Here is a 140230-nt window from a genome sequence, read left to right on the forward strand (position 1 = left end):
ATGCCGAATAACAGACTGCATGTGAGGTCGAACGACCGAGTACATAGGAGGCTAAACGGTAAGTTTCCGATTGACCAAATAATCTGTCATTGCTTTAGCGTCTTGTGACCAAGAAAAGTGTGCAGAAACCGAGGACGTTCCTTTTGATTCCATGTGCTCCGTGACCTGAATCTACCATTATCCAAGAGGATATGGTGAGCATTGATGTGGTGCGCCAGTGGACTCTCTTCCCTGAATAAAGCTTTTGCTTTCTAATGTAATCATTTAAGATATTAAATTGTTCATTCAAAGAATAAGATAAATTTATGATGATTTTATAGAAAATAATTATCAAGTATGTTTGATATGTCATACGTTAAACTAAAACGGCTTTGGAAAACACGATGCAGCATGACATTAGAAAATTCTTAAATGATGATGGAATCATGCAATGTTATTTATGTAGCATAAAGATTTTGAAAAGGAAATTCCTTTTTATTAATTAACGTGTGTCAATATATATTATATTATAATAATATATATACACATATTTCGGTTATAATATAATGTAATATATGTGATGAATAAATATTATGGTTATAACCATAATGGCTCCGAAAGTTATATATAATACTATATATATGTTTATGATATACATATAAAATATTCGTTGTAATATCTATTATCAATTAGATATTTTATGAAATATTTATATTTCAAAAATACTTATATTGTTAATGACGTCTCACGTAGAGATGATGATTCATGAAAGTTTCTGGCGTTGATAGTGATGTCGAGATCAAACGCTCGTCTTGGTTTCTGATAATCTTTCTGGTGCTTTGTTGTTCCTCCATGCTCCTTGTGGTCACTATTTGGGTTTGACGCTCGGTCCCACGGTGGGCGCCAAAATGTTTCGGTAGTTATTTTTGGGGACCGAGACACTAACCTTTTCCGACGTGGCTTTGCCGCTTTCCGATGCTTGAACTGGGTCCTCCGCTTGTCTTCTTTACTCCTGACCGCTTGATCGCCTGCAATCTTGGCTGTTCGGTGATCTTCAAGCTTTGACTGCTCGTCCGCCTTCCCGATGGAGAAGGGGAGGTACCTGCAAAAGGCACTCCGACACCCAAGTCAGACGTGTATTGAAGAGCCTCGACTCTTTAGAAAGTGATTTTGGTATCACTGTAGAATGTAGAATATTTTTGAGTGTGAATGAAGCATGAGTAGAAGATGATTTGAAGGTGATTGGAAGTTACCTGACTTGTGACCCTGACTCTTTATTTATAATTTGTCTCATGAACCTTAAACTGATATAAATCCAATAAAACATAATATAATATAAATAGGCTTACTTGAAAATCTTGTTAGTTGCTAAATATTTTTAAATATATATTCTTAATTATCCTTTGATTATTTTATCCTCTGTTTATCAATATCTTTAATAAGATATATTGTAACCGATCGACCGAGATATCATACTGTACATATAATATGATATTTTTAATATAATATTAACAAATCTAATTATTACATAGTCTCTTATCTTCCTATTCATTATATTTTAATCCAGTGATTATGCCAGAATTACATAACTTAATCTACAAGTGTCACGCTTCTTTCATGAATCAGCTTTTCTCAATCGTTCGCGAAGAAAGGTGGTCCTTGAAATTTGAGGTCGCATTTTAACGATATCAAACAGAACTGATTCTGTAAAATCAGGAATAATTTTAATATCTCACCTGCATTTACTAACTATTTTTTTATTCAGAAATAATAATAAAATATTATATACATTTAACAACTAAAATAAGAAATGGTATGTCCCTTAAGAACCAAAGTATCAAACCTGTTATGTTGAAACCAAAATGAAGTGTAAAACATTTTCACGCAATGATTAAAACAAAAAAAAAATTAAATCGGCTACATGTAATAAATATAAAGTTGTTATAACTTTTATAAATAGTAAAATTGTAAGGGGTTGAGTTTTTATGTGTTTTTGTTTGTATATATCAATTATTATAACTGTAAACTAAATTTGATATTTATTTTATTATTTAATGTATGATGTATGAGTTAAAATAAGGATTTAGAAATGTTTAAAAAAATTTCTTTCTTTTCCTCATTTTAAGAACCCAATGCACGTTCCAGTTGTTTTAGAAACGATTTTCAACTTATTTTTAAATAATAAGTTGTTATGATCTTTAACTCGTATTTCTCTTCCATCATCTTTTTTAATTTTAAGAATTAAGATAGTCGGAAATAAATTTTAAATCTTATTGTAAAATAAAATTTATATTCATCTATATTATAATTGATTTTATTTTTAATTGATACGATTGTAAAATTTAATCTGAGATTAAAATTTTAGAATTTGGAAATGATATTCTGTCTTAATTTGAAAGGATTAAATTACAAGCAAAATTATGGAATAGGAAACTGTCTAAAAGTTAATATATTGATTTGATTAATTTTACTATGTATGAGTTTGAGTTTACTTTGATAAGTGTGTAAATGTGATGTGAATGGTATTTAATATTGTAAGTTAATTTTTGAGAGATGAGTATGAATGTAATAACTTATTTTAGTTGTGATATAAATTAAATTAAATTATGAGGATAAATTTGATTTTAGAAAACAGCCCATAATTATATATATATATATATATATATATATATATATATATATATATATATATAGGAATTAAAATAAATAAAAAGAGAGCTTGAATTCAATGATACAGTCATTTTATGAATAATAATGCAACTTCATCCAGTAGCAGGAGGTTGCTTTTGGAACCTCTCATGTCATGGATGCTTTAATCTGTGGAAACAAACAAGGGCCATCGTAAATTTTAGAACAATAGAATAATTTAGAATAATTGATGGTCCCACCCCCCACACGCAACATACACGACACATTTTCATACGTTACAACTTACTTGACACATGCACCACTGCATGCCTTCTCCACTGGAATATGCCTCCTGCACATAAAATAACAAAATTTTAAATATATATATTAAAATAAATATAGTTTAGTTTCTTTAATTTATTTTAATTTTTAATTTTAAATATGGATTAATTTAGTCATTTTAAGTAAATTTAATTAAGATTATTTAATATTTTAAACACATTTCATATAAATTCTGAATTCTATACGTTCTTTTAAAAAATTAATTGAAAAATTATTTCAAATCTTAAATAAATTTAATAAAATCTGGTTAAAAAATTATATTTATACTATTTTAAAAATAATAAATTAAATTAGTCTAAAATTTAAAAAGGAAACAAATTCAAATTTTCACTAAAAATTAAAAACAAAACCATATTTAATTTTTTTTATATCAACCTAAGCTACAGTTCAGAAACAAAATATTAACATTATCATATTATTTTTGTTTCAGTTTATATGAATGATATTTCTGTTGTATAATTAAAATTAATAAATAGTGGATTCCGAATAGATAAATTAGTAGTTTTAGGAACGTATTTTATCCTGTCTCAGTCTGTATAGAACGGCACCGTGTCTCCGCGTAGTCTCCCTCTGCTACTGTGTCTTCTTTTTTTTTTTTTTTAATTTTTTATTTGCCCTAATGGTGCGTTTCTATGTTATAGCCATAATAACACAACACAACACAAATTATTATTACCAAAATGGAAAATATCTCTCCGTCTCTTCTTCTTGAGTTACAGTAAGATTACACACAAAGGGAAGGTAGAAGCTCAACAGCCATGGCTACGGCCACTTCCAAGGCAACCATATCTGTGCCTTTCCTTTCCCATGGCTCCGCTCCTAACTTCCACTTCCTCCATCTTCTATCACCACTCGCAACTGCAACCCTTCCTCGTCGTTCTTGTACTTTCAGGTCACACAACAACAAAACGACAACGTATTCACCGAGAGGCTGCGGCTGTCACCAAAGTCGCGCCGCCGGAGAACACCTCGGCATCTCGGAGGAAGACGAAGAGTTCGTCAATGTTTTTAGGGAATCTCAATCCTACGTTTTGGCTAACAGAGCCAGTGTTTTCGTTGTGCTAATATCTGCAGAAGTTGTTGCCAGTCCTTACTTTGATCCCATTCTCAAGGTATCACATCGCTCCTCTCTCTCTCTCTCACTCTCAAATCAACTCAATTCAACAAACCTTTTTCATTTTCGCAATTGATTATTTTTTTAAAATGTCACCACAATGCTTACACAATACCATTAAAATATGATGTTTGTAAAATCTTTTATAGAAAAAAAAAAAGAGAAAAAGGAAAAGTTTAAATTTCAAATATTTTTTTTGGGTTAAATATCTTTCTAGTCCTTTGAAGTGAATTTTTTACTCCCTTAGATCGAATTTAGTCTTTCAACTTTAGAAAACTTTGGTTTTAGTCTTTTTTATCAAATTTTTTTTAACTTTATTTTTTTTAACTTTATTTATTGTTTCAAGTACGTTATTATAGCATTTGGATTGTTTACACTGTTTGAAACATTTTTGATTCAATGTTAACTGAGAAACACGTTTGAAACAGTAAATAAAGTTAAAAAAATTTAGTAAAAAAAATTAAAATAAGGACTAAATTTTAACTTAGTTTAAAATAGAAACTAAAACCAAAATCGCTCCAAAATATATGAACTAAAAACATGTTTAAGTTTTTTTTTTTTTTAGTTTTGCTCTTTCAAGTTATTTGTTCACTTTTGAGAAGAGAAAAAACATTGTTTTTACTCTCAATTTGTTATTTTAACTATACTGCAACGAACAAATTGAAGTTTGCATGTTCTGTGTATAGAATTAACCCAACATCTGAAGATAATTTAGGCAACTAACCGGACTAGTTTGATTTGAAACAAAAATGCTAAAATTTACTTTTTAAATAGAAAATTTTGAAAATAAAAAAATATTAGTGGCAGCAATTAAACAATTACTTAAATAATTTGTGGTTTCTAAAAGCTGTAAAAAAAAAAAAAAAGTGTAGCGTAGGCTGAGACGATAAAAGTAAACAAGTAAATTTAAGAAACAGTTAAAAACCACGTGTCACTTTTGGCTTCGCACGTTGAAGTGACGTGTCTTCTCGAGGAGAAGACAAAGTGCAAGTAATATTAAAATACGAATCTTGAATAAAAAGGTGAAAGTTTCACAATATAAAATTCTTTAGGGCAATAAAAAAATATATTTAAATTTACGTGCATGATATGCAATCCTATAGGTTTTGTTTCTTAAAGCATGACGTATCTTTTCTTTTTTCTCTTTTCTCACTCAGTAATTATTGCGGTAAGAATTGACGTGTTTCCCACCCATGTTCTAAGATAAAGGATGGGTTATTTTTTTTTTGTTTATTAGAATTAATTGTCTTCATTTTATTTAGAGTAATATGTTTTTTTTTTATTTCAAAAGGTTATGCCTTAAAACGGAAGAAACGAAAATTAATTGTTAAAAAATATCAGTCAATTAAAATTTTAAAATAAAGATTTTAGTTTTTTTTAGTTATCAATGCAAATTATTCATCGCATAAGTACTAAAAGAATCATGTTTAATATTTATAAATCAAGACAATATTAATTTATTCACTAAATTATAACATCAAACATTGTTCAACTGAATAAAATTAAATAAAAACAATAAGTGATAATAAGTTCTAAAAGATAATAATAATAAATGTAATATAATTTAAAAACTTAAAAAATATTTTTTTTTTATATAAATGTTTTTCCTTCTTTCCTTTCCCGTTTAGGAATATGATGAATAATGAGGTCTTCTTTTTTTCTTTTTTGTTTTCTTTTTTTTACAGCATTTTATCAAAATGAATTATCAACATTTACTTTAACAAGTAGGACATGAAAACGTAAGTGTGGATAGAACATTATTATATTCTCCTTCACTTTCACAGTTTCGTTTTTAAATGTTTTTGTGAACTTCAGTTAATTTAGTTTAGGTTCATATGCAAAATTTGTTTTTTTGAAAAAAAAAAATTGCATACTTTAATAATAAATGCAAGGAAAGCATCAATAAAATTTGATTAGAATGTTTAATATTTTAACATTAAATTATGAATAATAATAATAATAATAAGGGTTAAAAATATACTTTGGGACGATTTTGGTTTTAGTCCCTCTTTCAAACTAAGGTATAATTTAGTCTTTCAACTTTAGAAAACTTTGGTTTTAGTCATTTTTATCAAATTTTTTTAACTTTATTTGCTATTTCAAACGCGTTTCTCAATTAACGTTGAAGCAAAAATGTGTCAAATAGTGTAAACAATCCAAATGCTATAATGAAACGTGCTTGAAACAACAAATAAAGTTAAAAAAATTTGATAAAAAGGACTAAAACCAGAGTTTTCAAAAGTTGAAAGACTAAATTGTACCTTAGTTTGAAAGAGGGACTAAAATCAAAATCGCCCCCAAATTACAGGACTAAAAACATATTTAATCCTAATAATAATAATAATAATTTTAAATAAACTACAATAAGAATGCTAACATTTAAATTAACGATCAACAATGACTTTGTTTTTTCAGGGACATGACATAAATTTTTTACCATGTCTTTAAAACATGTATTAAATAATTCCTCTTATATTTTTAACATAGTAATATTCTTCCTTTTATACATTTAACTATCGGCTTTAGATATTATAAATCCTTTCTAAATGTCATCAATTATTTCTCATTGATATATACTACAGAAATGAGTTCGGAATTATGAACAAGTGAATATTTCGTATTATTATTAAATAAATACAGGATGATGAGGGTTGCGATAGTGACAACATACACAAATTTTAAAGAGAGACGAATCTATTTAACTGAACCTTATTACTAATTATTATTATTATTATTATTACAATATATAGATAAACCCGATTGTTCAAAGAGAGGAGCATTGTTGTTTTGACCGAAACATACTCTCTCCCTCTCATCTGTGTAAGGATTTTTCACAAATAATAATAAATATATTACCTTTTAAACAATTTTATTAATTTATTCATCTCCCTTTTCAATAAAGTTGTTTTGATTCAAACAAAGAAAGTAATTAATTACAAAATAAATTAGAAAGAAAAAAATTAATATTTAAGAAGGAAACTCCATCTTTTTGTTAGATGGTTAAAACTATTAAAATCGGAAGAATTACTATTTATGAGTGAAAAAAATAGTTAAAGAACAGAAAAAGAAATTAGCATCATGCGAGTGAAGTAGGCAAATAGTTTCCTTGGCTTGGCGGCTAAAGTTTGAGAGTTTCTTTGCCACCGCCACCGATCACCGGCACGGTGTGAAATCAGTTTCTTCTTAATGGCACGTTCCTTATGCCCATCCCTTCCGAACACTTCCACCTTCTCTGATTTCCGCAAACTATACTCTTCCTCTCACCATTTGTGTTTCCACTCCCCAAAATCAAACCTGCAATTTAAGCCTCGTCGGGGCCCAGAAGCGCGGCCCCTGGGTAACCGAAAGAAGGGAAGTTCGAAGAAGTTTACTGCGTCGAGCGAAGGAGCGAATGGTTATGGGAGTATAGAAGCCGAGGGGTATAATGGGTCGGTGGAAGATAAGCAATTCGTGCGTTCCTTTCGCGAGGCCTGGCCTTACTTGTGGGCCTATCGTGGCAGCACCTTCGTTGTCATTATTTCTGGAGAAATTGTTTCTAGTCCTTTCCTAGATCCTATTCTCAAGGCACGCACTTCAAATTTTTATTTTCACAGAACCATGATCTTTTATTGCTAACGTTTTATTTGTTACATTAACTACTAGCCATGCCCATGTAGTAAGTGTGCATTAAACTGAAATCATGTTTTCTAATTGTGGGTGCAGGACATAGCTTTCCTTCATCAGCTAGGTATCCGGTTTGTTCTTGTTCCGGGGACACATGTGCAGATAGACAAGCTTCTGAATGAGAGAGGTTTGTCGAAATAGGATCAGGCTCCTCTAAAGTAATCAAATCCTCTTTAAAGGGCAAACTAAGTAATCTTAGTTGTCGGTGAGAAAATGGTCTTTTGATGTTATTGCACAAATATAACAAATTATGAATGTCATAGGATATAAAGTAGTGATTTTCTCATAAACAACTGGATTGCTAACTTTATTCATACTTTAGAGGAGCTAAATTTGTCGAATTAATGGGTTGCTTAGTTTGCTTACACCAGTGAGAATGATTAAGTCAGTGTTAATTTTAACCTTGGTAGTGTTCCTTGCAAATATTACTGTATCCATTTCCCTAAAAAGAGAAAATGGAAGGACATTGTTAGCTAGAGCAGTGTCGAAGCGATTGACCTTATTATTTTATTCGTAGGTTGCCAGCCTAAGTATGTTGGTAGATATAGGATAACTGATGAAGCATCTCTAGAAGCTGCGATGGAAGCCGCTGGGGGAATAAGATTGATGATCGAAGCAAAACTTTCTCCTGGACCTTCCATATGCAATATTCGTCGACATGGCGATAATAGTCGATGGCATGAAGTGGGTGTCAGTGTTGCCAGTGGTAACTTTCTTGCAGCCAAGGTTTGAATTTTGTGATTTGATCACTGCTATACAGTGACGGTGGTCTTTGTGAAATTGTCCCTCCCTTTATGTTTTTATCACAGTGTTAGTACATCTTGTTATTTTTATGTTTTGGCAGAGAAGAGGGGTGGTCAATGGAATTGATTTTGGGTCAACTGGGGAAGTTAAAAAAGTAGACGTATCTCGCATGCGTGAGAGACTTGATGGTGGTTGTGTAGTTATTTTAACCAACTTGGGCTACTCCAGCTCTGGAGAAGTATTAAATTGCAAGTATGCTTTGAAGCTTTATTCTGATGATTGATTTCTACAGCTTAATGTAATTGATTGCTTGATGAAATACAAGCTGTTATCTTAATGTTTTTGTAATTTGTGATTATTTGGTCTCTTGTCAAATATCCACATTCCTCCTAAAAGTTATAATTCTTCTAGGATTTTTTTTTTTTTATTTATTTTTTTTAAGAATAAGACTTGTGAATAGATTTGTAAAATCACAAACGTATTTTGGTTGCTCAAGGAAAGAATAAGAGGAGTTGAATAGAAGGTTTTATTAAGTGAGGTGGGAGGAGCAAATACTGAGAAACTAATGGTACCCGGCTTTTTGGCAAGTATGTGAATCAGAATACTACTAGTGTTACCAATGAGTTCTATTTTCCCCCTTATTGTATGTATTTGTTTAATTTGTAATACTTGGATATGGTCTAATAATACAACAGAAAATATACTATTAATAAAGAGAAGAAATGAGCAGCAAAAACCATGTGTGCCTCACCTGATTCTTTTGCTTGCTGACACGTGAGAGTTGCTAGACTTGAATCTGACAAAAGCTTGAGTCCCGGATATTTATTATGATTTATTTTTCCTCCAGCACCTATGAAGTAGCAACAGCTTGTGCCTTGGCTATAGGAGCGGACAAGTTGATATGCCTTATAGATGGTCCAATACTTGATGAGAATGGACGTTTAATTCGTTTCTTGCCTCTTCAAGAAGCAGACATGCTAATTCGTAAAAGGGCTGAGCAAAGTGAAGTAGCTGCTAACTATGTCAAAGTTGTTGATGAAGAAGGTTTCAACTCTCCTGAATATAACAATTTTAATGGAATAGTCAAATCACCACCTATTGGGCGTTTTACAGAATGGCATAAAGCAACCTTCCATAACGGTGTTGGTTTTGAAAATGGAAATGGCTTAGAGTCCAGTGAGCAAGGTTTTGCCATTGGAGGTCAAGAGCGGTTAAGTCGAATGCACGGTTACCTGTCAGAGTTGGCTGCTGCTGCTTTTGTTTGCAGAGTGAGTCCATGGATTACCTTATTTTTATGACACATGCTGTGCTTATTTTAAGTTTGTATTGATATATCAGCAATTGAGAAAAAAAAAAAGCATTTTTCAAACCATGACCAGGCCAGGAGTTACATATTGTGTGTACATTTGTTTTTGCAACTGTATTGTATCTAGAAGGATCTTAGAACTGTGGCTCTCTTAAAATATTGCTACTGTAAGGTGGTTGGTTTGGAGTAACTTTCAAAATTCTTTGGAAGTTGCTCCTTGGAAATTGAAATGGTAAAATATGGTTTAAAATTGCAATTGCTGCATGTTGCTGATAATACCAACTTCCATTTGTCAGGGTGGTGTTCAAAGAGTTCACTTGCTGGATGGAACTATTAGTGGAGTTTTGTTGTTGGAATTGTTTAAAAGAGACGGGATGGGAACAATGGTGGCTAGGTAAGCAACCTTCGTGAAATCCTCTGAACTAAGTTTTTTTTTTCTCTGTTTGAATTATTTTGTCCAAGGGTTGGTAACCTGTTTGGTAAGAGAAACAAGAGGTAAGGTATGGGGTAACATAGTTTAGTGGGCATCCTAGTGGAGCTACCATACAGGCCACAGATGTGAGATTCAGGTTTATTTATAACCCCTTAGGGTAGCTAATTATCACATTGATGTTTGTCGAGATTCTGATTGCAGAAGGCTGGAAATACGTGGATTGGATCTGAACTCCATCTCTGAGCATTCTCCCTTTTTCTCTTCTATGAAACCATATGTTAAAAATGGTTGGAGGATTAGTTGAAATAACTATGTTAGTGTTAGTACACAAGTTATAAATAGGTGTGACTTCATATATTTATTAGTAGACATGGTCTATTTGGGTAAAGTTCCCCATCGGCAATTAGGGAAAAAAAGGAAGAAAAGGGTGAAATAAGTTTAACCATAAACTGAAACAAGCTTATGCATAAGTTTGGAATTTGATTTTAGAGAAGATAACATGAGAGAACTACTTCAAATCAATTTACACATAAGCTAATTTTTTGTTATGGAGAAGTTTATTTAATTTTTCTTTCTTTGTTCTGTTAAAGTGTTTATAGAGACGTTCGTCCAAATAGACATATGTTGTATCACTACAAAATTAAATTAATTCCAAAATCTATGATATCATGAGCTTCCTATGCAATTAGCATTATACTATCTGCAGTATGTTGTTCACGATGGTATTATACTAAATAAAGTTTTTTTCCCTTTCCATTTATTTCATTCTCTTATTTTTCAATAAATTTTGCAGTGACCTTTATGAAGGCACTCGGACAGCAGAGGTGAAAGATATTTCTGGAATAAAACAACTTATTCAGCCTTTGGAGGCATCTGGCATATTGGTTAAGCGGACTGATGAAGAGGTTTGCCTAGTTAAATATTTTTTTGTGTTTTGGATATTGTTGCTTACATGGTCGTGATAATTTATCAAGATATCTCATATCTTAATCATTCTCTCTTTATAGCTCTTGCAAACATTGGATTCATTCGTTGTTGTGGAAAGAGAAGGTCACATAATTGCCTGTGCCGCCCTTTTTCCTCACTTTGAGGAGAAGTGCGGGGAAGTTGCTTGCATTGCAGTATCTCCTGATTGTCGTGGCCAAGGACAGGGTGACAAATTGCTTGGTATGCTATTTTTCTGTGGTTGGTAGATAGGACCTAATAAGTTCTTAAATCAAGAACCTATAGGAAACACACTCCACACACCGAAATGCACAATCCAGAATACTGGATAAGCCTCTGTTCATTCCCTAACAATCTGAAAAACAAGTAAAGAGAGCTTAACCTCCCCCTCTCAGGACAACAAGTTCCTGAATAAAACTTCCAATCACTCGCTAACCTCTCCCCACACAATCCTGAAACTATCTATACAAGTTACATCCCACCTTTCCCAACTGCCAAGGCAGTTAATGTCTCTTTCTTCTCTCATAAACCAATAACCGCCTAACATTACCCCCCTCCTCCTCAGCAACCTTGTCCCCAAGGTTAAAGTCAGGGTATTGATCCTGCATGGTCTCGACGTTTTCCCAGGTAGCTCCATCTCTACCACCGTCTTGCTATTCCACTAGAACCTGCTGCACTGATCCTTCTCCCTGATGTTGTTGCCTTTTATCGAGAATCCTCACTGGCCAATAGCTGGGTCCTTCGGCTTGTAGCTCGGCAGGCAGCTGTTTTTCTATTCTATTTTCCCCCACCGCCTTCTTTAATTGGGAGACATGAAAAACATTGTGTATTCTAGCTGTTGCGGGCAATTGTAAGCGATACACAACCTTTCCAATTTGTTGAATCACTGGACAGCTGAATCACTGGGAAAGGTCCATAATATCGAGCTGCAAGCTTGGGATGGATTCGACAGGTCGGACCAATTAATAAGTTCTTAAATCAAGAACCTATAGGAAACACACTCCACACACCGAAATGCACAATCCAGAATACTGGATAAGCCTCTGTTCATTCACTAACAATCTGGAAAACAAGTAAAGAGAGCTTAACCTCCCCCTCTCAGGACAACAAGNTCCTGAATAAAACTTNCAATNACTCGCTAACCTCTCCCCACACAATCCTNAAACTATCTATACAAGTTACATCCCACCTTTCCCAACTGCCAAGGCAGTTAANGTCTCTTTCTTCTCTCATAAACCAATAACCGCCTATATATAACAAGATATGAACTAAATCAACATGAAAAAAACTAGAACAATGGTTGGATTACAGCTTCTTTGCAAAACTTGAAATTAAGAAGTATAGACTATGAAACACCCAGAGGTAGGCCGTTCTTCATTTAACCTTGCACTCACAAGTGATTCTCCTCCCCCCTTCAATCTGTTTCTCCCTTCCACTATACCCTCCTCTCCCATCTTACTGCATTATTAATGCATCCTCTCTTCTAACATTTCTCTGCCAATTGTCCATTATGTTATGCCCTTCGTCTCTCCTAGTTCTCTCTCAGCTGCTGCTCCATGTTTCTTTCTTTCATGCACAAGCAGGCCTTGTTTCTTGGCCCCATCTATCCCCTCTCCTATTCCTTCATCCCCTTTTCTCCCTTTACTCTATATACGTTCACGACGGGCCTATCATTGATGATTCTTGTGCTTGATGGGTTAGTGAGTGACTGAAAACTTGTGAAATGCTTTGACATATTGTGGCTATTTTTCATTGTTTGTGTATATTCATTTGATGGTAAACACAAATCGAGGCCTTATGAATTAGTAGATAGACATTCTACTACTGAATATCGTGTAGATAGACATTCTACTACTGAATATCGTGTACTTATATTATAGGTGAAAATATTATTTTTTGGAAGAGCAAGTAATAAATGTTGTTGTCCTGTTTGGTGCAGAAATTGAATATAGAGTTATGACATTAATTACCTGTGAACTTGTATTGATTAACAAATCCTTCGAGAGTTGTAATTCTGCTAAACACAGCAAATGAAATTGTAATGTGATGATAAAGAAAAGTCTTCATATTGCTTTCAATTGTCTTTCATGAAAGAACTAAACATATAGAAATTGTATGCCACTTTGTTCAAGAGAAGGTCCTGTCCAGGAAGTTTTTTACTAAATTTGTCAACTTTTGTGATCAATTGGTAGATATTTTAACTAAATCCTTGGGAAGATTTTGAATTCAATTTGTATGTTCCATGCTTGCTGCATGCAATCTATATACCCCCCTCTACCTTGAAGGGGAGAGTTAAAACAATGATGTTTTCATCTATTGCTCAGCTTTTTAAAGTTCCTTTCTTTTTCTTCCCTTATACGCTTCTCCCTCTTATAAAATATACACATCAGTGGGTAGTTTAAGATTCACTAAGTTCTCAGGAATCTCAAGTAGAGTGTTAGAAATTTTAAACATGTTTGTGTCAAGATTATGTGGTGTGGGCGTCAGATTTTGATGTTATTGAGCAGCTGTATGATTTTAATCATTGATGCTGTTGTTCTATAATCATGCTTGCCACATGTTTTCAGAAGAGTTATTTAATTATACCATAAAAATATATGCAGATTATATGGAGAAGAAAGCATCGTATCTGGGACTGAATATGCTTTTCCTGCTAACTACCCGTACAGCAGATTGGTAAGTAACTCCCCTGATACATGTCATATAAGCCTTGATTGTAACAAATGTCATTTTTCACTTTTAGTGGCTTGTCGCATACTCACTGATTCTTGAACACAGCTTATTGTTTGTTATCCTATTTTGGTGGCATGTCTTTGCATGTTTCTTCTACCATTTCTAAAATCTATATTGACAAAAATGGATATTAGTGCAATTACGAAGTTGATACGTTGATATATACATGGAATTCCTGAAAGAATTAGTTGTGAATTGCGATGCCTACAAATTATGGAAATTGATTACTAACTTTTTGACAGGTTTGTGAGGCGTGGATTTTCAGAATGTTCTATTGATTATATTCCTGAAAAGAAAAGGAGAAAGATCAATCTTTCTCGCAATTCTAAGTATTATATGAAGAAGCTTCTACCAAATAAAAGTGGAATTACTGTTGGTGTAAAATCTGATTCAAGTTAGCTCCACTTTATGCTGTCTTTTTTCTTATTGATTGGATGCAATATATTAGGTACTTTTATAAACATTCTTATAACAATAAGGAATCTGGATCATCAGTGTATATCTCAGGCAGGTCGTCCATTTGTAGCATTAAGTTTGTTCCTTTTTTTTTATCAGCAGAAGCAATATATTAAATAAAGGGCATCAACTACTCTTCCTACATGGCTAAAACTGAGAAACACTTAACAATAAAAAGTAACCATACAAATATAAAACTTGATCCATGTATACAGTAAGTAAAAAAGAGTGATAAAAACCTTGTCTCCCAAGCTATAGCAACTTGAGTACAATGACCACACCTAGCTTCACAGAAACAAGGCTAATCTCATTTTAGAAAACAGTATGCCAGGGAAGACTAAACATTGACTAGTCTCTCAATAAAGACCAAGCAAAAGAAGCAAAAGAAATAATCTTGTCAATGATATTCGAGAATTAAAAGCACATTCATTTTCATAACTTAATATTCCACAACACAATCATTTCTCTTTACTCTAGTTCAACTTTTCCTCTAATCTCAACAAATTGGATAAAACCAAATTAAAAGAAAGGCAAACTCTACCCACAAAACAAGACATCTAATGTTTTCATAACATGCTTTTTTTCTATTCCAATATCCATCCTAGTAGCTCGAAAGTTACTTTTGTAAATGGTAACTTTCTGTAAAAATACTGTTCAAAGCATCAGATTTGTTTTTTTTATGACAAAAACAGTGTTAGGAGAAGTCTCAAAAGAAAAAATGGTATCATCTCAATATTGTAATATATTTACCTCCATTATTTTTGTCACCATCAGTAAACTAGAATAAAGGTCTTTGAAAATTCTCTTTTTCATGATACCACTGACTCAAACTTTCTGTAGTAAATAAAGTAGGTTTCAAGGGATCTGATTGTCTCAATCCTCATTTAAACCTAACCTAAATGTGTAGTAGAACTTCCATTCTCTAAAACTAATATACAACTAGATTGTGAACAAACTCTCAACTAAAATATTCATCTATCCCTAAAACACAATCTCCTAAGCATTTATGATGAAGAAAGTTCAAAAAATTAAGTCATATCTTTTCTAATCATTCACCTTAAAGACTTTCTCTTTTTGCTTAATCAAGGGGACTTATTTTTCACCAACACACTAAGTAATATGCTTCTCCTTTCAATGAAGACACTTTTCTATGATGAATCACATTTCTTATAACTGTTTTAGATTATTTTTAATTTTTTACTTTAATTTTGTATATATAACCAACTGAAGAGATAATTCTGAAATGATCTAAATCTTTGTTAAATTGCAACTTTGCAAAACTCCCCTTGAAGTTTCACTTTGTCTTTTTCACTTCACTCAAAACCACATTCTCCCTTTTTCAATTGAATTTATATTCAAAACAATATAGTGATTATTCTTTGCTGCTATTCTCAAGTGCAATTTATAAAATAGTGATTTCCCAGTTGAAGGATGCTTATTACTTATTATGGTATGATTTTGGTTCTTTAATAATATTTTCAATTTAAGCTTCCTTTCTTTTGATCGTATTCTTTTTAAACAAATTTAATAGATGAGAGTACATTAATGATTTTTCAGGATCACTTATGGAAAAAGTTATTTTTAATAGAAACAATATATACAAATATTCGAGTTTGAATTTTTAAAATAAATATGAAAAATTTTCTATAGAAATTTACTTATTATGTCTTTTATATAACTAATTAATGGAAACATATTAATTTACATTTATGTTCACTTTTTTTTTATAATAATAAAAGTATTATTATTATAATTATAAAAATAAATATAAATAATTTTTAAATTTTATTATAAATCATTTTTATTTATTTTTTAGATTTTTTTATAAGTAACTATTTTAGGTTAAAAATAATTAAATTAAAAAAATATTTAAAAAGTAGAATTGATAAAATAATTATTTTAATTTAAAAAGTAGTTGTCTAAAAAATAAAATAGAAAAAAAAGATTTATTATAACATAATAATTACAAATTATAATTTATAATATAATCTATTATATTATAAATACTTTGATAATATTTATATTCTTTATTACAATTAAGTAATTAAAATAAAATAAAATTATTAATGATAAATAAATATAATTTACTTTCCCTTTAATTTTTATTCTATTTTCACCTTTAAATTGTACTTAAACTCTGAGTAGTAGAACACGGGTGGTTGGTCTTTTATGGAATTCGGTGGATCGAGATCCAGTCCAAAAGAAAAGGAAAATTATAGAGAAAAGCTAGAAACAAATTTGGATACAATAAAGGGATCCTCTAGCAATTTTAAAAAGTATTAAATTGCTAGTTTTTTCCTCAGAAAAAACAATGTTAAAACAAATAAACCAGAAGACATCAATTATTTTTTCTCTTGTTATTTTCCTGTTCCTCGCAGGTACCAATTCCATTTATCTGCGTGTATGTACTCCAAAGTCTCCCAATTCACATCTTTGCCCCGCGATTCTTCGATGCGTTACATCTTCTTCCGTCGATTCTTCGTTAATTTTCTTTCCTTTTTCTCCCAAGTCAACTAAATTTTGTGCCATCTATATTCCAGGTTAGTTAGTGTGCACTGATATAGATTACACATCGCCGATTATTTTCTCTGTTACTTTTATTAAGTGTCCTGTACGAGTTGAAGAGGCCGCTACTTTTCCTTGTCATTGTTGTGTTTGTTTAATTAATGTAAGATTTATGTGTGCATAATGAATTTGAAACCGAATCAAAAGCATCAGTTGGGTTTTTATTTGAGGCGGTGATGCAATAACCCTTAGAGGTAATTCTGCACTGTCGATAATGTTATGAGAGTTATGGAATCAGATGCAGAATTAGAGGTCACTAAAGGTGGTATTTGGTAGTGTAACTCTTTCTGTGTGCCTATATGAGATGGTGCCATTTTGCTACTTTTGCAAGGACTCTTATAATTGTATTGTCATTGCAACATTTTCTTTTTCTGGTCAAGATGCTTCTGACAATGTTTAACTTATATCACTTTTTCCTGATAAATAATATGAAAATGTAATTATTGGACTTTCCAGAGTTTCCACTTAGATGTCTTGTGAATGAGATTGAAGGTAATTGGAAATTGAAGTCAATGCTTGATGAGGAAGATCTTGGGTTTGTTTTTTTATTTTGTTTTAAGAAAATATTTGAAGAAGAAAATGTGTTTAAATATGAAACTGTCTTGTCATTTTTATTTAACCTTTTTTTACTCTCATGCCTGTAGGTAAGTTAAGGGAGAGTTTTTTGGTTGGTTGATGGACATGCAGAAGAAGACAGTCCTCAACTAAAACAAAAGCAGAGATTTGGCTGTCATAGAAAGGATTCGGACTTATTTTAATGGGTGCTCCTAAGCAAAAGTGGACAGCGGAGGAAGAAGCAGCATTGAAAGCTGGAGTTGTTAAACATGGGGCTGGAAAATGGCGCACCATACTTACCGATCCAGAGTTCAGTTCCATTCTGCGCATGCGTTCTAATGTCGATCTCAAGGTAAGTATTTCTGTCAGCCTAAAATGTTACTACTCTGCACATGTGAAATGACCTTCTTGTTTACTGCATCAATATTTGCAGAGTTCTGTTAGCTTTCAGAAAATTTCTAAATTTTAAGCATACCAGGGTGTATCATGTGTGCTTTTAAACTGTGAATCAGGACAAATGGAGGAACATAAATGTGACAGCAATATGGGGATCAAGGCAGAAGGCAAAGCTTGCTCTTAAAAAGAACCTACTACCATCCCCAAAAATTGACAATAATCACATGGCCTTGAGTACTGCAGTTCAACGTGACAGAGGAGCAGGGGATCCCAAGCCTCTGGCAGTTTCTGGTGGAGTATCTCCTAATTCAAAGGAAAAAGTGTCAAGGCTACAGAACTTCCAGTTAAATATATCTGTCATTTACTCTTGACTAGTAATTGGTCTACTCGGCTTAGTTGAGTTAATTTAAAAACTGTATGAAGAAACATGTATAATTATTATGTTTCCCTTGCAAGTAATTAGGTTTAAGATTGCACAATACAGTGCACTAGTATACAATTTTTTTAATAAACAGAAACTTAAACTAAGTTTTTAGAAATGATTTTTTAATAAATAGAAAATTAAACTAAGTTTCTTGAAATGAGGAATCATGTATTTTGATTCTTCATTCCTGTTGATTTTTGTTTATTTAATTTCATGATGACTTTGAACCTAGCAAGACAAAGATACACATAAAGTATGATATTCAGTTGTCTGTTGATAAATAGTTATCTTCTGTTGTTATTTCTGTTGGCAATATTCTGTCAAATTTTGTGGTAATTTTGTCAAAATATTGAAACTATTATTAATTGTCACATTATGCATTTCAATGACAGCAGCTGTATGTTTTTTAATAATGTCAGGTTGGATAATATTATATTAGAGTCTATTATCAAGTTGAAGGAGCCGAAGGGTTCCGACAGGGCAGCAATTGCTTCATATATAGAGGTATTTGTACTAGAATCTAAGCATCTCAAGAAACAAATGATGATCAAGTACTTGTAAACTTCAGTTCTAAAAGAATATTTAATTTCTTTTGTTGTTGGCTTCTTCTTTTCCTGTTAATTTCTTTCTCATGAAAAGATTTAATTCAATATTAGGGAGTAAATTGTCTGCATTCATTAATATGCCATCAAATAATATATCTTTCCATGCAGACATTTTGCATTGATTGATTTATTACTTATATGTGACAAAGGAAATGTATGTGTCCGTGTTTTCTACTCTAGTTTGCAATACACAAAATTCAGGAAAAAATTTTGAAATATTTCTCTGGGTGATCCATGGAGTTAGATAATAGGTGTATTTATCAAAAGCTATATGGTAACTGATAAGTTAGCTTGTAAATGGACATAAGTACTTAAATTTTATTGTATAGATAAGATTTGTGTTTTTTAAACAAAAATATATTATGTAATTATAATTTTATATTTTTTTAACAAATAAGTAAATTCTTATCAAACATTTTAGTGCTTCCATTTCTTTTTTTAATGTCGTATATGTTTTTTGGATTTAGACAAGGGATTTAGTTTATACTAGTTGATATAATGTGTATTAATGAAATTTAATTTTTATTTATCTTATAAATAGTTTAATTTCAATTTTAATTTAAACTACTGGTGCATTTTTTTTTTAATTTTCATTGTACGATTTTCAAATAGTATCATGTAAATAAAGGTTATTTACTTCATTTTGTAATGTTAAATCTTTTTTAATTTGAACTAACAAAAGTTAAAAGTAACTCGACAAATACTAAAAATTGTTTAATGACTAATTGTCAATGTAACATTCAAAATAGGTGATCATAGGTAAAAAGAAATTAAGGATAATAAGTAAATGTATTAAAATATAAATGATAGTAATAGAATAAAATTAAATAAGCTACAAGCTAGGGAAAGGAGCCTCATAAGCTCTTATAATTAGTTGCTTTGAAGTACCTTAACAAACACTTTTGTGTTGGTAAAACTAGTTTATAAGCTAGTCAAATAAACTTGTAATTAGCTTTTGTCTTACCAAAATTGCTAATTGTTTATTATCAATCAACAATTTCAACTTGTTATGGCATGTAACTAAGAATTCATTTATCAAAAGATTTTGACCTTTTAAATGTTTCTTTTTTCCAAGTCCAAGCTGGGGGTCTCACATGTCAAGCATTAAAAGCTACTAACTCTTCTGCTCACCCATGTTTCGCAAGTGTTTAGCATAGATCAACCAATAGTAATTTGTTATTTATTGCTCTTTTTTTAATCCTGATTGGCTTATAGAATTATTAAATGCAGTAAATAATATCGATTTAAAAGTTTAATTTTGTGCTGGTCAGTACCAGTGCATGGAAAGTAATGACAATTCTTCACCTCATCAGGATCAATACTGTTCTACACCAACCCTCAGAAAGTTACTGTCAACAAAACTGAAGCACATGGTGGCAAGTGGAAAATTAATGAAGGTAATTTTATCGTTAGTTAACTCCTTAACAAGACAGAATTTTGCTTGAATCATTGGACCCTATTTTCCTAATAAGCAGCATTTTTACTTACAAAACTTTGTAATGAAACACAGTCAGCGTGGATAAATTTTAGTTATTGTATGACAGATACATTATTAACAACGTATTGATGTTATTTACTCAAGGTTATGAACAATTTATGCCTAAGTAACTGGTTACATTACATGTATCTAAATATGCAAAAATAAATATGTTCTCTTGTAGTAGTTGAACTATGCATATCTGACAGATTTTTCGCAAGAGTGATAAATCTATTTCAAATTTTGAATTGATAAAATATTCGTGTCTAATGCTAAATTAATTTTAGGTAAATATTGGGTATGTGATTAAAATCAGTATTTGGTCAATTGATCCTGAGTGAGACATATCTAACGAGTAATGACAGGTAAAGCATAAGTACAGGATTGCAACAAATTTAACTATATCTGAGAAAAGAAGATGTTCTTCCTTGTTACTCCTGGAAGGAAGACCCAAAGATTCTCCAAAAACTGAGAAGACTGGTGTCAACATTCTTTCAAAATCCGAAATTGATGCAGAGCTATCTAAAATGAAGGGTGTGACACCACAAGAAGCAGCAGCTGCTGCTGCAAAGGCAGTTGCTGAGGCGGAAGCTGCCATTGCCGAAGCTGAGGCAGCAGCTAGGGAGGCAGACGCTGCAGAAGCCGAGGCAGAGGCTGCACGAGTGTTTGCAAAAGCAGCAATAAAGGCTCTAAAATGCAAGACGCTTCACATTTGGTAAGCTTCCTTTTCATTACCAAGAAAATTTATCAATGCCTAAACTTGTGTTTACAGAATATTTTTTCCAATTAGAATGCTGTTGGAAAGTGTTTACTATTTCCAATGTAATTGCCCACCATTTCTTGTTGCTTATCCAATTTAACAACCTTCTCCAAGTTCATGCAGAGACTGTTTTCAAATTTGAAATCTCAACTAACTAGTCAAGAAAGGCAACTTCATCATCGTGTCAGGATTGTCCTCAGAATAGCATTTGACAATATCTTAGTTAAAATTCTCATCTCTCTTTTGACTCGGTTTCTAAGTACTAGTGATCCTAATCTTAATTGCCAACAAAAACCCTGTCAAAGTCAATTGTGAAAAGATTCCAGTTTGTTAACTAATACGGGTCAAAAGGTTTTCTCTTTGTTTTTATTAGTACTACATCATTCTTGTTCCTGCAGAAAATTGGTTTGTGTCAGTTCTTTTAGCTAACATTTTGATTTTCCAAATGTGTACAGATGGTGTCAGCTTCTGCACTGCTGATATGACCAGTATCAGTTTGAGCTCATAATTCTGCTGCTACACTTCCTTCATGTATTCAACTACTGTATATAATTTAGGTTTGTAAATTTGGAACACGCGGTGGTTGATCCATGAAACATTTTGTCAGGAGTCCTTAAGAGCGTATTATTTATTATTTTTTTACCTTATTTTAAAGAAAGACAATTGAGGCGAGAATACAAAGTATTAGTGGAAGAGTGGAAGTAGTGATCGAGTATTATGATGGAACCGTGTGATGGACATCCTATAATAGTAAATAGAAGAATACAGATTTTATTAGAATTTTCTCATGACAAAATTGAGTCTCACTTTCTCGTAGGTCTTACACAAATCCTTTCTTTTTAAGTTGATATCGTCTTGTACTTATTTTTGAGATTTGGAGAAAAAGCTAAATTAGATAAGTAGTATTCTACAAAGAGTTTGGTTTGGTGATCTAAATGCTTGAAGTGAATTAAATCGTGCTTTGTTTTTACATTTTTTTTATTAAAAAATGGATTTTTAAAAAAAAATTAATTTTTAAATACAACTTCTAGTTTGGCATGATCGGTGGTAAGGTAAAATCATGATTTTATGTATTCACACATAATTGTATGCGCAGTGCATCGGAAAAATTATTCTAAAAGTAACGCAAATGCAGAATAAATATAATTTTTAAATAAAAAAAACAATACTTGAAAATATAATTTCTAACTTTCTTTTTTAAAATAAAATTATATTTTAATTTAGAACTCCTATTGTGAAATTGTAAACTAGTCAAAACGTCACTAAAATTAGAAGATTGAAAAGAACAACTTCTAATATTGATTCTTTTAAATGATTTACCCAATTCAAGATTTTTAAGAGAGCTCATCCCTTTAGCTAAAATTCCCTCCAATTTTTAATAGAAATCATATTGGTGTTTGATTAGCAAAATTTACAACCTTGCATGATACACTTATGATCAGGTGTAGTAATTAGTATACATTAGTTAGGTATTTTGTCATCATGCTCTTGCGCCAAACATCAAACATGGAGTCAAGGTATAGAATATTAAATTAGAGAAACATAAGAAAAACCTCCAACTTATTAACCCTTCGAAACAAATAATTGAACACAATGAAAGCAGCTGAATTTGCGCATGTTAAATAGATTCGTGGGGTTAAAATAAGGACATAAGATATTAGATCATTAGAAAATATGTAATATCCAATCCAGAGTTAGAAAGATAAAAGAACATCTATTCATAGCAAATGCAGTTCAATGAATTTTAATGATGTGGCTAAGCCTATGACACACTGATTTACTCATAATGTAACCTTTCACATGTATGTCATCCCGTTTGATTTCCTACTGGACAAGAATGATATTATATTACAAAGCATCTGACAAAAGGAAAATAACCAATCAGCAACTGAGTTAGACATGCAAACGCCTCTAGTAAATCCATAAATGTATCAACCATAAATTACACTAGAGTTCAAAATAGAAAGAAGCAGTTCAGCTCTTCGATTTGGAATGCTTTACAAGCCAGTCTATAACAGAGTCAATGTTGGTCGAGTTTTTGCACGAGATCATGAAGCAGCAAACTTCCCTGTCAACGATTGACTTCAATTCCCTGCACACCATAGTATTTTTCAGCACTAAAGTAGTATGAACACATAGGAAAGAAAATTGAAGGAGAAAATGAATTCTTAGTTCTATAACTTTCTACAATTAGTTTACTCCTTTATTGCTTCATACTTATATTAGGTCTTACATTTGGTCAGTCAACGCTTGCTTAGATAGAGCGCCCGGTTTGTCAATCTTGTTCCCCAATACCAACAAAGGAATGCCACTCAATGATGGTTTGCTCAGCAAATCATGAAGCTCACTTCTTGATATGCTAAGATTATCTGCATCGGCAGCATCAACAACATAACTGCAGAAATATGGTATGATGTTTAGTTGCTAAGTTGAACAGATTCAGCATTAGACTGTTAGCTCAAAGTGTAAATTTAAACCAAAGAGTGCACGATCCAATCATACAAGTGCAATGGATCTAAGCACAGAATTCTCAGCAGCAGCAACTTTTACAACCAATGAAAATTGCATTGAAATATAACTAACAAAGTGTTTTCGGAACTAGGCAGCAGCAAAGCATGCAAATTAAAGTTTTAGGTCCTTGGCCTAAGGTCATTGAAGGATAATAAGTCTGCGTTCACCCCTTCATGGACGGACAATTGAATTTATTTATAAATACATATACACCAGGGAAGAGCCCTTTACTAAGGCATCTAAGCAGCAATTGGTTTGACATCACTGTCATAGATAAATGTGAAGAACATTGTTTGAGTTCAAGGAAGAAAAAATAATCTCAACCACTAGTTACCATCAAACAAGACTTATTCTGGATGTATCCCAACTACAATAAACACAAATAAACAACTACGCACTTTGATTATCAAACAACCATGAAATGCAACAAACACAAATTGACCTTATATTGATCACTAGACCAGAATCAAAAACATGTAGGCAACATAAAGACTGTACACACAAGTTCATTACCAATACGACTTGTACAATAAACATTTATCAGTAATTTGTATTAGTATAAGCATGTAAATTATATACGAGAAACATGCATGCAAGGGCACGAGCACATAGGGAGAGAGAACAATTCAGAAAAAGATAAGAAGTTCGTTACATACACAATAGCAGAAACCGCACGACAGTAACGTTCCCACATGCTGCGGAACCTAGGCTGCCCACCAAGATCCCATAACTTTATTGTCACATTCCCTTTTGTCACTTTCCTCATATTGAATCCCACCTGAAATCAGAGAACAACGAATCGATCAGAATGTTATTTGCCCATGGTATATAGAAAAGTCCGTAAAATTGAATAAATGGAGGAGATAGGAATAATTAAAAGCATCTGGTGTACTTACAGTAGGAATCATGTCTTCACTATAGCCACCAGTCTATAAACCAAAAAGAAAAAGTATAAGAAATATTGTCAGTTAGTCAACCTTATAGATAAACAACTAAATTACTAAGCGAAAGACAAAGTGATTATTATACTCACAGCGACTACATTTACAAGGGAAGTCTTTCCAGCATTTTGAAGTCCAATCAGAGATAACTCCATCTCCTGCTTGAAGAATAGGCTGCAAACAAATTTACAACACAATAAGCTCTTGTTTTCTTGATGAAAGTGATTCACGAAGTTCGGATCATGTGCATAGACCCTAAACCTAAAAATGTATGATTTCACTACCAAGTGTAACCTAAAACTAAAATTTGTGCATTAAAAAGAGAAAGCAATATTAGGGCAATCAAAGGCAATTTAAAAAAGCACTATTTCGTTTCACACATAAACGTATTTCGAAGTGCAGGACAAAAAATTTAATTAGGCGATTTGCCTTCCACACCAATAAGGACAAGAAAACATCCTCCTCCATTAATTGAAAAATAAAAAGATTATACATACAGACACACATAAATTTCCTATCCACAAGTTTCCGATACTTCTCCAAAATTACGAAGGCGATAACTAGAAAATTTAAGATATCTCCTTTGAAACAAAACTATTCACGTAGCATATGAAAGGTGAAAACATTTACAAATCGTGAAACATTACTCAAGATATATACATATTTGCATTGAATACAAAAATATTGGAAATCAATACTCTAAAACATTAGACCACCAATAAATCCTCCTTCTGAGAAAAAAAAAACGCAGAGAAGTATACACATTACAAACTATCAACGGACTATAAGAAAAAACACAAATACCAGAAATCTGAAAATGAAAAGACCATGAGTGATGCAAAGAGCCAATGAATGCGAAAAGCCTGACTATTTTGGTTAAAAAAAGCCTACCTGCGAAGCCAATTGAGAAAAGCTTCCCATAATCCCATTGGTTTTTCTTGATGACAATTCTGATCGCAAAATTATGCAAAGAGAAAAAGAAATCAGATCTCCGATTTCCCTCTTGGTCTACCAAAAAGAGAGAGAAATGCAATCCAATTCGCCTTTTCTCTCTCAAACCTATTCTTCCCTCCCTCTCTTTTCACTCCCTATCAAACTCTTATAAAAAAGACACCAACCGTATTTTATCTTTAGTCTTTAACATATAATATCTTTAATATCGGTTTAATATTTTCTAAAGATTTATTCGAATTAACTGTACCTAAAATTATTGAAAATCCATTTTTTGAATGATGCAAATAATAACTAAATCTTAAAAAATATATAGTTATTCAAATTTAATAAGTATATAACTAATATAATACATATGATAAAAAATAAATATGGAAGAAGTTTTAAGTTTTTTAATCACAAAATTTAAATTTAAAACAAATCTTAAAATTTGTAATTAATTTAATATAACTAATATAATACATATGTAATTAATTTTAATTTAATGTATAATTCAGAGGTTTAATTTAATTTTAATATAATAAATAATTCAGATATTTAATTGTAAATTTTAATTCTATAACAATGTTACTTTATTATACAACAATAATCCATTAGTTTCAATTTTATAATTTAAAACAAACAAACTCATATTTAAATATTATTTTTTAATCTTAGTATTATTGTTGTTATTATTATTATTATTATTAGTATTGATATTGTTAAATATTATTTTTTAATCTTAGTATTATTATTGTTAATATTATTAGTATTGATACTGTTGTTATTATTATTATTATAAGTATTAATTTTATTTGTTAAAATAATTGTGATTAATATTTTTTAATAAAAAGTGAATTGATTTTTTAATAATTTGAATGTTTTTAATTTTTAAAACTAGTTTCAAATCTCTTTAATTAACTAATACGTGTATAATAAAATGTTTAATAACTTTTGAAAATTTTACTATTATCAAGACGTTGATGTTTAATTTATTAGAAACATTAAAGCTTGATTTACAATATTTTTAAACTCAAAAAACAATTAATATACTTTATCATCAACGTTATCATTTACCATCTTTATCAATATATTTTGGACATTACAAAAATCAACAATTTTATCTTTTTTAACCTATTGACAACATTATTAATAAAATTATTATTAGTATAATTCATTATTATTAGTAGTATTGGTATTGTTAACTATATTTTCTATAATCTATCACTTTTACATTAAGAAATAAATATTAAAATAATAATATTATTATTTAATTAATTCGTTATAAAAGATAATGGTAATTAATTATTCATTTTCTCATATTATTAAATTCATTATTTAAGTATTATATAATTATAACACTTATATATATAATTATTATATATAATTATGTAAATAAACTATGTATTTAAATATAATAATAATTATATTAATTTTCTTAATCCAAATTAAAAAAAAAATATATGCACACAACACGGATCTAAGACTAGTTGTAAAAGGGAAACAAAGTATTCACCTTCAATAATTTTTGAAAAAATAATATATCAAAATATTAAATATATCTAAATATAATAATTCACATCACATTCAACTGAAAATTGTGATATTAATTCGAGATAAATAATTCATTTTGAACTCAGTTTAAACCTATTTAATATGTGAATTAAGTTCAGTTTAACACATTTAAAAAAAAATTAAACTCAACCCCACAACACATGATAAACTAAATCAACTTATGAAATTAAACTAATTGATGCTTCCAATTTAAATCAACTTATGAATTTAAACTAATTTTGATGCTTTTAATTTAAAGGAAAAAAAATACCTCTTTTTATTTTAATGTTATCAAACATTAACATTGATATACAATTGTTAACGAAGTAATAATACACATCTAAAACCACCGACCATTAAGCTTCCAATTAGAATAATATTTTACGTTGTTATCTGTCTTCATCATATCATTATTATTTTTTACATTATTATATTATATTTGGTACATCTTTCTCTTTAGTAGTTACATAATTTGTTAAATAAATAATATTTCTAGTAAAAATCACATGTTCTCGACCATGATATTTTTTTCCAGTCATTTGGGTCCATAGCAATCATATCAATCGCACCAATGTTATTCGACACAGAGAAACAAGTATTTACATTGAGCTTGAGCTCGACTTCACTTATTTTACGCAGAAAAAAACTATGCCACATGGTTCGGATAAGATGAAGATGGGCTTTCTTCCTGTACCCAAGTTTTTCTTCTTGCACTCTCAAATATAACTGTGATGTCCATTATAACCCATATATAAATTATTAAATTAATTAGGTAAGCAACAGTGAATGCTTATCTACACGTATTTATTGTTCGAGGTGTTATATTTACTTTTCCTAACACGCTTAAGTCATTTTTTCATGAAGCATTCAAAGGAGTTTTTCTGTTCATGAGTGTTCTTCTTCTTCAATGACATTTTTCTTCAAAAGATTTCATTTCTCATTCATTTTGCTTGAAGTTTAGAGATATGTATTTACTTCTTCTTTTTCATTTATATTGCTTTTTCGAATTATAATAGTTCGTAACTATTTATTGTTTTTCAAAACCTGATTTGAAGAATGAAAAATACGCTTTAGAATAAATATTGAATTTCGAAATTCAATATATTAATGTTTTAGGTTTCAAAATTCGATGTACAAGTGTCTCAGAATTCAAAATACAGTTTAGGAGTGTCCTTATTTCAAAATTTGATATAGAAATGTATCAAATTTTGAAACTTGATTCTATAATTTCTTGGATTTTAAAATCTAGTTTATGAGTGTTTCAGACTTCAAAATTCGGTTTCTTAATCTCTTGGATTTCGAAATCTGATTTTGTTGTCTTTTAAATTTTGAAATTCGGTTAAGGAGTTTAAGATTTCAAAATTAAATTCTTCACTTTTTTTTTTTTAAAATTTTTCTTATTTCGTGTATTTTGTTTTGTGAATTTCTCTATTTTAGTTGTTATTATTCAAAAGTGAGGTATTATATACTCATGTCATGTTGTAGGTGGTTAAAGTGATGTCCAAGATGAAAGATTATTTTTTAAATTTTATGAAATCATAAACAAAAGTTAGTTTCATCTTAAGTTTATCATTTTTTTATAAATGAAATGTGTGAGGGAGATTATAATGATAATTTTACAATTGACGAGATTTTCCTATATGTGATGAGTTCAGTGGGTTTGAGAAATTTCTTTACATCTTGGCTTTGTTGTTATGATTATAATTAAGATGTGATTATGTGATTATAATATGTCACCACCTTCAGGGTCGTGATTCTTGTCAACGTTTGTGTGAGCAAAGTCGATGATATCGTTGGTGACAATCTCAATCATGGATGTTACAGTGACAATGACCTTGACCTAAAGAAGATGAATGACGATAGTGAACATGGGGCTTCGCTTGGATGATTCGTGCATGACTGAAAAATGGAAAAGAAAAAACCCTAAAAAGAAGGCTTTAAGAACCCTTTGTTAATGTGCTTAGAAATAAAAACAAAAACAAATTAATTTTTATACCAACTAGAAATAGTGTAAAAAGTTTTCTTTTTTACTTTAAAAATATCACAGTACACACTTCATTATAATTGAAATTGATATAATTGTTTTTTTCTTTTTTACAAAAAATGTCACCACACTCACTTTCAATTCTTGCTTCAATTAGTATAATTTTTTTTATAATATTTACATTTATGTGTCATCGCGTCACTTTATACATGAGATGAATTATAATTAGTATAAAAAATCACTTTAAAAAACTATTTTTGCACTGGTGTAAACTTACCATAAACTAAAATTATTGCAAACAATAATTGAAACAAGTTATATGAAAATACTTTTACAAATTAATTAATATATAAGTTAATTTCGATTTATAAAAAAACATCATTTATCTTCTAAAAGTTCTTATACATGTCTATGCATATTCTTATTACATATCCAATTTGACAAATACATTACCTCAATAATATTAATGGTTCGTTTTAAGAATCTTTATAGACGTTTAAGCACAAAGCAAGTTATTTAATTTTTTTAAAAAAAAATTCTTTAACAATTCTTTTTTGATAATGTGGTAGTTTGTGATTGATTTATTTTAAATATTTTTTTTTAAAATAAATTCAAACATACTAATAAAATGGTGACACGTGTCCTGTTTGTCAAAAAGTTATTAAAAAAAGTTGTTATAGTATCTTATTTTAACAACTTTTTGACAACACAATCACTATTTAATCAGTTTGTATATTTGAAAGAGACCAATTACAAATTGATACATAAGCTATTGTAAAAAAATTGTGAAAATAAATTCTTAAAGATAATTTTCCAAGTGAAGGGGGAGTGAAGTGCAATGTGAGATTCTCGTGTCTCGTGCCAATTCTAAAGAAAGGTATATATGCATTGATCACTTAGCTTTGTTCATTCTGTGAAGTGTGTAGTTTTAACTAGCAAGTTGAAAAAAGACGACGGAAAATAGAGATAACAAAGGTGAGAAAAAAAAAAAAAAAAAACTAACAATACTTAAAAATAGAGCAAAAAGACACGAACGCTGGAATAGAGCATGCATGCATGCGTGGAGGAAAACAGTTAAAAGTGGTCAATTCCTTGTACATGACGAAGCAACTATTTCGGCTTCTGATTCGTTACCTCCATCTCTAACACTGCCATTTGTCCTTCCTTCACGTAACAAAAATGTTGCACTAAACCATGCCACAAGCTATTCTATTCTTACCTTACCTAGTAAGTCACACTTCTCACACAAAAAGTTGTCACAATTTTCAGTCACATGTCGTCTTTTCTTATCCCCTTCGCTAAAAAACCAGAAAAGAGACTAACTCTACCATGCTCAACTCAACCAACCGCGTCTTATTTCTTCTTTTCTTCTTCTTCCTCGTCTTTCAAACAACATCGTTAGCCTCAGGGTCCCCCATTCATGAAAGGTCCTTTCATAGACCCGATCCCTTACAAAATTTCAAAGACTACAATGGAGGTTTCGACCTTCGAAACAACCATTACGTGGCTGTGAGTATAGTTGTTCACTTCAAACTTCTCTTTTCTATTTCTTAATCTAGATGTACAAAACATATAACGTGTGTTTGATCATCATATTTATGTTTACTACACTTGCTTTCTGATCCTTTTCAGTCTGCGGCATTTACAGGAGTCCATGGATACGCATTTGCCTGCGTTTGGTTGCTATGTGGGCTGGTTTTGGCCATTTTCCTTATAGTGAAGTCTCTATGCGGTGGCTCTGCTACATTAACTAGTTTGGACCATTACCATCTCCACATTTTCTTTCTACTTCTCTTCTTCACATTTCTCGCCATGTAAGTCTCCCTTTCTTAACTCGCCAATTTTAGACACATTATTTCATTATCCAAAATTACAACACCACCACCACTTTCTTTATTATAAACTGATGAACTGAAAATTCGTGACATGAAAATCCGTTGAGACTATACAAACACGAAACATTCTTATACAAAATTGCAATTGAGCCGATTTTGGTGTGGTGTGACAGAATTGCTTCAAGTTTTGTCATGGCAACGAGCCAGAAGACCCTAAAGAGGACAGAAAAACTGAAAGAATCCGTGGTAGGTATAGGAGAAGATGCTCTTGGGACCCTAGGCAGAGTAATAAGAACAACGAACCAAATGCAGCTTCTTTTGCTTCCGTACAATCCGCAAATGTGTGAGAGTTTGAATTCCACCACTCAAGACCTCAGAACTAACTCGCGTGTGATACGCCGTTTTATTGACAGAAGTGAACAATCATTCGACCGGGCCACTCATACATCGTATATATGTTTTCCCTTTGAACATCTCTAATTTTATTCATTCTGATTGTGTTTATTGCTCTCTACTAATTCAAACTATTTTGTATTTCCTATAATCTTAAATGTGACATAGATATGTAGCACATTTCGTTGTTCTAACCGTCAACTTGGTGACACTGGTTGCAGCAATAGGTACCAATCATTAAACAATTGGTTATGATGCTAATTTCGTTACAGTTTTGGTTGAGATCAATTAAATTTTTGCTCAATTTGCTGTTTTGACTCAGTTCTAATGCTGCTGTATTGGCGTCCTGGGTTTATAATGTAAGATACAGTATCATTTTCCATGTTATTTCTTAAGTAACACTTAACAAACAGTGTAGTCGATATTTTCTGCGTTACATTACGCGTATGAATTTTATTTTCAGCATAATTTTTTGCTTTTGGATCTTAACAAGCCTGTGCTGGTTCTTGACTGGCTTTGATTACTTCCTTCACACGTAAGTACCTTAACCTCTTATGATCATGCTTTTGATTCGAGTAAAAGAATCCTCTTTTCAGGTCTCACGACGCTGTGTGAACTATATGCATGCAGCTTTGCAGAAGATGCATGCACTGCTTTTGAAGACTTCGAAAAAAACCCACAAAACAGTAGCCTGGGGTCGATGTTGCCGTGCATGAATGAATCTTTGTCTGGGAAATTGATAGTTCAAATTGGCTACACCATCCACAGATTTGTAGTTGAGGTAGAAAATCTGGTTTCTTCGTTCAGAATTAGAAGGGAAATGAAATAATTAATTCCTTCCACTTCTAACGTGTTGTTACGTCCTAACATAGATGTTTTGTGTCTCAGTTGAATTCTAACATGTCGATGATTTATCGGGTCTTAGGAGTAAGTGCAGAAAATGAAGAACTAATTGGAGTCATAAAAATTTGTGACCCTTTTCCTGGACCCTCAAACCTTAACTACATTCCACAAAACTGCCCTCGTAATGCCATTAGGATTGGTGATTTATCAAAAGTAAGTCTTCACTAAACTAGTTACTCTTGTTACTTTTTTTGCAACACCACACTCATAGTTCATAAAAGGCGTTTTGGTGTAGATTCTTGCAAAATTCACCTGTCACGAAGAGGGCACAGGAGAAGAATGCAAAAAAGAGGGAAGATTTCTTCCTGAAGCCTCATACAACATGGCTCATGCCTACAGCAGATCCATACAGGATTTGCTGGATATCTATCCAGAATTGCAAAGACTGTCAAAATGCACAGTTGTGAAGAACAAAGTTGCTGAAATTGTCTCAAATCAATGCAAGCCAATGAGAGTTTCAACTAAATTGTTATGGTCATCTATGTTGTCTCTCTCCATTATTATGGTAGTCTTGGTATTGACCTGGGTGGCAAAGGCTCTTCAATGGGGAAGACCACTTTCTATATATTCTAGGACCCCAGAATCAACATAGGATGTTTTATTAATTTTCAAACTTAAAAAAGGTAGAATGTCAAACATAGGTGCAGCTTTTATGCTTACCTTTTTTTTTTTTTTTCTTTTTCTTTATAGTTTCCCCAGATAAGTATCAAACAAAATAACACTAAGACCAGAGTCGGAATGTAAATAATTGAAATTATTTGTTTTAAGTGTGAATATTACAGGTGAAAAAAAATAAGTGTTTTATTTCAGTGTAACGACATACAGGAGGTTTTTTAACTGAAAGGGTTAAATTTTGGTTGACTTATCTGAACTTTATCATAATTTTTATCCTATTTTTAGTTTTAATTTTTATCATAAGTTTTTAATTCAATATAAACTGTCCTTACGTTACAAACAAACTAAGTAGTTTTAAGAAAACATAAAAAAAACTGTATACATTACTAGTTGTATTTTAATAGCATTGAAAAGTATTATCAATGCATTTGTTTTCAAAATTATTCACTAAAATCTATTAAAAACATAAAATCAAGTAAAAAATTACTAGCACTCTTCAAATTATATGTGGTAACTCCTTAAAATTATTATTTAATGGTGAGATGCAGAGATAGTTTATATATGATTTTTTATTCAAATTGTGTTGTGTTCATTGTATATAGTATTTGAATATCTATAAACACTAATTTAAGGAAAGATATGAAAAACAATTTGTAGCTGACTTCTTTATAAGTCAAAATGATCTTATATATAAATTAGAAATATTATTTTGAAAAAGTATTTAAAAATTTTGTATAAAGAAAAATAATTTATGCACAAATCAAAAATAAATGTTGAGAGAAAGCGTATGAGAAAGTTATTACAAATTAATTTACTACAAAGATGATTTTTTTTTTCTGTTTTGCTTTTCTCGTCATTATTATAAAAGATAGAAATACTCAATAAAGATATACCAACCTTTACTTGATTGTGAAGCTTTGATTAATAAGTAAATTTTAGATTTAAATATTATAAATATAAAATATTAGTATGACAAAATATTCGCCGCTTCAATTATTGAACTTTATTTAATTTTTGTAACAAATATTTATTAAACCAACAGTGGTTTGAGTCAAACATAATTAAGAAAACAAATATCATAGTTAATAGGCATTACAATTTAGATAATTGTCGACGACTTTTATTATTATTATGATGAGAATAAGGTTCTTTTTATTAAGATACATTACAATATATTAATTATTCCGTAATTTTTAATGCATTCCTTTTTAATTTATAATAGTTCTTCATTTATTTTCGTAACCGCCACGGCTAACAAGACCATTATGATTGTTAGAAAAGACCAGCTAAGACAGGGGATTAAACAAGTGCACATGAAATCTTCGTTTTCAACCAATACCAAAAAGTCATCATGAGACAATAATACATTTATTTATTTCCAGAACGAGTAATATTAGCAACAGTACACGTAGTTTGATTTTATGTTAACTAATTACCAACAATCCCTTGACAAACATGTTATCTTATCATTAGGATATGACAAAAACATATCCCGACTCAGAGATATTCATGGATAAAATTGGTATTCGTGAATATTTATTATTCGTGAGTTGCCGTGTAATAGATATTTTAATATCTGTTTATAAACAGTTTGGATACTAATAGTATATTATTTCTATTGTGAATATTTATTACTCGTCAAAAATAAAAATAAAAATTTAATTTATATTTTATTAAGTTAAAAAATTAATATTAATTTATATTTTATAAGGTTAAATTTAAATAAATTAAAATTAAATTTATATTTAATTTAATTTATATTATATTTTATATATATTTTAGTTTTATTTTAATAATTTATAAAAATATATTCTTTTAAATATTTACGGGTATCCACGAGTATTCACGAATATCCACAAATTTTAAAATACGTGCGATTATTTTTTAAGCAGATATCCGTATGAATAATAGGTAAATTTTTTTGTTGAATCGTGTTACTGATAGGCTCACCCGATCTGTTGTCATCTCTAATTACAATACTCTTAATTTAAGAGTATTTTGTAAGAAAATTATATATAAATAAATTCACCACATTATCATTTCTCAAAATAGAAAATCCTTAGATTCATCAGATTCACTTATTTTGCTAATTAAAAAATTGTATATAAATAAATTCACCACGTTATCATTTCTCACAATAGAAAATCCTTAGATTCATCAGTTTGACTTATTTTGCTAATTCTTAAAATTTTGCTTTGTATTGCTCCACAAAACTTCACTTAAATCTAAATCTAGGAAAGCCCATCTCAGATTAATAAAAAAAGTTGTTTTTTCTATAATTTTTATGACTACCAAATCATTGTTTACCAGCACTGTTAGTGCTAGAATCACATAGCAACGTCTCACCATAACAAATTTTCACCTCAAAGTTCAAATTTCCACCCCAAAGTTCAATTTATTGAACATCTCTTGTGGTGCTGACAGCATGAAATGAATGGAGTTAGATTAGCAATCATTATCACGTTTTGCTCTAAGGTTATTAATTAAAGTGAATTCAAACGCTAAGGTGTCACTATGGAACAATAAAAATAGAGTCTTGCTGTGAAGAATTGAACATAAATGGCATAAAATGGTTCCATATTTGATACAAATAATAATAAGGAAAGAGAGGAAATTAGTTAAAGGAGGGAGTGCAAGATGAGACATTTATGGTAAAAGAGAAGTTCTAGAATAAAACTGTGGCTGGGGTCGGTACCAAAAGACACAAGGAAGCACAACTTTGGTTGCAAATCAATGTCATAACCTCAAACTCAGATCCAAACTGCATAGGAACTTAACTACCCTTACCCAACATCATCTCATTTTTTTTTTCTTCCTGCTTTCTCTCTCTTACCTCGTATTTGGACTAAGCTTAGTTCGGTGGTTGCGTCATGCCACTGTGTCTGTGACCCTCAAAAGCCACCAACGAAACCGCATGACGGGGTGTTTTGCTTGTTCCACAGTTCGGGTGGTACCAGGTCAGAGACCTTCTTCTCACACTTTGCCTTTTGTGCCCTGGTTTCTGATTATTCTGTTGCTTTTATTGTGTCCTATTAGGTTTTTCTTCTTAATGGATCTGACACATGAGGGTGTAACTCTGTTGATTAGAATGATTAATTGGTGGCAGTTGTTATAGTATTTAGACACAAAGTAGGGTAAAAATAGTGGTTTCAACTTCAATTACTTCTAACAAACCTGGAAGAGAGGGTAATTTATTGTATCCAATCAAAAGCGTTGAAACTTGTTGTAGTTTACTTTTTGTATTGCGGTATGTGTAAAAGTTCATGAAATTGGAAAGGGATAAAATGGTGCCAAACTGAACATCGAGAACTGGATTGTCTGGATTGTCTGGATTGTCTTCCAAAGAGGATACCAGCAGAAAAAAAAAAGGGATAAAGTGATAAACCTAGTTGGGAAATATACGGTGTCGTTATTTGCAGTTTCATTTTGCACCTATTTTGATTTATGAAATTCCTAGTGTGTAGGGGGATAAATTGATTTTGAACTGATTTTGGTTTATGAAATTGTTATCGTATAGGGAAGTTATGTTTTTAACTTCTATCTGGTCGTGTTATCTATCAGGTTTCCACAGGTTGCATTTGATTAGCTGCCGCTTTATTTCGAAGATAAAAAGGAAGAGAAAATGAGGACGAGGAACAAATACAGGAAACCTACGATACTAGGTTGCAATGCAGGGAGCAGATATTCAACGTCTGTTGTGGTGTTGAGCTTGTTAGGATGCTTGATTTTGCTTCATTTATATACTTACATCCATCACACAGATAGAACTGGTGGAGAGTCTCAACTGCGCTTGAACCATCATCCCCAATTCATTGAACTTCAAGAGGTTGAAGAGGAGAACATTCAAATCCCCCCACCAAAGGGAAAGAGGTCTCCTCGAGCAGCAAAACGCAGACCCAAGCGGACAACAACACTAATTGACGAATTCTTGGACGAAAATTCCCAACTGAGACATGTGTTTTTTCCTGGTCGTAAAAAAACTATAGATCCAATACAGACTCCTGCAAATGAAAGCTATTACTATTACCCTGGGAGAATTTGGTTGGATACTGATGGAAATCCTATTCAAGCTCATGGAGGCGGCATTCTCTATGATAAAAAATCAAGAACATACTATTGGTATGGTGAATATAAAGATGGGCCTACCTACCAAGTTCACAAGAAAGGAGCTGCTCGGGTAATTCATTTTTTTTTTTCAGTAGAACTTCTGTTCTGTTTCTAAGTTAATAACTGTCTTCTTTGCTGCAGTATGTTATGTAACTTATTATAATTTAGTGGTTGTGAAAGTGTCTACCATCTTTTTATAGTGCAACGTTTAGATGGTTTCATCTTTTGTTTATTTTGAGAAAGAGAAATAATAAGACTGGTTGTTTAACAAAAACTCTGTAGCTTAGAGATATTTGTTTGATTATCGTATTTGCTTATATGTATCTTTACCTCCGGTTGTTTCTGAACCTGCTTAGTATCCTCCATAATAATTGTATTGGAGTCTTTGGCAGAGAAATGTCATGTTTCAAAGGTCTCATTTTTGTTCTTAACATGCTACCGTTGTCATAAAATTTCCATATTCTTGTTGGTCTATGATAAAGGGATATATAAGTGTCCTTCCATTTGCACGAATGGAGATATTAATAAATGTAAAAGTCTTCTCCGTTTGGATCAAATACAAACATATTAAGAGGTTTTGTTTTTTTTTTTTTTTTAAAAAAAAGGGAATCCAATGGGTTTGGATTCCTTAAGATGCAGTTCATATAATAGTTTGAATTTGAAGATGGAATTCTTGATGGTACCTTCCTTTGAACATGAAGCCTGCCACAACTGAAATTACATAATCAATGCTCAGAATTCTTATTGCTACTTCTCATGAATCCACTGAATATAGTTCTTGTCACTGAGTAAAAATTTTATACTTCCATAACATTGATGCTTTTCTGCAATTTGGAATCCTATAAAAAGTTTCACCCAAATAGTTCAATTTATTCAAGTTATAGAGTCAGAAATTTACTTGGTTCCTGAATTCGAAAGCAAAGAAATGAAATGATCCTGACTTTTTACCTTCCACACTGTGTTCCCTTACCTCATCCAGTTGGTAAGACTTTAAGTGATGGTAATAGTCAGGGAAATATACTTCACATGTTTCAGACTTTACCATGTTAATTGACATATACATCTGGTTCGCAAGCACTGAGAAAAAACTCTTTGTACTGAATAACTCGGGCAAAATATTGTATCACCAATCAGTTTACATGAAATTGTTTTTTATTCCTTGCCCAGATAGATGCTGATATGAAAGATATAGTTAGTATGAAAAGTAAACTTTCTTCTGTAAATTAGTATGTTACGATCTCAGTTTCCAGTATCTGGAAAGTGAAGTGATTTTCTCCTTTTTGCACCAGGTGGACATTATTGGAGTTGGTTGCTATTCTTCGAAGGACTTGTGGACATGGAAACATGAGGGGATTGTATTGGCAGCAGATGAAACAAATGAAACCCATGATCTGCACACGTCTAATGTGCTTGAGAGGCCAAAAGTTATTTACAACGAGAGGACCGGAAAGTATGTGATGTGGATGCATATCGATGATGCCAACTACACGAAAGCAGCTGCTGGAGTAGCAATCAGTGACACAGCTGATGGACCATTTGATTATCTCGGCAGCCAAAGACCCCATGGATATGAAAGCAGGGATATGACAGTATTCAAAGACGATGATGGCACGGCATATCTTATCTACTCCTCCGAAGACAACAGTGAGCTGCACATCGGACCCCTTACTGAAGATTATCTGAACGTGACATCTGTGATGAGAAGGATTCTTGTGGGACAACACAGAGAAGCTCCAGCTTTGTTCAAACACGAGGGCACATATTACATGATCACTTCAGGCTGCACAGGATGGGCGCCAAATGAGGCGCTGGCTCATGCAGCCGAGTCCATTTTGGGGCCTTGGGAAACAATTGGGAATCCCTGCATTGGAGGAAACAAAATGTTTAGGCTTACAACCTTCTTTGCTCAGAGCACTTTTGTGCTTCCTCTACCTGGCTTCCCCGGTTCATTTATTTTCATGGCGGATCGGTGGAATCCGGCCGACTTAAGAGACTCCAGATACGTGTGGTTGCCTATGATAGTCGCAGGACCTGTTGATCACCCTCTTGAGTACAGTTTTGAATTCCCTCTGTGGTCGAGAGTGTCTATCTATTGGCACAGAAAATGGAGATTGCCTCACGGCTGGAGCGGCTTCTAATAATGTAACTTCTCTTTGTACATTGTCATATACAAAGATTTTATATATACCTTACCCCGTTTTGCATGTCAAGCACTTGTTGGAAAGCTCACTTCTTCAGGACTATCCGACATGGAAACCTAAGTCTCAATAATTTGCTCACTTTAATTTAGGCTATGTTGAGATTACATTCAGGGAGCGCATCTATACCGACAAAGATTATCTATCCACTTCATTGGAATTTTGCTAATAATCCAGCGTTGCTCATCACTTGTGTCACGGCATCATGTAATTATTTCTTACTTATGTAAATCATTCTTTCACGTGTGCACTTTTTACAACTCTATACTCCATGTTTTTTATTTTCATTTTTTTGCTCGGGATCCTTCGTTACCACCTTCGAATCGCTTCACGTACATGCTTACATGTGGAGGTCATAAGTTGGTTATTTAATACTATCACGATGTGGCCTAACCCTACCTCAATTATTTTCTTTCATGGAATGTTAGTGTTTCGGTTAAATTAATGTGAGATCACTCTCAATCTTCTTCAAGATTGTAATTCATTTGGATGGATTTTTGATCTATAAAAGACATTTCGACATTTAAGATATGTTTCATAAAGAGAAGTCATTATTTTATTATAATAAAAAACGATGTTTTTATCTGAACATTAATATGACTTATTAATATACTAATTAACTGTTCATAAATGATTATTAATTCTAATCGATATATTTTATATAATACAATTAGGATCGATAAAAACATTATTAGTAGAACTCAAGTTTTTCTTTTTCTATCATTATTATGATCTAAGTCAAAATCAAATTTAAAGTATAGTTCCAATCTTTTTGAAACATTAATATTTTTCAGAACGAATTTTTTAGAACAAGTTTTCCAGACAGTAAGGGGTTTCAGCATGAACTTTCTACAATGATTTTTATTTTTTAACACACTCTCTCTCTCTTCTTCTTCTTCATAACGTTGGGCCCAATGCTGTAGCCCAATTCTATAGAGTTCCTATTAGCTGGCCCTTACATGTGAAACACATAATCTTGTGAAAATAAATAAAACTAGAATGTAGATGGCATGAATCCATTTAATTTAATTTTATTAGAAGTTTGATCCTTGTTTTGTTTGGTATTGAGGAGAGGTGTAGGATAATATAGATAGCATAAATCCTTTTAATTTGAGTTTGAAGTTTGATGAGGTTATTGTATGATATATATAGGAGTATATGTTTAAGAGGGAGAGAAAAAGAGAGATGAGTGAAGTTAGCATTCTACATGAAGATGGCCCCATAAAAACATAAAGAGAAGAGCTTGTCATTGTCAATGGTATAGAAAAGGATAGAAAAGCTTAAACCTGCAGAAGAAGGTATGGGCCAGCATCAAACTCCCTTTAATAAAAAACCAAAAGAAAGAAGCTATAAATGTTTTAAAATGAGGGAGGGAAAAGATGCAGAAAGAGTGGAGAGTGGATATGTTAACGTGGAGGGGGCAAGTCTCATCAGAAGTTCAAGATGTGCAACCCTAAAAAGATGAACCCACTATTCATATTATTTCCTTTTCATTGTTTATGTACTTACCAATTTATTGGCTTTCTTAGGAAAAAGGACTCTCTCATCAGCCCCCCCCTTATCTTTCTTACCTCCATCAAAGACCTCAGGGTTTTGTGGGGGCCATGCACACCCTAAAGTTAAAACAGGTGCCATATACAAAGATAATAGATACATAGATACTAGTATAGTTTAGGCTCAGAGAAACAAAAGAAAAAATAAAATAAAATAAGACCAATTCAAAGACAGCGTGCTGGCCACTAAAACCTTTAATCCCACTAATGACTATACACCTTTTAATGACATATATTCCAACCAATAACGCAACTTGCTGGCCGTCCTAAGATTCTATTTCCCATAAACTAGATAACGACTTCATTTTATTTATGCTTCCATCTTCCTTTACTTTTACTTTCAATATCATCTTCATACGCAAAAACACCAAATCCTATTTTGCTTTTCCACCAAATTCAACATGTATTAAATGTTTTTGTACGTCTCACTACTGTTGATCATCTTAAATATACTCTAAAATACAAGATTATCGCGGAATTCTACTTCTTAAACGCACAACAATATGCTTCTTCTAATCTCTGGTCAAATCCGGACCAGCTTGGATAATATATAATTGTAATTTATATCAATGATCAACTACCACCTGCTTTAACTTAGTCAATAATCAATACGCTTCAACCTACACATTTGGATTGCGACAATAACTTATATTTTAGCCTAATAAGTTAGCAATTTCTTATTAATGACAAAATAAAATAACAAATACTCGAGAGGAATATACAATTTCACAATCATTGAGAATTCATTACTATTTTTCCTAGTTATTGAATGGTCACGCAAGAACGTTCTTTTTAGCTGGAAATGGTCCCAGATTTTAGGAGACAAGTAAAAAACCATGATTGTAATTTCTTTTTCATTTTATCTGTCAGAATAACGAAACAACAGCTTCTTGTTTTTAATTCTATTCTAAACATCAATGGAGGAGAGAAAAGATTAATAGATAGAGGGATGGTACATACTGCTTGAATAGTTTATAAAAAGTACTCGAATAGCTTGAGATATAAACCCAAATATAATATAATATATAAAGTATGTACAACAGAAATAGTGAAAAATGAAAAGGAAATGTGATGAAAATAAATTTAGTCTGATGATTCCTTTTTGAATAATAGAGGCAAATCCCTTTGCTGCAATCATCCTCATACCCTCCGATTAATACCATTGTCTTAAGTACCAAACTGGAAAAAAAAGAGACATGAATTAGCTTAAAGAAAAAGAAAAAAAAAAAAAAAGCCCTCGGCTGAGCCAGGGGCACGTGCTTTGAGAACAGAGAGCACGTGGGATTCAGTCCCTCAACTCATTACTCACGTCAAGTCATTCTCCTCTACACTACGTCAAGGCCCTCCATGCACTGGCCCACACCACCGGCTGGTCCTTCCACGAAAGGTATATTCCGGCGTCGGAGCACTGTGCCATTGACCATCCCTCCCTATACCTCCTCAACAACGCTCTCACGTCATCACACACCTCTTCGCTAAACGCCACCGTATTGAATCCACCTCCATGCATCCTCCTCGTCCACCGCCCTGCCCTCTCCCGTCGCTCCACCGAATCCGAAGCCGAACATGCCACCAGGTCGACCACCGCCCTCCCCGCCGCCCGCTCCAGCATCAACCGCTCGTTGCTCGTCCGCGGAAAGCTCTCTTCTAACGCTTCGAAGTAAACCCTAAACCACCTCAAACACTCTTCAAAACCCTTCACGAACTCCAACCCCTCCAATCCCACGTCCAAGTCCGCCTCCTCCTCCACCACCGTCACGATCCTCGGCTGCAGCCTCCTCAGCGAGGATATCACCGCTTCACGGTGGTTCCCGATGGCGGAGACCGAATGCAAAGTATTGACACAGTTAATAGCCAAAGCCTCGTCCTCTTTGATATCCAGGGCGCCGAAATCGAAGTCAGAAAGTTGACCTAAGTGCTGAACGACGTTGAATTGAAAAGGCACGCCCATGAGTCTGGCAAATTTCTCCATTCTGGCGCCGATTTCCTTCATGACCTTGTGCGCGGAGGCGGCGGTGACGAGGGAGGTGAGACGGAGGTGCGGAGTGTCGTCGTTTCGAGTGGCAAGGGCTTCGAAGAGCGTAGGCCATTGGGTGCAATAGGTGTTGCTGATGTCAACTATGTGTAGTTTGGGCTCGCCTTCCAAGGCTTCCAAGATGGCACCATTGGACGCCACGTGTCCGAAGGTTGTCCAGGGACTGACCTCTTGGAACTTCAGCACGGTCTTGCGCGTGGATTCGAAGGAGCATGTTCTCTCGGAGGCCGAGGCCAAGGTTCGATAGGTTCGGTCACCGGCTTGGGTGATGCGGCTGAAGAAGGCTTGGAGGAAGTAGGAGGCGAGTTTCTGGTCGGTGTCGCCGTAGGGGGAGGCGAGTTCGTTGAGCATCCACATGAGTTGCTGGAGGCGCGTGGTGTTCTTGTCGGAGACGGCACGTGAGGTTTCGAGGAGTATGTCGTTGGCCCACTTGCCGGAGAGCTGGAAAGGGAAGGCGGGGTCTTGGGTGGGAGAGAAGGAGAGGTCGGTGGTGGTGGTGGTGGTGGTGGTAGGTGTAGTGGAGGGAGGGTGGGGTTGATAGGGATAGTAGTGCTTGGAAGAAGACGAGGATAGGTCTTCTTCATCCATGAAAAAGTTGAAGCATTCTTCGTCTTCTTGTGGGTAGGGATAGTTGTGTTGTCTGGAGGATGGAGAGCTGGTGGTGGTGGTGGAGTTGTTGAGGGATTGATCTTGATCACCTTGAGGATGTTGGAATCTCACTACACCAAACAACGTGGTATCCATTTAAGGTTATTAACCTTTGACTCGCATGGATATCAATTGGATATCAACGAACCAACGAACCCAACCAACCAAAGAGAATGGACGTAACGTGGTTTTTTAACGGTGGGAATTGGGGTGTGTGGCGGTGGAATAGGAAATTCTGAATGGATACTTCTATATACAAAGTTACGTAATTGTTAATGATATGTATGTGGGTTAATTTTTGGGGGAAGTGGGGTTGGGTTAATAATAATAATAATAATAATAATAAAAATAATAATTAAAAAAAAAATAAGGATGGGCATGGCGTAGGTGATGCTTAGAATAGAATTGTGTCTGACAAAAGATGAAAAATAAGAAAGTGTGAGCAAAAGGTAGGGAGAAGGGATCCTTTTGATTGTTTGAGAGATGAGTGGGAGCAGGCGTGCCAAAGTTTGATTTTGGGTAGATAGAGAGTGAAAGGGTAAAGCTGCCGGCGTGAATCATCTTCCTCAAACTCAAACAAACCCATTTTCATAATCCCACCATTATTATATACTTTTCTTTCCTTCTAATGCCAACTTCTAGGGCATGCCTTCTCACTTTTTCTCCACACCATTATAACCATTTTTTTATCCAATTAATTACACATTTTAATCATTATTATTCTAAGCCTCTTCTTTCATTTGTTTTTCTTCTTCAATCATTTTACGCTGCCCTTGTACGCTAATGTTCTTTTCTTCTAAGCCATTAGCTCCCGACAAGATGAGACAGGATATTAGCCATGCTCAAATCCATAGATATAAACACTTTTCCCTTTTTCTTCTTTCCTCTAAGACCAATTGGTGGGGATGACCGATTTTCCATGTATACCACCAGATTCACCATTTTCCAATTCACACCTTTAAATAATTAATCTTTCATTATATTTATTTCACATTTTAAATCCAACCCCACATAACGGTTAGTCCAATATTATGCAGTACGAAAAGTTCAACCACTTTAGATAAACAAATGGTGAACTAAGCCTGATTAATTAAACCAACAGAAATTCAGATAATTAATTAACATCTCTGACAATTTAATGAAGTTAAACACAAATTCCTGAAAAGAACTGTATCTGTATGTAGTTGATGAAATTCATACCCTCTTCTTCTCTGTGTTGCAAACAGATAAACAATAAAGCAGACAAAAGAACTGCATAATTGGCGGCTTTTATCCTTTCTTTTTCGCTGTTGTTGAGGTGAGCCCCATATCCATTTTCTTTTTATTTAAAAAGCTGTTACATTTGTAAGAAAGCCTATAGTTGCTATGTCACTGCCACAACTACAAAATACTAATTTATTTTCGTTTGGACTGTAGCAGAGATAAAAAATAAAAAATTAATTACCGTTACACGTCATTTCGCAGATATATACTAATCTATTTCTTTCATCATTTCATCACTCGTACTTGATAAAGTGATGTAGTGTAGGAGATGATGTTTATCTAAGAATTTCTGAAGAAACAGGTGCTGTTCTTAATTTGTATCGTTGTAAAGGATGATTTTTACGATGTATTGATGGATGGTGTTGTTGTGGTGTTTCCTATGATCGTTTAACACATGGGGCGCACTCTGCGTCACAGTTTCGACTCAATAGAAGGAAAAAAACAAGTTTTATGAAATATGACAATTACTTTTCAAGGAACCCGTGCAACGCAGGGAGCATTCTTCTAAATATTTTTACAACCTTTTTTTCATTCATTATTGGATATCGCCATGGATCTAATTTTGGACTTATTCTTCTCAAACATATATTAATTATCAACTGTTTAACATGCCGACAAACTGTAAGGATGTTTGTCTTCCCATTTACAGAAAATTATACAAAAATAACTTAAAGAAATTTATGTTATCATTTCATCATAAATTATTCATTTTATGAAGATTTCTTTAAAAGTTATGTTTAAAGTGGTTTCTGATTAATATTATGAATCCTCTACATTGATACTTGTTAATATAGAATGATAGTCGACTGATCAGTTATAACTGTGTGCTGAATCGAATAAACGCTGAAAAAAAGACTTCGTAATTAATCGGTCACAACAAAAGATTCTAATTCGAACGTTGGAGTATTTTCTACCGATCATCCTTTCAAACCAATCTGTTACTCGGAATAGAAAAAAACATACATTCATCCCGATAGCAGAGTTAAGTAGATCCATCATCCTTCCAATTCAGCAGAAACAATTGTTGGAAGTCCCACATCAACTAGAGATAAGGCCAATTTATAATATATAAGTAGGGTGCAGACCTCATCTTAAAAGCCGGTTTTATGAGGATGAGTTAGGCCTAAAACTCACTTCTAACATGATATCAGAGCTATGGTAGAAGAGTCTATCCTAACAATATTTGTTGGACATATTGTTCCACCGCTATTGGACCGTTATCGGACCACCCATTAATATCTAGTCTCACGCTCGAGCGACGGTATACATTTTCACGAAAGAGTATAATGTATTAATGTAATTTATAAATTTTACATTAACATACTCTCTTTATGTAAATAAATAATTGTAAAAAAGATTGATGTTCTTTTGGATTTCATTTTGAACCGTCACAACCGTAGCATTGTGATGGTACTGAATTACTGTATCTCTGATACTGAGGTATCAGTGTTTTTCTTAACTGCAGATGAGGTTGAGTGAATTTTGTTTTGTTTTTTCCGTTGTCGAATACCAAAAAAATAAATCCGTATACAAAAACCAGGTGTTGTTGATATTCTCGCAGATAAATTAAAAAGGTTGACACCATAAAGTATGCCATATAACTTAAAAGACCTGTAAAACAATTGATTAATAAATGTCTTCAGTTAAAAGAGTATACTAAGAACTTCAAATTAAAAAATTAGTAAAACATAATTAAATATTTAACCATTACTAATCGCGTCTCTACAGAATTGTCTCCAAATATATATATATATATATATATATATATATATATATATATATATATATATATATATATATATATATATATTTATTTATTTATCATTTGCGTTCAAAAATTATTTAAAAGAAAAAAAGTTTTTGGATTGAGAATTTTAATTATTTTTTCAATTGTTTATTTTATTCAATTTAGTTTCATCATTAGTAAAATATTCAATTATGTTTCTCAATTTTTGAAAAAGTAAAAATTTATTTTCGTCCAACTAATGTAAAATTGTTGACAAATAAATACTGATAAATTTAGTTTAAGCATAACGCCATTTGTAACCAAGATGAAAATCCATAAAATTAATAACATTTATTGTAATGTACCCAAATGTCACATTGCTACATTTTTAGAAAAAAAAGTTAAGGAGTTGATTGAATATTGAAAGAGTCGTATGATTATTATTTTTTTCATAAATAGAAAAGCTTGATTCAATATTTTGTTAATAAAAAGGTCAAATTTAATAAAATAATCAAAAAGTAATTAAGCCTGACAAACAAACATTGTGAGGCTTAAATTGGCATTGCGGGAAATGATTCCCCTTTTGTATTTAAATTATTTGAAAAGTAAAAATTTCTTTTAACAAACAATGAAAGGTTCTACAAAATTTCATGTTAGGAAAAAAATATAAAATATTTTCATAAATATAAAAATGTTTACATTAAATTTATTCATTTTCACGCTCTTTCAATTTTTCAACCGTACGACGAGAAAAAAAACCAAAATAAACGAATGAGATTGAAGAGAGTCGAGTTCCACTAAAAGCAGAATTTTTGAACTGCAGTTAAACCCCCTTCCCTTACCTTTACAATCTTTCTACATCGAGTGCCAAAGCTAAGATCATGATGCTAAAGTTGTCTTTCTACCTTTGTAGATTTCCCAAACATTGCAGGGATTCTGAAACCTGTTGGTCTGGTTATATATGTCACATTTCTTTTATTTTTTAGTCAGATACCAACTAATTCATTCAATTTTACATGTACCTACTCTTTTTCTTCTGTCAATCCAATATTTCTTCATGGACCTAATTTGTTATAAAATATATATTCACACACACATATGATTATATTTTTTATATGTTCATATCATTGATTGACACTAGACTAATTAATAAAATTATATGATTATTCCATCAAATTTTAAATTAGTGTGACAAATTATTAGCTTACGTTATTTTGTTACTTAACAAAACAGATAGACGTAAGTTCAGAAAGATAGACAAGTCAAAATTTTGATTACAAATTTAAAAAAAATGGTGATATTGATTTATAACGAATAAAAATATTACATAAAGGTCTAGTCAATTAAGTATAACAAACAACGTTTGAGAAATTGAGATGTTCCATTGTGTCTTACGTAAGTGTGTTTATTTTAAGTTATTAAATTTAAAGAGATTAGATTTTCAAGCATTACGTGAATAGAACAGATTATTATGTGGATAGGGCACTTTCAAGTCAGGCATTTAAACTATTGACTGGCAGACATGTGCATGGATTGAGAGCAATAGAGGGTAGGCCGTATCCATAGTAAGACAATTGTTGCAAAGCTACAGGATCGTATGATTCTGGCATGAAACCTGCTGCTAAGCCATCAAATGGATTCCTTCCATTTGTTCTCCTTGGTTGAATGATACATAGATTCCTCATTTTTTACTTTAGATAAATGTAGTGTGATATCTGTACTATGAATTGTACAGTAGCTGTAAAAGATGCCAAAATGTGACCAGGAGTCCGTCACTAAAGTCAATGAAAACCTAGCTAGGCTCACTAACTTGAAGTGCCCTTGGGAATGCCACCCTAGCCTGCCTGAACTTACCATTCACGCCAGACAACTGATTGCTGAACAGGAATAAATTAAGTTCCCTGCAAGCAAGCAAAAGTCGATCGGATTGATAATGCCCCCAGAAAGCATGGTACAGAGCTGTTAAAAGATGTACATAGCGTAACTCTTTCTTGGAATGGAGATGTATAATTGAGCTAAGCAATGTATATTAAGCCCCTAATACTCTTGGGAGAACCAATCTATCAAATCCATGACCAAATTACGAAATTCTGACAATGCAGCAACGGAACCAGAGACAACCCAGGCAATGATTCTACTCCGCTTGCATCCAATGAAAACGCTACATATATTGTACAAATCCTGAACGGCGTGCAAAATTTTATCTCTCGCTATCCCGTCAATTTCCCCAATGCAAATATAATAAGTTACACGAGGAGTTTACACATTTTTACAAATATTACGAAATTGGGATTGTTACCATGCAGAAAAATCTTTAAAGTCACTGCTGGCAACTCCCACTTTTCTTTTCTTTCCTACAACGGCTGTACTGGTATCAAGATTAGCAGATGTAGCTTGAGCATTCCTAGCTTTCAAGTACTTGCCGACACCACCACCGACCCCCGTACTTCCAGATTCAGATGTTCCAGCACCAGGATTGCTAAACCATGAGCCTACCTTACCCTGAAACATACGACAGTTAGCAAAAACCATTGACAAGTATGAAAAAAAAAAAAAAAAACAGCGAGAGATGTCTCAACTATTATGGATAATTAATATTACATTATCCTCATCCTCTACATTCTTCTCTGTGGCATTATCATGCTCTTCTCCTTCATCTGGTTCCGTGTAAGGATTGACAAAAATTGTGACACTTGTTATCTTGATTTCCTCCTGCAATATGAAAAATGTATGGAACATAACGCATTGTTTGAAGTGGCAAGAATGGCACGCTGGATAATTGTGTATAGTTCATTTAGAAAACATCAAATATTAAACCAAGTATTCTTAATATATTATATCAACTTTTCAAACCAGTAAAAACTTGCCACCATTAACAAACAAGGCACTCAAGGCACAAGGAAACACAAAATGTATCATACTGTGGTCGAGTTAGTCTATAACTGAGTAATAAATGAAAGTGCGCAAACATTGTAATCCCACACGATACAATGATATGGAGTTGTAGTAGCAGAAGAAACAGTAGCCACAACGAAAAACTAATGCACAAAACCCGAAGTCCAAACTAAACAGATGTTTGGGAAAAGAATATATTTATGCAGAAGATAACAAAATATGTACAACGGCATAAGAATCTACTTTTTTAAAGCAGATCCGTATTTTGTGATCATATGTTTGCAATTACACAGGTTGAAACTTTATGCATTTGAGAAGAATAAAACCTAAAAAAAGGGGAACAATGTATTGCATCAACAATAAAAAGAAAGTACGACTAACCAGAGGTCGGTCATTATCATCAACTGGAACCTTTTCCATGGCAGCAAGTGTGGTCAAGCCACCTACAACTACTCCAAAAACTGTATGTTTGAAGTTTAGATGATTTGCAGACTTGTACAAGATGAAGAATTGGGAACCATTGGTGTGTGGGCCACTATTCGCCATGCTTACCACACCTCTTCCAGAGTGAACTAGTTTGGAGTTAAGTTCATCTTTAAATGGCTTTCCCCATATAGATTCACCTCCTCGACCAGTACCAGTAGGATCACCACCCTGTATCATAAAATTCCTGCACAAAAATGGATTATGAGACCATAAATCTAAGGCTTAATTTACTACGGGAAGAAATATGCAATGTTATTACACCTAACCTTATGCTTCTATGAAAAGCAACTCCATTATAAAATCCCCGCTCACAAAGAGTGATGAAGTTTTCACACGTCCTAGGTGTTATATCACAATGTAGCTCAATGTTCAAATCACCATGTGTCGTATGCAGCTGTACATAACCCTTCTTTTTTGGATTCTTCTCAACTTTCACATATTCAAATTCATTTTTTGTAACTGGATCAAATGATGTTGAAGTAAAAGACCGGGAAGCAGCACCAGTTGTGAAACGGCTTTTTACCTGAAACAGGTAACTACATTAGAAGTTCATAATACATAGCAAAGTGAGTGCTGTCCTTTCTTATAAGAGATGTCATATAAAAGCATTCATGTGTATTTACCTAAGAATTTAAGTGTTTAGGAAAAGGTAAGTGAAACATTCATTCACCCTCCTACATCACCCAATCGCCTAAGAATGGTTTTGGTTTAATGTTACATTTACAATATGTGGAGAATGGTTTTGGTTTAATGTTACTTTTACAATATGTCGAGATCACACATCGTCTAGCAACAAATATAGCAAAAGTAGTATCTTTATAAGACTTGCAATCCACGCCCCCTCTGAGTTAGCTCTTGGTGTTACGCCAGGGCCAATCTATTCTCAATTTCTAAACATCAAAGTCTATAAGTCTATCCAATTGGCATTTAGTTACACGAAAATGTTCAATCCTTGGTAGTGTGAGTGGTTGGGTGGGGAGAGAGGTTAAGCTCACGTTGGCTTGTCACTAGCCCTGGACAATCTTCCCACATTGAGCTAATACTTGTGGAGTGACTTAGGTCCTACCCCTTGTAACTTCTATAGTTAAAACCATGTGTGACAGGTATAATATAAAATCATTCATGATTCTTCCACCAATAAATAAGATTAAGTTGTTAAGTGAAAAGACATTAATGGTTTCAGGGGTTAGTTAAGTCCAATCCCTTGCCATTTCTAGTATAAAACCATGAGTCACAGTCACAGATGTAATACAAAATCATTGAAGTGAATCTTCCACCTATAAGCTTTTAAGTCAAGAGAAGAGGCCTTAATCAACTCTTTTATACTACATCTCTAACAGTTACATAATGTACATTGAAAAGATAATTCAATTTGCGAATGTTAGCTTTCAATATGTATTGGTGAAAAGGAGGGTATATCTAAGAAATTCACCATCTTTGCATTCACTGGCGCCCTGTCCCCAGACATGTGCATAGCTATCCTAGCAGCAGTTTTATCACCTGATGAGGCTTTAGCAGCAGCTGCACTTCTTCCATGCACTGCAGCTGATGCAGCATCTACGATACTGAATGCCTGAGGAGCTTTGGCCTCTTTATTTGGATTTGATTTGGAATCTTCATCCATACGGGACCTCGCAGCTATGATGGCAGCTAGTGCAGCAGCCCTTTCTTTTTGTGCCTTGCCACCACCACCCCCATGCATTGCAGTTTCCTTTCCTTTATCAGTTCCAAGCTCCTTAAGCATTTGCTTGATATCACCCGACATGTTTATGTTATAGGTTGGATCTGAACTCATTTTCTGTAGTTCTGAAGGTAGGAAAAATAGAATGTGTCAAAGCTAATACTAATAACAGAAAAAAGGCAACATCAAGATTCAAGACCAATATGAGATTTATAGCTCACATAAGATGAATGAGCTAGCATACCCTCATCATCAACTTTCAAATCATTTTTAACATGATCAAAATCCAGAAGAACCCTGTCGTCAAGTGCATTAGGATTCTGCACATAGTACACAAACACCTCAACTTGATATTAAGACAATGAAAGATGAAGCAAGAGAAAAAAAATGTTCTTGTTCAAACCCAACTTACCTGAATGGTTACAAGGTCATCCCTTGTGAATGGCTCATCAGTAAGGAGCTCCTTCCAGTTTTTTGTCTTAATGTTTAACTCTTTAACAGCCTAATTCCCACAACTTACATAAATATAAATGGCGTATACATAAGAAATTAGCATTATTGAAGTCAAGGATGCTAGAAATAAAAACCTCATAGCAGAACACATTTCCCGTAGTCTTCACTGCCACAATATGCGTAAATTCAGTGAAAACTTTGTTTAGCACTGGACAATGATATTCTCCTGCAGCATGACAAACAAAGGTTGGTCAATAATAAATAGCTAGCAAAGTAGATAAAAAATTTATTGAAAATAAAAATAATTAGGCAAAGGTAAAAAAGATTCAGAGAAGGTAAAAAGCGTAGTGTATTTAAATAGTGAGGGAATGGAAGAAAAAAAAATAAGCTACAAGTTTATAAGCTATAAACTACCATGTTTTGGAACCAAGAATAGAAATCGGAATGAGATAAAGATTTTATCGGATTGAATGGAAAGAACACGCAAAAAGAGAGATTACTCTCCTCCAAGAGCTTCCTCCAAGCAAAGAGCTAGCACTTGGTTTACAAAGGATAACCGATCTCCATGAATTTCCTCCCCTTCAGTCCTATCTATTTAGGTCTCCCATTTAATATAACCAACTACTAATTCAAACTGCCATAACTAATTCCCGTATACTCTATACTTAACAACACCACCCCTCCTAAAATCAACCTTGTCCTCATCATGGTTGAGACTGTGCAAGTTGGATCCCCCCAATAGTTTTTCTAAATGTCACCTTCAATTAGATGTTGTGGTAACATGACGAATGTTGGTTGAAATTGAACTCTGTTAAGACCACGACGGTCTAAAATCCCATAGCAGTTTAGGAATACTAGTAGGAATACTAGACAACCCTTGCATTAAGAATTTGGATGATAAAACATATAGCTAAAAATTTAAATGATTATACCTTATTATGATATCATGCTAAATATATTTATGTATTTTTACTTATATCTTTTAATAAATTTAATAGGTAACTACATTTAAAATGAACCTTCTATACTTGAACAAAACCATACGATCTAACAGTTATAGCATAGTTAATAAAGGAAACATTGGAACACAATTAATCTTATTTCCACTTATAAAATTAACCTCAATGATAATCGCACTACTTGATTTAATCAGTAATTTAAAAATAGCATCCAAAACTCGTTCTATAATTAAGCTGATTATATTTGAATAAATATTTGAAATGACTTCGTTTAAGAAATTTATGGAAAGAATACCTAAAATCAAATGAGCTCTTAATCACACGATGCTAAGATGAAAAAATTATATATTATTTGTAATATTTTGGGTTGTTCCATATGTAGACGCAAGAGAGGATAGTCTAGTTAATTCCAGTGATTTTGCACATCAAGATTAAAGGAAAACTATATCATAATTACTCAATAATATCAAAATGAAGATTGCTCTACAACAGTCATATTCCTGAGGAACTATAAATACATGACAAAAATGAATGCACAAAATACATCCTAACACAACTACAATTCTACTTTCTTAGAAAAAACCTACAGGCCTATATTCTGTTTTAGACTCTGTATAGTCAAAGACCTTGTAAACTTCACGTAGCAAAGTTACACCTTTGCAAGAAAACATTCATTGTATGTCCTTTTTACGAGAGTTGTTTCTTATGTTCGATGAATGCACAAAATACATCCTAACACAACTACAATTCTACTTTCTTAGAAAAAACATACAGGCGTATATTCTCTGTTTTAGTCTCTGTATAGTCAAAGAAGACCTTGTAAACTTCACATAGTGAAGTTACACCTTTGCAAGAAAACATTCATTGAATATCCTTTTTATGAGAGTTGTTTCTTATGTTCATTGTTTTTGTTAGCCAGAAGTGACACTTAAAAATACTTGGAGATTTTAGTCTTAAGGGGAGAATAAGACAGGTTAGCCAAAAGTGACGTGTGTACTCAGGATAGCCCAGAGTGGTTTATGTACTTGCTTCGTTAAACAATTTTTTTATTAATGGAACCTTTTAAAAGTTTCTTAGATGAGAGTTGGACATATATCAAGCGTTTAAGGTGAATCAGTATAAATCTTGTGTTATTGTTATTCATCAGACATTGTTCGCAATAATTTCAGCATTTTGCCTATTGGATACCTACTCAATATGTTGAGATTGTGCCATTAAATCATTACAAAATTTTAAACATCTTTTACAACAGTGAATTAGGACCAGCTCCTTCATGACATAAAAATGCACAATTCTTCATTGATTTTTTTTCCAATTCCTAAATCCCACTTTAGCAAAAGAATTTCTTCCATCATTTTGATCACCGTGATTATTATTGAACAAGTATCAAGGTAAAAAAAATGTAGCATCCATGTCGGGTGAATATTCTAACCAACTAGGAAACTTTTTAAACCAAGAAGGTTGAAAGTGTCAATGATGATTTCCAATATTAGAAGGTGGAAACATTATATTGGTAGGTTGATATGGTCCAGTTATTATATAAGCTCTACGAATCTTATCATGTTATATTGTCAAATAGAAATACGTTTTCCAGGATCTTTCTCTAATGAAGAGATATCAATTTCATTTTCTTCTACTCTAGGAACTTTATATTGAGGTTGTTCAATTCTACTATTTGTGTGGTTGATGGAAAAGTTGGGGACTTACTAGGTTGAGAAGATTCAATAGCTTTTCTTTTAAAATATGCATCAATTGTAGATGATTTTCCCATAATGATGATTGTGTCCTCACCCTATATATCATTGATAAAAATAAATTGAAAGAATAAGCCAAGCATTCATGAATTGAAGGTTAAGGTGAGAATATTAATAAGACAATAATGGAATTTTTTTACTTGTAGGTTGTAGTATATTAACTAAAAAGCTGTTGGTATTTGTGCAATTTACAAATCACTTGAAAGATGAAAGGCTGCAACTTGCAAATCACTTGGAAGTGTGAGAGACACAATGGCTTCTTAACAAAGGAATTGTATTTGGCTTCTCAAGCAAGTTTTGACATTTGCTTTAGTATATAAAATATAAAATATAATATATATATATATATATATATATATATAATTTATATTTTTTTAAAGAGGTGGGGCCAGGGCCCATGCTGTATATCCGTCTCTGTACATAACATAAAACAAATACCAGACTTTGGCTATAGACTACATGTTAAAGGTGGTACACATAATTCTCTCAAATATTTACATCAATATTTCAACCTATGAAAACTACATTGAATTACTCAAAAAATTCTAGAATAATTAGGCTTGGGAATAGAACTGCATTGCCAATAATATGACCATAACATAACAGGTGCACACCATAGCATTTCCATTTGACACTATGGTGTTTCAAAGTGTTAGAGCCTCGAAGAAGGCACCTTGATTTTGGTCACACCTAGCACGACATACTTGCAGTCTTAGAGCCTCAAAGATGGTGGTTTAATCCAACGTCAACTAGAGATGTGGATAAATAAAGTTAAAGTTTGAAGATCCTTCACCTTTCAACTTATTCTTATGAGATTGAGTAAAATCCTAAGCCCAAATTTGAAGATGGTCCCACATGTTATCTTAGATCTATTTCCATCCATCTCCACGTGCTAGATCACTAACCCTCGGCACAAGGGAAAGTGTCTGAAAGCTACCTAAACTGTGGTTATCCCTATCCTGCCTTGATTGAGGATTTTTTGGGGGTTGTCTTAATTGGGGCATCAAGGGTGGTGGTTTAGTCCTATATCAACTTGAGAGATGTGACTTACATAAAGATTACAAAGCTTGGGCAGTTTTCGTTTTACATTTTGGTTTTGAAGGGTCCATTCAATATGTTAAAGCTTGCAGAACCATAAGGGTCCAAAGCCGGGTCTTTTATCATCCTTTGATACAATCAAGGTTAATTACAGTAAAGGGACTTTGATTTTCTTCCTTCTTCTTTTCAGTAGATTTGGGCAATGTGAGAAAAACTACTAAAATATGTTCTCTACTTCCCTCCTAATAATAAATCATTTTCGAATCCAGAAAAAATATGACCCCACTTGACAAAGCTGATGTAGTCCTTGTGTGTATACTTGTTAGTAGAACAGCAGTACCTAATCTCCGGATCAATGTTACAACTGTATAAAAGCAATGGAAATCGTTCTAGAGAATGAGGGTGTATCTAGATATTGATTCAACGAACAAAAGAACAATGGAAAAAATGTGAAAAATCTCATTGTAAATCAGAATAAGATCTTTGAGCTCTTCTATTCCGTGACAAAGACCTCAGGACCACCTATACCTAAACCTCTTGAGAGGAAAACCAACTCTAGCTAATAAGCTTGGTTATTACCAGGTAGCAACACTAGACCTAAGATAACCGTAAAAGATTTTTAAGATAAACAATTCCAGAAGTTTAGGATAGAACTTGATTCTTTTTATTTACATTTTCTTCTCTCTTGTTCGCTATTTTACCAGTAAACAGATTGATTATAAGTTTCTAGACAACTCTATATATAGCTCATCCCTGTGTAACCCTGCATATTAAGAAGTAAAATTACGGTTTCATCTCCTAAACTGCAATAATAGCTAGGGACCATTTAAAAAATGCAACAGTTTTTCAATGCAAACAAAATCATTCCTTCATACGCCACCACAAGTTGACTGAACAGTTTTGGCTAATATTACAGTACACAGATAACTTTTCAGCAACAACAAAATTATTAGAAAGAAGAACTCCGTTGTCAAGGAAACAAGGAACCACAATGATAATTCAATGCAAAATTATCAATAATTCAGTGTCAACAACAACCTGGCAACAGAGTGTCGTGCCAAGAATTAGAAATGAAGCTAATACACTAAAAAATTATTAATTAAACGAGTCTACCAATAAAAAACCCAGATAAATGAAGCAATTAACCTAAAGGAAGGAACACGAGAAAATAAAAACCCAACTTAACACAAAATTATGAAAAAAAGAAAAAAGGTGATAACCTTCTGAATTCTTGTGGAAAGTTAGTGGAATGAGATCCGAATGCTTGAGGGGAGTTCCAGTGACTGGATGTTTACCGTATTTTAAAATATAGGGAGTAATATTCCTGGAGAAAAAATTATCAAAATGAATCTATCAATTAAAAAATCAGTAACAACAGGGGAAGCTCTCAAGGGATCGCAGAAATACTCACATGATATCGAAAACACTGCCATCAGCAGTGCAGACAGGTTCTTCAAAGGGTGTAAACGTAAGCCTAAAACAAGAAGAAGAAAAAATTAAAGAATGAGTGATTGAAAAATGGAGTGAAAAGAAGATAAAAGTGAGAGAGGTTATGAGGATTGGTACGCGCAACAATAGAAGGGAAGACGTTTGAAAGGAGTGCGACTGTCTTTGGATTTAGCTCCTCCCCATTCCGTTGCCCACTCCGTTTTGGTGATGAACATCCTGTCTTTACTGTGTTGCTTCTTCCCCATAGTTGCTGCTAGGGTTCTTCTCAATCACTGATAAATTACCCTGTTTGAAGTCGCAATTGCAATTGCAATTGCAATTGAAATTGAACGCGCCTATTTGTAAGATTCTGCTTCACTTTCTGGCGATTTTTAGAAACTGACCCCGCCGCTCGATTTTTCTCCCCTCTCACAACCGCCTTGGCAGGACTGCGCTATTTGCCAAACACCGCAGTTAAATCGTTCTTGGACCGGGTTTATTCCTGGGTTGGTTAGTTCTTTTTTCACATTTCGAAAATGAAGCGGATCCCGCTATTTTATAAAATAAAATTTATTATCAAAGTTGTTTATTTAGAAAATTCGTGCTAGAATTTCTTGTTTCTGCGAGTAACTTTCTTTAAATGAATGTTATGACTATTATTTTCTTTAAATTTAAATCACGTTTTACTGCAATTGTTTTTAATTTAGAATAGAAGTGTGTTATTTTATTCAAATCTAACTTAGCGTTGCCTATCCTTTTTTAACATTATAAAATAAGATGTTTTTTCCAAATATATAAATTTATTATTCATAATATTTACATAATACTTTAATATGTTACATTAAAAAAAATTTAAAATATTTAACATTATAATTTAAGAATAAATTATAATTGATACATAACACGTGATATTGTCAATTTTAAATATTTGACACATAAATATAAAAAATTAAAATTTTATGAAAGATAAATAGAAAAAGAAGTTGACACATAACATTAACATATGTTTAAGAACATAAAGTACAAACGAAAATTATGTAACTAAATTAGTTTGAAAATAATTTAAACTTAATTAAAAGAAAAACAAAAAAGCCAATTTAAAAAATTTAACGAAATTTTGAACAAAAGAATAATTAAGCCAAAAAATAAATAAATTGAAGTAAAAACTTACTCAAGAAAAAATTTGGTTAAGTTAAATTATCTCAAATTCTAATATATTTTGATTTTTACATTCTGCTTGAAGAAATAACAAGAATTTGTCAAAATTCAAATATTTATAATGTAAAAAGATGGAATATTTTAAATAAAAGAAAAATAAATTATTATTGTATTATGTATAATTTCTATAACTTTTAAATAATAAAATATTTATTCTTTATTCAATTCAAAAATTGTATTGTATAATTATAAAATAATCCTTACTCTTTTGAATTTGAATAAATTATTGTTTGACTTGACATTAATTTGATACGTTATAATGGACTTAATTTATACACTCAAATACTTGTATATAAAAACATGTATTTCATGCATTTGCAATTATTAAAATTCTAATTATTTATTACAGATGTTTCGTGTTCCCACCCTTGTATTATAAATTAACATAGACCGTAAGAGAATGATAATTTAATTCTTTAAATTTTCTTGGTTAAATATTTTTAATATTTATTCTTATATATATATATATATTTATTCTTATATATATATATATATATATATATATATATATATATATATATATATATTTCACCCGCAAATACAACTATAGTCGAAAATATTTCGCTAAATTTGTTTATTATTCTGATTATATTTTTTGGGTCTGCTAAGTCAGATTTTGTAGTTTAAGACAAAACTGGTTCGAAGTATGAAAACATTAGCATGGGGAAGCGAACAAATCCTCACAGGACTACAGTACACACTCAATCAAAATATACATTAACTTACGTCCTTTTCCCTCCACCCCAACACTTCCTCATAGATCTACCTCAACTACTTCCACCTACACAATGAGAAGCAAAAGATGATTTCCTTGCTGCTGAAATGAGCAGATTTTTGTGCCTCAGATTGTGTTACATACATTAATACCTACGACAAGAAACAGGGAAGAAGACAAACCCCATTCAGGTTATGTCAAGCTCGGAGGTATCCATTTTTATCCAAGTACGATATTACTATTTTTGTCATATCACTCAGAGACGTACACTCACTTCCTTTTTGTTGTAATACTATCTGCAAGAGAATGAGAAAGTTTAATCAATTTCATGAAAGTTCTGCTTAGGTTTCAGAGGGAAAGCAGGGACAAATTTATTCTGACATCTCATTAATGTCAATTTTCATAAAAGTTGGATAAAATTTTATAACTAAGTAAATTTAGCATGCTAAATTTATTCGTATTGTTCTTATTTCACAACATCAACCACTGTGTTAATCTAACGCTAGTGCAACACAAGTTAAGCAATAAATACCCACCTCACAGCTGTACGGTGGTTCATACGGATCGTCTATCCCCGTGAAACCTGAAAATTTTCGGAAATAATAACTCAAGACTTATACAAATTCGATCAGCAATAAAAATAGAAATAAGGCCAATCATAGCAGATAACCTGGTTAAGCCGGTACAGTTAAATAACAAACACCGGTACAAACATGACTATTACACATAACCAATAGTCCAAGAAGATACCTATTAAAATATTAAACCAATATACCTTTGATCTTTCCAGCTCGAGCAAGCTTGTAAAGTCCCTTCGGATCCCTTGCTTCACACACCTCTAGTGGCACGTCTATGAAAACCTGCAACATGTGTAATGAGAATTGTAAACTTTGCAAAGGAAATAATGAACCTCCTGTCTTGTTTAATGATCACAGATTCACAGTGTTCACCATTGTTAGCACTTAGTAAATGTGAAACAAGTAGCATATGGGTTGACTCTTGGCGATAAGTACCTCGATAAAATTTCCCTCTGGCAATAAAGCTCGACAAGCATCCCTATCCTTTCGGTAGGGTGATATTAAACTAGCGATACAAATAAGACCTGCATCTGCCAAGAGTTTCGCAACCTCACCTGAAATTTATTTGTCATTTTATTTTAATACTAATAAATAACATATTTACAGCAAAGTTCAAGATGGAGAGAAGAAATTTTGTGTGTATGTATATATTCTTATGCAGTAACTAACCAATCCTTCGTATGTTCTCTGAACGATCTTCTGCTCTGAAACTAAGATCACGGTTTAGACCATGTCTAATATTGTCCCCATCAAGGATATATGTCAACTTTCCTATGGAGTGCAAGCTTCTACTCAAAAAACATGCCAGAGTGCTTTTTCCTGAAATCAATGTCTCTTAAGAGTCAAATTAAGCAGAGAGAGTGAGGGTGCCGGTATCCAGTGTCTAGAATTGAAGAATGAAAGGTAAGGGAATATCCTTATAATGTAAAGAAACTAAATGCAATTGCTTTCATTTTCTTGGTTCACTATCAGTGTATATTCTACAGCAGAGAGACAATTATAATTGGAAATTAACGTTAAACTTTGATTCATAAAAGAAAGACCTTACTGTTATTTAAAGCATTCATATGCGAAGTTATAATTAGAATTGACTGGCTTCTCTTCATTATTTCATTCTTATGAGTCCAAGTGATCAACTACTGTACTTAAATAGAAGTTCAGATTGTACCATAGGAAGTGGCAGAGGATGTTACGTATGTAAAAATAAATTTTTAATGTTTCTGCCTTTGCTCGAAATAATGAACGTCGAATAAAAAATAAAATCAAACACGAGCAATCAGAACACGTTGGAATCTAGGATGCATTTAAGAATGATAAAAGGAGGATAGGACTCGATTAGTCACAATTGTGTGCTTACTTCAGCTTAACAACAATAAACTAAAGCGAGGATTCAGAAACGATCACTATATATTAAAAAGATGATTGAATTTCACAAACCTGAACCACTGAGACCCGTTAACCAAATGACGCAGCCCTTTTGCTGAAGAAGATGCTCTCTATCAAGTTTCTGGATAGGACATTCGTGCCACAAAATGTTCATCGAATTCCCAATACTTGACTTCTCGCCGAGATTTTTACCTAGATAGATAATAAACACGTCCAATATTTCAATTATTTTTTAATCATAACCCTATATTGCTTTGCTATTAGAACTAGTAGTAGATATTAAAAAGTTCAGTTTTTTTCTTACAAAAATGTTGTCAAAGCTTGGTAAACAGCATTTATAAAGCTCAAACAGGTATTTGGTGAAGTCCATGAGATTTGCGGTTTCAAAAATGAGCAGTGACAGAAACACTCCTCTTTTTTTTTTTTCTCAACGAAATGATGTTTATTTGGACAACCACCTTCGTAACCTTAATTTTTTTCCCCTCATCTATTTCACCAAGGATCAGATCTCCCTGACAAATCAATCACTCTAATGTTTTTGTTCTCCATCTTCCAAAAACCACTTACTCTCTTTATGTTTTACAACTAAAAAATATCGGTGAACTTGTGCCTAGATTTTAAATTGGTCGTTTAGCCCAAGAGAAACTTACACCCAACACCCATATCGTGAAAATATTCTCTTACATTATAAACCAGATCATGTTCTAACCAAACTTTATCACACCTGATCATTTAATTCGTGTCATGTTAGCCTTTTAAAGCATTATCGAGTGGATGGATAAAATTTTACTAAAGACTTTTATGTGCTAGAGAAAGGACAACAAATCAATGAATAGTATATAACGTTGAACAAATGATGATATGACCATTTTGCAGTGACGACAGTTCATCATTAATTTACAATATAGCAAGTCCAAGAACATCAATTTGTCCATTTTTATTGAATATGAAACTATCAACATGTACATTCCAAGATCAATGCACTGTCATCTATGAATAATGATTAAAAACGTAATCTCACAATACATTGACAAACAACAGAAAATAACAAGAATAATTTAACAAACAAATAGAACATTAAAAAAACCAGACTCGAGATCTTGATAGTACCGAATAATGCAGCAGAGTGATTGGCCAGAGGTGTCAGGCCATTCGGCTTCTTCGCTTGATGTCCGTCCTCGATCCGAGACGCACCATTATCTTCCTTTGCCAGAATCGGCTTCAACAAACTTTTACGATTACGGCTTAATCCAATGGCTTCGATTCCACACAATCTTGTGAACCCTAACTTCTCCGTCGCTGAATGTCCACATTTAGCGATCTGCATCATTCCACAACTACACGGCGGGTACAGTGCTTGTACAACGCTCATCTCCACCAACAGAAAAAAAAAAATTAAAATGAAGATTGTGTTAAAACTAGAGCCGAAAACATAGAATACACTATAAGTGATTAAATCAAATAACATATACACAAGTTTCCTAGCTCTTATAGATCCTTAAGAAACTGGAAGTACCTTGCGAAGGTAGATTTCCCTGTGAAATGTGATGATGTATGGAGTTAGTAGAAGAAATTTGCTGGAGCAGTGAAATTTATATAGCCTACAAAATTTATGCCAGTGAGTGTTGTGGTTTCAGACAACTGAAGCAGAAGCGAAAGCGAAGAAGACACGTCATGTGGTGGTGGCGGGAGCGAACTACGTATGGTGCATTGGATATTCAAAAGTAATGTGTGCTGCCACGTCAGTAGTCACAACCCAAGCATTTGTCGTTGGTCTGAATAATGATGTTCAACTTTTGTCCAATTGTTGCCTAAACACATTAAAAATCCCACTTTAGGTATTGTATTTTTTCAATTTTTCCTTTATTTCACTGTCAATTTTAAAGTTTTTTAAGACAGTATTGATTATTACTTTTTATTTATATAATTGTAATTGATAATTAATTAATTTATATGTTTTTATTGGGTATAGAAATTAAAAAATATATAAATAGTTTATTAAAATTATAAAATATATTGTATTTCTTTGTTTTTCTAAAAAAGAACTTTCGTAACCTGTATGGTAACTACTTGCTCTCAATTATTGTTTTTTCTTTAATACTACTACCAATTAGAGAGTTGTGATGTGATAAAACTGAGAATATTATGATTTGTCATTAATCGTTTGATTGGATTCTGATGTGGCCAAACCAATGGTATATCCTTTTATCTTTAAGGAAATAATGATTGACATCAAACTTAGCACCAGTGACTGTGTTAAATCAATAGTTATGATTTAAGTGGAGACAGTGTGCACTGCTAATGTGGGTCAGTGCTTCAGTGCTTCATCTTATTCCTTGTCAGCGCAAACTCCATTGATTTTTTTAAAGAAATTTTGGTATTTAAGGGTAATGGACTTTTTTCTCTTATTAAAATAATAGTTGCATTATAATTAGATTAATATCTTTTCTAAATAATTTGAAGAAAAAATAAATAAAGTCTTTCTCAAGTTAAAATTAATTTTCAAAATTTTATATTAATATAGTAGAAGTTTAATTTACAATAAATATTTTTCAATTTTTTTCTAAGTTTTACAATTAGAGTTTATCTAGAAAGAGATAAGTTGAAAATATATTGATTAGAAAAAAAGTCATACAACTAGTTACAAACTTCATATAAATCAATTTTATAATATTAGGTTATGTTTAAAATTTACATAATGATAAAATACTTTCGGTACTAATCATCAGAACAATTAAAAAAATGTATATTTAGAAAGAAAGAAACAAATATATATATATACACACACACAAACAACAATAATGTTGAATATTCACCGGTGACATATAACATTATATACTTCTAGTCGTAATTATTGATGATTTCCACACTCATGAGTAAATAAATTTCTCTAATATTTAACGAGAATGTAGTAGCTTTGTAACTAATTTTCTAACTCCTTTTATTTTGTTGTTGATTTCGACATCCGAATACATTCTTAAAACTACTTATGAATTTGTAGGGAAAAGACTTTGTCTTGTTTGATGAGGTTTTGTTTGTATGAAACATCTCCACCTTGTTATGTTGCTTCGCTGTAATGTTATCAAGAAAAAAACTCGATGATGAAATGGACCCTCTTCCTCCCCTTCGTATTTTACTATCCTCTGGTGGTTCAAAATGAAAACTCATTGAACGTTCTTGGTTCAACGCATTACTGTTCTTATTCCCATTCATGAATCGATTATGATGTTGAATATGGTTCTTCATATCCCTTAGTTCTTTCTCAAGGCTTTGAATACGATAGTAGGTGGAATCCATTGCATTTTCTATATGTGTTGTGTGACAATCAGTAGTGTCTTGTTGGAGAATTTCCATCAGTGACGTTTGTTCTGTTTCACGCATAGCAGCGGTGACTGTCGCAACGAGGGAGCGACGAGTTTTCAGATGCTCCATCAGTATCGCTCTCATTATGAATTTGAGTGACATTCGGGGATTTTGAATACATTCAACCAGAATGTGACATGAGAGCTTAGAACAATCTAAGTTATTACATATCTCTGTATGTTCTTCGTCCGTTAATTTTTCATACTCGATCTCCTTCACCAATGTTGAAAGATTATTGTCAACAAATACACCGATATTTCTTTCTAGCAAGAATACCATCTCAACATTCAAAATGTTATAACCAGTTATAATAACACACGATGAAAGAAAGGAGAAAAAAAAATAATGAATAAATAGACATCTATTATTCTATTATATTTTAAAGTCAATAATAAATAAAATGTTCTCTAAAATCATATAATCAGTCATATCAACATTTTAATAATAAAAATTATATTTAAGTTTTTGACAGAATATTTATTTAGTTAAACTAATTTACAGTGATGAACATTAAATTCATATTTTAATTTAGTGATGTTAATCCTTTTATTAATTTGCATTAAATAAGTCATTAATAGTATAATATAAAATAAAAATTAATGCAAAAAAGTCACCCAAAAATTTTGTATCTTTATATTTTTCAGTTTTAAAAAATTAGCCTATCAGTAAATGTTATTCATCCTGAATTAATTTTACTAATAAATTATATATTAAAACATGTACGCAGTCAAACTTGTATTTATCTAAAAAAATCAGAAGTCACAGTTCTCAGAAATATTAAAAGGGGTCCATCTATTGCATGATATGATGACACGTGGCGTACCTTAAGATAGTGATCAATAATCTTGTATAGAGCATCGTGGTTGGGCAGCCGTTTGTTCAAGTAAGACGCCACCATTCGAAAATCTTGAGCGTGCATCTCAACGACGTCGTCCAAAAACGAAACGTCGCCATTCCAAATCATCGCTTCAATGCACCTGCTGACAAGCGACGCTGTCGTTTCGGATTCGGGAAGCATAGTGAAGCACGAACGAATAACCATCGATGCATCAACGCCAACAACTCTCTCAAAGTACGATTCTGTCACCTCCCATAGATTATCTCCTTCCGTCATACCCAGCAACTCCGCCGCCACTCTCATCGCAGCAATGTTGCTCGGCGTTAAGTGGACTTTGTGGGTGTAACAGAAACCAGCCACCGTGGCGAAAGTCTCGGCCGTTATGTTTAACGGCGGGGAGATTGTTACATTAGAAACTCCCATCAGGTGCTGTTTCAGGTATGAACTTTGTGATATCATACGATCCTGAAGTCAGAAAGAAGAGGACAACCAAATTTTCAGGTTCTTTTTAAGGTATATACCAGAATATCAGGATGAAACGTCGATCTCGACATGTCATTTCAATATTTCATGGATTCAGCATAACAAATAAACAAAATAAAGGATGTTCCCAATTCAGATGTAGCAAAGCCTTACTGAAAGCGAATACTTTAGAAAAATTATTAAGGCCATACAACTCTTGATCAAAATTTACACAAATCCCAATTTTGAAAACTAGTAAAGTCCAGTTTAATCATCTAAAGTTTAAGCTTTGCAAACAATTTTGACGAAGAAACAGCAGAAAATACCTGGTGCAAACGAAAGCAGGTTCCTTGAACAAGTATCAAGACGTTGGGTTCAGAGGAGGAATGGAGAGACCTGAAAGCATAGATAATTTAATTTGAAAGAAGAAAAAGAAGTATGAGAAAAGTGTAACAGAGATGGGAAAGAAATGGGAAGAACCAAGCATTGACTATGGAGTGGAGTGAAGGAGGAGAAGAGATGGACGGTGGAGAAGAAGAGAAGGAGTGTTCTTCCTCGTATATGGTCTCAATGGCGTGCTTCAAAGCCCTCATCTCTCTGGTTTTTTGTTTGAATGAAACCACACACCGTTTTCAACACGTCTTAATGCTGCACTGTTATTTCCATGGAGTTTATGGCAAATCATAAATATGGCATGGGACGTTATTAATATGGGTATTTCACCCAACACCTCCATTTTTTTATAAAATGCCTATATTACCCAATAGTTAAAACGTTTTTGATATTTAAAAAATAAAAAAATTAAGGATGGTCAAAGATTTTTTTTAATTACAACAGCAGCGTTTTCAATTGCTTTTCTTTGTTTTCGACCTTGTTTTCATATTCTCAAATTTTGTGTTTCCATTTAAATTTTTCATAAATTTAAATATTTTGTATGAAGAGATTTCTTTAATATTTAAATTTTTTGTATTTTAAATTAAAATTTTCAAAATTAGTTTTATTTTGCATTTTTATTTTTTATATATTTTCATGTAAAAAATAAAAATCTATTTAATAAAAAATTTTAATAATTTAATTTATATTAAAATATTTAATACTTTTATATTTTTGAATTGTTTTTTTATGTATAAATTGGAGATAAAATTATTTCAGTTTGTATTTTCAGATAAAATATCATTATATAGTGAGAAAAATATAAAATTATGGAACTTTCAATCATGTTTTATTAAATGTGATTGTTCTATTTTTCTAATAATTGTTTTTGTTTTTTCTTTGGTGTTTATTTTATAAAATGAAACCGTATCTTTTTTTATAGAAATAATTAAAATTAAAAGATTTTATATATGTCCCATTTTAAATTATTTTCCTTTTTTCAATTGATTACTCGTTATTTTAATCAAAGTATTCCATTTTTGTTAAAACATTAAGTTTTTTAGAAATATATATTTAGTGTTATTCTTACTTATATATCCAATTTTTGTTAAAATTTAATTTTAAATATGTTTTGATTATACATGCAATCTTACAATTAAAAAACGAATGAATATGGATAGTACTTTCGTCCTCCACTGGAACATAGGAAAAGTTTTCCTACCTTTTCAGATGAGAATTTCCTCTTGTTTATTTTAATTCTAATTTTATCTTTCACATTTTTTTTTCCTTTTCATCTTTCCATAACCTTGTGGAAACTTTAATTGTAAAAATAAATATAATTATTTTTTATGATTTAATTGTAAATATTATTTATTTATTTTAGATATAATATTTTAATATAAATAATTATTTTAGTTTAAAATGATTAAATTAGAAAAAACGATTACTTAAAAGATAAAATTAGTAAACTATTACTTAAAAAAAAAAAATAGATTTAGAGAAAAAAATGTGTACACTAAAATAAAAAATAATTAAAATTTAATTCAGATATTTCGACTTAAATCCAAAAGCACCTTTAAATTAACCTTAATACTCGAACATTTTAGGTTTGAGGATCCATATAACAACAGACTACGCACCTTTTTTTTTTCATTGTTGCATTAAATAATTATATGAGAAATTAAGAGTTAAAAATGCAAATAAAATTAGAAAAACAATGTCGAGGCAGAGCGTGACAATAAAAAAAATATTACGATCAAGAAAATGTGTCTACTTGAATTATAATAGAAAATTTGAAAAATAACATTTTAAAATATGAAAAAAAAAAAAAAACAAACGATGAAAAAATACAAAAAAATGTTAATAATAATTATCTTGCCATACAGTGGATAACCTGTGCTTATCTTTAAAGATTATTTATGATTTTGCCATTCCTAGCTTTTTAACTTCCCGGAGTTAACAATTTATGAAACGTAAGGTAAAGTTGCTTTTATTATAATTCAATAAAAGCTTTATTCAATAAAAATGGTGTTTTTTATAACCGTATACAACGTTAAATTTTCATTGTAAATAAAATACAAAATTATTAAATAAAATTAATTGCGTTAATGGTGTCTAAGATGTTAAATTCATCACAAATAAAATATATCATTAAATTTAAATTTAATCATTAAATGTTTATTCAGTAAAACTATGTAACTATTTTCTTAATAATATCAGTTAATTATTTTTCTTCCCACAATATCAAAGTGTTAAAAAAACTCACAATGGAGAGATGAGCTCATACTAGTTTTAAGTATTACACCACTTTGATAATTTTTAATTACAAAAAGTATTCTTAAAATTCATCGTTATAGATCATATATAAAAATTTGTTTGAGTTCGAAATAGTTTTATGTCTCATTTGTATTAAACAATATTGACTTATTGTTTATTTTTTGATTATAAATAATTGGATCACAATAATGGAAGGAAGCCATGATGGAAGAGCTAGCTGCAATTAAGAAGAATGAAACATGGATTATGACTGAATTACCCAAGCACAAGCATGTGATTGAAGTAAAATGGGTGTTTAAAACCAAACTCAAACCAGATGACAGAGTTGCTAAATTGAAAGCGAGACTTGTGGCAAAAGGTTTTCTTCAAAAACCAGCAGTAAACTTCACTGAGGTATTTGCCCCAGTAGCTAGGTTGGAAACCATAAGACTTATTGTTACTGTAGCAAACACAAGAGATTGGGTGATTTGTCAGATGGACGTGAAATCAGCTTTTCTAAATGGACCATTAGAAGAAGAGGTATATGTGAGACAACGTCCCGGTTTTGAAAAGAAAGGTGAAGAGTGGAAAGTGCTCAAATTAAACAAGGCTTTGTATGGGCTTAGGCAAGCACACGGGCATGGAATGTTCACATTAACTCATGGCTGATCAAAAATGGGTTTAAGAAATGCACGGTTAAGTTCGGAGTTTATTCAAAACAAGTTGGTCAAAATGGCATTTTATTAATTTGTTTGTATGTAGATGACTTGTTGATAACAGGTAACAACGAAGAAGCTATTATTGAATTCAAAGCAAAAATGAAAGAAGACTTCGAGATGACTGATCTTGGCAGCCTAGACTATTTTCTTGGGCTGGAGTTTTCACGTGTAGCTGATGGAATTCTGGTGCATCAAAAGAAATATATAGGTGATATTATGAAGCGTTTTGGCACGAAGAATTGCAACAGTACTTGTATACCAATAATGGCCAACACAAAGCTGTCTCTGCAGGCAGACGATGAAAGGGTGGACGCAACTTTGTATAAACAAATCGTGGGTTCACTCAGGTATGTATGCAACACTGGGCCTGATATCAATTATGGTGTTGGACTAATTAGCAGGTATATGGGAGATCCTAGACAGTCACACCTTGGCATTGCCAGACATATACTGAGATATCTGAAGGGGACAACAGATTATGGACTCTTTTATCCAAAGAAGCTCAATGGAATGGTTGGAATGCTAGAGGCTTGAAGCGACTCCGATTGGTTTGGAGATCAGCTGGACAGGAAAAACACATTTGGATACGTACTCAAGTCCATGGGAGCATCGTTTAGCTGGTGCTCAGAGAAGCAAAGTGTTGTTGCATTATCATCATGTGAAGCTGAATATGTTGCTGCTTCCAAAACAGCACGTCAGTGCGCTTGGATAAAGGCAATGCTTGATGAGTTGATGATCGACTATTGCAAACCAGTTAAGCTAATGATAGATAACAAATCTGCTATCAACCTTGCTAGAAATCCCATGGCACATGGACGAAGTAAACACATCGAGACACGATATCATTATCTGAGGGAGCAGGTTGACAAGCAGGAACTAGATCTTCTGCATTGCTCAACGGAGAATCAAGTTGTTGACATTTTCACAAAAGCATTGCGCCAGAACAAGTTTCAAAAGCTAAGAGAACATCTTCGAGTTATATCTCTTAAGAGTTTCACTTTAAAAGGGGTGTGTTGAGTTTTTTAAATTGAAACTGTAAAACGATCATACAGTTTGACCCGGTCTTTTCTCTCTTCTTTATATACTAGCTTGTATCCATTCCTACACAATTAATGAAATACATATTTCCTTTTCAATTTCTAAACTCATATTCTCTCTGACGTAACTTTGTCCACACATAATTATCAATATACACCATCAAAATAATATATCCTTACAGTTCAACTACTTTTAACCTCGTCAATCTATACAAGTTTAGACAATAATAACTAAAATAATTAAAAGAATGTACATTGAAACTAGATGATATTGTTTAAAAACTAAGCCTTTTTAAACAGTGAGATAAATTTTATATAACCTCACTTAATTACATAGTTTTCCTAAATTTTGAATAATTATTTTAGAAGTAAATAAACTTATAATCTTATTTGTAACTTACCATGTTATCACATGATTTGTGCTAAGTGTTTTTTCACTTACTCATAACTTCTGTTTTAATTATTAATTTTCACTTTCAAAGTTTATGAATATTTAAAATATAATTAATTAATTTTATTTTAATTTTCAAAATAACATTTTTAGTAATAATATTTCTGAAAATAAAACACTTTTTAAACAGCAGTTCTGATCGTTTATATATTTTCTCCAAGATTTTTTCTATTCCATAAGAACGTATCACCAAAATGGATCCAGCAGGCCCAATACAACAGGGTAGCTTGGACCTATGTGGGTCTGATCCATCAGAAAAAATAAAAATAAATTTTAATAACTAAAGAAGGGAAGAAGAGTAAACCCTAAATCTCATATTTTTTTCTCATACACTCTTCCCTTCATTCGCATTGCCGTCGCAGAAGGAGAGAAGAAAATGAAGTTCAATCCTAGGGTTTCCTCTAGCCGGCGCAAGAGCCGCAAGGCCCATTTCACGGCGCCATCAAGCGTCCGCCGTGTGCTGATGAGCGCGCCGCTCTCAACGGATCTACGGTCGAAATACAACGTGCGTTCCATTCCGGTTCGGAAGGATGACGAGGTGCAAGTGGTTAGGGGAACCTACAAGGGTCGCGAGGGCAAGGTGGTGCAGGTCTATCGCCGCAAGTGGGTTATCCACATTGAGCGAATCACTCGCGAGAAGGTGAACGGCTCCACTGTCAATGTCGGCATTCACCCTTCGAAAGTCGTGGTGACGAAGTTGAGAATGGACAAGGACCGTAAATCCTTGCTCGATCGCAAGGCTAAGGGTCGCGCCGCCGCCGACAAGGAAAAGGGTACAAAGTTTGCTCCCGAGGATATCATGCAGACTGTTGATTAGTTTTCTATTTTTTGTTTTCGATAGATTGCTGGTTGTTTTTATTGTTCTTATTGGAACTCGGTTTCAATCATTAGTGTCGTGTTTTATCTGCGGTTTTGGTACTTCGAGGGTCTTGCGTTTTGGATCTAAAGGGTTCAGGTGTTCTCAGACCCTTCTGTTTTGTTTATTTTAATGAATTGTTTGACATTATTACTGCTAGTATTTATTGTTTTTATCATTTCAGCTGCGTTAGCTTTAGCTTTGTGATCTTCACGCTGTCGCACGATCTTTGTGGACTTAATAGGTTTTAATATGGCTGGATAGTTTTGAGGGGAGTGTGATGGCATCAACCTAATGCACTTTTTAACATTTGCTTTCCAATTAGGAAAATTTTATTGAAAACTTTTAAATTATTTCTGGTTTCATCAGTAAGGTGTTTGAGTCATATCATACAATCTGTGATATTCAACTGTTTTTAGCCCATAGTAGATGTTTTTATCCTATTGCTTGCACAGTTATGTTCATAGTGCAAAAAGTGTTTTGCAAGAAGGTTTGTAGGAGGAACCTTAGTCAAACTTTAGTGGACTGTGATACAGATAGTTGCACTCAAGTAATTCTAGTATTATGGAGATTCCACAATAATGAAGTTTATTTAGTCTTCAATCATTTTTCTAAAAATCATGCAAAGGTGCATTTAAAGGTTATATAATTGTATGCACTGGTGCCTCGATACCTTATCACAGTGCATGTTTTGACAGTGCCATTTGCTTGGACTTCAATATACTTTGGCTACTCACTATACTCTTTGATCTTCCATGTCAGTTGTATGAAAACATTGTTGTTTTCTAGAATCTGTCAGGATTTGTCTACAACAGAGGAAGACAGGGATTATGTTACATTTTATTGGTTGCAGGTTGAGTGAGGATGTCTTCTCTGTCACGAGTGGAGTATTTGTTTTTTTATTACATATCTTTACTTTACCTGAAAAAATATAAAGGAAATACGGAAAGCTTTCATCAAACTTAACAAAAGATGAAATTGGGAGATGCTCTGCCATATGCAAATATGGTGGGTAGGTATGAATTTTTAGGTCAATTTCAGTTTTGATGGCCCTATAAGTGAAGCTGGCATACAGACTATTGTATCTCGATACCCATCTTTCTTCAATTTCCTTTGATTGCATTTTCTCGAAGGTTTTATAGAACTATTTTTTTTATAAAGTAGAATGTATACTGTAGTCAGAAGTTGCTTGTGTAGCCAGTTATTCAGACAATCAAATAGATATAAGAATTTCCAATCCAAATGTTTGTTTAACTTCATGTTTCAAATGAGGTCTCTTTAAAATGAGACATCAGAACAGACCATAGTAATCTTTAGATCAACATTGCGGTGAGATGAACTATTCAGATTAAATTCACGATATTCTTATTTTCCTTTTTTAGTTCACCGAAAGATATATTCTAAACTTCCATCCCATGTCTGGTATCATTTGCAAAATGTTCTACCCCTGTGAACTTTGTTCTCAACTCTTCTACTTCCTTTTCAAATTAAAGCTCATGTGTAGATGGGGTGTGGTTTTCTAGGCCTTCACTGTACATCTGCATTCGTAAATTCCTAACATTTGAGTATGGTTTTGAAATTCTGGTTAAGGATGCTGTAAGTTGGTTCTTCAATGTATTTGATCCAAATTCACGACATTTTTAAGGAAGACAATATGAAATTTGGAAAATTTCTGTTGGTCTAATTTCTAAACCCCATTGACCATGGTGTTCATGTAGCACAAATGATATATGCACAATTTTTCAAGCGAAGGAGTCTGGTAAAATGTTCACTTATGAGAGGAAGAAGACAAAAAACAGAAAAGGAAAGAAAGAAGGCAGGTGACTGATTTGAAACGAATTTTATTTCCTGGGAAAAATATGTTATGTTCACTTTTTTATTGTTAGTAATTAAATGATTATTCAAGAAAATAAGATTATAATATAATTATTTTAGTTTAAAAAATAATTACATTTAAAATTGTAATTTAAATTAATTATTTAAAGATAAAAAGTGGAAAAAAATAATTATTTAACATTAAAAAGATAACTTAAAAATTAAAGTTAAAAAAAGTGTGTATTAATAATATAGATGTTGATGGTTGCTATAATTTAGTTTCATTTCTCATTTTAAAGAGTGTTCTCATTGGACCCAACCTCTTTAATATTTTAATAAATGCATCAAAATGTTGCGAACTCGGTAAATTTTCAGTTATTGGTATTTTGGGCTGACAAACGCAGTGCATGAGAAGGGTGGGGCGGGGATGGGAAGGATTTAAATAGTTAAAAAAGAAAATTAACTTTTAAATAAGTTTGCAGAATTAATTGAAGTAACATGCCTGGTTATTAAAATCGTTAATAAGTTAGCTTTTAGCCTATTAATTGCTGTTAGCTATATTTCCCTGAAATTATTAAAATTTGCTTTGTTGATGATTTATTTTAAAAAGAACTAAGAATTAGTTGGATGGATTTCTACTAGTAGTCTTATTATAATATATGCAGTAGTAAAGAAATATAAATGTTAAATTAATGAAAATTATCTTTTATAATTTTTTTAAAATTCTTATTTTAATTATATTTCAATATACAAAGAATGAATTGAAAAAAAATGAAGAAATAGATTAAATAAATTGCTGCTGACATTTAATGTAAATCATGAAACCTGTCAAAAGAAGTATAGGAAATTATGTTTTAAGGACTTCAATAAATTTAAGCAATGATTGGAACAAAATTGAAGTTTAAGGTCTTTATTTTTAAATGAGATCAAATCTAATGATCAATTAAGACAAATTAAAGTTTAGGATGTTTAAGTGTACAAAGAAAAAAGTTGAAGGGATTAAACGGTTGAGTATAATGAGATAAAAATTATACAACGACTCTTTCCTCTGGAAAATATAACGATGTCTTTTTATTAAAAAGATTAACAAAAATATCAAGAAAATAAAGAATATTCTTAAACGAAAAAGATATTAATGAAATAAATTTATGACTTCACAAAAATTCATTGTGTTGTTTTTACAGTTTAAGCCACTTGACACATTCATACCAGCCAACTTTATCCTTTGAGAAACTTGACATATATAATGTGTGAAATAATATTCTTTTGGTAATGATATTCAAAACAAATAAATTTTATATCACATTGCATACATATCTGGGTCCTAATTAGATAAAAAAAAATTGGTACAGATAATTAACTTCTTTGACAGAATGATATATATTGTTAATCCAACCATTGCATTAAGAGAAAAAAGATTAACTCTATATCCCTTTTAGATATAAATTTTGGAAGGGGAGAAATAAAATGAGAACCATAAAGTAACGTTATCTTATTTTTGGAAGACGACAGTCCTGTGTAATTTAGATTGTACCAACTAAATTATCCTAAAGTCTTTCGACTCAGCCTCTCCATTAATATTTTATGGAGCACAAAAATATATTATATTTCTCCTCTCGTACACTTATACTTGGACCAAATAAAGTGATCATTTTCCTTCCCTCCTCTTCCCTTCTTTTAATCCAATTCACTGAAAGAATAACAATATTGAAGGGGTGTGGAAGTTATCCAAGAGAAAAATTGAAAGTAAAATTGTAAGAAAAGCACACTCGATAAAATCCTCCTAGACAACATGACCTATAGATCTTGTAATGCCTACCACAATGTTGGAGGAAAAGCAGAAAGTTCAAGAAAAAAAAAAGGGAAACAAAAGACACTCGAGGATTCGAATTATAAGATTTTTATCCATTCATGAAGAGCCTGGAAATGCTCATATGTGGAGCTAATTATTTTCCCTCCTTTCAAGGGCCACCAAAAAAATTGAATGAAGTTTGTAACTCCGATCACTTTTCTAAAAATGAACAAAAGGCTCACGGTTTGAGGGCAACTCCCAATCCAAACCTGGGTTTTTTATCCAGGGCCTTGGTGTCAATCTCACCAGAAATAGTCAACACTGATTTTGGTATGATCTCATGCTGCAAGAGGGCGCCAAGATGTCCTTGATTGTTGAGCCTTGCTTTGACCTGTGTCAGAGGGTCAACAGCAAAAGACCCTCCCACTGTAAGAATGTTCTCATTTGTGGAGAACTTTCTAGTGACCTCTGCAACAGCAGCACTCTTCTTCAATAGGTCCAGATGATGGACGTATGATGCTTTAATGCTGTCACCCTTGTCACCTCTGTTTGGGAAGTACGTGTTAAATATCAATTTGTTACGCTTATAACATGATTACATTGCTAGATGTTTGGAAAACAATTTTTTTTGGTAAAAGCAGCTTACAGGATTATTGAAGCAGATGAATCTGCTTTCGTGACACTAATCCCAGCAGTGTATTTTGTAAAACGACCAGATGTAGTGTCATAGCCTGCCTCACCGCCGAAAGCAATGCTTGGGGTACCGACGGTAGCAGAAACATCAATGACAGGGGATTGATTCAAAGCAAAAGCGGTTGTCAAGGTAGCATGGTCATGGAAGTATTGAACCTCTAGCTGTCAAAAACCAATCAGACAATTTTTTAGAAACGATGTCCAGCAGTTAGTCAAATTTCCCAGCCAGAAGCAGCAAGTTTCTATACCTTGCCAGAATTATAATCAGGCAGCTTAATTGAAGCAATAGTCTTGGTGGACGGAATAATGTCAGTGAATGTGAGGGTTGTGGAGATCTGGGAAAAAAGGAGCAAGTTAACAAGACGATTTACTCAAGAGCATACTCAATAGTAACCTTAAAAGACAAAGTAACCCACAATTGATGCCGTGTCAAGTTTAACATCAATAATAGTGTTCTTATACTTGTACAGTGCTGCCACATCCCCAGTCGAGAGTCCTCCTTTCTTCACAGCAGTTGAAGTGAGCGCCTGAAAGAAGAAAAAATAAGAAGTCAGATTGAATTGAACACTACATATCTATTGCTACTAGCAGGTAGCCATGTGCGCCGTTGCACACCCATAGCATTAGAAAGACGACCATGACAACAAAAATTAAAGCAGCAAGACAAAAATTTAAAGCGGCCATGCAGGTTGCAACAGTCTAAACAAAAGATCATATCAGTACCCCCATGTCAATCTTACATTATCTTAGTGGGTTACAGAACATTGAATCTTCATCCTCTCTATCAGTCAGATATCACCTTACTTTCACATTCACCCAAGTAATCCATCATTTATTTTCAGTCTCAATCGTATACTTTCAATCTCTTAGATATCAGAAATCAAATTTCAACTATCAGACAATTTCTTCAAACCCCTAGCCCCAACTATCAACCTTTCTTTCATGACCTTTTTCATGCACCATCCAGTCACAGGATACTTTATACCTAAAGGTGCGCTAATTGTTTTGATAATTCATGTTCTGTATCCCCTAGTAGATATCTTAAAACGATTGTCATTGTGTCTACTTGTAAAAATTCACGAGCCTTGATAGAATATATCAGAATTCTGAAACTGGGTACACAAAAACTCAAAACTAGCATGAACAGCAAGATAAATTTATCAGTAATCAATGACTGTCAAGAATTTCCCCTTTTAATATAGCTTGTAACACCTGGATCCAAATTTCACTTACATATGATTCCAAATCCATAACGCTACTTCTTGCATCAAACTTATGGTAGATGACATCAAATCTCTTCTGCAAAAACCTACGTGTAATCTATCACACAAGAATCAATCAACCCTTCCCATTCACATTAGTTAGTTAGATACCTATGATACTGTTATATCAGTTAGTTAGAGATCTGTAATTCTGTTAGTCCGTATAAATAGTCAGTTGTAGTCTCAACGATATTCTTACGAGACTGTGAGTCTCCCCCTTTTCTAATATCACTGTTTAACTGTTTATCATACGAGTCTCTCCCTTTTCTAATATCACTGTTTCACTGCTTATCACGAGTCTCTCACTTTTCTAATATCACTGTTTAACATGCACTCCAATAAGCTCTACACATACAATCTCTTTTTTGTTTTTCTCCAGGTATTATTCATACAGTCCTATTCCCCAGTCACCATCCATTAATTAAGATTTTGATAAAACAATGATGCTAGAACGAGATAAAGATTGATTTCTGTACAATTAACTTCATCAAATAATAGTTCATTGGAACTCATAAGTCAGATTGCCTATTATGAAAGCCAAATGCTCCGTTCTATGATGCCGTATTAGCTGATAATTAAGCCAAATGTCACTTACATACCCACAAAATGAATAGAACGCATCAAACAGATTCAGACAGAACAATTTTAACTATCCAACATCCTCGATTTCCTTTTATTTTTAATTTTGCAAAAGGGAAGAATCTGTCTACCCTATACGATTAACTTCACGTACTGACAATATAATGCGGAATCGATAAAAATACAAATTAAAATAAGCGAACTGGAGATAAACGACCTTTACCAAAAAAAAGTCAGTACAACAGGTAATCAAGGATTTTAAGGAACGAGCAACACTCATCGGCAACCTTGTAGTGCGAATAAATTCATTTTCGCGTATAGCATCGCATTATATCTTGACCACAATACCTCTCATACAAAAATGTAATTGACGAAAAATCGTACACATACAAACAATATATTATTTATAATGAAAGTTCGAAGAGCTTACAACTCCGGCGCTGCTGTAGGATGAAACTGTGAGTTTCCTATCGGAGGTGTAGTCCTTAGTCAAAAGATCTACAAGCAATAACAAATCAAAAGTGCTTAGTTTAATTTTTCTTCGATCGATAAAAGCGATGAGGAGGAATGAATAACGAAGAATGTTAGAGAGCGTGTTCGTTCACCTTTGGCTTTTTTGCCGATATCGGTGAAGAGACCAGGTCCCTTGCTCATTTTCGATTTCAGAGAGCGATAGAGAGATCTTGATGCACTACGCTTCACGAAACAGGGTGTGGCAAGGAAATGACGCCCTTTTTTCACGTTTTTATTTTAAAAATGAAATAATGTAGTAGAGAAATCACGAATCTGGATGGTTGAACTGGCTATGTCCGATCCTGCGTTTCTAGCCGTTGATTTAGGAAGCGAATGTGATGCGTGGGACCATCGTGCTCGCGCTCTCTCCTTTGATCTGTTTTTCAGGGTAATTTACAAGTTAACAAAAAGAATGAAATTTTCCTTCATCACCTACTCTACTAATTATACTTCACAAATGTCTGAAAAATATATGGAGTTTAAAATTCATCAAAGTGATAATTAAATTTGAAGTAATAATTACTTGTAATAAAATTGTCTTTTTTTTTCTATAAATACTTTTTTAACTTTAAATCAAATATAAATCTACAATGTGAAGTTATAAACATTCGATGTTAATTAATTTTATAAATTTGAGTTTATAATAATTACTGTTGATTGCACTTAATGATAATACATTAAAACGTACCGTCTTCATCAAAATGCATCCTCTTCCACATCCTCCAAACCCCCTAACCAGCTCTCCGACACGCCATTACTCACACCCTCAAGCTGTTAAAGTAAGGATGGGCAAAAATAACTAATGTATAATTATACTAAAAAAAATCATCAATTTTTATTAAAAATTAAATATGTTGTTTTATGATTGAGTTTTAAAAAATTGATCTTATGAAATTTTCGATAGGGCTCCCTTGTGTTTAAACCCATCACCCTCTCTCATCTTCCTCCCACGTCAGATTAGGGGTTCGAGTCTTGTCTCGCGCTTAGTCGTCGTCGCCGTCGCGCTCAGTCGCCGTCGCCGTCGCTTCGAATATCGTTGGTTGGGTCATCCTTCACTCGCACGTGGCCCTACCGTGACGTGCGGCCGATGCCACCGTGACCCTGTCGACAAAGGAGAGTTCCACCGCGGCCTTTACCTCTTTGTGCTGTCTCTACCTCTGTATCGTGTCTCTGCTTCTGCTGTACTTTCCTTAAACCCATGTTTGTGTTGTTTTTTTTTAGCCATTTTTACTGTCCCTTTTCCTAGCTTATATTTTATTTTTGCGTTACATTGTGGTTTTAATGTTTTTATTTTTTCTATTTAATTATATGATATTCGTTTAGGTGAATGATGCTTGTTGTTGTTATGTGGATTCCCTTGTGATTATCTTCTTATCAACATTACAATAATGCTTCAGCGTAGTATTTCCTGTTTTGGTTTTATCTTGTTGTCTTAGAATTTAACGGTTCTAAGTTTGAAGAGATAGTGTGTTGCCCTTAAGAGTAGAATATATAATTTCTTATATGGAACTTAAATCATAGTGTGCTATTTGGCACCAAATAAGGTGTACATTCAATTGTGCTTATAAAAAGGTTTGATGGAAATTAATGGTTTAATGTTCTTGTCTTTTTTTTTTTTTTTTTTTCATTTTATTCCTTGCTCTGCTGTCCAGCTTTGTTTAGTGCCGTAGGTGCAGAGTTTTGAGAAAAAGCCTTTGCTGTTTTAAACTTAATTCCTTGCTTTGTTGGTGTTGGTTCTGATGCTGTTACTGCACTTAAATCACTGCTGTTTTATACTAGAAAACCTTGTTTGGTGTTGTTCTGGATGCTATATTGCACTTAAATCCTTTGCTGTTTGCTGCCAGAAAGGCTATCTGTTAGCTATTATAAATGCTGTAAATTCTGCAGAAAAATGATTGCTGTTTTAGAATAAAATTCTGCAGAAAATGGGTGCTGTTTCACATAAAAATGCTGCAGAAAATTGCTGCTGTTTTATACTAAAATTCTGCATAAACCTTTGCTGTCTTTGCTGTAAAATCTGCATAAAACCTTTGCTGTATTTGCAAAGTTACCTTTACTTGTGTTCTTGTAATTAGTTTTGCCCTGCCTCTCTGCTTGTGCAGGTTTTCCTTCCGAATGAGAAGATTGAAAACATTAATGATCAATACTGAACTTTACGTGCAGAAGAGTTAGATGAATTTGAAATTGCTTAGTTGTTGTTTAGTTGATTATAGCAGTATTAGGTTTGTTCAGATTTTATATGTTCATTCTAATTGATAGTTAGTAGATTAATTTTAAATTTCAGCTTTGCATAGTAATTTTTGCGTATTAATTTTTACCAATTAGAACTTGTTGAGATAGCTTCTGTTACATTTCCCTTAGTTTAGCAAGTTATATAATTTTGCATAGTTAACAAGTTACTTTGTTATTAGATAGTTTTAAAATCAGATTTTAGAACTAGTGTAGTGTTAAAATTAGTACAATTCAGTTTAAAATTAGTATAGTTAGTAGTTCAGTTCAATTTATATTGTAGCTTAGTACAATTTAATATAGTTCAGTCCAGTTTGATAAAACAAAAAACAGTTCAGTCCAGTTTGTTTGAACGATTTTACAGTTCAGTTTAGACAAATTAATTTTTAGTTAGTACAATTTTTAGCAGTGCAGTGCAGTTCAGTTCCATTTGTCCATCCCTCCGACGGCGCTTCTCGCCACCCCAACCTTGCCACCACCATGGCTCTTCCAACCGTCGGGTCCTCCCCCCGGCTCTCTGTGGAGGCCATAGGCGCGTCCCTCTCGGGCCTCCATCTAGACGACACACGCTTCATGTCGTTGTGCTTCAGCGCCTCCGTGTCCGCCCGCGCGTGGATGCTCCGGAATGCAGGTTCGAGTTTTGAGGTCCGACCTGGCTTGCTGTTGGCGGTGCTGTTGGGGTTCACGAAGGATCCTTACCCTTACGTTACAGACGCAGCGCTTGACGGGCTCGTTCAGTTCATCTAGCGTGGTGGAGAGTTGAAAGACATTGGCTTGGTCGATGCATGTTACCAACGCACCGTCCAGTTGCTTCGGGACTTCGATCCCTGCGTTAGGTACTCTGTGGTTCGCGTGGTAAGGTTCTCTTCTTCTGCTATCATTTTTTAACTTAGACATTCTACAAACTAAATTACATAATTTAAATTTATGATAAAGTTTGGATGCATGAATGTAATTTGTGGCTTAATAAGTGCTTGCATTTGAGAATATAAATTAACTATTGTAATAATTAATTGAATGTTTTGAATTTAAAGTAAGATAATTTTAAAGATTTTTATTTTTCATTAGTTCTTACCCAAAATAATCATTATATAATTTGATTAAATTATATAAGCTAATTAAGTTTTAGAAAAAGACTGCAGTGAATCGCATTTAAAACCATGGTGACATCATAGTATTTCAGTCGGTTAATACCATGAAATTGGTCTTCTAGTAATTTGAAGACCAATGGATATATAAACGAAGGGCCAATATGTTTTTAGAATGAGAGTATGTACTGCATTTAAGATTACTTTGATATGATCTACATCGCCAACAAACAATGCCCAATGTGATGTAGGGAATACTTTTAGATGACTAGTTAAACGAAGTGTCAAGTCCTTTTTTATTATTGCTAGTCATTGTGTTGCGGAAATATTAGAAATGAGAAAATCTGATATTTTAGTATTAGTGTCAATCAGATAGTGTTCTTGTTGAGTTCAGTCAATTGTCGAATGATTAATATTCTGTTTTTGAGCTAGTTGATGGTGGTAAGTCTTTGAATGATGTATACTTATATATTCCATGTGGCTTCATGGGGTATGATGTTGGCAGCTTCTAGCTCAGAGATGAAAGCCTATTGGTCCGATGATGTATTTGCCAAGGTGTAGTAATGGGCTTCACTTCATATGTTTCAAGTTTTTTGGTCTTACGTATCTGTTTCAGTTTTCTAGAATTTCGGATAGTTGTTGCCTGATCCCTCAGTATGATGTAACTCCTTCACTGTATGTTCATATAGCTATGCTCCATGGCAAGAGATATGAATATGAAGGTTAGAGTTGAAGCATTTAATGGCCTCAGAAAGATGGAAATGGTATCGGAGGATCTTCTTTTGCAAAGTTTAGCAAAGAGAGTTTCAGGACGTGGAAAGCAAAAGGAAACCGGGGGTCAGAGCACATCTGAACAATGTGTCATGTTGGCAAGTAGTGTTGCTGGTGCACTAGTTCATGGACTTGAGGATGAGTTCTTTGAGGTATCTAAAACTGACAGCAATAATCTGGTATAGTTGCAGTGTTTTTTCCTTGTGTGATTGTTTGATAGTATTTTCTTCATTTGTGCCTGATATGAAGGTGAGGAAGTCTGTATGTGAGTCCTTACGCACACTGACAAGCCTATCTGCTGAGTTTGCACGTGAAGCGTTAGACTCGTTAATGGATGTGTTGAATGGTGATTCTGTGGTGGTTCGCTTACAAGCTTTAGAAACCATGCACCATATGGCAATTAATGGCCGTTTAAAGCTTCATGAAAAACATTTGCACATGGTGTGTTTCTGATCCTCCATTAATCATTTTGCTCTGTTTCTAGTATGTATTTTAGTGCCTACGGTTTTTCCTTTCTTTGGAATTGCAAGATGCATCTCATGTTGGACAAATTAGGGAACCTTCTTCATATTGCTGTATGGAGATTTATTGGTTATTTGTATTCTTTTCTTTTTCTTAATCGGAAATTTTACTGTGCTAGGAGGTAGGACAAAATTTGGGGGAAAAATCTAATGTTTTACTTGGAAGTTTTATGGTTAAGGAGTTTTGCTAGTGGTGTGATTATTTTCCTGGTAAATAAGTAGGGTTATAGTTGTTATGGTTTTAAATTAATTGGGTGTATTCTTCATTCTCTATTTTTATTTTTAATAGCAAAAGTTCCATTTTGTTTTCATTTTCTCACTATTTCAAAAGTTTGTGAAGGAATCAGTGACAATAACCTTTTATTGTTTTTTTTTTCACCATGTCATATACATACTACAAACTTGTGAAAATAGAAAACCAAGAAAAATTAATACGACATTTTTATCATTAAAAGTGAAAACAAAAGGTGAAAATAGAAATTGTTTTCTCAAACCAAATGGCCCTAAGCTTTTCAGTAGATTTGTAGAATGAACTAGGTCCCTAGGGTTGACCAAATTACATTTGGATAGTGATGAACGACTAGCAGGGTGCATCGAAAAGGTTATTTTTGTTGGGACCAATGGTTAGATTGCTTGTTTGTGGTTTGCCAAACTGAAAAGAATGATTATTTGTGTGTGTACCGGTGATCAAATCAAATACCGGGGATTGTTATGGTTTTTTCCTCTTCTAAAAGGAAAAAAACATTTTTACTAAAAACTGTCTTGGATAGTCCTTAAGTTTCAGCTGATAAAATGTTTTTCATAAACAAGACCTGACCAACAGCACGAATCAGTGGTGGGGATTTTATTGATACTTGTTATGGACATTGAGTGTTTTCTTAGTTGAATTCTTGATTGATCTTAATCTTTTTCAAGAATCTTAATTTGCCAAAATCGTGAATTTTTCTCTAACTAACTCACCTAATGCCATTACTTATATATATATGATGCACTTTATTACTGATATTAGTAATATATTTTTCGTTTTATTTTTCAGTTTCTTGGAGCCCTGGTAGATGATAGTTGGGATGTAAGATATACTTATAGGAAAATACTTAAAGTAATGAAGCTAAACAATCTGGCATTGTTCAAATCATCTGTTGACAGACTCCTGCGGAATTTAGACAGTTATCCACAGGTTTGCTTTATACTCGGTTCCATTTGTCTTTTATATTTTCAATGGCTACGTAATATCTCTTGTTAATTTTTTTTTTCAATATTCGAGGTTATTTTATCTGCAAAAATACCCATGTATATTACATGTATTTTTATTTCACCATTCAGGCAATAGCGTACTATATCCTTGAGTTCCTTGATTGCATATGAATATATCTTTTAACCATTTTCTATCCATTTTATTTTCTGTTTTTAATTTTTAAATATGCAATAATTTGTGTTTTGAATCATCATCTCTTCTTTCACAGTGCACCATTGGCAATTTTATATGTCCTCAATTAAAGATGTGCCCCGTGAGAAGATTATCCTTAATTACGTGTATTCTTCACCCTTTTACAAAATATTTTTATCTTTGCTGCATCGTTGTCTTAATATTCCATCATGGTTTAACTTTTTGTTATGGCTTCAAAATTATTAGTAATAGCCATAAAGGTGTGTAGCAGAACAGGATAATATAAACAGATCTATAGATATTATTATTTAAGTGAAAACTAGACTAACCACAGCATGGGTGGATAACATACCAAAGTAGTCCCCCGGCATTCAAAACCAGCCATTAATAAAAGAATATTTAATGGCCCTTGAAAGAAAGTTATTCTCTTTCTTTCTTTTTGTTAGATATATTATATTTAGTTTATATTTATCTCTTATCTTTAGTTAGTTAGTTTATATTTCTTATTTAGTTTGTTTATATTTCTTATTTGTATTTTAGGCTTAACCCATATTTCTTCTATTATAAATAGAAAACCCTATGTGTGGATTTAACACAAGGGAGATTTCCCCTCATCTCTTTCACTATTTCATATGGTATCAGAGCCTGGTTCTCTGATTCTTTAGTCATTGTCTTTGCTGTCTGCTGGTGGCCGGCCGCCATGGCCGCCGGCAGCCCCTACTAAAAGTCTTTCAACCTATATTATTCTGCTGCGGCCAAGAAAGGCCACTGCATCCGCAGTGCATCACCGCTACTCGCCGTCGGTCATCATCCTTCGCCGGAACTTCGCCGGACCTTCACCTGACCTTTCGCCGGACCTTTCGTCGGACCTTCGCCAGACCTTCGCCGGAATCTCGCTGGAACCTCGTCGGAGTTCCAGAATCAACTGACGACCGCTCCATCCGAATCGCCTCTTGTGGTCGTTGAGGCAATCAGAGCATGTTGAATTTTTAGGGTTTCTTTCTTTCTCCTGTTTATCCATGGCTTCTTCCGTTGCTGTCTCTTCTGACCTCTCTTTTCACCGTTGCGTTTGACCCGTCCATATATGCTTTTTTCATGGAAAAGATGGTTTGTTGTCAGTTTATTTATAGCCGTGGTGGCTCTCCAACAATTACCTCTTTATCCAATGGCGGCATTCTTCAAGGGCGATTTGCAAGAAGAGATTTACATGGAACAACCTCCCATATTTGTTGCTCAGGGCGAGTCTTTTGGGTTGGTATTTTGTCTTCTATGTCGTCTTGCAAATCATTAGCAATTTGGTGTCTCTCGAGTGCAGAAGCAGATATTTTCACCAAGTCTTTATTGATTATTTTAGTAACAAGCTTGGTACATACAATCTGTATGCTCCAGCTTGAGGGGGAGTGTTAGATATATTATATTTAGTTTATATTTATCTATTATCTTTAGTTAATTAGTTTATATTTCTTATTTGTATTTTAGGCTTAACCCATATATCTTCTATTATAAATAGAAAACCCTATGTGTGGATTTAACACAAGGGAGATTTCCCCTCATCTCTTTCACTATTTCATACTTTTTTCATTCCCTCACTTTTCATTATACCATCCAGACAAAGAGGTGTGAAGTGATCCTGTATTAAGTGAAACAACTTTCTGTTGTGGGTAGTCTAGCAACCTCTTCTGTTGCCCCCCCCCCCCTCATTTGCTGCTACAAAGTCATCCTTCTCACTAAGGGATAATCCTGTTCTTTCAGAAGATGGAGCCAAGATTCTCAATGCAACTACTTTTTAACCAACCTATATTCCATTTAACTTTGGTGCTTCCAGGATGAAGCTGGTGTATTTTCTACTTTTTCTCATCTGGGCCGAAATCACAAGAAATTTGTAAGCCTGATTATGAAGGACACGTTTGAAGAGGTGCGCTTGTTTGGATTATTGCATATAATCATATACAAGAACTTCTTGATCCTTTCACATATTTTGCATGTCAATGAGACAGATGTACCTAAATTTCTTTGAAGTAGTGGCACTGATTACTTTTTGTTTTCGTTTTTACAGGTAGAAACGGCTTTGGAAGGAAATGTAGAATTTGATAGTGCAAGGATAGCTGCTCTGTTAATTCTTTCTATATCTGCTCCACTCTTGAATGCTGATGTAGGCAGAATACCACCAGTTCCACTCTTAAATGCTGATGTAGGCAGAATACCACCAGTTATGTTTTCTTATGCAGTTACGTTCCTAGGTAGAATTTATAATGCTTTTAGTGATATCATGGATAGGGATTCCCTTTTGGCTTGCCTATGTGAGAAAAGCAGATCTACAGAGTATTCTGCAACAAATATTAACCTCGCGGTAGGGGTGGAACAGTTGCCTTTATTTGAAGGTGATAATGCTCCAAATTTTTCTAGCAATGAGGTCATTGGCGCACATATCACAAGGGAGCCGAAAGAGTTAGCAGATAACCAGATACAACAACAACAATCTCTGAATGATGAAGTTAGAAATTACATCCTTGCAAAGCCCGCTGCTATGTGGCTGAGGATACAATCAGGTCATACAAATGAAGTGCTAAGGTCCTTAAGGTGAGGAATTGTTGTGTAACTTTAGTAACATAGGTGCCTTGGTATTTGTTGTTGTTTCTTCCAATATTTGTATCGTGTGAGTTGCATAGTAACCATTTAAAGGTTTAATAGCATTTTTTCTCCCAATTGTTGTCAGAATTATTCAATATGGTCCTTCAATTTTTATTTTTCATCTCAATGTAGTCTTCATTTTAAAAAGAAAATGTTACTGGGATTTCTTCTTTTAAATTGGTACTCACATCATTTAGAGAGTGACGAGGTGGCTGTGTATATTGGTACTTACATCATTTAAGTCCAGCCACCTTGATACCACATTGGATAAACCCAGCCACCTTAGTGTCACGTCATCATTTACACTGCCACATCGTCATCGTCATCATTTACAACTTTTTTTAGAAAAAATAAGGACTAAATTGAAATGAAGAAAAAAATTGAGGGACTGTATTAAATAGAAAACTTGGGACTAAAAAGACTATTAAACTTTAAAATAATTCAATTTCCACATATTGATTTATATTTTGTGTGATTAATTTATGCTATATACAGAATATGGGGATTCTAGTTAGTTGGCTTTTTTGCTTGAAATTTAAGATGCCGTGCAAGCTTTTATAATATAATAATAATATAACTTTTTCTTATATTTTTATTGTTAAAATTCAGTATGCGTGTGCCCAATATTCTCCTTGTTCTTTTTAATCATTTATTTCTGTGCTGATGACAATGATGCAGGTGTTTGAAGGAGTTAGCTGCCATGAAACTTGATTCTTTGGGATCTGGTGATGCTGATGCTTTGGCATTTACTATACTATACCTCCGGGTGATAGAGCTACTTGCTGAAGTATGGGAGCCCTTGCTGCCATCAAAAAAGTTGTGTTCTCAGCGAATAGGAAAAATGGAATTCAAACTGGGAAAGCTTGATAGGAGGGTTAAAGAATTGATGAGTAGGTTTATANGCTTGTCNGCAGAAGAGGAATTAAACGTCTTGGAGCTAATGTTATTAACGTGTGCTCTCAGGATATGTAAAAGTGAAATCATCTGTCATAATCATACATTGAAGAGGCTGAAAACTCTATATTTACGTGTTGAATCTATCCTAAAAGAAAGTTCAGCGTTGCCATCCAATTTCGTAGTTGAAATTGGGAAATTATTAAGTACCATCTCAACGGATGGAGCTTCTTGCAGTCCACTTCAGTTTGATGCATTTCTCAAGTTTTTCTCTCTGAAGCAGTTTATGCTTCATGGAACAATCAAACATGTAAACGCCGAACTAAGCATTCCCAACAATGACATGGAACACCCTCTTCCCTTCGTTTCAGGGCTACCCGTTGGTGTACCATGTGAAATCACTCTCCATAATATTTCAAGCGAGAGTAAGTTGTGGCTAAGGATGACTTTGGATGATGGTTTCGTACAGCATGTCTTTCTTGATTTGGACTGTTTTGAAGGCTCTGAAGTGGTAAGAAAATTTGCATTTGTTGCGCCCTTCTACAGAACACCAGAAGCTTATTGTCTTACATTGAAGGTTTGCATTGGTGCAGAATGTTTGTTTGAAAACGTTAGTCCAGTCCAAAGGTTTGGGGGACCAAAACGTGAACTAGTACTTCTTTGTAAAGAAAAACAAGTTTATCTTTCCAAGGTTAATAAAGATTAATCTATTATTATCTTTCTTCTTTAAGCTAGCTAGTGGAAACTACTGTACTATAAATACTGATCTTGGTTCCTTTCACCGTGTCATTTAAATGTTTTTTTTTTCTAACTAAGAAATAAATTACACTTATTATTTTACATGACAAATGCGTTGGTTTTATCTTTTACTAATGGATTACGGAATGTTAGATAGAGGTTGTAAATGATAAGTGCTATTGGATTGTTAAAGTTCTTCGTTTGAAAATTTGGAAATTCTTAAAATTTGTTGATTGGAAATTCTTCTAGCACTTATGGCTCAAGTATTGTCACCTTATTAAATCTAAATAAGTTCTGCACATTGTTCTCACAACTTTTGTACAACAAAAGTACCTACCTTATTAGTCTTGGTTTGAAATATGATTTAGTTAATAAATATTTAATTGCAACACCTTATTACTATTGGTTTGAAACTGATTTAGTCAACAAATATTTAACTCCAACATGGTCAATAAAGAAATTTGTACCCAATCAAATGAGCTCTAAACTTCTCAGGTTCATAGATTATGACAAGTAATTGCTTTTCAGGTATAATTAATTTGAGTCTCATTCAAGGCTTCACTTGTACATAGAAAACTTTCTCCTTTATTTGTCCTAGTACTACTCTTACAGCATTGTTACTATCATTGCATATAAGTTCAAAATTACATTGTCAATTAGGAATAGTAATTAGAGCGCATGAATGAGTATTTTTTTTTTTCAATTTTGAAAAAGCATAAAACATTTTTCATCAAATTTGTTAGAAAACATTTAAAGGAATATTTGAAACGTAGACAAAAACGGAGATGAAGGTAAATTGGTTTATTTAATAAAAATTGCGCCTTCAATTTTTTTTTAAGTGACTTTACAATAAAAAAAAATTATTCCTTTTAACATAATAACAAATAAATAAAAGAGTGTAGAAAAAAAGAAACTCACACAAACATTTTATATTGGTGAAATCAAAAGATCATATATCGAGTTGTTAATCACATTAAAAATAATCAAGAACTTACAATCACAAAGGATAAAATTAAGGTTAGAAAATACTTCGTTTGATACACAAATAATTAATAGTTTTTCTAACAATAGGAGCATCACTTAATCAAAAGACACACTTAGTGAAAGTTTTCATTCCATCCACATTAGACTTTTCAAAGCTGTTTTTCACAAAAATAGAGAATTTCTCTAACACACAACTTTGAAAAGTTATTTTCAAACTTGGTATAAGTTAAATATTTATTATAGTCTCGTGTTTTAAAAATTAGAATAAAAATTGAAGAATTCATTTTGTATCCGTCATTTATAATCGATTATATTAAATGGTAATCGATTATTTCAAAAACAATTTCAAAAATTATTTTCTCTTTATGATAATCGACTATTTTAGAGGCTTTTTTGAAAATTTGAAATGAATTATGATAATCAATTATTATTTATAATAACCAATTATTCTATAATGTTTTTAAAAAATCATAAACTTTTCTAAGTGCTGTAATGCATAGGATTAGAGAAAGGAGAGAAAAAAATTAATGTCGTTTGTCTGTATTTAATGGAAGAGACAAATTTGATATAAAATTTCACAAATGAAAACACATTTCAAACACTTTTATAACGGGTGACTGAATTGATATTATTCAACTATGGAAACAAAATAAATTATTAAACCTTAACAAAAAGAGTGAAATTTTCCTTCATCACCTACTCTAGTGATAATACTTCACAAATGTCTGAAAAACATATGGAGTTTAAAGTTCAGTGATAATTAAATTTAAAGTAATAAATTACTTGTAATAAAATTGTCTATTTTTTTTCTATAAATACTTCTTTAACTTTAAATCAAATATAAATCTACCAATGTGAAGTTATAAACATTCGATGTTAAATAATTTTATAAATTTGAGTTTATAATAATTACTGTTGATTGCACTTAACGATGATACACGTGTCTACTAAATCCCCTTTTCATGCATACCATTATGAATTAAATATTAACTAAATTGTTTAAATATACTACTTAACTTAAGCATTTCGTATAGCTATAGGTTAACGTATTACATGCAAATGAAAATAGAAATGCACTGAAATTAATTGGTCCCACGAGTTAAAATTTAACAATTGCATTCACTAGTTATACATTGAAAAAAAATAAGAACAGTATTGTCATGCATAGAATAGAAGAAAACGAAACTCACGGAGACTAGTTTAAACCATGGTTTTTGAAAAAAAAAAATTGAAGAACTCGTATGAAGGTTTCAATGAAAAAAATAATTCATGATTGAAGATAATGACCACAAATTCTTTATATTTTTATAAAAAATTTATGAGTTGAAAGTCATTTTTAGTGGATGGTTGTTATTGATCTTTCTACAATAAAAAAAAAAGTTAAAACCATTTAGGCGTCCCGATTTTCGTAAGGTATTTCCAATTTGGTCCCTTTCTTTTAAACCTTTCTAATTGAGTCTTTAAAATTATACAGAGGTGGGTAGATGATGTGGTTAGAATTCTCCTTTTGAGGTATTAAAATTGTGTAGAGGTGTTAAAATTGTGCAGAGGTGTTCAAATTTTTCACATTCTCTTCTGGACAACTTTAACACCTCTACACAATTTTAACACCTCAAAAAGAGAATTTTAACCACATCATTTACTCACCTCTGCACAATTTTAAAAACTCAATTGGAAAGGTTTAAAAGAAGGAGACCAAATTGGAAATACCTTACGAAAATAGAAAGGCCTAAATAGATTTAACCTAAAAAAACAACAACTATCACTCATTATTTTAATACAAATGCTAATATAGGCAGTTTCCTTTTTCACCTTCGTATTTTTTTTCTACATCTCATATAAAGAAATTTCTCATCTTATCGTTTTTGGATTATGTAATCCAAAGACAAAATGCCAGATTAAGCAATTTTTACTATCAGTTTGGACTCCAAAATGACTTCCGGGCAAGCAAGATTTTGGAATTACACACAAGTTATTTTTTATTTTTAAATTGTATAATTTACAAATCACAAATTGTACAATTAGAAACTTCCATATAATTTGTAAGTTTTCAAGATTGCATAATTTAAAAGATATTTTCAATTTAATAAAAAAAATTATAAGTTATATAATCTAAAGACTAAAATTGAATAGCTTTCATATTACACAATCCATAAGTCATATATAACTTTCACATTATATAATTTATAAATCATTTTTAACTTTAAAAATTGGAAAGTTTTTTTTTTAACAAAAAAATAATTTCTAAATCATATAATCTATAATGTTTCGGTACTTTCGATGTTAGGTGTTTTTAACACCAAATCTCATACAACCTTCAAATTGTTTAATAATCAAAATATTTGTAGGAAGTTACCTGTAAAAGATATCTGATGATGATGTTGTTTATAGTTAAAGTCAATTCTTAATAATATAATAAATTAATCATTTATATTCTTAAACATGTATTTAGATATTTTAGAATAGATTTTTCATTAATATCAACCCAATTACAACTTAATAATTGATAATTATATTTTGTGTAATTGTGCTTAATTTGCAATCATGATTAATATTAGAATACTTACATCATTATTACTTTACTAAGGATTGTGACTTTTTGAAATTAATCAAGAATATGAAAAATTTGATCATTCAATTAACTATTAATCGAACAACCATACTGTATATATAAAAATTATACTGTACACATAAAATATTTTTGCTCAATAATATTCATTGTTGAACAGTCTCAGACTATTTAAACCAATTATAATTCAAAAATCATGATATAATTTAAAAAATGCAAAATCAATGTTTTTTTACATGAAAATACAATAAGAAAGGTGAAGAAGAAGCTTCCGCTAATCTATATGAGTACATTTCATAAGCGGACTGCAAATTCTTTTACCAACATATGCATATGATGTTATATATTCACCTTTTCTTTTATTAGAATAACAAAAAATAATAATTTTATTATAATTATTAACAGATAGATTGAAGTAAATAATTTTTTATAATTTATTACAAGTAGTTAATTAATTTTGTTTAAAATAAATATAATCTTAAAAGATAAAATAATAAAATAATTTATATTCATCAAAGTAAAATTAATAATGAAATGTGTAAAAAAATAAACTTATAAGGTAATTACAAAAATGATTCTTTTTATAATAGATATGAATATTTTTATTTGAAATTAAAAACAAAAGTTTTCTTACAAGACACTCCGTCAAATTTAACATTTTTCTTTTTTCATTGTTTTACTCTCTTCATTTTATCGTTAAACTTTTAAATGGTGTGAATATCGTTATTTGAAGGGTGTAATTTAATTAAATTTAAATAATTTTTTAATTCATGCATAGATATGTTACATATCTTTTTGTATTTATCCGTCACTATATATTAATTTACCTGTCAGTATGATTAATTTAGCATTAAATATAATAAAGCAATTAACTAAAAATATTTTTTTAAAAATAATTCGCTTATATATTGGTGCCCAATTCAATTACTTAACAAAAATAAGGTAACTAATTATCTTATTTCACTTTTGAACTCAACCATTTACTTTTTAGCATTGTACTTTTATTGAAAAATAGTTGTAATGTACTAACATGACTGTATATTTTTTCTATACATTAAATATATTAAATATTTTTTATATTTTTTAACCACTAGTTATAATATGTTAATATATATATATATATATAAATAAACAAAAACACATGATCCGGTAAATATATTTTTCTTTATGATTTTTAAATTTATAAATATTCTCAAAATATTTATAAATACTAATTAAATTTTATTTGAATTTATTAAAAATCTAAACATGAACTTAAGTCTTATTAAATAAAAATAAAAAACAAAATTTTTTAGAGGCCCTATGATATGAGTGAGGATGGTCCTTGGAGACTACGAGTGTCCTTTAAGAGACTCATTGGCAGACCAATAATAAAGATCCTTGTCAGAGGCGTCCTTTCACGCGTTTTGCGTTTTGGTATAGGGAAATATCTTTACGCGTTTTGTCTGTGACATCAATAATCAAATCTTTTTTAGCGTACACGGTGAAATAAAAAAAAGACACTAAAGAACATCCATGTCAGTGGGTTCATAAACTAAAGATGAAAATGAAACCCTCTAATAAAGATTTTCCACTAGTAATTAATTCTTTTACAAAATTTTACAACTTCCTATATATAATAACATAAAACCGGACCAGCAGAACAAGCACTCTTATTATTTGACCAGGTTTTTCCACCCTATAGCCTCCAAAAATAATTATTCTATCTACTGCTACAAGAACAAGAAGAACAAGTTCTCTTACACAAGACGAGGTCTTAGAAAATTCATCCTGCTTTTCTACGAGGTCCACCCACACCTTCCTCTCTTTCCACGAAAGTCCATTCAAAGTTGGTGTCTACTTTCCGAGAAAGACGGCTGTTACTTGTTGTTGTAGAATTGTTTAAAAACCAGGGAATTAGGGACATGACAAACATTCCATCATTTTATATGACCCGAGTTTGAGAGAGTCCATTTCACTTTTCATAACTTTTCATAACTTCTAGCAAAGGCATTCACAAAGGATAATAGCTCATAGCAAAGCGAAGTATTTGTTTTTTTTTTCTGCTGCTGTTGTTGTTGAAGGATGATGGAGGGTTATTTGAATGAGAATTTTGAAGTGAAGCCCAAAAACTCTTCTGAAGAGGCTCTTCAGAGATGGAGGAAACTGTGCGGGTTTGTCAAGAACCCCAAACGACGCTTTCGGTTCACTGCCAATCTCGCCATGAGAGACAAAGCTGCTGCTATGCGTCGTACCAATCAGGTATCTATTTTTATTCACCATATTCTGATGTTCAAATGATATTTTAGGTATCTATGCTCAGAAGAAAAATATATATTTTCTATTAAACACTGAGAGAACTAAATTAAAAAAAAAAAAAAAACGACGAGCTCAGTATAATATTGATGCTCAGCTAAATCATACTTGATACTCTCGTGGGTCTAATTGAATCCATAATTAAAAGTTAATGGGCATTGTGTCATTTTTTTCATCTTTCTTGACACTAAAGAGTTTGTACATTTTATTGAGTTTATCTAATTGACTGTTGTTGAGCAACTTCAATAGAAAATGCAGATAGTTAACTACTCTGGAGTTTTATAATTGGTAGTGTTGTTAGGGTATGAACAATTTGGCTTTAAGATACAAAATGCATTGCTACAAGTAATAAACTTCTCAAGATAATTATGAAAACATTAGGAGCTAGCTGGTTATTATGACCATTGCTCTATACAAGTTTAATAATAATGTAGTGTTCTTATTTTCCTTTTATGGCGTACTGTTGATTCCTCATTTTTGTTGTTGTAGTGTACATTCTTCTATTCATTTTTATTTTTTTTTAATTTTCTCTTGGTTTGATAATTTCATGATCAGTATCATGCTTTTATCTCCTCAACACATAGAATGTAACATCTCCATGTTTTACTTCTCCACGACTTATTCTCTTCTTGCTGCAGGAGAAGCTGAGGATTGCAGTTTTGGTTTCCAAAGCAGCTATTCAATTTATCCAAAGTAAGTTTCTTCAGAATTATTCTTATAACTTTTCTATTTAAGAGTCAACATGTTAACTTGTGATCACATCCGCAGGCGTGCAACTAAGCAATTACAAAGTTCCAGAGGAAGTTAAAGCTGCAGGTTATCAAATCTGTGGCGATGAATTGGGGTGTATCGTTGAAGGCCATGATGTAAAGAAGTTCAGACTTCATGGTGGGGTTAATGGCATTGCAGAGAAGCTTTCTACATCAACCACTGAGGGGCTTAACAGTGACAGCGAGTCATTGAATAGGAGACAGCAGATATATGGAATCAACAAATTTACTGAAAGTGAAGCTACAAGTTTCTGGGTTTTTGTTTGGGAAGCTTTTCAAGACATGACTCTGATGATACTTGGAGTGTGTGCTATTGTGTCATTGCTAGTTGGCATTGCAACTGAAGGATGGCCGAAGGGAGCTCATGATGGTCTTGGAATTGTTGCAAGTATCTTACTTGTTGTCTTTGTGACAGCAACAAGTGATTATCGCCAATCATTGCAATTCAAGGATTTAGACAAGGAGAAGAAGAAAATATCCATTCAGGTCACAAGAAATGGATACAGGCAGAAAATGTCTATATATGAATTACTTCCGGGCGACATTGTGCATCTTGCCATTGGTGATCAAGTCCCTGCCGATGGACTCTTTGTTTCAGGATTTTCTGTGTTGATTGATGAGTCAAGCTTAACAGGCGAGAGTGAGCCAGTTATGGTGAATTCTGAATATCCATTTCTTCTTTCCGGAACCAAGGTCCAAGATGGATCATGCAAGATGTTGATTACCAGTGTTGGCATGAGGACCCAATGGGGTAAGTTGATGGCTACTCTCAGTGAAGGTGGAGATGATGAAACCCCGCTACAGGTGAAGTTGAACGGTGTTGCAACCATTATCGGGAAGATAGGTCTATTCTTTGCAGTGGTTACTTTTGCAGTTCTGGTGCAAGGACTTGTAAGCAAAAAACTCCAAGAAGGAAGCTTGTCGAGCTGGAATGGGGATGATGCGTTGGAGCTGTTGGAGTTCTTTGCAGTTGCAGTCACTATAGTTGTCGTTGCTGTTCCAGAGGGGCTGCCATTAGCTGTGACATTGAGCCTTGCATTTGCTATGAAGAAAATGATGAACGACAAAGCCCTTGTGAGACATTTGGCAGCCTGTGAGACCATGGGATCAGCCACAACTATATGTAGTGACAAGACTGGGACACTAACAACGAACCACATGACTGTTGTGAAAACATGCTTTTGCATGAATAGCAAGGAGGTGAGCAATAATAAGGCCTCTGGTTTGTGTTCTGAACTCCCAGAATCTGCTGTGAAGCTGCTGCTGCAATCAATATTCAATAATACAGGAGGAGAGGTTGTGGTTAACCAAAATGGAAAACGTGAGATTTTAGGGACTCCAACCGAGGCTGCAATATTGGAGTATGGTTTGTCTTTAGGTGGAGATTTTCAAGGAGAGAGACAAGCATGTAATCTTGTTAAAGTCGAGCCATTCAATTCCACGAAGAAGAAAATGAGTGTGGTGGTTGAGCTCCCAGATGGAGGCTTAAGAGCCCACTGCAAAGGTGCTTCCGAGATAATTCTGGCTGCTTGTGACAAAGTTCTCAACTCAAATGGTGAGGTTGTACCCCTTGATGAAGAATCAACGGGCCATCTTCAGGCCACAATAAACCAGTTTGCAAGTGAGGCACTTAGAACACTATGCCTTGCTTATGTGGAATTGGAAGACGGGTTCTCTCCTGAAGACCCTATTCCTGTTTCTGGATATACTTGCATAGGAGTTGTTGGTATAAAAGATCCTGTTCGTCCTGGTGTTAAGGAATCTGTGGCAGTGTGTCGTTCAGCTGGAATAACAGTACGAATGGTTACTGGGGACAACATTAACACTGCAAAGGCTATAGCCAGGGAATGTGGAATTTTAACTGATGACGGCATAGCAATTGAAGGACCAGAGTTTAGAGAGAAGAGTGAGAAAGAGTTGCTTGAACTGATTCCCAAAATTCAGGTGCCACATACATTCTATATGCATTATATTTTGTTCCTACATACTGTTGATACTTTAACTAACACAGTGTGTAATTCCTTTTAGGTTATGGCTCGATCTTCACCTTTAGACAAACATACATTGGTGAAACACTTGCGCACCACGTTTGGGGAAGTGGTAGCCGTAACAGGTGATGGAACTAACGATGCCCCAGCCCTTCATGAAGCTGACATTGGCCTTGCAATGGGCATTGCTGGAACTGAGGTGAGTGCAATGATATGCAATGTTTCCCTTTGAGAACCACTCATTCTACCCACCAAAAGAAAAGGAATTTATTGTAATGTTACTCCTAGCTTTTTAGTGGAAGAAGCTAATATCATAATATGTGTATGGTACAGGTTGCAAAAGAAAGCGCAGATGTCATAATTCTGGATGATAACTTCTCCACGATAGTAACAGTGGCCAAATGGGGACGTTCAGTTTACATAAATATTCAGAAGTTCGTACAGTTTCAGCTGACCGTTAATGTGGTTGCATTAATAGTAAACTTCACGTCAGCTTGCTTGACAGGTTAGAAAGTGTATCTTATTTTTGTTACCCAAGCCTGCATGACTGGTTGCAAAAATACTTTATGTTTTGTTCTTGTTATTTATTTATCTTATGATCTTACGTGCATTTTCTCTCTCCAGGAACCGCGCCCCTCACAGCTGTTCAACTTTTGTGGGTGAACATGATAATGGACACACTGGGAGCACTTGCGCTTGCTACTGAGCCTCCAAATGATGATTTAATGAAACGTTCACCTGTTGGAAGGAAGGGGAATTTCATCAGCAATGTCATGTGGAGGAACATCTTGGGACAATCCTTGTATCAGTTTATGGTGATATGGTTTCTTCAGTCAAGAGGAAAATCAATCTTTTTACTTGACGGCCCCAATTCGGACCTTGTCTTAAACACGCTTATTTTCAACTCATTTGTCTTCTGTCAGGTAACTTTTCTGAAAAGTTGACAATTTGCTTAGGATTATTTATAATCCAAAATGTTATTCAAAATGTACGTTTGATTTTTGTACAGAAGTGTCTTACCAGATGTGGGCTGATTTGGTTTTGCAGGTTTTCAATGAGATAAATTCACGTGAAATGGAGAAAATAAACGTTTTCAAAGGCATATTGGATAATTATGTTTTCGTGGGTGTGATCAGCGCTACAGTTTTCTTCCAAATCATAATAGTTGAGTACTTGGGAACCTTCGCAAACACAACACCTCTCACCCTGACACAGTGGTTCTTTTGCTTATTCGTTGGATTTTTGGGCATGCCAATTGCTGCTCGCTTAAAGAAGATCCCTGTTTGAAGCACGTGAATGGATAATCTCTTCCTCAAAAAGCAATCATTGATTATCATCAATTGCTAGTAGAACATTGCTTCAAGGTCCTATTATTCCTGTACATTCTTTAACTCGTCTCGTATTGCTCGAGACTTACTTTGGCTTGGAAGAAAATATGGAGCAGCGAAGATGATCACTGGAGTCTCGGAGCAAATGACCAACTACCATTAACCATTTTCTTTTATACGTTGTTTATTTTCTTAGAAAGCACAATTATTTATGGCTTGTTGCTGTAAATAACTAAATTTTTACTAGGATTCCTCTGTTTATTTCAATTGTTATTTACAAATCCCATTTGTTTTTTTTTTTCTATAATTGTGGTCCTGAATCGTCCCTTCCATTATTTAAATACACTATTTCCTCGAGCATAGTCATAATCCTGTCGTGTTCACTGAGCTACAGCAAGCCGTAATATCAAACTAGAACCTTAATCCTCGTTGCTCCTTAGTTAAATGATAAATTTCTGTGCAATTCAGATAAAAAAAGATAACAATGTTCTGGAAAACTAGATGGGGGTTGGGATTTATGTAACAATAAAACAGGCTAAAACAATCTATAGAGGATTTGGATACATTTCTGTACACTTAAGGAAAAAAACAAAACAACAATGTACTGGTGAACTATCGTTTTAATGTTGCCAAGTATAAAAGTATGTACATCAAGCTTTTATAAATCATACTTATATCCCTACAGAAGAAAGAAACACACAAATCAAATTTTTTAGTCATCAACCAAGGTGACTCTTCCAGTTTCATACAGATGATAAATCCACTGTGGTTCAATCAACTCCTTTGCACGAATTAGTTTTTCCAGCTCATCTTCATCATTTTCTTCTGCAATTTCCCTGTCTATCTTGGGAAAAAGTTCTTGCAGAGATGACAGCATAATGTCACCCCAATCCCGGTCATCATGTTTAAACAGCTTAAGACAAACAAACCGCAAGAGTCCTAATAACAGCCCAAAGTTCTTCTGTTCTAGCCCAACAAGTGAAGAAACCATGAAAATATTGCCAACTACATCCATGATATGGGGATTTTTTTTCAGTAATGTAATCAACATTGCAAGAAGCTTATTGAATGCTGAAAATTTTTCTGGTTGAGAACATTCATCATCTTCTTCAGCTTCAGTTACTTCATAAAGTTCGGTCTTGGCTACAATCAAGGGCCATTTTGGAAAATGCAACTTCATCTGTTCAGATACAGATGAATGTTCCTCATCAGAGTCAGTATTTTTTTGAAAACTTGTAGATCCCAACCCTAGAAGCACATCAGGCAGCCAAGTCTTTACTGATGCAACAAGACGCCATGCATACCCAGAACCCATACACGATTCAATTGAAATGATTAAATCAAGCATGTTATTTGCAAGAACAAAAACTTCTGGTAAAGTTAGTGAGGATCCACTAGACCCTGCAAGAATCAAATTAAGTATTTTCGCTGCATACGTGAAAGAACTTTTCAGGCAAATAGCAATATTTCTTTTATCCTCTTCCTTAAATTGAATTTGGTTATGATGTAGTTGGTCCAATGACAATATGATATGTTGCACACATTTTGATGTGCAATTTAAGAATAATCCATGATTGTGAGGAGCAAAACACATAGCAGTGACATCAGCCATGAACTTGAGAACGGCAGTGAGCATCTTTACCATACAAAATACTTGTTGGACATCATTTGTGGATCCTATGCAAATGTTCGCAGATAATTAGTCACGGATGAAAGAAATATACAAAGAAATAATATGGATCGTGTCTGCATACACAAACATAACTTGTCAAAAGTTTTGATCAGTGTGTTAGCAACAATGGGCAAAGACAAACACCACAATACAAACACATTTTATTCTCTTCTGCAGAAAATTGGAGTTTGTCGAGTCCCAAGCTATATAGAAATCAAACACACTCTTTTGTTCTTAATAAGAAAAGAGCAGATGTCTTCTCAACAGACTCAATTTTAAATGCAAAGTGAGCCTTTACAAATTAAATAACACACATGTTTTTGTAGATATTAAATCCTAACAGTTCAAAATAATAAATTGACATATTTTGCTCATTATGTAGAACCAATAAAAGAAGTATAAGAAATCTGTGAATGATAATCCCCAGACCCAATAAACCAATATATTGTTAAATATTTATTTTAATCCAAGGGTTGACTTAAGGGTTGCGATCAATTGAAATACTTCAGGTATTGTGCTTGAGCTGCATTTTTTTTTCCTTCTATCCAGTGTGCTTGAGTTACTTACATTGGGTTAAAGCACCTAATCCATTAGGTGACCAAAAAAACAGTGCCTTATATGTATTTACTCACCTCGGTTGCTTGGGTCACTTGCATCTGTAGGAGATAGCCTACGCCTTTTTGTGGAATTTTGATCCGTTCTATTAGTAGGCTGCGAGTTACATGAATCTGCATCGTGGTTTTTCATGATGTCACCTTCTCCAAATAGTTTTTCCAAACAGTTGAGCACATGATCTATCGTCAGCTCCAAGATATTCTGCATAAATGATTTTTTTTTTAGAAAACAGAGGGAATCAAATAAGGCAAGCCATGGTTGAAACCAATGTGGTCAATGGATGATGTTATCAGATATTAATTCATCAATAAAAAGAATGGGAGTGTTATGAAAGCTGGCTCAAACCAAACTGTTGCTGCCTAGACGCAGTGATATATAAATGGTTTCAGCTGGTTGTTGCACATAAAATGTGATGGAATCGATTACTCAGTAAAACCAATTTGAATACAAAAATATGAATCTTTAATATTTTTTTAATATAAGAACTTTTTTGGTTATATACATGTTTGGGAATTTTTTAGTATAGTTCGTATCATTAACCAATAACTTGGTAACCAAATGCTCTGATCAAGTTAATAACTGGTATACGTCCAAGAACATGGTAGAAGGTCTTAAAAATAAAATTAATTAGTTCATGAAGTATAAACATTATACCATAATAATCTGCTGGAAACCTGAAAATTTCAAGAGATAAACAAATTCAACAGTTTGCCAGACAATTGCATTTTTTTTTTGTAGAAAATAATGAAAACGAAAAATCACCCAAAAAAAACTGGCAAAAGAAGATATAGGTAAATCAAATTCCATGGAAAACCTATATTAGTCAATAAGTCAACATGAAATTGCAGTTCCCATAAAGTTCAATCTTTATCGGTGCACACTTCAATTCACCAAGCTAAGGCGTTTCTAAACTTCCTTGAAAGATTACATTGGTGCTGGCCGCAGGTATTATGCATTTGATCAAAGTTTATATATTTTAAAATTCAAAGAAACAAGAGAAATGAGACGCAAGACAATTATAATTTAAAAAATTAAGAAAGAAAATCATTGGCATTAATGTGCAAGGCAATGAAAATGTACAAAATCATTCTAAGGACACATTAAAATCTGAGAAAATCAGAAATGCAAAAAAGCCAGGTAGATAAATTATAATGAGGCGAATATTTAAAAAGAAAGTGCAAAGATTCTACTTGCCTCCGACAAAAATTTAGAAGAATCAATCTTAGTTTTCTTCCTCTTTGAATCAACGTTTTGTATACTTCTGCCAACTTTATCAACAGTCATTTGCAGAGCAAGGGCTATATATGCCAAAACAGGAGATGTGTCCATGTTTTTACAGTGCCCAGAATGCACAATACTGACTTCAGAAATCACCTTAAGAGAAACAAACAACATCTCTAAACTCTGAGATTTCATAATAGCCTTTCTGAAATCTTCATGTAGAAGCAAATCTCTAACTTGCCATGCCACTCCAACAGCTACTGAATAATCGTCCTTAAAAGACTGCTTTCTGTTAATTATCTTCAATTTAATTGAAAATTGTCCGGCGAATTTAGATTTCTTTCTTTTGGAAAATGAAACACTTTGATTCGGCATTTCTGCACCAAATTTAATGTGGCAACGATAGGCAGCCTTATGCAAGAAGGCCGTTAAGGCTTCAATCAAGTCATCAAAACCACCCAGTGAAAATAATAACTTATGTACAGACCTGATTTCAGTTTGTCGACCAACATCCTCAGTTAAACCACTGCAGTTTGTGACAACACCCATGCATTCTTCATGAAGTCCAACAACATCATCTGGACACACAGTAGAGACAATGTTGAATAAAGAAGAACGGACTTCACCTTTAGACACCAGAGATAGTAAACCTCTCAGTTTCTCTCCATCAAGTAACTCTTTGAGAGCACTTATATAGTATGGTTCACTAGCTAAGTCATCACAAACATAGCAAATAGCAGCAAGGAAACCCTCAATCTGATTAGCATCTAGCTGATGTGGTGACAAAATCAAACTCAGGAATACTTTAACCAATTCCATAAGATGAGATTTAGATGCTCCTTCCAAGATGGCAAACTTGCAAAATCTTGCGCCAGCCTTTGGAGCCCTTTTTACAAGTGTAATGCAGCGATTACATGCTTCCTCAACGGGTAATTTTGAGGGAAAGTACGAAGGCATTAGTAATTTTGTTATCTTCTGAGCTACAGGAGGTTGATCGATAGCAAGAGCAGACAATAGCACATCTAGCTCCATCACCTATATAACAAATAGAAGAACGTATACTACTAAGAATTATATTAGATATAGAACCTTACTAAACAATTTTAATTTAACTCATGTACCTTATTGAACTGAAAATTTCTAACATCCTTAAGATGGACTAAGAGATCTACTGCAGCAATTCGTACTGCCAGGGCCTTGTCCAGCATTAGGTGCTGCAGTCTTGGCAAGAGCACCTTAAGGATTTCGTGAGAATGGGGACTTCCAAGCAAATAAATGATTCCATTTAACGTGGAAACCCTAACATCAGTGCATTCATCACGAGACATATCAACAAATATTTTTGTCAATACCTTTGTTATGATTGGTGAAGGAATAACTTCCCAAAACAGATGGAGGACGCGACAAGAACCTTCAACAGCAATTGTTCTCACTTCTGGACAATCATCCATTAGTAGCCTTTCTAACAGGAAAAACTGCTTATCAAGTAATGTATCCTTCTCCTCTTTGGTGGAATCGGGATCTTCAAGGGGAAACATGTCCAGAAGTAGATGCAAAGCATTTTGACGAACATTTGAGTTTGCAACCTAGTAAAGAGAAGGCTATGTAAAACTCTGAATACAGAGACAAAAACGAGAGATTAATGTAGATGATGTATATATCAGCAATATCACTTTTACTAATTTAAATTTATTACAACTCAAACAAAACGGTTTTCGAGAAACTCAACTTTAAGAGGTTCCCTTTAATTTATATGAGCAGCATGAAATTATAACTTAGTATAACAGCCATGTTTTGTTTGGTTCAAATGAGGGGGAACAAAGGAAAAGAATGTTAGCGGAAGGAAGGAGAGGAAGAACCTCTTGTTTGGTTAACAAAGAGGGAGTTGGGAAAATAAAAATAATCTACTAGTATACTTTTTCGACAGACAAATTAAATCATTAAACTTAAAAACTATTCAAGAAAACTCATATAACATCATTACAAAAAATACCCTCTGAACTCTTTAAGGATCCCATCAGTTCCACCCTAACACTTCCCCTTTGGCTAGTGATCTTAGCAACCTAATAATCAACATAGTCTACCCGCCAAAAAAAATTCAAAATCAACATACAACAAAAAGTAAAGCAGAAGAGGGAGGGGGCGGGGGCGGTGCGGAGGAGTTTATTAACTCTATCTTCATTTACCTGCAGAGACCTAAAGACGACAGGTTCGGCGAGACGAAAAAGCATTTTCTCAACCCCATCGGTGGTCCTCTGGTTAATAAAAGCTCCCAAGACCCTCCTAATATACGAAGCAAAAGGTCCAGAAGAAGCGTGTATGGCAGCATCAATCAAATCCTGCAAGAACCCATTCTCTATCTCACTTTTCGAATCCCCTTGGGCAGCTCTCCACGCCCGAAACAGAATGTCCCCATAAGCCTCCAGCATCGACTTTCTCCCGAAGGGAATTTGGGACCGAATCATCGCCAACAGTTCCTTCCCAACCTGATGGCTCAGCCCAAAGACAAATGCAAGAAATCTCCTCCCATCCTCCGATTTCAAATACAAGGGCGAAATCATACACCGAATCAGCAACAGCTTCAAGTCATCGATGCTCTCGTCGTCGAAATCGAACAGAGTGAAGGCCTCGCGGAGCAGGCAGACCTTGTGCACGTCTACCTTCTTGTTGAGCGTGAGCGACCGAGACAGCAGGAAAGGGAGACTCTGCGAAATCAGCGACTCCCTTCCCACCAAATTCTCCTTCCACCATTCCTCGCACAAACCCCCAATCGCCGATGACAGAGACAACTCCGACTCAAAAACAATCAAATTGTCGTGCAGCGCCTGAATGCCGGGAAGCAGAGCAGAGAACACGAACGGTTTTCTTGGATGCGAAACGCACAGCAGAGCAATGTGGGCGAGAATTTCGAGGCGCGCGATAAGTCCATGTTTCTCGTCGACTGGCTCAGGTTCGGAGCAGCGGGAGGAGCTACGGCGACGCTTGGAGGGAGGACAGTGAGGGGAGCCAGGGTTTTGTTCGGAGTTGGACCCTGGAAGGTTCTGGAAGGATTGGATGGAGGCGGAGATGGAATCGGAGAGGGTGGAAGGGAGAGAGGTACACAGAGGAGAGGAGGGTTTAATGGAATGGATTAGGGTTTTGAATGAGGATTTTGAAGATTTGAGGTTTTGTTTGGTGGCTAAGGAAATGAACTCTTCCGCTGATGATTGCAGAGAAGAACGAAGCCTCTTCTCCATCACGCTTTCTCCACTGTAACATCACTCACCTCCAAACTTCTTTTTTCAAATTCATACAAGAGTGGGAAAAGATTCATTTTCAAATTCTCGTCTTCATTGGGCCTTTTTATAATTCAAAGCCCAATCACCATCCTGACATTGGGCCTTTTATTATAATGTGATGTGAGTCATCTCAACAAATGCTTTGTTGCAAAAATAACAAAAACACAAACAAGTGACAATATAGTTGCACAGTTTATGAGGTATCACAACTATGAAATGCAAGATTATTTGAAAATTTTGTTAAAATATAGCAAAAAAAACAATAGTTTTTTGAAGAAAAAAAAAAAAAAAACTCTGTTGATATTTTTAGCTAAAAACGAATGGGGGATAGATTTGAGGTGTTTTTTTAGCTTTATGTTTCCTTTTTCATGGAAACGTATGCAAAATTGCAGTCAGGCTCTGATAACTCATCCTCCTCGCTCTCCTCTTTTTCATCACCCATCTTCACCCAAAAGGTGGTGATCTTCTTCAAAGGAGAGTTTTACTTCAATAATTTATTTTAATTATATTAGTTAATTAAGATTAAGGTCTTCAAGGATTTTATTGTGATTCCACAATTTTTTGTTGTGTTTTTATCCTCTCTGGGATTGTTTGTTTTTTGAAACAATATTCAGAGGACCACTTTAAAACTTCAGACCAGGTAATTCTGTTCAATTTCTCTCTTTCTTTTTCATTATTTATATCATAATTTCTTCTATTCATATTCATTTGTTTATCTTTTGTTATTTATTTAAGATTGTCAATTCATCCACGTAAACCATATCATGCATGGAAAAAATCTCCATTATTTACTGCAGTTTGTTTAGAAACCTGTTGAGAGACAATACGCAAAAACTTATAAAAACTTTTCTCAAAATGATATATAAATAATACATTTTTTATTTGAAATTAAACACTCGGTATATAAATATTAATTTATCACAACTCCACGTCATTATTGGACTTTGCTGTTGTTGCAATTTCTAATTTCATAAAGGCTGAAATTTATGAAATGAACCAACACTTTAACAATGATTGGTAAATTTGGTATGAATTTTTTAGATGTTTAGTTAATAGTTTGTTTTTGTCTAATTAATTGATATAAAATCTCTCTACAACAGTCAATTAAGACAACTGGTTTTCAAAAGTTAAAGAACTAATTATTTCTGACATATATTTAAAACTGTGAAAACAAATATAATATCAGAATTTTCTTAGAAAAAATAAATAAAGATGAAACCCATTGCACCAACCTTGTTAAAGACGTGGATAAAATTTCATATGATACTTTCTTTTCAATTATTTGTGTGAAGTTACAATCAGATAAATCAGCTTAAGTTTATATTTTAACAAGATCATGATAATAATAAACATTGCATATAACATTGATAGTGTAAATGATATCATATACATAGAAAATATGAATATTTTGTTATGCTTCTTATGATATTTATTATAAAGAACAATACATTTGAAAGTAAGACGATGCTGGGTTTTAATCTTAAAAAAATATGGAATGGAATTTCATGGATGGAAATGTGTAATATGTTTTTATTTAAATATCGATAATCATATATGTTTACTTTAAATTTGAATAATAATTTTTAAAATTATAGGATTATTTGTTATTACTCATGTTTTTTTTTATACTAAGAGTACACAAAATTAAACAAATTTCAACCAAAAATCAACTTTAAAATCAAATAAGGATCTAAGATATTTTCATCGAAGACTTAGAAAGATGATTTTATTTTTTTTAAGATTTAAAAATAAAAATTTCCCGTAACGGAGAGATTAAAAACATTTAAATATCATATTCAAATGAATGTTCGATGTTTAAAGTGATACATTATTAAATGATAATTTAATGTTTACACAGGTATATAATACACATGTTTCTTATTTGCTCTCAAAATATTGTCTAAAATTGAATGTAAACTAGGTTATGAAGTTAGAATAAATAATTTTTTTAAAATTACTTATATGTGATATGAATTATATTATAAATAATGCATTTCTTTTACTAAATAACATTTTATATTTGTTTATGCAGGAAAAAAAAAAGTGTAAAACAATGACTAACATAGTTAACGACCATTCTAAGTCTCTTCAAAATGTTAATAAACTAATTCCTATATCACCTCCTATGCTATCAATCAATTCATCTTATGATAGTAAGACATCTTATAATTCAAAATCAAGAAGACAAAACAACAACGACCCTTCATCAAGAAAGGATTTATGGGAGCGCCTTTTCTATCAAGGTTATAAAGCAGATGTTTGCATTAACACTAATAGTGGTGTTGTTTATGCTCATTCTAACATTATTGTAAGTTCATTCATCCTATTCCATTAAAAACTCATCTTATGGTCATATTATAAGATTATAATATGATATAGTAATGATTAAATGATGTTAAAGTTTTCTAAAGGATTGTTTATACATATAAAATAAAGCCATATTCATATTGAGTAAAGGATCTTTGAAATATTATTGCATTACTTTATTATGTTAATCATCGTAAAATACATACATTATATGATTAATCCTCAAAAACATATCGAGTATTTTTTATTTTCTTCCACTGTTGAAGTCATTAACTTCGTATTATTTGAATAGGCCATGGCTTCTCCTGTATTGAGAGGCATGTTAAAGCAAGCACGTCGACATGGACGATGGCGAACAATATCAATCATTGGGGTTCCACATGATGCAGTCCAAGTTTTTATTCGATATTTGTACACTTATAGGTATGTTTGATTCCTTTGTCACGATTATTGAAAGTTCTACATCGACTAAAGACAAAATTAATTTATAATATATAAGTGGGTACAAACCTTATTTTATAAACCGGTTTTGTGGGATTAAATTAGACTTAAACTTTACTTTTTAATATGATATCAGAGTCAGGTTAGAGTCTATTTCAATTTTTAATATACATTTGTTAAAACATGTTGTTAAATTTGTTTTATAGTTACGAGAAAGAAGATATGGATGAATTTGTTCTACATTTGTTGGTGTTGTCGCATGTATACATGGTTCCTCACTTGAAGTGTGAATGTGAACAAAAACTAGAATTGGGTTTACTCACCATGGATAACTTGGTTGACGTGTTTCAACTAGCATTGTTATGTGATGCTCCAAGACTTAGTCTCATTTGTCATCGCAAGATATTGAAAAACTTCAAAGTTGTTTCAAAGTCAGAAGGATGGAAATCAATGAAGTTAAGTCACCCATTTCTAGAAAAGGAAATTATAGAGTCAATGATAAATGAAGAAAATGTAAGACCATATTTTGATTTTTATTTACCTTATAGTGTGAAATTTGATTAGTCATTTATCTAATTGCTTTTACATTAATTTATTACGCAGATAAAAAAGGAAAGGATGAGAAAAATGAATGAAAGAAAGGTATATCTACAATTGTATGAAGCCATGGAAGCTCTTGTTCATATATGTAAAGATGGTTGTCGAACTATTGGTCCTTATGACAAAGATCTTCGAGCAAACCAACCATGTAAGTATTCAGCATGCAACGGATTAGAGTTGCTTGTTCGTCATTTTGCTGCATGTAAGTTGAGAGTTCCCGGAGGTTGTGTTCATTGCAAGAGGATGTGGCAATTATTCGAGTTACACTCTCGATTATGTGTTATTCCGAACGATTGTAAAGTTCCTTTATGCAGGTAATTAACAATAATACGTGTTTTATATTGAAATTTTAATTTTTACAACCTGTTCATCCCCTGCAATAGTAACACATTTTTTTGATTTCAGGAACTTTAAGGAACGAATATCAAAACAAAGCAAGAAAGATGAAATTAGGTGGAAAATATTGGTTGAAAATATCTTGAGAACAAAAGGAATCAATATAGCATCATGTTTTTTGCGACAATGATTATGACGTTGTGGTAGATGCATAAATTTTGGATACTAAGAGTTGGTTTAAAACCAAATGTTAACTGTATATTCATTTTCTGTAAGTGTTAATAAGAAAATAAGGTCAAAGATGAAAATTTTCTCTTTGTTACCTTAATTAAAAAAAAATCAAGTAGAAGAACATCTTTTTCTAATATGTTTTCTATTTTTTTTGTCATTGTTTTGTATATTTATTTAGTTTCTTATTCATTTGGTCATGGAATTATTTATTTATTCAAAAGTGTGGATATCAATCTATCATTTATATTTATGAATAGAAATTAAATATGTATATACCTTCGAATGATATCATTTTACATGATTAATAAGTACAACTTTAAAGCTTTAAAGTTTAATAATTAAGATAGTCCCATGGTTTTTATTAAATAGGTTTTTTATTTTTTTTAATTGGATCCTATTTTTGAAAATTTGAAACAATTAAGTTCTTATTATTAGTTTGGTACTAACACACTTTAAGAGCTTTCAAATAAGTAGTTTTTTTTTTGCTTAATACTCCTGATGGTCCCTATTTTCGTAAGGTTTGTTCAATTTGGTCCTCATTTTTTTTTTGCGTTCAATTTAGTCCTAAAGATTGTAAAATATGTTCAATTTCGTCCTTTTTGGAGACGTCGTCTAAATAGTTAACGGCAAACAGTCCAGACGTGCAAGGGAGTAACGAGTTGGCATACATTTGACCACGTGGATCCCTTGAGGCACAATTACGTGGATTTAATTATATTGAAATTGAAATTGGTCAAAATATTAGGTTTTTTTATGTTGACCTAATTTAAATTAAGGGTGCTTCAAATGCAATTTCTTATCCCCAATTAGTAGCGAAGTCGGGAACATGGTGGGAAGAAGATCACTCACGTCTTGCTGAAATCGAAAGCGTTGTTCATTGGCAGTGAGGCATTCACTCATTTTGTCGTGATTTAAGGTTACTATTCTGCCATTCCGGTTAGTGCTCTGCCATTCCTCTGTGCGATTTTCTTGAACATTGTTTTTTGTGCGAACTGTTTGTGCGAACTGTTTAGGGCAGAGTTTATGTTGATTGTGTATTGTTTATGGTAAATGTGAGTGTTTTATGTTGATCCATTGTTTTATTGTTTGTTTGAAAGCTTGCAAGAATAGTTTCGCCTCTTGTAGGCCATTTATTGGGTTAGATGGATGTTTTCTTAAAGGGAAGTACAAGGGGGAGATATTAATGCTGTTGGTAGAGATCCCAATGAGCAGATGTTGCCTATAGCTTATGCAATTGTGGAAGTAGAAAACAAAGAAACTTGGACTTGGCTTTTGGAGTTGTTGATTGCAGACCTTGGAGGCTCAAAAGTTTGTAATTCATGCATGTTTATGTCTGACCAACAAAAGGTATCTCTATAATTACTGTTTGTTGAATTTGGTTCTATAAGTTCTGTTTGTTCAATTTGGTCCTCATTTTCGTCTTTTTTAACAGGGTTTAAAAGAAACTATGACTGAACTTTTACCTAGGGCAGAGCACAGATTTTGCATGAGACACTTATATGCGAATTTCAGAAAAAAGTTCAGAGGGCACACATTGAAAACTCTGATGTGGAAGGCTGCTACTAGTTACTACCCCCAAGCTTGGGAAAGAGAAATGTTAAATATAAAAGATGTCAACATAGAGGCTTACAAATACCTCATTGGTATTCCCCCAAAAGAGAAATGTTAAATATAAAAGATGTCAACATAGAGGCTTACAAATACCTCATTGGTATTCCCCCAAGGTATTCCTTCTGACAATTTCTTAATCATCCTCTTATATATTTTTACCTTCCTAACAATTAATTATTCNTTGTAATAGGTATTGGTCTAGATCTAGATTTACAGGTCGAGCTTGTGATACATTAGTAAATAACATGAGTGAAGCTTTTAATAGTGTTATTGTTGATGCTCGTGGAAAGCCCATTATAACCATGCTAGAGGAGATTAGAGTTTACATCATGAAAAAATGGGCAATCAACAGAATCAAGATGTCTAATATGGACTTTCATATTTGCCCCAAGATTTCAAAGAGACTTACAAAAGAATCAACTTTATCTAAAAATTGGGTCCCTAGGTAAGCATTTCCTTTTGTGATTAAATTTTTCCTATACATCACTTCATATTTAAATTTGATTCATGTATTACTTGATGGCAGTTGGTGTGGAGAAAAATTGTTTGAAGTAAGGCATTTTGCAATGATTACAAACAAGTTTGCAGTCAACCTCGACACTCAAGACTGTACCTGCAGGAAATGGGTCGTTAGTGGCATCCCTTGCTGCCATGCAATTGCAGCAATCAGATTCTTAAATTTAAATCCAGAAGACTTTGTACCCATTTGGTTCAGAAGGTCAACGTATGATGAAACCTATGCGTCTATCATATTTCCAGTGAATGGGCACCTTTTATGGGAAAGAACATCATGTCCAAACGTCCTCCCACCATTCAAGAGAAAATTACCTGGAAGACCTAAGAAAAAAAGAAGGTTGGAAGGTTGGGAACTAAGAAGGGATGAAACGCAGATGAGCAAAGGTGGCCATCGTAAAAAATGCAGCATATGTCGTATTGTTGAGCATAACAGAAACCAGTGCCCCTTACGTCCACAACCTTCTGAAGAACCAAGTCAAGAAAGGACAGAACCATGTGATGAACAACCACCCCAACCAACACAGGAATCCATTGAACAAACACCCCAACCAACACAGGATTCCACTGAACAACCACCTCAGTCAATCAGAAGGGACAAATTACCAATTAGGAGACCAAACTAGAGTTTATAATGTTCAAATTTTGGTGCACATGACACTCAATCTGTTTTGAAATACTTTACTTATTAAGACATGTTGTGTTTTGAAATACTTTATTGTAGTAACTGGATCTGTTTTGATGTTTTGATGTACCCAAGAACTNACTTTTGATTAAATGTTATCATGTGTTATCATGTTATCATGTGAAAGATATTGTTGTTTAAATGTTTTGACGTACACAGGTTAAGCCTAGATTTTGACCATCACCAATTATGGACACATCACTCATTATCAAGGGGACCACATTCTTATATTTTTAACTAAAAAGAGGACTAAATTGAACAATTAAACACAAATACAATACACATTCCATTAAGTGATATGTTACAAAAGACAGTCGCCCATATCATCACAATGGACCACCTTACATAACAACCTCAACCTTAAAAACACTAAACAATACACATTACAATCCACATTTGGGATGACCTAAACACACACAGAATGTAACACCCCTAACTGGATGTCACTTGTGAAATAGAAAAAATATCATCCTTACATAGTTTGCTATAACTCGATTTTTTTTTTCGAATAAAAAAATACTTTATTCCAATAATATCGCAGAAGCTAAAATCACGAATCATAAACACTATTCTTACAACGCAAAACTCAAAACATAACCTTTATCGAAAACATTATGTAAAGAAAATTTAAATGACGAAATCAATAAAATCCCAAAAGAACTAATTTTCCCCTCTCGTCAAACTACTGCACTCCAGCATCATCTGCAACGCCATCTGCTCCCGTACAAGTACGATCATGGCAGGTGGAAACCACAACCACAAACTTTCAGGGTGAGTAACTAGAACTATCATCATAGCTTATAATACAGTAAATCAGCATTAAGTATAAATTATAACAAGTCGAAACAGCAAATGTCTACTCCAGAGAAAATATCATAATCAATTCATTCATAAACCGATGTTGTTTCCTTGTACTTTGTCGTCCCAACCTGTTACGCAAAACAGGGCAATTCGAGTCGTCCTCCATTGCAACTTCAGACCTATCTCCCCGACTTATCGAAAAGCCCTTTGGGCGAGACATTCACCTCCTTTCGCAAAAGAAAGTGACACTCGAATCTTTGTCTCTATACGAGACCCATAATCCTTATCGTATCGCAACACGAAAGGCCCACACAAAACGACAAAAGTATGAGGAAATAACAGTTTCATGTTCATATCACAATTTCATGCACATATCACAATTTCATGCACATTCTCATTATCATACATCCCTCCACAAATCATAAGATTTATCTCACTAACCTCAAAATACACATAGTCTCAACAATATACATTATTCACAAATTACAAGACTCATAACACAACCTCAAAACTTTTCATACATATTTCCAATACCACACATCGCTAATGAATCATAAGATTTGATTTATAACTAACATCTCAATCCCTTACACATGTACTCTAAGTAATATACATATAACCATCAAATTCGAAACGTAAAACATAACAAAATTCCAAACGAAGAACACTGGCAAAGAAACGGAAAACACCATTATCATGTTATAGATACACAACAAAGCACCCCTTTTTTACCACCTGACGTATGTATATAAAGTAAAAAAAATTCCTTATCTACCACGTAACCACATTTTATTATATATATATATATATATATATATATATATATATATATAAAATTTATATTATAATAATGTTAAGTTACGTAACTACCTGTTGCTTACTTATATACTTATAAATTCAAAATATATTAATATATTATATTATATAAACTTAAGTATATTATTCTCTGGAGCTAAACTAGTAAAGCCTTTCCAGTATTGAAATGACCGTGGCAAATGAAAGGTTCATACCCCTTTTACCTTTTCCTTATACTTCAATCTAAGTGACCCCTTTTTTTTATATTCTGCATGCAAAAGTCCAATTACTGAATACATCCTATTGTAAAATATCTACCATACCTACCACCTTTCCTTTTCTTATACACTCACTGGTTTCTCATTTACTGCAACATACACAACTTGGACATACAACACTCTCGTTCACGTGAACTATAGCGCACCCATGATGCAGAACTTCTCCTTCCCATGCAGAATGCGAAAAAAACTAAACTTTCCTACGGACAACTTCCCCACTAGTAAACGTAAACTCCAACCCAAAACTTTCTCCAAAAATTCTCTCTTTCTCTAATTACTACTGTTATGACCCCTTACACATCTCTCCATCATATGTCACACAAACAACCCTTTACTCCTTCACCTTACCCGAATAGGGTCACAGACCCTCCTCCAACTACACCATTCTCTCACGAAGCATACACTTATATTTAAAAAGGTATACATTACACGTCCAGCATTACTAATAGTAAAAGATTAAAACCTATACAACCACAGAGAATTTCAGTTTACTCCCTACCAGTTTCACAATCAAAGAAACGAAACGTTTATCACCACGCCATGCAATGTAACAACATTCCCAAACCCTACTTTCACATGATATTTCCTGAACTACTCCTCGTACCCTAAACTATCTTTGTACCATTAACTCGCAACAGATCCCGCTATACCAAGAGAGTTATACCCTTTTGTATGCAACCTACTTTCTTCTCCCTATTCTTTCACGTACTACAAACACGCATACATCTTTACATTTATTTCATTGACTTTCTCCTAAGTCTGGAATGTATCCCAATTAACCTGATAAGGGCAACCCCATCTTAACCACAAGGGGAAAAGATTCAAAGTAAAGCAAGAAGATGATCAAGAACATCACACAATATATAAACACACACTAGTTACTCCCCTTACCTGGATTTCAGGAAGATCTGAATGCTCTAGAAATACAGGAAAAATCCACAACGCTCGTGACAGCAACTGCGGCTCCTCGCCACTGGTTCTAACTTGCACACTGGTTTTCACTTCTTCACTATTACTCTAGAAAATAAGGGTTGCCTCTCTTCTTCTTCTTTTTTTTTCTCGTTCACTTCGCTGTTCTCCTCCCCTCTTTGCCTACCCTAAATATAACCTATAAATCTTCCCTAACCACCCCACAAAACCGTCCAAAAAGTGTTCCTAGAATATAGGAGATATTCTCCTTATCACTAATCCCACGATTCCTCTCTCTTCATGCATGCAAAAAGGGAAAAAAATAAATAAAATGCAATCAAAATAAGGAGACCAGCCCTGTTGCATATTTACTTGACTAAAAAAAAATACCAAATACCTTCTCTCACATCAAAAGCATTTAATAAGAAGCAAATAAAAAATTAAAAAAGAGATTCTTTCTCTTTTTCTCATATTTACGTGAAACACTTTAGTCAAGTATAAGATATTCTCTCTCTTAGATCACGTGGGTCCTACTCTCACCAATTGGAAAATATAATAGAAAAAAAATTAAAAGGAATAATATTACTTGAGGACATCTCAGCAGCTCTTCCATGCACATACATATAAACCAATTCATCAAAATTTCATCTATGAAATTATTACACAGAAATAATAATATTAATTAATCACTACTCACAACTTAACACTTTCTTCAAATTGACACACACCATAATCAATTATTTCATACTATAAAATATAATAATAAAAATAAAAAGATATTTTTATTTTATACGGGTTTTACATTCTCCCCAACTCCAAAAATTTTCGTCCTCGAAAATTGTACTATTAATTGAACAAGTATGGATATTCCTTTCTCATAAGTTCCTCTAATTCCCAAGTCATCTCTTGGGTTTTCTCGCTCCAAAGTACCTTCACTGTACGAATTTCCTTTCCTCGTAGATTCTTCATTTGAACATCCAACACTCTTACTGGTCCAGCTTCAATCGTGAGATCTTCACGAACTTGTATGTTGTCTAACTCCAACACATGAGTTGGATCACGAACATATTTCCTCAATTGCGACACGTGAAACACATTATGAAGGTTGGCCAACTGAGGTGGTAGTGCTATTTCGTATGCTACTGGTCCAATCCTTCTAAGAATCTCATAAGGACCGAGAAACTTAGGTGACAACTTCCTTGACTTGATAACTCTACCCACTCCTGTCATCGATGTCACACGTAGGAACACATGATCTCCTACACTGAACTCTAGCGGCCTCCTTCGCTGATCTACGTATGATTTCTGTCGGCTTTGAGTTGCTCTCATCCTTTCTTGAATCAGCTTCACCTTCTCTGTAGTTTGCTGTAACAACTCAGGGCCCACCGCTACAACTTCACCATCCTGAAACCAGCACAATGGCGTCCGAAATCTCCGTCCATACAACGCTTCATACGGTGCCATTCCGATGCTGGAATGGTAACTATTGTTGTATGTGAACTCCACCAATGGTAGAATGTCACTCCAACCTCCGTGATGATCCAACACACAGGTTCTCAACAAGTCTTCTAATGACTGAATAGTCCTCTCAGTCTGACCATCTGTTTGAGGGTGATATGCTGAACTCATCCTCAACCTCGATCCTAAAGCCTCCTGCAACTTTTGCCAAAACCTTGAGGTAAACCTTGGGTCCCGATCCGAAACAATGTTGTTAGGTACACCATGAAGTCTTACAATTTCTCGAATGTACAACTCTGCCAATTTTTCGATGGACATCTTCTGGCTGATTGACAAAAAGTGAGCGTTCTTCGTCAGTCGATCAACTATCACCCAAATGGAATCATGACCCTTCGATGATCTCGATAAATGAGTTATGAAGTCCATCGATATGCTATCCCATTTCCACTGAGGGATATCCAACTGTTGTAACAATCCGCCCGGCCTTTGATGTTCCACTTTTGCCTTCTGACACACCAAGCAAGAAGCTACAAACTTAGCCACATCCTTCTTCAATCTGTTCCACGAAAAGGATTCTTTCAAGTCCTTATACATCTTAGTCATCCACGTCAATCTAAAAACCCACTTCGAAGACATCAACATCAGGGGTATTAAGCCTCGATCTAATTACCCACACAACATCACTATGATCAGTACAATAACAACACACATCACTGATACTAATAAGTGGATCCTTCTCTTCAAAGCTTTCACCGTCTTCTCCATATTACAAATCTTGCTCCTTAGCCTACCAATGATAACATCCTTTTCATCAACTTCTTCTTCATTGCACCACTTGAAATAGTTACACCACGTCACATTTCCAGCTCCACTCTGTTATTCATCAAAGACAGTGTTAATTACCATCACATAAACAAAATAGAGTTTAATTACAAATGCTTTTATTCACATCACCTTGTAGTTACGACAACCCCAAAAATATTTTCCAGGATTCTTTGAAGTTCTAGCCATTTTTACTACTGTCCTCTCACCATAATTGCAAATTGGAACTATCCCTACCCCCATTGAACCAGCACCATGTGAGGAATGACAACTTCGGCAGCTCACGCCCTGGCAACAACAAGAAGAAGATTGCGATTGAGACATGGCTAGCCAACCACCAACAATGGGAAGAAGATCGGTTAAGCTCTCGGACCCTGCCTTTCACTGGAACAAAGTAAAGAAAACCCTAATTTCAGAATCTGCACTTGTCAAAGATTGGGTTTCAATAAATAAAAAACATTTCTTTCACAATCCACGTAATTGTGCCTCAAGGGGATCCACATGATCAAATGTATGCCAACTCGTTACTCCCTTGCACGTCTGGACTGTTTGTCGTTAACTATTTAGACAGCGTCTCCAAAAAGGACGAAATTGAACAAATTTTACAATCTTTAGGACTAAATCGAACGCAAAAAAAATGAGGACCAAAGTGAACAAACCTTACGAAAATAGGGACCATCAGGGATATTAAGCCTTATTTTTTTGAAATTTTTAAATATTTTTTTTTATTTTTTTAAATGATTTTTTTGTCATGTGTCAAAGTGATATTATGGTACATGACAATGGTAGTGACACTATCACATGTCAGGCAACGTATCATTACATTTGTTTTAATTTAATCTCTGAATTTTTATTTTATCTCAATTTGATCTTATCTTTTTATTCTATCTTAATTTAGTCCTCATTTTTTAAAAATTAAACAATTTTGTTCTTCTTCAAATTCAAAATGGATTTCACGTCTAAAAATGATGTAATTTTAAATATAATTTTAGATAAAAAAATATATATTTTGGATTGTATAATTAAAATCATGTTTTTGGATTATGTGGTGTAAAATACTTTTTTTTAATTTTAGATTACATAATCCATAATGAATATAGAGATTATATAATCCAAAATGTTTTGTATAGTGAACAATTGAATTTTTTTCACATATAGAATGGCAGAAAGAAAATACGAGGATGCTAAAAAAAAATTGTCGAAATGCTTGTTTTCTTTTTTTTTTGGGTGTGGTTCGTGGGTTTGGGCTGGAGCAAAAATAAATGCATGAACATTTCAATTCGTTCTTTCCGTTAAACTTTCCACCGTAACTTTCCAATCCACAAAAAAATAGGTAGAACCTGGGTCAGTTCCCTGAAATATTGTCGCCGGCGTCGATGTCGCTGAAATCGCGTGGGCTTCTCTAGGAACCGCAGACAACGTCGTTTTGGCACGACTTGAGCCCGTTTTGGTCAACTCACAGCTTCGTCGCAAGTTTGTTGGGCAGCTCTCTGCCGCCACGATTTCTCCGTTGTCCGGACATCTTTAATCGTGGCAACCTGTGCAGAGCCCTTCCGAACGAGCAGCTTCTAAGCGTGGGTTTTAACAACCCCTACTTAGCAATATTTCGGTGCCGCCGTTCCCTCGACACTCTCCGCCAAACTCATCGCTGCAGAAGGAGACTGGTAAGAAGGAGAGGACAAAACCGTCTTTTAATCAAGTATATGGGGTGCAGGAAGAAGAAATGGAATTGCAGGAAAAAACATCGGAATGCATGAGTTTGAGGATGCAACTCAGTCCAGTGCAAGATAAAAGAAAAAAAAAATACGGACATTACCTTTAACTCAATTGTCACCCAACCCAACTAACTTCTTCTCATCTCCTCAAGCAAAAACCAGAGAATGAGGAGAAAATAAGAGAAATTAAGACTGTTACACCCTCTTATTATCTAATCAAACTTCAATAGTTTATTTTCATACCCATACAACAGCACCATTCTAATAAATCAAGCGTAGTTGTTCAAATGTTCTAATGGACTCATTATGACTAGTTCCTGCCAACAATATTTTATTTGGTAGACAGTTAGAAATTTTTGGTATATGTTACCTGTGCTATTCATGCGATTAAATGGCGTCTTAGTCATTTACCTACCGTTTGCATTTGAATTTCTTTGTCCAAATATTTAAGATCATATTTCTTTTGGTATCATATAGAAAATCTTGTATATTGTTCGAGGATCCTGTCTCTCACGCGTGTTTTTCAGGTATTATCTACAATGGTTCAAGCCTGGAAGCTATTTTAGCAGGATTTACTGTGGATAAAGTTAATCCAACAATGATTCACGCAAGAAAGGTACATATATCAGTGTCTGATTGTATTTTAATTACAGGACTTTATTGATGATGGTGACCATTATAACAATGAAAGACTGGTTTAAATCTAGTCAACGTACTATTATCACAATGTCTGCTCACATTTCAGTTTATAAATTGCTAGAATTTTATAGAAACTGATTTTATGATGAACCGCTGATAGAAAACTATCCAAATTCCCTTCTAGGAGGTATTGGAATGCTTAAACTGAAATAGGATTTTGAAACGAGAGATTTGCGTAGTTTGTGTCAATTATTAGATTCTTTTTAGATCTCATTTCCACCTTCCAAGCCTTCTTCAGTGGAAAAAAATATAATAAACCACTAGAATACGTTTAACGCTAACTTTTTTTATAACTTATACGAGATCTTAGATTAAAACAAACATAAAAGTTATGTATATATAATGTTCAGAACAGAGGAATTTGGCTCAGTAAGCCAGTGGAACGTTTTGACGATGAAATTTGCTTACTGGTAATGTTCACTTTCGAAACTCACTAACTGACTGGTTTTTCCATAGTACGAGTGCATAAGAGATTGGAGTTTATCACTCACTGCAACATTTATTTTCTTATGCCACGATTCTAGGGCTGCTTCAAACATTGAATGTATTGAAGACTAGTTACAGAATCTAGGGCAAGTGCTGGTGTAAATCTAAAATGTTGGGCACCACATACAAAGAGTTGCTGCAAAATTGATATTTATTATTTATAACTGATTTAAAAAATACATATAGGAGCCTCTTAAGTGAAATCGAAACGTTCTACAATATGACAATTGTATGGAGCTCTGACCTGATAAAATCTATTTTGACTGTAGAATATGCATTGGAGAAGAAACAAAATGATGCATTCACTGAACTTCCCGTTTAAAATTTTATTTATGCTTCATATGAAGTAGGATGAGGATGCCACGAACCTTTGCAGCCCATTTCTGTATACCGCCGGTAAACCAGCGAGTACAATTTCTTAACCCCACCCCCACCATGCATTTTGGAGTTTTGAGTGTTTGATGTTCAGTCTCACGGAGGGCTGTCTTTGCACCACCATTGCAATTGAAATGGCCCCAATGAATCCAATCCTGGGAAGGTGGTTATCGAAAATCATTCATTTACTTTGCCTGTTATTCTGAAAGACTGGTTTCTTTCGTATTCACACACTAGGGGGATGAACTTTCCTCGTCTGAGCTTCTATCCTGCTTTGGATGGCTGTACCTATTGAGAACAGGTAATGATACATTTGGAGGTATTCGGAAAGATCTGCCAGAACCACCAACAATTTTATCATGCATTTTTTCCACTTCTTTGCACACTAGATCCAAAATACTCAGAAAGTCTCTTACAATCATGAAAATTCTGAGAGGGTGGGCTTCTTCCTTTGCTGCATTCCCATGAAAGTATTCCGTGACTTCTTTTACAAGATACAAAGCTTTTCTCTCATCCGCTTTAATCCTTACAATTTCATCTTCAGCATATTTCAGAAATAGCTTCGTAGAATTAAAGAAATTGCCAAGCACATCTGGCTTTTCATATTGCAAAACCAATCGCACTTTATCAAGCCCTGTTTCAAGCTTTGAAAGATAGCTGCTCAAGACATCTGAATCCATTCCAGCTGCTTTTTTTACATTACTAAGATCTCTACTAAGCCCTGCCACAACCTGCAATCCTTGCTTCTTAAACTCATCCTCATTAAATTTGGAATCCATTTTCACATTCTCATTTGCAGATTCAGCTCCTGCACCTTCAGATCTAATGATCTCTTGAACCACAAAGTGGAGCAATGTGGTTTTTCCATCTATTCCCTTTATATCTACTAGTTTCAAGAGTGTCTCCAGTTTGAAAGCTTTAGCATCCCCTCTATTAGTGCCAACATTCATTCTGTTTCCCGTCCTTAGAACAGCTTCAAGGAGTTTGAGGAATAAGCGGCTGTTCTTTAATTCACCACTTGCAGCCTGAAATATACTAACAACTGAATGATCACTTTCCTGTAAGAGATCAAGAAATCAAAGATAACAAGGAATTTGTGCAAAAAAAACAAAGATAATAAGGGGTAGAAACTAGACCTCCATGGTTTGAAAAGACTTTCTAAGGTAGTTAATTTCTGCATCAAAGTTGGCTCTGTAGAGCATAGCTTCAACTCTTTTAAAGGCAAAAGGGATATCAAGCACTGCTTTAAGAAACCTTTCTGCAGATCCCAGTTTTGAGAGATCACCGTCGTAGTTTTTAAGCTTTATCTCTTCTTCTTTAGTCGGAGCCATCTTTACTAGTGTTTCCAATAGTTCAGTGCCCAAACCTTCAGGATTCCCTGTTTCATCGAAAGAAATACTGCCAATTAGCAAAGTGAAAATACATCCTTTGCTGTTCTCAAAGTGAAAATACAGGATGCAGATAAGGAATTGCTTTTAAAAACAAACAATAGGCATGTGAAGGAAAATTTCTTTCAGTAGCCTTCTCTTCCTCTACTTCTTTTCAAATGGCTATATCCCATGCAATTTACTTACACATAGTTGCCTGTTATAGCCTTCTCTGCCTGTATCCAAATCACCTTATTTTCTAGTTTCTATCAATATTTTCTAGATAGGTATCACACCAATATCTCTTCGATATACAATAATTATGTATTCTTTATTCTCTCCTGTAGTCATACATACATCCATCTTAATATACTATGCTAATCCCATTTTTTTCTCTTGCACCTTCAAAGCCTAACATTTACCAACACCATAGGTACGGTCAGATCATATAGTAGTATGACAACTTTTGATCATGTACTTTAGAATAAAAAATAATTCCTTATATGTTTCTACATTTTAATCACCCAACTTGTAACCATATTCTATATTACTCTATCATTATGTAATATTGATCCCCATGTAATTACACAAAGAAACTTGTGGTATTACACATTTTTCATTTTCTCTCCTTAAGCAAAAAAACTCTGATTTCAATCTGTCTCCAAAATTCAAGTTTATTTTTTTTTCTTGATTACTCGATCAAGAGAATGTCATCCTTAAAATGCATGCACTTGAACAAAGCCTTCTATATATTAAACAAGGATTTAATATTGATTCATGATGTAAACCTATCGATATAGGAAAGTCCTCAGTTTTGCCTTCACGGGTTTTCATGCTAGTAATTAACCCCTATCATATGTCTGCTTTTACAAGGATAAAAAGCCTTACGTCCGTCTTTTTCTTTACTTCGGTACTTTTTATCAACCCCCACAGAAGATTAGCACTAATAAGAAATAAGAATAGCTTTACTTAAATTTGAGTGTAGAATACAATGGCAGGCTTTTCTATAGAACACGTTCAAATTACTAGTGCTATTTAAGGTGGATGTACAAAAGTAAGGCAGACCCTCCTTTAACAATAAGAATGAATAGACAGTAAACCTGCATGACGTTTGAATCTTTGACAGCAATATACTTTAAACCGTTTCTAGGAAAAACTGCTGACAGGCAGTGGTTATAAGGAAATTAGAACCGAGAGTTACCTTCTAAAGAAAAAGATAAACACTGACACAAAGGCAAAGATTAAAGAAGAAATGTTGTAATCCCACAAGGAAGAATAATCCATCTTTTGGATTGGATGGAGAACTGGAAGCAAGAATGGTGATTAAAAAGAAATGTGGTATACTAAGAAAGAAGAATAATCCATCTTTTGGATTAGAGCACAGAAAGCAAACATGGTGTGTTGGTCTGGTTGTGCCATGCGTGAAATTCAGGTCTTTGTAAAACAAGGTCGAGGCTCTGTTTAGTGACAGTTAGAGCCCAAAACTGCACATCTTGGAAGTTTTGGAATTGTAACAGTGATAAGGTAATTGACTACAGTGACCATGTCAGTGTTGAGTTTAATGACAATAATTCCAATAGAAATAGAAGAATAGTTTGTGAATAAAAGATCTTTCTGAGTTTGGAGTTGAGGATGAAGTGGGTGTGATCCCACCTTGGTGGATGTTCAATTATTCTTCTATACTTCTAGAAGATGTTTTATGTCCAAGAGTATTATAATTTATGACTTGGATTGTATCTATATCGCACTTTTAAGATCACAGTTACTGAATACCTAATTTCATAGCTTAACATAATAATGCACATGGCATGATGCTGCTTGGACATTCTCATACTTAATTTCAGATGCTATGATGGTGACTTCAAGATGAAGTCCTTGTACTATGCACTCTGTCTTCTTGTATGATTTATTCTCTCTACATCGCTGGCATAAACAGTGATGGAACTTTATGCCCCTCACTCCTTGTTTCCCCACACAATATATAGAATCGAATATATTAACATATCTTAGAAGCATTGTTTTGGTAGGTGATATTGACAACCTAATTAAGGGAATACTGCAGATGAACTCAGTAGTCAACACTGTAGCTTAGGGCCCCCAAAAATGTCTAACAGTAAGATGAACCAATCACCCTTTTAGTATAATTTACCCAAATTAGAAATCTGTGCTCAAGTATCAAGTCTAATTTGATCCCCTAATTAGGAAGAATGAGAAAAGCAAGTTACCATCTAAAAGAGCTTCAGACACCTCCTCTCTGGTCACATTCAAAGCCCTGAGCAGTATAGCTATGTTCTGTGACTTCTTCGGGTCTAACACCCTGTTCTCCTGATCAACAGAAGGAAGAACTGATTTTCTGGGAGGTTCTTTCGGAGCAGAATTCGTGGCTTTGCATCCAAACAACGATTCCATCATGTCCTCATTTAACCTATTTAAAGAAAAACGCCATATCATGGAAAAAAGAAACATTAGCTTCCAGTTATACTAATATCCGAATACTGTTAGTTAACTAATTGAACTCACTGAAACGAGCTTGATTTTATCTGGTCCCACACTGTAGCACGGTCTGAGGTTGCACGCACTTTATCCCAATGCAGAGCCTTTAATTTTGGTTTGGCTCCATCCCTGTCATTGGCTTCAAGCCTCTCGGAAGAGCTCACACTCTGTTCAACCTCTTCTGAACCTTTCGTTACACTGCCTTCAATTGGTGATAAAGACTGCCTCTTTACAGATGCAGAATTAGAGGAGACACTAACAGCCGGAGACTCTGATTTTCGCGGCGGCGGTGGAGGAGGCGGAGGTGGAGGCGGTGGTGGAGGTGGTGGAGGAGGATTGAATAAACTATTTGACACGTGCGAAACAGTGTCGGTTGTTGACTGAAGATGCTTCAAATTCGGAGGTGGGGGAGGCGCCGAAAATTTCGGCTTTCTGGAATGCTTAGGGGGCGGCGGCGACGGTGGAGGGGGCTGCTTTATAGACGGAATGATGACACGGCGTATCTCCGGCGAGGGTGCCGAAACCCGTGACTTGGGGGAAGTTCTCTTGGAAAACGGAACAACGGGTGTGGGCGTGGAATTCATGTCACGCTTCGCGGGACTTCCGTTGACAAGAGAGCTCTGCCGCGAAGCCGGCGTGTAGTATCCATCGACCGACGAGTTCTGCGGTGAGTGAAACACCGTGCCGCGGCTTTCCTCATCGGACTCCGATGAGGAGGAGACCGCCGGCGGGTAGTTACCGTCGGGAGGCTTACTGAGCGGCGGCATTGGCTGCAATTCAGGACTTGGACGGTAGCGATCGGATCGCTTAAGCTTGTGATACGGCGATCTGTTGGCCTTATTAACATCTCTGTTGTCTCGCGAGTCGTTGGTAGAGGCTCGCGTGGGTTCCACTGTCCCAATGTAGAGGAAACTCGACGGTGGCGCAGTTGAATCAACCTCGTTTCTGTTTGAGATATGGCTATTGTTATTGTTATTCCCACTCCCAGCGACCAGTTTCTGAGACTCCACCGGGTGTTTGGCTCTGTGTTTGTACAAAAAGAAGGCCAACGCTGATAGCATTCCAAGGGTCACAATCCCCACTGAGATCGCGATTGCTACCTTCTTTGTTCCCTTTGTGGGTTGTGTTGCAGTTGGGTTTGCAATTGAAGTGTTGGAACTGGACGGGGCTGCTTGGCTCTGATCCGGTGGGGGCCCCGCCGGGTACTCGTGGAAGAAGGGGATGTTTCCGCCTTCCGGCGAGGGAGGACTCTCCACCGGAAGTGGTGGCGGTGGTGCCGAACTCGCCGGGAACAATGGCTGGTGCAGAATTCTTCTTGTGCCAGATTCATTAGCGCTGGTACTAGTATTGACCCTTTTTGCAGTGTTGACTGGTATGGATAGGAAGAGGAACAGTGTGAGGAGGAGGATGTAGAAGTAGAAGAGGCTCAAGTGAGGAGCTTTCATGGCGAATTATCGTGGGGTTGGCTTGTTACCTTTTGTTTCACCCAATTCATGTCTGGGTTTCGTTTCTTTCCCGCAAATTCCTCTCCTCGAAATAAGAGAGAGAAAGAGAGTGTGTGTGTGAAAAGATAGATAGATAGAGAGAGAGAGAGAGGAAACTTCTTTCGGCTGTAATGTAAGATCTGGATGCCACAAAGCTTCCGTCAGCAGGAGCCGTTTTTATTTTATTTATTCTCTTTTTTTTTTTATGTTTTTTACTTTAATCTTTTTTTAATTTATGTCATTCTCAAAAGAAATGTTGTTGTTTCTAAATTTTACTAAATTATGAATTACTGTGTAGTAAAAGAAGTCAATGAATAGAGAGGAAAGATTATAAGCATTATACTATTAGAGGGAATGAAACGTGGCAATGTTCTACGTTCTTCATTTTGGCATTATACACATGTAAGTAGATAAACATATTGTGGATATATAAGGAAAATATGGCATATGGTTATGTAATGGTAATATTAAAAAAATAGTACCCTAAGATCCCTTATTTTTTGTTTGCAAGTAATGAGGGAAAGGCACAAATTCCCCCTTGTTGGTATTATATTCTGCTTCTATGGCTTCCCTTCCACTTTCTTTGTCCAATTAAATAAAATTTAAATATAGGTTAAAAATTAGTTAATTCTATGAATAGTTATTATTATAATTTTTTGCATAGGGTTAATTCTGAATAGAATCATTTTATCTAGATATATTTTACCATTGTCTTGCATACACTAGTCAGAAGAAAAAAGCAGTAATAATAATTTAAAAAAATTAGCAAAACAGGGATCGTGTGGAGAAAACGTGACCACACACCAAAAAGTGGACAAGCAAAATAACGAGAAGACATAGCCATTGGATTGTAGAGGTGTGTCTATCTTGTCTTGGATTCTGTCTGTTTGTGAAAAAAAAAAAAAAAAATCAAATGGACGGTTTGTTTATTGATGGAGATCCTTACTTAATAAAATACCACATAAAATTAACAAATAGCAGAAATAAAATACAACATAAATTTAAAACAAAAAGTAACTACTTATATATATATATGGCATTAAGTTGTAGATGTCTAAAATATTTGATATTATATAATTAATTTTTTTTTTCAACATCCTTTTAATACAATATATAATAATAATTAATTTATTTTTATTTACCAAAATAATCACATAAATTAAAAGATAATATATATATATATATATATATATATATATATATATTTATTATAATAGACGTTAATATTTAAATGATATTAAAATATAAACAAAGTCTTACATAAGATAATACTTATATGAATTAAGAGATTTTTTAGAACGGTACCAAAAATAAATCGATAAGGACAATAAAAAATAAAAGAGGAGATTTATATACATAGTAATATGATAATTTAAAAATTTATATCAAAATAAATATTTTCATTTTATTTTGAGAACATCTTTCTTTTAATTTGTCTTTAAACTCAATTACTTATTCTCATTTTAGATTTTAAATTTAGCCATTTATTATTGTTTTCTAAATCTAAGATTAAGTCTCAAACACAATCCATGTAAATTATTAACAAAATTATCACAAGCTTTCTTTTAACTTTTATTCTTATTTTTCATACACAGGATGTTAACTTAACTGTCGCTGTCATTTGAAATCTCACGGGTCACAGGAGCATAAGAGTGGACTTTAATCAATGCTTTTACATATTATAGTTATATATAACTTACTATTTTCATTTACGTAAAATACTTTATATAAACTTAATAAACCTCTGTAAATGTTCATGAATTACTTTCACAACTATATAATTAAATATATGTTATACATGTTTTGTAATAACCTAAAATAATAAAAGTAAAATATGTTTTATAATATAAAACAAATTTTGATTTTTAAATTCTAGGTTATTACACTTTTACTGGTTACATTTTACACATATACAAATAAAACATATAAATATAAAATTCATTAAAGGACTTTTTAACTTTTAATTCTATATTCAAAATATGATATTTTATAAGTACAACGAACAATAACATTTCATTTCATATTACAAGTTTATTAGAAATTAATATGAAAGTTATTTTATCTTTTTATTCATTTTTTTTTTTTATATTTATTTTGCTGTCATATTGGTAAAAAAATTACTTTACATTTTTATCTATTTATTTTATTATTTTAATCTTTTTTATATTTATTTTATTATAAAATAATCTTTTTAAATTTTTATATTTATTTTGTTGTCATGTGTATAAGATTATTTTATTTTTTTATCAGTTTATTTTATTTTTAAATTATTTATTTTATTTTTTACTCATTTATATTTTTTTTTACATGTGCGTGACCTTTTTAGCTATTTGTTTTATTTTTAAACAATTTCTTTTAATTTATATTTAATTAAATCAATGTTTAATATCCATTATAATATAATAAAAGAGGATATTAGAAAAATTACCTTCTTATTTACATTCATTCTGTTGATAAGTGTTTTAATTATCAATTTTTGTTGCCATTTGATATATTTATGATATTATTATTTCTTTACACTACTTTTTTTTCTTTTATAATATTTTACTGCTTAGTCATTTATAAATTTAAATTTAAAAATATATTCTAATTTTATTTTGTAAAATATTATCGTTAAAAAATAATAATAATAGTTTTATCTTAAGAGAAACTATCAGCAATAAAATATTTATACTAAATTGAAATATAAATATTTTTATTATTGAATATTCTTTATATTTTAACATTTAAAATTTAAATTAATATTACCTAATAAATAATTACACTAATAATGTTTATATAAAATTATTTATTAAATATTTATTTAATAACTAATTTCAAATATTTAAAATATATATTTGTAATATAAAAAACACACTCCGTGATATTATAATTATTTTTATATTTTTTTATTCATTTTACTAATGCCATTAGTTTATGAAATTTAAAATTTTCAAATCAATATTTAAAATGTCAATTATATCTAATAGTTTAACTTAAACCATAATAATGTTGATAAAACTGTTTAGAAATACATATCAAGATGAACAATTAAACAAAATTTAGTACATACATATATCAAATCATAATATGTTATCCAAGTAATTATCAGAAAAGTTCATCACCTTATTATATATTATAATTAATAGTTTAGATGATAAAATATAAAATATCTTCTTAAGCAATTAACATAAACAACAACTTAATGATAAAATTATAGAAATTTGTAAAATAAAAATATTAACATCATTTATTTATTCGAATAAAGTCTACTTTTAATTCTTTAAGCAATAAGAAATAAAGAGCCTTATTAACATGATGTCTTTTGATATTAACATTTAATTTGTCCACTATATCTTATTTTTTCCTCTCCAGTTGTGAGAGAACTCGTATGAAATCTCATAATTTGTAAGTATTTGTTATTAATAATTTTAGCCACGTGTTTCGTAGCTATATATATTGTGATAGGAAACATGGGCGAGGTTCAAGCTTTTTGCGTCTTGCAATGAACCATGTGAATAGGTTTCACTATATTAGGTCATTTCTATATAAACAATTCGAGCTAAGCAACAATCTTTCGAACTAAAATACATATCTATTGTTAATTTAAAGTGTCTCTAAGTCTAAGTCTTAGGAATATTATAATGTTATCAAAAGACTAGATATTAATAAGGGTTGAATCTAAAAAATCATCAACTCTAATATTATTATTCAATATTTACATTTATATAATATTTCCTTTTTTATTTTTATTTAATGTGAAACTTAAATTTATATTTAGATTTCCAAGGATGGCAATCAACTCAAATTTAAATATAGTATAAATGAAGAATTATAAAAATTTGGAATAATAAGTAAAATACGAGTACTTAATAGTATATATGAAGATATTTTGGAAAAAAAAATCTCTAAAATTGCAATAAATTTTATCCCTTGAAAGATTCATTAATGTTAATCAAACTGCATAAAGTGTAACAAAGTTGATGTTTTAACCACTGAAAACCATTTTACTCTAAAATGATTAATGGTTTTAGAAAGAGTTTATGATATATTAAAGATAAATTATTATTTGATATACCTAAATTTTTTACATTCATTTAATATTATTTTTGTTTATTTTTTATTTTTTGGAAAAACATAAAATTTTATACATTTATATATATTTTATTCTTATATCATAGGTTTAATTGCTTCTTTTGTTCCCAGTTTGGTTGAAAAGTGTCAAATTCGTCCCCTTTTAGAAAATTGTCAATTTCATCCCCATATAGAAAAAATTTGTGTCAATCAAGTCATCTCCGTTAAAAATCATTACTTTCAAAACTCACTTTATTCACTACAATATCAGGGATCAGACCCATGAAGTGGTTATTATTCAAAACTCACTTTAAGTTTTTAACACAATTAGTTTGTATTTAACGGAGATGACTTGATTGACACACTAACGAAATTGATATTTTTCTAAAAAGAGGACGAATTTGACACACTTGAACCAAACTGAGGACAAAAGAAGTCGAAGAAAAGTATAAAAAGGAAAAGAGAGGTGAAACGCTATGCTTGTCGGATCCTGCCGACGGAATGAAGGAGGGAAGTGATTAGGAAAACGGTAAACATATTTATTGTAAAGCCTGGTGGTGTATTATGTGTGAGAGGATGTTGTAATAGAATGTCGGGAAGCAGTTAATCTGGAATTGTGGGAAAAGATGTAACCGTGGGGTCAGCTTTGACAAGGTCTTCTTCCGCTTTGTGCTTTGTTTGGTTGATTCGCCGACCTTGTTTGTGGTGTGTGGGGAACATGCACACGCCTCAGGCTAATGCTTTATAGCTTTTATTTTCTCCCTTTTCACTTTTGTTTGTATTTGGACTCCTCCACTACGCAATATATAACTCCTTTTCTTCACAAAGAACAGGATCATTAAAGTTATGCCTTTCTTCACCACTATGCAATTTCTCACCATTACCTTTCATTTTTAAACAAATACGTAATCCTTTTCTTTTCACTCTTCCATCAACTATCACGTTATTCTATGAGATCATTCTTCTTTCTTTCCACTCTTTATCTTTTCCTAATATATAGTTACTCCTTATATACCATCACTATATTAAAACTACAAACCTATATATGAACAAATAAATATGAAAATGAATAGCATGTATTTACGACTCGTTGCACTTCTCCGAATAGCGTAAATGAATTTAAAACATATATTTCTACTTGTTAAGATTATGATATGTTAACACTTTTTCATAATAGTTTTTTATAATAAATTACATGTCAATATTTTATTGGTTTATTTAAATTTATTGGACCAATTACAAACTACTTCATAAACGTTGTACAAAATTTATCAAAAAAAGAATGTTAAAAAAACATTTTCCTTTCTTATATTCGATAGTATTTCACGAGTTACAAAGTTCCACTAGATTCTTTTGACTCTCTTTTGACCCTATCAGGCTAATTATATAATATTAATGTATCCGTTAACCATGATTAGGAATAATATTTGGTGTTGAGAAGGTAATTGATCAAAGAATAATGATACTTAAACAATATTATTTTGACAATGTTTAAACATCATTTACGTGTCATTCTGTGATTGGTCCAAAATTATTTCATAATCAATAATAATAATAATCATAAATATCACCATGAACCAATCACAGAATGACATATAAATAATATTTAAATATTATAAAAAAATATTGTCTAACAATCATTATCCTTGATCAAAACACCCATATTTTTTAACGAACCCATGTCAGCTGTTCTTTAAGATGCTATGGGTAAAGTCTTACCCATATTTTACATGTAATTGAATATATTCTTAGATCATGCGGAATAAAACCAAACCATCGTGTAATGTTACATGGTATTTAATTAATGTTTTGTTTCTTTTCTAAATGGTTGCAGATATATATTCCCCTTTATGTTTCTCCTACCTAATCACAACAAAAAGAATAAGCCATTAATAGAAAATATGTTTTGTATGCATTTTTTTTTCAAATAATCCAACCCTTTCTCATTTTCATTCTTTGTCTAACTTAATTATGGAAAGCATTGGATAAACCCATGTTTTAGTAGCAGTAGGACCTATCTCCGGTGTTCTACATTATGAAAAAGGCCTCTCTGAAACTTAACCTAAGCTAAATTATATCCATTTTTACACAAAATCTAAGATCTATATTATTTTAGTCAATTAATTAATAAACACGTTTTCTCGAGCTTATAACTACTTGAAATTTTTTAAATTAAATGAAAAATTATCAAGTAATTCTATAACTAAGTGCTTTAAAGTGAAATTGACCTCTAAGAAAAGTTGAAATTGACTCTTTCCATTTATTTAACATTTTATTGTTAATCCGTAGTGACATAAAACAATTACAAGTGAATATTATGTTTTTATTAAAAATATTTTTATTCTTTTATTCCTTACGTAATGTAGGGTTAAAATGGAAAGAGGTTTATTTTAACACTTTTATACCGGTCTCTGTTCATATTAATAAGAAAAAAAAAACAATACTGTGTCTTATGTATAAAGGTTGTATGTTTACTTTTTCACGGTTGTAAGTTTAATTTTTACTTTCATATTTGAGGTTTATATACTGTGATGCACGTTAATTTATGTGTAGGGTCAAAGAAAATATTTCTTAAGGCTTTAGTTAAATTTGTATTCAAATTTAACATTGTTTATACATTTATTTAACATCTAAGAATTATGATTCTCGTTTTATAATTATTTCTTTTATAAAAAATTATCAATATATTAAAAGGAAAAATTCTTTAATCTATAATTTATCTTGGTTGATATGAAATATATATATATATATATATATATAATTAATTAATTAATTTGTTGTAACAAGTTGTTGACGGATGAAGAAGTTAGTCATTATTCACTAACATAACAATGACAATTATTTTAGATTTTTTTTTTATGTTCGTTTTACATATGACGTTAAAATACATAAATTTATGTTCAACTATACACAGTTTACATAAACATGACAATTTATGTAAAATTATATCATGTACGAAAGTTTGCGATCAATAAAGAAAATTACAATAAAATAAACATTTTTTAAGTTTTTCAATTTTCATATGTTAGGTATTAAATGAAGTTGGGTCATTTAACGAGAATATTGAGTTGGGATATTTAAGACAAGATCTATAGATTAGAAATTTCAATTACATCTGTAAAGTCTTTGCAATTTAATATTCTTCTCGTGTGGTGGTACAAAGACGAGGATGAACTAAAAATTATAGATTTCAATTTTTCTCTGTAATTTAATTTTGTTTTTGGATGACTCAACCTAAATTTAACTTTGTTATTTATTAACTCTTTTTCAACTTTATGGAAAATGTTTAATCATATACTCAACACACACAAATTGAAACAAGTTAAAAAATATCTATTTTATTTTAGTTTTTTTTAGAAATAAACCAATGTGAAAACTAAGGACACAAACCTTTTTACCAATAATATATTCTTAAAATGCCAAAATATACAATTACAGTCACAAATGAAAATACAGAATTTAACAAACAAATCTCTCCCACGATGCAAATCTACCCCATGAGAAGCTCAATACAAAAGAAAAGAAGAATACTTAGTCAAAAATGAATCTCAAACAAATATCATTTCATCGTTGAAAATAACCCTAACTCAAACCAGTGTTTTCGTCACATTTCTGCATTGAGAAATAAATATTTTATTGATCAATGAAAAACAGATAATTTAAGTTGATTCTTTTATCATCTGATGTAAATTATTTATTTTATATCGATAAAAAGAAATTGAAGTTAATCTTTTCAGTTTATTTAAAAAAAATGTCACTTATTTGGCTATTACACACAAATGAATATTTCGCTATTAGATGTTTGATTTGGATTTTTTTTTTCATTTTTTTAATATAATGTTAGAGTTTTAAATGATGATTATTATTATCAGTGGCCGAAATATAAACGTACTCTTAATGAATGATGTCATTTTTATTAAGTTTAAAATTTTAAATTTAATTTATATATTTAAAATAACTATTCTATTATCCATAATTATTTTATTTTGAATTGGAAATTTTCAAATAATAAAATAAAAGATAAAAAGTATTTAAAAAAACGCACAAAATAGTATCAAATTTATATATTCGCTCATAAATAAAAAAGAGGGACATTTCCTTAATTTTTTTAATTTTTAAAGTAAAAACATGATGATTTTTTAAAAATAAAATACAGAATAAACTGTTATTATCTTAATTAATTTTTTCAACCAATTACTTATTTAAACAAACAAAACAAAAACTTATAATTAAATATATACTCCTCCTTTAATAGTGATACATATCCTGTGTTTTAATATGAAGATGTAGTACACCCATATTTGCTCCCTAAAGAACAAACCATTCACGCCACTCTTTCTACATGTTTCTTCAGTAGCAAGTGAAATTATTAATCCCATCAAGGACCTCCATGAAAATTAAAGGTAAGAATCTATTATTAATATCATTTCCTTTTGCTTCTCTTACTCTCCATTCAATTCATCAACAAAACCAGTTTGAGTTTACAAATGAATGAAATTGTTTATATTAATCCCATTTATCATATAACTTCAATATTTGAATATTTATACTCAAAATATATATATATATATATATATATATATATATATATATATTATGATTTAGTTATATTGTATGAGATTTTAATATTTTATATTTTTAATTAAAGAAAAAAACAATTTGTATAGAGTTTTAGTTTCGGACAACGATATACACTTCTATCTAACATTAAACACTTTTTATTTTTTTTCTTCTTATCATATTATATATTTAATAAATTTGTAATTCAATTTTTTTTAAAAAAGTATGTATAAGAGAGTGATTGATATTATTCTCTTATAAGGTCGAGTCACCTTATAAGTTTCGTCTGGTTATTTTCTTGTTCTTCAATATTATGTCTATCAACCAGAAGTTTATTTGTAAAAGATTTTTTCATGTCAAAGTTAATAATAATTCGTACGGTAATCTGAGTGCTATAATAAATGTATAATTATTTAGAGTGTCTACTTCTTACCTTTGACCTGTATTTATAGTTTTAGTTATTGATTTTGGATTAGTGAAACCTTAAAATCAAGACTCAATCACAACCCAATCACTCACTAATCAATGTTTTAACTGGGAGTTCGCTTATTGTCTGCAGTCGTCCGATCTCATTACTACTTATTTACCGTTTGGGAATGACCGTTCAACGAATCCTCCAGTAAAAATATGAATATTTTGGATATGTATAATATTTTTCTTTATTTTAATTAGTTTAAAATTGACACAACATGAAAACAAAGAGAATAGTCAATTTACATTTGGAACTATATCAAACCATTTTATAAAAAAAGCACATAACCTTAAGATTCCAAAGGTGGAAAAAGAAATTCTAGAAAAAGTCAGAGATATGTTTTGTGTGGACCAACCATCATGGATTCAAGCTAGGGTTCCAGCTGGAATATGGTGTTCTGAACTCACCGAACAATCCTTCTCACAGTGAAAGAGTGAGTAACATCTTTATTAGCTTGTAACACAGAAAAAAAAAAAAAAAAAAACACTAACATCTCAAAGTTTACATGGATGTTGATTAACATCATTCAAGTGTTTCAGATCATATGGTGAAACAAGAGTTTTTCTTTTTTCTTTTTTTTAATATTTCAGTTAGTTGAAAATATTATTTTCTTGATAAAATACATTTTTAGTTATTATCAAACTATTTACATTTGATTTTAATCTTCTAATAATTAACCCATTTTCTATTGGTCTAATTTTGAAGTATCTCAATTTTATTAGTTCTTAAAATAATCATAATTTATATTTAATAATGAAAGTAGACCACCACAAAATAAGTATTGACATAGAAGGGAAATACTTTTAAACTGGAAGAGAAAATCTATTGACGTCTATAGAAAACGAAAATCGAATTCGATATATTTTAAAATGAAAACATATTTTATATTTTTAATCAACTAAAACATGTCAGTAGATATTTTAAAACACTTTTCATTGTTAGTCGTAATTTATTATAAACAAAAAAATAAAAAATAAAACAATATATACAATTCATGAAATATCAAGTTTTCTTATATATTTTAATTAATCAAACGTGTATTTTCACATTATTGTATTAGATGACTCTCTAGTCAATTATGAATAGTGTAACCTAGGATTAATGTTTTATAGCAATTGTTACATTAGATTTTGAAGATGATTGAATGGTCACCGACCTTTAAAAACTTTAAGTACTACTCACAATCAAGTTTAAAGACAAACTATGCTTATAAGGTATTAAAGCATAATTATGACTATGTTAATCACAAATCTGTCTCCAAATTTATAAATATAAATATGAGATAAAAAAGTTGATGATTATATTTATTGTTTATTTAATACTTTAATATGCTAATCAATCCTCCATATAAGTTTTAGAGAAATACACATCCACCATTTGGAATTAGAATTTCCAGGACATTGAAAACTTTTACAATAAAGATCAAATATGACGTTAAAAGGCTTAAAGAAAAAAAAAGTGTATATAAGTGTTTTAATTAAAATTTTTTATCTCACACCCAAAACAACTTTGATAATTTTTCTTTTTTTTTTTTCTCAATGTAAATATATTTTTTTCCTCAATCATATAATAAGTGATATATAACTTTTTTTTATATTTTTCTTTCTGTCTCTTTTTCTTTCACACGAATACCTAATAATGTATTTTAGCCAAATAATGATACCCGATAATTTATTTTATACCCTCATTTAATACTTATTATTGCTCTTTATATAAATTGAACATTCCGGGTTGAGTAGTTGAAAGCAAATATAAGAGCACCAACATCTTTTTCCATAGAGTTGAAACACAGACAAATAGGATACTTCAATACTTAGAAATACGATGGATGGGAAATTCTCATTCCTATTTTCTAATCAAATGTGACATATTAACTACCAATTAACAATTTATTTATAATAATCATTATACAAACAGGACGTATTTTTCAACATTAACTGGAAATAAATTTTATATAAAAAAAAGTTAATCATTTAAAGAACAGGTATTCTAGAACCTAGTATTTTGTTTAAGAAAAACATATTTATCACAAATGACATTAACTACTTACAAGTAGCCACTGGCTATTTATGTCAAGAGTGACTCATTTTAATTGATGTCTCGTGGGCCTAGCTCTGTCCAATACTGCGATTTTTTTGAATTGGTCCAGTGGCTCCCTTTCAATCTATTTGTTTAGTAGCACTTTTCAAAGCAAATAAAAAAATTAGGGTTAAATATGTTTTTTATTCTTTAATTTTTAGTAAAAATTGGAATTAGTTCTTTTTCAAAACTTTGGCTTAATTTAGTCCTTCAATTTTAGAAATGTGTAAATTTAGTCATTTTAACCAAATTTTGTTAACTTTATTTGATGTTTCAAACACGTTTCTCAATTAACATTGAAGGAAAAATGTGTCAAACAGTATAAACAGTCCAAATGCTATTATGAAATGTGCTTAAAAGATCAAATAAATCTAACAAAATTTAGTTAAAATGACTAAATTCATACATTTTTAAAATTGAAGGACTAAATTAAACTAAATTTTTGAAGATGTATTATTTCTGATTTTCACACTAAAAATTAAAAGGCCAAAAACATATTTAATCCAAAAGATTACACAAACTGTAAACAACCTTGTGAACTCATTTTATGGAATAATTAAGTAAATTGTTTTCTTCAGGTAAATAATAAATAAATAAGTTTAAACCTAATTATAAGCTTATTAAATAAATCATTAATCTCAAAATTTACTATCATAGACATGATAAAACATAATGTTTATTACTGTTACACTATGATGACAGCCATAAACGGAAAACGATATTATTGAGGTTGTTTGGTGGAACTTTGATTCAGTAGTTGTACGGTATGGGTAGGAACCGTCAATTAGGCTATCAGGCTATCGTCCTTGACAGTCTCTTCCAGCAATGTACTGAGAATTGGGCCATTGGGTCTGTGGTGGGCTCATTGTAACGTCTTGATTCCTTTTCTGTGTTGGTTCAGTGTGTGTCTTTTCCTTCAATTCGCGAGTTTCACGTCTTTTTTTGTTTCACATGTTACGTTCCTTTCGACAAATTGATATTGAAAATTATTGATCTAGGTTATTTTAACAAATATTTATAAATAAAATCAAGTTGGGTCAAGTAGATAAGACTTTATTATAAATAAGTTGTCAAGTTTACAAAACATAATTTTTGTGTTAGTGATGAAGTTATAAAGATTAAATATAACTTTATTTAAAATTAATCGTGTTTAAATACACTTGTGCAATATTAATTATGGTAAAATAAAGTTTTAATGTTCCGTGTTCAATGTCAAAAAAAATTTAAAAGTTAATGGTAAAAGTTATTGATGACATTTTTGTAAATGAAAGTTCAATTAAGATGTCATAATTTAAGTTTTTCCGACCTCAATTGGTTCTTAGTCGTTGAAAATTTAGAATTTCGACAATATGTTAAGTAAGTTTCACGAAAATCTTTGACGCAAAGGTGAAAATATACTTACGTATGACGTTAAATGTTATAGTTTCAAACGTCACAACATTATAAGACGTTGTAATATCACTTTCCATAGTAAATTCAATAAAAATTTAAGTGGGAGGTTAAAAATTCATTCACTTCATCTTTGCGCGAGACCATTTTATCTGCTTAAACTTTTATCGGATGAAACTTGGCAACCAACACATGTAATATTTTTTTTTTTCATTTTATACAAAAATGCATGTTGATCAATTACTTTAAGTATGATTTTTATTTGTTTCGACCAATTAGTTTAGTGATTTCCTTCATAGGCTCGTTCTCCTTTATCTCCAACTGGCGATAACATTTTATTCCGATCTATCCATATTCAAGAAGATTAGTTTTCGTTTTCATTTTAAAAAATGTTGAAACTGTTGGTATTTATATTGACATTATTGAAAGTTATTACTCAAACTACACGTTATACATCCAAATTTAGGACAAAATTGAGAGTATATTCAAAACAACTTCAAAATACTTTAAATCTTGTTCAAAGTACCAAAATATTATGAGAAGTCCTCACAAAATTATTTAGATCATAATTTAAAGTCTAGTGAAATATTTTTCCAAAGTTTGAAAAAAACAAAAAAAAAAAAATTGACAAAATATAAAAAAGCGCCAATTTTTTTTTTAATCTAGAAGAAACAACCGGCTATATGCGAGTTACCCAGTAATTGAAAATATTAGAATGATATATTGATTTTGTCTTTTAAATTTTCATCACAATCATTCAAGTTGCAATGAACAAATTTCAATTTAAAAATCCCCATTGTATTGATAACGCCATACAGAAATGAATTAAATAAGTTTGATATAGCGCAAATATTAATATTTTTAGTGTTCAATAAATTTTAAATTTACAAAAGATTCCTCTTATAAGTGGTTGCACTGTATACTTGTAGTGGATTTTCTTAGTTGCATCTACTGTTTATGGGTGTATACGGGTTCCATTTAAGTGAATTAATTATTGAAATTGGAAAGTAGAGATTAAAATTTACATTTTTATTAAAATTAATCTAAATTAATTAATCTTTAATAGTACTAGTTTAAATCACAAATTTTAAATATATTTTTCGTAAAATTTGTAGTTTTAAAATGTTAATTTTCAAACTGTTTAAGTTTTTCTCAAAAAAAAAATATATTATCCAATATGTAAGGAATGGGATTATTTAATATTAAAAATACACGTTTAGTTCATAAAATACATTAAATAAATTTTATATTATTATTTAATAATTTTAATCATATACAATTTTGTACTAAAATATTAAATTGGATTGAATATAATCAAATAACATTTTATACAAAAATATTAATTTTATACAAAAATATTAAATTTTATACTAAAATTTTAATGAAATAAAATATAAAATATATTGTGATTTAATTTTGGTAAATTATTACAAAATATAGAATGTTTAATTATATGGTAATTTTAATGGTGTGATTTTATTGACATTGTTAACATATAGCAATTAATTTCTTTAACTTTATATTTTGAAATTTTATTTTATCTTACTTATTTAAATTTTAGCAAAATTTTTATTTAACATTGTTTCGTTAAAAATATAAAAAAGGTAAATATTTATTAAATTTTTAAAATTGTATGAATATTATTTAAAATACTTGGAAAAAAGTATCAGTGTAACAGTTTACTGGAAACAATGTAAATACTTACATATTTGAAGTGAAGTCTTTCACTATATTATTATTACCTTTGTGTATTTCTCATAATAAATAAATATTCACTTGGTCACTTTTTCTTTAATTCTCATTATTGCATGATCATTAATTATGTGTACTGATATTATTTCTCCATTTCTCTTTGTAAGTAAGAACTTGTTAGCATGTTTGTGCTTTTTGTGTATTTATTTATTTTCTTTGTACTGCCATTACACGACCAGTCCTAATTTCTATTTTTCCTCCAAATGGTTCAAACTTTGGATGTGGAACTGCAGATGTAGGCAATGTGGAGAAAGAGAAACTCATAAACATCGCAACACCAACACGAGTTAGGTGTTCTTCTGCGCTATTCAAAAGGGTCACATTTCCAACATAAGAAGTGCATGAGCCCGAGAACTTCCCAGCAAGTTTGAGTTTGTTTAAAAAGTGTGCTTCAAACAAAAACTCTGAAGAAAATGGGGTGGCTTTTTCCTATTTTCTTTCTTTGTTTTCTGGGTCTTACTGGTAATGTGTATTTTTTCATAAAGTTCTCAACTTTGAATGTTGTGTAATGTGTTTTTTTTCTTCTTCTCTCAATCTAATATTTGTTTTTTGTTGGTTTAAATTTGCAGTAACTGGTCAAGAATCCATTGAGTTCCTAAACCTATGTGAGACGAGTGATG

General features: G+C 32.5%; 18 protein-coding genes across 31 annotated transcripts in view; 9 read left to right on the forward strand and 9 right to left on the reverse strand.

Annotated features, from left to right (window-relative positions):
• The first annotated feature begins 7115 nt into the window (after positions 1-7115).
• Positions 7116-14419, forward strand: LOC106778036 (probable amino-acid acetyltransferase NAGS2, chloroplastic). 3 transcript variants are annotated; one of them, XM_022787343.1, is made up of 11 exons: positions 7117-7627; positions 7766-7853; positions 8244-8452; positions 8571-8722; positions 9318-9514; positions 9584-9738; positions 10073-10170; positions 11003-11114; positions 11217-11376; positions 13758-13830; positions 14130-14419. In XM_022787343.1, exons 1-11 carry the CDS (start codon positions 7250-7252, stop codon positions 14284-14286), a joined length of 1779 nt encoding a protein of 592 aa, XP_022643064.1. In that variant the 5' UTR covers positions 7117-7249; the 3' UTR covers positions 14287-14419. The 3 variants fall into 3 exon arrangements, with proteins under 3 accessions (XP_022643065.1, XP_022643064.1, XP_014521408.1); XM_014665922.2 differs by having other exon boundaries at positions 7118-7627; positions 9318-9738; XM_022787344.1 differs by lacking the exon at positions 11217-11376 and having other exon boundaries at positions 7116-7627; positions 9318-9738; positions 14130-14260.
• Positions 14420-16649: 2230 nt separating this feature from the next.
• LOC106776309 (telomere repeat-binding factor 2) lies at positions 16650-21921 on the forward strand. Of its 4 annotated transcripts, none has more exons than XM_014663717.2 (8): positions 16651-16883; positions 17365-17443; positions 17553-17815; positions 17976-18202; positions 18703-18787; positions 20202-20285; positions 20731-21080; positions 21581-21921. In XM_014663717.2, coding segments are annotated over exons 3-8 (897 nt in total). In that variant the 5' UTR covers positions 16651-16883; positions 17365-17443; positions 17553-17665; the 3' UTR covers positions 21582-21921. The 4 variants fall into 4 exon arrangements, with proteins under 4 accessions (XP_022631317.1, XP_014519203.1, XP_022631318.1 ...); XM_022775597.1 differs by having other exon boundaries at positions 17365-17400; XM_022775596.1 differs by lacking the exons at positions 17365-17443; positions 21581-21921 and adding an exon at positions 21249-21558 and having other exon boundaries at positions 16650-16883.
• An 898-nt stretch (positions 21922-22819) lies between these two features.
• On the reverse strand, positions 22820-25676 carry LOC106777087 (ADP-ribosylation factor-like protein 8a). The gene is made up of 6 exons (XM_014664606.2): positions 25469-25676; positions 24670-24751; positions 24533-24565; positions 24293-24414; positions 23359-23520; positions 22820-23217 (listed from the first exon to the last, which is right to left on the reverse strand). Exons 1-6 carry the CDS (start codon positions 25504-25506, stop codon positions 23100-23102), a joined length of 555 nt encoding a protein of 184 aa, XP_014520092.1. The 5' UTR covers positions 25507-25676; the 3' UTR covers positions 22820-23099.
• Positions 25677-29879: 4203 nt separating this feature from the next.
• LOC106776622 lies at positions 29880-33034 on the forward strand. The gene is made up of 9 exons (XM_014664104.2): positions 29880-30554; positions 30678-30859; positions 31054-31329; positions 31442-31500; positions 31596-31632; positions 31737-31808; positions 31904-32054; positions 32162-32329; positions 32412-33034. Exons 1-9 carry the CDS (start codon positions 30375-30377, stop codon positions 32766-32768), a joined length of 1482 nt encoding a protein of 493 aa, XP_014519590.1. The 5' UTR covers positions 29880-30374; the 3' UTR covers positions 32769-33034.
• A 2353-nt stretch (positions 33035-35387) lies between these two features.
• Positions 35388-39338, forward strand: LOC106776322. The gene is made up of 3 exons (XM_014663737.2): positions 35388-35748; positions 36353-36968; positions 38188-39338. Exons 2-3 carry the CDS (start codon positions 36414-36416, stop codon positions 39034-39036), a joined length of 1404 nt encoding a protein of 467 aa, XP_014519223.1. The 5' UTR covers positions 35388-35748; positions 36353-36413; the 3' UTR covers positions 39037-39338.
• Positions 39339-41606: 2268 nt separating this feature from the next.
• Positions 41607-43631, reverse strand: LOC106776983 (protein SHORT-ROOT). Its single transcript, XM_014664471.2, has 2 exons — positions 41959-43631; positions 41607-41828 (listed from the first exon to the last, which is right to left on the reverse strand). The coding sequence occupies exon 1, from the start codon at positions 43426-43428 to the stop codon at positions 41980-41982; it is 1449 nt and encodes a 482-aa protein (XP_014519957.1). The 5' UTR covers positions 43429-43631; the 3' UTR covers positions 41607-41828; positions 41959-41979.
• A 4114-nt stretch (positions 43632-47745) lies between these two features.
• Positions 47746-57611, reverse strand: LOC106777932 (peptidyl-prolyl cis-trans isomerase CYP65). 3 transcript variants are annotated; one of them, XM_022787366.1, is made up of 12 exons: positions 57154-57611; positions 56999-57061; positions 56808-56911; positions 51971-52062; positions 51796-51885; positions 51628-51703; positions 51135-51508; positions 49969-50225; positions 49598-49886; positions 48923-49033; positions 48621-48823; positions 47746-48280 (listed from the first exon to the last, which is right to left on the reverse strand). In XM_022787366.1, the coding sequence occupies exons 1-12, from the start codon at positions 57279-57281 to the stop codon at positions 48214-48216; spliced, it is 1854 nt and encodes a 617-aa protein (XP_022643087.1). In that variant the 5' UTR covers positions 57282-57611; the 3' UTR covers positions 47746-48213. The 3 variants fall into 3 exon arrangements, with proteins under 3 accessions (XP_022643087.1, XP_022643086.1, XP_014521246.1); XM_022787365.1 differs by having other exon boundaries at positions 47753-48222; XM_014665760.2 differs by lacking the exon at positions 47746-48280 and having other exon boundaries at positions 48435-48823; positions 57154-57605.
• A 1285-nt stretch (positions 57612-58896) lies between these two features.
• LOC106777070 (adenylyl-sulfate kinase 3-like) lies at positions 58897-62611 on the reverse strand. Of its 5 annotated transcripts, none has more exons than XR_001376916.2 (8): positions 62023-62406; positions 60964-61104; positions 60196-60345; positions 59962-60080; positions 59724-59808; positions 59485-59531; positions 59093-59244; positions 58897-59014 (listed from the first exon to the last, which is right to left on the reverse strand). XR_001376916.2 is itself a non-coding variant. In XM_014664581.2 (8 exons), the coding sequence occupies exons 2-8, from the start codon at positions 62282-62284 to the stop codon at positions 59146-59148; spliced, it is 903 nt and encodes a 300-aa protein (XP_014520067.1). In that variant the 5' UTR covers positions 62429-62611; the 3' UTR covers positions 58897-59145. The 5 variants fall into 5 exon arrangements, 3 of the variants coding, with proteins under 3 accessions (XP_014520067.1, XP_014520065.1, XP_014520064.1); XM_014664581.2 differs by adding an exon at positions 62429-62611 and having other exon boundaries at positions 58897-59244; positions 62023-62284; XM_014664579.2 differs by having other exon boundaries at positions 59131-59244; positions 62023-62407.
• Positions 62612-63731: 1120 nt separating this feature from the next.
• LOC106776623 (BTB/POZ domain-containing protein At3g49900) lies at positions 63732-66263 on the reverse strand. Its single transcript, XM_022775796.1, has 4 exons — positions 66056-66263; positions 65902-65971; positions 65099-65578; positions 63732-64488 (listed from the first exon to the last, which is right to left on the reverse strand). The coding sequence occupies exons 1-4, from the start codon at positions 66166-66168 to the stop codon at positions 63844-63846; spliced, it is 1308 nt and encodes a 435-aa protein (XP_022631517.1). The 5' UTR covers positions 66169-66263; the 3' UTR covers positions 63732-63843.
• A 4448-nt stretch (positions 66264-70711) lies between these two features.
• LOC106777030 (60S ribosomal protein L26-1) lies at positions 70712-71444 on the forward strand. The gene has a single exon (XM_014664530.2). It carries the CDS (start codon positions 70787-70789, stop codon positions 71225-71227), a length of 441 nt encoding a protein of 146 aa, XP_014520016.1. The 5' UTR covers positions 70712-70786; the 3' UTR covers positions 71228-71444.
• Positions 71445-74643: 3199 nt separating this feature from the next.
• LOC106776426 (mitochondrial outer membrane protein porin 2) lies at positions 74644-78219 on the reverse strand. Its single transcript, XM_014663881.2, has 6 exons — positions 78013-78219; positions 77838-77905; positions 75983-76093; positions 75815-75901; positions 75520-75728; positions 74644-75418 (listed from the first exon to the last, which is right to left on the reverse strand). Exons 1-6 carry the CDS (start codon positions 78059-78061, stop codon positions 75112-75114), a joined length of 831 nt encoding a protein of 276 aa, XP_014519367.1. The 5' UTR covers positions 78062-78219; the 3' UTR covers positions 74644-75111.
• Positions 78220-78609: 390 nt separating this feature from the next.
• LOC106777659 (protein SIEL) lies at positions 78610-88161 on the forward strand. 3 transcript variants are annotated; one of them, XM_022787586.1, is made up of 10 exons: positions 78610-78699; positions 78825-79101; positions 80556-81004; positions 81670-81792; positions 81927-82160; positions 82258-82449; positions 83566-83706; positions 85742-85831; positions 85973-86496; positions 87226-88161. In XM_022787586.1, the coding sequence occupies exons 4-10, from the start codon at positions 81691-81693 to the stop codon at positions 88145-88147; spliced, it is 2205 nt and encodes a 734-aa protein (XP_022643307.1). In that variant the 5' UTR covers positions 78610-78699; positions 78825-79101; positions 80556-81004; positions 81670-81690; the 3' UTR covers positions 88148-88161. The 3 variants fall into 3 exon arrangements, with proteins under 3 accessions (XP_022643307.1, XP_022643308.1, XP_014520817.1); XM_022787587.1 differs by lacking the exons at positions 78610-78699; positions 78825-79101 and having other exon boundaries at positions 80447-81004; positions 81743-81792; XM_014665331.2 differs by lacking the exons at positions 78610-78699; positions 78825-79101; positions 81670-81792 and having other exon boundaries at positions 80447-81004.
• Positions 88162-93374: 5213 nt separating this feature from the next.
• Positions 93375-98482, forward strand: LOC106777610 (calcium-transporting ATPase 2, plasma membrane-type). The gene is made up of 7 exons (XM_014665263.2): positions 93375-93973; positions 94666-94720; positions 94796-96741; positions 96826-96984; positions 97119-97290; positions 97410-97708; positions 97833-98482. Exons 1-7 carry the CDS (start codon positions 93797-93799, stop codon positions 98070-98072), a joined length of 3048 nt encoding a protein of 1015 aa, XP_014520749.1. The 5' UTR covers positions 93375-93796; the 3' UTR covers positions 98073-98482.
• An 82-nt stretch (positions 98483-98564) lies between these two features.
• Positions 98565-104925, reverse strand: LOC106777963. Its single transcript, XM_014665807.2, has 5 exons — positions 103808-104925; positions 102743-103207; positions 101595-102656; positions 100418-100601; positions 98565-99790 (listed from the first exon to the last, which is right to left on the reverse strand). The coding sequence occupies exons 1-5, from the start codon at positions 104855-104857 to the stop codon at positions 98826-98828; spliced, it is 3726 nt and encodes a 1241-aa protein (XP_014521293.1). The 5' UTR covers positions 104858-104925; the 3' UTR covers positions 98565-98825.
• A 2051-nt stretch (positions 104926-106976) lies between these two features.
• Positions 106977-108773, forward strand: LOC106776624 (BTB/POZ and TAZ domain-containing protein 4). The gene is made up of 5 exons (XM_022775899.1): positions 106977-107207; positions 107499-107629; positions 107854-108160; positions 108251-108561; positions 108653-108773. Exons 1-5 carry the CDS (start codon positions 107025-107027, stop codon positions 108771-108773), a joined length of 1053 nt encoding a protein of 350 aa, XP_022631620.1. The 5' UTR covers positions 106977-107024.
• A 7757-nt stretch (positions 108774-116530) lies between these two features.
• Positions 116531-117010, reverse strand: LOC106776625. The gene is made up of 2 exons (XM_014664108.1): positions 116819-117010; positions 116531-116737 (listed from the first exon to the last, which is right to left on the reverse strand). Exons 1-2 carry the CDS (start codon positions 117008-117010, stop codon positions 116531-116533), a joined length of 399 nt encoding a protein of 132 aa, XP_014519594.1.
• A 2709-nt stretch (positions 117011-119719) lies between these two features.
• On the reverse strand, positions 119720-125463 carry LOC106777755 (formin-like protein 6). Its single transcript, XM_014665494.2, has 4 exons — positions 123849-125463; positions 123554-123753; positions 121098-121339; positions 119720-120986 (listed from the first exon to the last, which is right to left on the reverse strand). Exons 1-4 carry the CDS (start codon positions 125264-125266, stop codon positions 120195-120197), a joined length of 2652 nt encoding a protein of 883 aa, XP_014520980.1. The 5' UTR covers positions 125267-125463; the 3' UTR covers positions 119720-120194.
• Positions 125464-139765: 14302 nt separating this feature from the next.
• The window catches only part of LOC106776626 (glucan endo-1,3-beta-glucosidase 13), a 1981-nt gene continuing 1516 nt past the window's right edge, over positions 139766-140230 (forward strand). Inside the window, exons 1-2 of the mRNA XM_014664109.2 lie at positions 139766-140072; positions 140180-140230. The exon at positions 140180-140230 is cut by the window's right edge and continues 1062 nt beyond it. Coding sequence (XP_014519595.2) covers positions 140024-140072; positions 140180-140230 — 100 coding nt within the window. The 5' untranslated portion in view covers positions 139766-140023. The remainder of the gene's footprint in view (positions 140073-140179) is intronic.

The sequence above is a fragment of the Vigna radiata genome, chromosome 11 (assembly GCF_000741045.1).
Source record: "Vigna radiata var. radiata cultivar VC1973A chromosome 11, Vradiata_ver6, whole genome shotgun sequence".
NCBI lineage: Eukaryota > Viridiplantae > Streptophyta > Magnoliopsida > Fabales > Fabaceae > Vigna > Vigna radiata.

Excerpts from the sequence above, each read along its gene's own strand:
- LOC106778036 (XM_014665922.2), top strand. The coding sequence starts at position 7,250 with ATGGCACGTTCCTTATGCCCATCCCTTCCGAACACTTCCACCTTCTCT. Across the intron at positions 8,723-9,317 it reads GGAGAAGTATTAAATTGCAA|CACCTATGAAGTAGCAACAG; the intron begins GTATGCTTTGAA and ends TTTTTCCTCCAG. Across the intron at positions 11,377-13,757 it reads ACAGGGTGACAAATTGCTTG|ATTATATGGAGAAGAAAGCA; the intron begins GTATGCTATTTT and ends AAATATATGCAG.
- LOC106776309 (XM_022775596.1), top strand. The coding sequence starts at position 17,666 with ATGGGTGCTCCTAAGCAAAAGTGGACAGCGGAGGAAGAAGCAGCATTG. Across the intron at positions 17,816-17,975 it reads GTTCTAATGTCGATCTCAAG|GACAAATGGAGGAACATAAA; the intron begins GTAAGTATTTCT and ends ACTGTGAATCAG. Across the intron at positions 20,286-20,730 it reads CAAGTGGAAAATTAATGAAG|GTAAAGCATAAGTACAGGAT; the intron begins GTAATTTTATCG and ends GAGTAATGACAG.
- LOC106777087 (XM_014664606.2), bottom strand. The coding sequence starts at position 25,506 with ATGGGATTATGGGAAGCTTTTCTCAATTGGCTTCGCAG. Across the intron at positions 24,566-24,669 it reads CCCTTGTAAATGTAGTCGCT|ACTGGTGGCTATAGTGAAGA; the intron begins GTGAGTATAATA and ends TTTGGTTTATAG. Across the intron at positions 23,218-23,358 it reads CAAGCGTTGACTGACCAAAT|GGAATTGAAGTCAATCGTTG; the intron begins GTAAGACCTAAT and ends TATGGTGTGCAG.
- LOC106776622 (XM_014664104.2), top strand. The coding sequence starts at position 30,375 with ATGCTCAACTCAACCAACCGCGTCTTATTTCTTCTTTTCTTCTTCTTC. Across the intron at positions 32,055-32,161 it reads TCCACAGATTTGTAGTTGAG|TTGAATTCTAACATGTCGAT; the intron begins GTAGAAAATCTG and ends TTTGTGTCTCAG. Across the intron at positions 32,330-32,411 it reads GGATTGGTGATTTATCAAAA|ATTCTTGCAAAATTCACCTG; the intron begins GTAAGTCTTCAC and ends GTTTTGGTGTAG.
- LOC106776322 (XM_014663737.2), top strand. The coding sequence starts at position 36,414 with ATGAGGACGAGGAACAAATACAGGAAACCTACGATACTAGGTTGCAAT. Across the intron at positions 36,969-38,187 it reads ACAAGAAAGGAGCTGCTCGG|GTGGACATTATTGGAGTTGG; the intron begins GTAATTCATTTT and ends TTTTTGCACCAG.
- LOC106776983 (XM_014664471.2), bottom strand. The coding sequence starts at position 43,428 with ATGGATACCACGTTGTTTGGTGTAGTGAGATTCCAACATCCTCAAGGT.
- LOC106777932 (XM_022787365.1), bottom strand. The coding sequence starts at position 57,281 with ATGGGGAAGAAGCAACACAGTAAAGACAGGATGTTCATCACCAAAACG. Across the intron at positions 56,912-56,998 it reads GGCAGTGTTTTCGATATCAT|GAATATTACTCCCTATATTT; the intron begins GTGAGTATTTCT and ends TTTTTTCTCCAG. Across the intron at positions 48,824-48,922 it reads ATGTAGAGGATGAGGATAAT|GGTAAGGTAGGCTCATGGTT; the intron begins GTAATATTAATT and ends CGTATGTTTCAG.
- LOC106777070 (XM_014664579.2), bottom strand. The coding sequence starts at position 62,380 with ATGTTATTTGATTTAATCACTTATAGTGTATTCTATGTTTTCGGCTCT. Across the intron at positions 61,105-62,022 it reads TCACTCTGCTGCATTATTCG|GTAAAAATCTCGGCGAGAAG; the intron begins GTACTATCAAGA and ends TTATCTATCTAG. Across the intron at positions 59,245-59,484 it reads AACCACCGTACAGCTGTGAG|ATAGTATTACAACAAAAAGG; the intron begins GTGGGTATTTAT and ends ATTCTCTTGCAG.
- LOC106776623 (XM_022775796.1), bottom strand. The coding sequence starts at position 66,168 with ATGAGGGCTTTGAAGCACGCCATTGAGACCATATACGAGGAAGAACAC. Across the intron at positions 65,579-65,901 it reads CCTGCTTTCGTTTGCACCAG|GATCGTATGATATCACAAAG; the intron begins GTATTTTCTGCT and ends TTCTGACTTCAG. Across the intron at positions 64,489-65,098 it reads TTATTGATCACTATCTTAAG|GAGATCGAGTATGAAAAATT; the intron begins GTACGCCACGTG and ends ACATTGGTGAAG.
- LOC106777030 (XM_014664530.2), top strand. The coding sequence starts at position 70,787 with ATGAAGTTCAATCCTAGGGTTTCCTCTAGCCGGCGCAAGAGCCGCAAG.
- LOC106776426 (XM_014663881.2), bottom strand. The coding sequence starts at position 78,061 with ATGAGCAAGGGACCTGGTCTCTTCACCGATATCGGCAAAAAAGCCAAA. Across the intron at positions 76,094-77,837 it reads CCTACAGCAGCGCCGGAGTT|GCGCTCACTTCAACTGCTGT; the intron begins GTAAGCTCTTCG and ends TTCTTCTTTCAG. Across the intron at positions 75,902-75,982 it reads AACTTGACACGGCATCAATT|ATCTCCACAACCCTCACATT; the intron begins GTGGGTTACTTT and ends CTTTTTTCCCAG.
- LOC106777610 (XM_014665263.2), top strand. The coding sequence starts at position 93,797 with ATGATGGAGGGTTATTTGAATGAGAATTTTGAAGTGAAGCCCAAAAAC. Across the intron at positions 94,721-94,795 it reads AGCTATTCAATTTATCCAAA|GCGTGCAACTAAGCAATTAC; the intron begins GTAAGTTTCTTC and ends TCACATCCGCAG. Across the intron at positions 96,742-96,825 it reads AACTGATTCCCAAAATTCAG|GTTATGGCTCGATCTTCACC; the intron begins GTGCCACATACA and ends AATTCCTTTTAG.
- LOC106777963 (XM_014665807.2), bottom strand. The coding sequence starts at position 104,857 with ATGGAGAAGAGGCTTCGTTCTTCTCTGCAATCATCAGCGGAAGAGTTC. Across the intron at positions 102,657-102,742 it reads GAAATTTTCAGTTCAATAAG|GTGATGGAGCTAGATGTGCT; the intron begins GTACATGAGTTA and ends TTTGTTATATAG. Across the intron at positions 100,602-101,594 it reads CTTCTAAATTTTTGTCGGAG|AATATCTTGGAGCTGACGAT; the intron begins GCAAGTAGAATC and ends TCATTTATGCAG.
- LOC106776624 (XM_022775899.1), top strand. The coding sequence starts at position 107,025 with ATGCTATCAATCAATTCATCTTATGATAGTAAGACATCTTATAATTCA. Across the intron at positions 108,161-108,250 it reads CAATGATAAATGAAGAAAAT|ATAAAAAAGGAAAGGATGAG; the intron begins GTAAGACCATAT and ends TTTATTACGCAG. Across the intron at positions 108,562-108,652 it reads TGTAAAGTTCCTTTATGCAG|GAACTTTAAGGAACGAATAT; the intron begins GTAATTAACAAT and ends TTTTGATTTCAG.
- LOC106776625 (XM_014664108.1), bottom strand. The coding sequence starts at position 117,010 with ATGTCTCAATCGCAATCTTCTTCTTGTTGTTGCCAGGGCGTGAGCTGC. Across the intron at positions 116,738-116,818 it reads GGGGTTGTCGTAACTACAAG|AGTGGAGCTGGAAATGTGAC; the intron begins GTGATGTGAATA and ends GATGAATAACAG.
- LOC106777755 (XM_014665494.2), bottom strand. The coding sequence starts at position 125,266 with ATGAAAGCTCCTCACTTGAGCCTCTTCTACTTCTACATCCTCCTCCTC. Across the intron at positions 121,340-123,553 it reads GTCTGAAGCTCTTTTAGATG|GGAATCCTGAAGGTTTGGGC; the intron begins GTAACTTGCTTT and ends TCGATGAAACAG. Across the intron at positions 120,987-121,097 it reads AGTCTTTTCAAACCATGGAG|GCTGCAAGTGGTGAATTAAA; the intron begins GTCTAGTTTCTA and ends AGTATATTTCAG.